Source organism: Benincasa hispida, chromosome 2, assembly GCF_009727055.1.
Source record: "Benincasa hispida cultivar B227 chromosome 2, ASM972705v1, whole genome shotgun sequence".
Lineage (NCBI taxonomy): Eukaryota > Viridiplantae > Streptophyta > Magnoliopsida > Cucurbitales > Cucurbitaceae > Benincasa > Benincasa hispida.
Window position 1 is genome coordinate 1,992,705 of NC_052350.1, and position 120,469 is coordinate 2,113,173.

At 34.2% G+C, this 120,469-nt stretch overlaps 7 protein-coding genes and 1 pseudogene across 10 annotated transcripts; 7 read left to right on the forward strand and 1 right to left on the reverse strand.

The window, feature by feature from the left end:
- The first annotated feature begins 24,425 nt into the window (after positions 1-24,425).
- On the forward strand, positions 24,426-31,811 carry LOC120071445 (probable protein phosphatase 2C 8). Of its 2 annotated transcripts, XM_039023738.1 has the most exons (10): positions 24,426-24,873; positions 25,211-25,319; positions 25,759-25,798; positions 25,911-25,955; positions 26,841-26,893; positions 27,515-27,676; positions 28,741-28,824; positions 29,156-29,245; positions 29,359-29,406; positions 31,330-31,811. In XM_039023738.1, the coding sequence occupies exons 1-10, from the start codon at positions 24,560-24,562 to the stop codon at positions 31,438-31,440; spliced, it is 1,056 nt and encodes a 351-aa protein (XP_038879666.1). In that variant the 5' UTR covers positions 24,426-24,559; the 3' UTR covers positions 31,441-31,811. The 2 variants fall into 2 exon arrangements, with proteins under 2 accessions (XP_038879666.1, XP_038879667.1); XM_039023739.1 differs by lacking the exon at positions 25,911-25,955.
- A 1,924-nt stretch (positions 31,812-33,735) lies between these two features.
- LOC120071914 (WAT1-related protein At3g18200) lies at positions 33,736-36,553 on the forward strand. Its single transcript, XM_039024340.1, has 7 exons — positions 33,736-33,929; positions 34,021-34,083; positions 34,171-34,287; positions 34,675-34,921; positions 35,592-35,750; positions 35,876-36,027; positions 36,127-36,553. The coding sequence occupies exons 1-7, from the start codon at positions 33,736-33,738 to the stop codon at positions 36,284-36,286; spliced, it is 1,092 nt and encodes a 363-aa protein (XP_038880268.1). The 3' UTR covers positions 36,287-36,553.
- An 18,343-nt stretch (positions 36,554-54,896) lies between these two features.
- LOC120071172 (DExH-box ATP-dependent RNA helicase DExH3) lies at positions 54,897-63,729 on the forward strand. The gene is made up of 19 exons (XM_039023279.1): positions 54,897-55,568; positions 55,839-55,993; positions 56,096-56,183; positions 56,431-56,679; positions 57,328-57,423; positions 57,513-57,701; positions 57,800-57,959; positions 58,085-58,215; positions 59,087-59,260; positions 59,378-59,650; positions 59,775-59,969; positions 60,318-60,521; positions 60,684-60,753; positions 60,869-61,017; positions 61,204-61,512; positions 61,718-61,777; positions 61,938-62,090; positions 62,188-62,298; positions 62,420-63,729. Exons 1-19 carry the CDS (start codon positions 55,179-55,181, stop codon positions 62,903-62,905), a joined length of 3,642 nt encoding a protein of 1,213 aa, XP_038879207.1. The 5' UTR covers positions 54,897-55,178; the 3' UTR covers positions 62,906-63,729.
- A 6,809-nt stretch (positions 63,730-70,538) lies between these two features.
- On the forward strand, positions 70,539-74,331 carry LOC120071319 (protein DETOXIFICATION 16-like). The gene is made up of 8 exons (XM_039023521.1): positions 70,539-70,829; positions 71,264-71,808; positions 71,899-71,985; positions 72,077-72,133; positions 72,326-72,564; positions 73,119-73,237; positions 73,725-73,811; positions 73,897-74,331. The coding sequence occupies exons 1-8, from the start codon at positions 70,539-70,541 to the stop codon at positions 73,954-73,956; spliced, it is 1,485 nt and encodes a 494-aa protein (XP_038879449.1). The 3' UTR covers positions 73,957-74,331.
- A 6,285-nt stretch (positions 74,332-80,616) lies between these two features.
- LOC120071236 (protein DETOXIFICATION 16-like) lies at positions 80,617-84,853 on the forward strand. 2 transcript variants are annotated; one of them, XR_005480189.1, is made up of 8 exons: positions 80,617-80,910; positions 81,244-81,788; positions 81,879-81,965; positions 82,037-82,093; positions 82,707-82,945; positions 83,164-83,327; positions 83,521-83,639; positions 84,122-84,144. XR_005480189.1 is itself a non-coding variant. In XM_039023384.1 (8 exons), the coding sequence occupies exons 1-8, from the start codon at positions 80,617-80,619 to the stop codon at positions 84,347-84,349; spliced, it is 1,488 nt and encodes a 495-aa protein (XP_038879312.1). In that variant the 3' UTR covers positions 84,350-84,853. The 2 variants fall into 2 exon arrangements, 1 of the variants encoding a protein (XP_038879312.1); XM_039023384.1 differs by lacking the exon at positions 83,164-83,327 and adding an exon at positions 84,290-84,853 and having other exon boundaries at positions 84,122-84,208.
- A 16,653-nt stretch (positions 84,854-101,506) lies between these two features.
- LOC120071818 (protein DETOXIFICATION 16-like) lies at positions 101,507-105,513 on the forward strand. 2 transcript variants are annotated; one of them, XM_039024206.1, is made up of 8 exons: positions 101,507-101,800; positions 102,563-103,107; positions 103,190-103,276; positions 103,369-103,425; positions 103,608-103,846; positions 104,725-104,843; positions 104,959-105,045; positions 105,127-105,511. In XM_039024206.1, exons 1-8 carry the CDS (start codon positions 101,507-101,509, stop codon positions 105,184-105,186), a joined length of 1,488 nt encoding a protein of 495 aa, XP_038880134.1. In that variant the 3' UTR covers positions 105,187-105,511. The 2 variants fall into 2 exon arrangements, with proteins under 2 accessions (XP_038880134.1, XP_038880135.1); XM_039024207.1 differs by having other exon boundaries at positions 101,663-101,800; positions 102,493-103,107; positions 105,127-105,513.
- Positions 105,514-106,198: 685 nt separating this feature from the next.
- LOC120071819 lies at positions 106,199-112,296 on the forward strand (annotated as a pseudogene).
- A 2,289-nt stretch (positions 112,297-114,585) lies between these two features.
- LOC120071942 (cyclin-dependent kinase D-3) lies at positions 114,586-120,143 on the reverse strand. Its single transcript, XM_039024379.1, has 8 exons — positions 119,774-120,143; positions 118,977-119,275; positions 118,754-118,862; positions 118,342-118,467; positions 116,867-117,102; positions 116,460-116,783; positions 115,257-115,378; positions 114,586-114,870 (listed from the first exon to the last, which is right to left on the reverse strand). The coding sequence occupies exons 1-7, from the start codon at positions 119,876-119,878 to the stop codon at positions 115,327-115,329; spliced, it is 1,251 nt and encodes a 416-aa protein (XP_038880307.1). The 5' UTR covers positions 119,879-120,143; the 3' UTR covers positions 114,586-114,870; positions 115,257-115,326.
- Positions 120,144-120,469: the final 326 nt, after the last annotated feature.

Sequence of the window (120,469 nt, forward strand, 5' to 3'; positions counted from 1 at the left end):
GAATACTTTAAGCGAGCATTTAGACATTACTAAGTTATCCAAAATAGATAGAAAATACTAAGCGATTGTTTAGATATTTATTATATGATCGTTTGGTTAACTATTATGCGATCATTTAGTTTTTGTTCTATGATCGTTGAGATATCTATTATGCGATTGTTTAAATATTTGTTATGCGATCGTTTAGGTTTTGTTAAACGATCATTTAGATTTTGTTATGCTATCATTTAGAGAATACTAAATGATTTTAGCTAACTGTTTCGCGATCGTTTAGATATCTATTGCGATCGTATGGCTAACTATTACGCGATCGTTTATTTTTTGTTATACGATTGTTGAGATATCTATTATGCGATCGTATAGTTTTTGTTAAACGATCGTTTAGGTTTTGTTATGCAATCATTTAGAGAATACTAAGCGATCGTTTAGTTAACTGTTACGCAATCGTTTAGTTTTTGTTAAACGATCGTTTAAGTTTTGTTATATGATCGTTTAGTTTTTGTTAAACAATCGTTTAGGTTTTGTTATGCGATCGTTTAGATTTTGTATGCGATCATTTAGATAAATTTGTGCTAAATTTGTAGAATACAATTGGTGTTGTACATTTAACTAAGCGATTGTTTAGATAAATTTGTGCTAAAATTACATATTGTACGATATAATTGATGTTGTACAAACTATAATTGGCGCTAAAATTATATATTGTACAGTATAATTGGTGTTAAAATTACATATTGTATAGTATAAATTTGTACAGTATAATCGATGCTAAAATTACATATTGTATAGTATAATTGGTGTTGTACAGAAAAAATTACATATTGTTTAGTCTAAATGGGCCAGTGCCAAGTTTATCAACGTTCTACATGTTTTCTCGTTATGTCCTCTCTAACCACATCGTGTACACTTGTGTATTTGTCGTGGCTCCTCTCTAATTGAAGGTATCCTGACGATTTGACGTCAACCTACACTTACTACTTTTTGCGATGGTAGAATTGATTCAAAATCTCCAACATCTCCAACCCATTCTTGACTGTGTCCGATTGGGAAGTTTGGTTCGGCGTTGCTATTAACAACATCTCCAACCCATCCATCGACCTACACCTATGTTGTTATATCTATCGATACACATTACTATTAACAACATACCTTTGTATTTCTCACGCAAATGGGTCCTATCAACAATGATTACTGGGCGGATGCAGTTTAGAAAACCCTGATAAACGGACCAAGTGCCATGAAGACGTACTTAAAGTATTGTCCATCCTCTACTTTAACCTCAAATATGGTACCTAAATTTTCAAGCTTAAGTGCCTCGTTGTATGCCCTAACAATAACATATGATCCTTCTGGCGACCCTCATGCATACACCAATCCGTACTCTCTAGCGCGATAAGCCCGTCCGTAAGTAATTTCACTCCATATTCTTGTCGGACGTCCTCAATTATAGGACCCAACTCTCTAGCATACACCAATCGGTTCAGCCAACTTGTTCGTATTTGGACTTTATTAGGTGTTCAATAACCCAACTTTTTGCTTGTCGATGATTACCAGTTCTCATTTCAAGAGAACATGTATGTTTGTTGGGATATTTTGTCACTTTGAAAGAATCACTTTCTTTCATTTTTTTACACGGACTCTCCACTTGCATTCCTCCACCAAACACCAGACAATTAGCAAGCTCTTCGTTGACTTTTTTACACAATAGTCAAAGTTCTTTCTTATTGCAGGCATCGATAATTTAGCTAATAAGTCATATTTCGAAAAGAAAATTTGACCGACCTTTATATCCTCGTCATTCAAACAGTCATGAGGTATTGTGACGAGATTGTCATATAATGGACCCTCTGATGGTCCGGGTATATCAACAAATGGTTCGGTTGGAACGGTGGAATACATTATAACCGAAGGCATCACAATCGGTGGAACGGGAGCAAGTGGGGTTGGAACATGGATTTTAGGTGTTGGAGAAGTTTATAGACCTGAAGATTGTCCATATGCATATTCAGTATTGAATTGTAAAGTACATCTGGGTTCACTGTTCCGACCAAACCAAGCTTTACTTCGGTCATCTCTCAAGTTACATGGCTCAATATGATCATCAAGTGAAGACATGGTATGAATTGGATTGGGTTGATAGGTTGGATTACAATGCTGATATACTCCATGACCGTCACAAGATATAACTGATATAAATAATGACATCTGGGATGCCTCATTGCCTTCTAAAAAGAAGTTAAGATCTTCATTGTCAACTATGTCAATTGGAAGAGCCTAAACCAACAGATTATAGCAACATTTGATGTGTATATCAAACATATCTGGATCGATATTCAGTCATTGGTGCATCATGCTCACTAATTCACTGATTATTATATCATTTCTGACTTTCAGACATTTCACATGACCACCAACATAATTTCTTCCGGACTCATCCCAATCCCCAATAAATCGTACAAAGATGCGAAGTAGCGTCATTGATCTACAATTATATAAACAACTCATTGATAAGTGAACGATCGTGTATAAATTACTATGCGATCGTGTATAAATTACTACACAATAGTGTATAAATTACTACACGATTGTGTAGTAAATGATTGCATAGTAATGTTTAAATGATCGCATAGTAATGTATAAACAATCGTATTGTATAAATTAGTACGCAATCGTTTATAAATCACTATACAATCGTGTATAAATTACTACACGATCGTTTATAATTTACTATACGATCGTGTATAATTTACTACACGATCGTTTATAATTTACTATACGATCGTATTGTAATTTATGAACGATTGTGTAGAAATTTATACACGATCGCATAATAAACGATTGCATTGTGATGTATTGACGATTGTGTATATATTACTAAATGATTGTTTATAATTTACTAAACGATCGTGTATAAATTACTACACGATCGTTTATAATTTACTATATATGATCGTGTATAATTTACTACACGATCGTTTATAATTTACTATACGATCGTATAGTAAATTATAAACGATTGTGTAGTAATTTAATGCTAAACGACACTTATTATGAAAGCAATATGGGAGAAGAAATCGTACATTGAATGAAAGGCTGAAGAAATCGTTGAAGGAAGAAGAAATGTGGACTAAATCCGATGATGAAAGCTACGAGAGAATCCAAAGATGTTGGGCTGAAACTCTGAGAGTAAGCTATGAGAGAAGTTCGCGCGAAGTTCGACGACAGAAAGTGAATAATGAGAGTGACGTTCCATTCTTTTCAGAATATTAGTTGGAAATAAATATTTTGGTGGAATGTTGGTGGTATATTAAATGCACATTGAATGAATGGTTGAAGAAATCGTAGAAAAAAAGAAGAAATGTGGTGCGATCTGAAGGCTTTTTAAAAATTGAGGCTTTTTAAAAATTGAGGGTAATTTTGAAATTTCGCATGGGAAAAGGTCGGTGGTAGAAAAGTTTTTAGGAAGAGATCATTGGTAGAAAAGTTTTTGAGTTTTGGGTCATTTTATGAAATTTTCCCTCCCACAATTGGTTCAACAATGACTGATCTTTAGCGGCCATATTGGATAATCAACCATGAAATTCTCGAAGAAAGCTAGTATTATTTTGTAAAAATTATCTTTTCTTTTTTTTTTTTTTTAGAAAAATTGGTTTAAATCATATTTTGCCAAACGAAAGTTCGAAGTATCGTTGTCAATATAAATATTGAGTTTTCAGTTTTATAGAAATATTGATAGAAATATCGATAGTGATGGGAATTTCGAAAATATGAAAATTGTTATAATTAGTTAATAAACTATAATTGACTACTTTTAATCACAATTTCTATAAAGTAAGACAATATTTAAATATCTATTGTAAATGTTTGTGTAAGTATTTATGAGAGTGTAGAAATTTAAAAAGATAAAGAAAAATAATTACGAAATAATATAAAATTTAGGAATATTTTAAGGTGAAATGATGTGAAAATTATGAAAGTTTTGGATAGTTAAAGAAGAAAATCACATCAATTCAATTTTGAGGTGAAATGATATGAACATTTAATGAAAAAGTTTGAATGAAGTGAAAATTTAATGAAAGGACCTTGGGATTCGTGGCGCAAGCGCGTCTGACTCCAGATCAAAAGGTTGCCTGTTCGATTCACGTCGAGGTTCAATTTCCATGTAATTAAATGCTAGTGGAATTACCTTACCGCCGAGATCTGAGGTTCGATTCCCCCACCCCACATTTTAATTACAATACCTCTTAAAAAAATAATGAAAGGAGTTTTTGCCCTGGAAAATTGACAAATGACCTTTTTGGAGTTTTATTTTGTATTTTTGACATATTTTTGAATAACAAGTTTGTTTGACCCTCTTGATGATGAAAATGAGTAAACATGGTAAATTTTGGTTGTACAATTACTCTTATGCCCCTTATTGAACTCTCACTCTTAATTTCAATAACCAACCTACCAAATTAATTCACCAAAAATTCTCCACCACAAACATTTATTCACAAAAAATTAATTCATCCAAAATTAGTTGACAAAAAATTCTTCATATTCCAATACAAAAAATTATCCACCAAAATTGATTTTCATGTTAGAATCACTTGCTTGTATTTATGCTTGTTTGGTTGATTTTTTCTTATATATATATATATATATAGTTATATAGTTATATATATATATATATAGTTATATATAGTTATAAAAAAACATTAAAAAAAATAGGAATTTTTTTAAGATTCCCGGTCGGGCTTCACCGGGTATTCACCGGGTACAACAGATGAGTTAAACTTACCTGGTCAGGTTTCACCTGGTACAAAATAGTTTAAGATACTCAGTCGGGCTTTAACGAGGATGAAGGAAATTGATTGAAATCACCCGACCGGGCTTCACCGGGTCTTCATCGGGTATGAAAGAAATTGATTGAACATATTTTGCATGAGACCGACCGGGAATTGCATATTTTATATGGCCGCGATCGGAAATTGGTGCATACTTGGCATGGGGCCCGACCGGGAATTAGTGTACTTTGAAGGAACTGACGCCTGCTTGCATGGGTCCGAGCAAGAATTAGTGTACTTTGAACATATTTTGCATGAGCCTAGTCGGGAATTAGTGTCTACTTGTATGAGCCCAACCGAAAATTAGTGTACTTTAAACCGATTTTGCATGCGCCTATCCGAAAATTGGTGCATACTTGCATGGGCCCGGCCAGGAATTAGTGTAATTTGAACATACTGGTTTTTGGTTCGGTCTCGTGGCGGTTGAAGACCGGGCCAAAAAATAGTATATAACGTTCCTAGTTGCCACCCCGGTCGGGCACCATAACCGGTCAGCCTCGTATGAAACCCAATCAGTTAGAGACCAATTTCCAAGGGAAAAAAAAGTCTGATTTTTAAGAAAAAATTAACTTTTAGGCTCTAAATTGTTCAGAAAATGTCAGAAAAATAATAATTTTTTTTTTTGCAAAATTTTAGGGGTCAAAAAAATAATATTTTTAAAAAGAATCTACAACAAACTCCAAATATTTTTACCCCAACTTTTCAAATCAAAGATTTTACCAGTTGCTTACATGATCAGCAGCCAAAGGTACAAAATTATTCTTAGTTTTATTTTTTCACTTCCTTTTCTTCTCAATTTTTCTTCGTCCATATGCGTCGCCCAATCTCCATGTTTCTTTTCTTCATTTGTCGGTGACCATCAAAACATTGTAGAGAGGTCGTTGGCCATCAGAATGTCAGATGCAATGGAGTGAGAGAGCGATAGGAAACTGTGAGTGAGAGAGAGAAAACCAAATAAGAAAGAGTGAAAGCGAGACTGCGAGAATGAGGGGAGTGAGAGAAAGACGAGAGTAAGAGAGAGAAGATCAAGAGAAAGAGGAGGTCAAAAGAGTTAGGAGAGCAAAATCGTGAGACACAAAAGAGTGAGAGTGAAAGGGCAATCTGCATGCACTAGGTTCTATTTTGATAATTCCATGTGAATATGATGCAAGTAAAAGGTCAAAACCCCCTCAATTTTAAAAGGTAGGACATATTTCATTTTCCTCCTCAATTTTAGGTCATCTATCCATTGGACCTCAGTGTGTTTCCTTAAATCCTGTAAATGGAAGATTAAGGGGCCATTTGGCTCGCAGGTTTGGAATCTTAAACTTAGGAATGTTAAGCCTAGAGGATTAGACTGAGAGGTTTAGGTAGACTGGGTTTAAGAAAACTGTGTTTGGAGCAGGTTTTGGAAGTCTAGGTTTAAGAAGTCTATGTTTGGAGTGCAAACTTAAGTAGCATGGGAATGAATTGAGATTTATAAATATTTAGTGTATGAAATATTTTCTTATATTTAATCACTGGTTAAATTTTAAATTAGTTTAAATTTGTCATCTTAATTATTTTAATAAAGTTAAGTTTAAAATAAACTAAAAAATTTAGAAGAATATTTTCTTAAAAAAAAATTCAAATTAAGATTTTGACTAAAATTATAATTTTATTTAATCTATTGTTTTAATAATTTTATATTTTAATCTTACTAGATTTTGAAATAAAATTTCATAGACTTTCGACACTTTAACTAATTTGAAAATGATCAACTATTTTTTACCATAATACACTAACTTAAAATTGAAATAACCTAGTATTTTAATATTAAATTCAATTATTAAAAAACTATACCTTTTTTCTTATCAAATTACATTTGAGAAATAAAAAATCATAAATTTTGAGTTTTAGTTTTTACTTGGTCACTAAGTTGTTTTAAACATTTTAAATCTTTACATTTAGAAAATGATTCTAAGTCTTCGAGCTAGTTAAATTGACCAACAAAAAAAAATTAAAATGTTATTAAAATAAATTAGAGTTGGCCAGTGGCGATCGTCGAGGTGGCAACTGAAGTTCGTTGTGGCGGTTGTAGGAGGTTGCGGCCGGAGTTGGTCGGTGGCGGTCGCCAGAGTTAGCAGGCAGCATTTGCCAAAGGTGGTTGCCGGAGTTAGCCCTTGGCGGTCGCTGGAAAGACTTAGATGTAACTATAGGGGCAAAACAATAAATTGGCCCATCTATACTTACGATCGATCTGTGAAGGGTTATCGCACTATTGATTGGTTGATATGGACACAGAAATATATCTATAGTGAGGAGAGTGCAACTGTCAGTCTTTAGTGGAGTGCCCGACAGTTAACGGATAGTGGATCCCGTGACTAAAGAGTTTAGTCAGTTATTCACGTACCATTGGAGCTTCAAGCTACAGGTCCATAAGGTCCCCTTGGTAGCTCAAAGGATTCAAGTTAAGAACCAGTTCTTTGAGTTAGTTTGAAGTGTTCAAATTAACATGAAGAAATTTAATTATATATGATACAATTTGTGTGATGTATGAGATACATCAAGTGGAGGATTATAATTTACATTAAGTACCATAAAATAGAAAAAAGAACTATGGTTTGTATGTTTCATAAGATGAAATATTAAAACTATAGATTATAAATATAATATGGTAAGTTGGTTATCATATTTATTTATAATAATATTAATTATTTGATAATTATCTTTTTTTTCTCTAATAACCAATTGAGTGGGAGGTTATTTGTGGTTTTATGGTAACTGTGAGATAAAAGGAAAACCGTTTTCCTAAAATAAGAAGTTACTTCATTTGGAAATTCACTCACGGACAAGGCTATTAAGTGAAAATGTTTCACTAAGTGATAGCTCATAGAGATTAAACGATCGTGGAGATTGACTATATAATAGTTCATTCAGCTGATCGTAGCTAAACGATCGTGTGGCTTTGTCTATACAATAGGCTTCCATTTACTACACGATCGAGCACATTGTCTATACGATAGACTGTGTCATCTCCCACTTGCTCGATCATCTACACGATTGTTGTCCTCTAGTCTCTTCCTCAAGCCAAGTTCATACAGAGCTTACAACTCCTGAATTCTCACACCGAGAATACCAAGGTAACCATTGTGGTGGTGTCCTCACTCAATTCGATTGGTTTCGAGGATTTACGAAGGTCGTTCATGATCATTGTGTTCGTTGTGTTCGTGCTGGTGATCGTGTTGCACCGATCATTGCATTCGAGAGCTGTGTTGCTGTGGACACTTATAGATTGATTGAGGGAGTTTAAAGAATGTTTCTTCAAAGGTATGCATACTCTATCCCTTGATATTCTTTGTAAGCATGTTATAATTCCATGTTATGCATTACCTGTTTGTTTCCATTTATTGACTGTAATTGTTGGTGTTCAATTTTGAATGAAATTTGGAACGATCCTTCTGCTGCACATGAAAATCCTCATGTATGATTTCCTTCACCCTTAACGACTGATTCCGAGTCTTGAACATAGTTGCCACATCCTCTCTTTGAAAGAGAGAACCTAGTCGTAGTAGGACTATGACTTATTGTTCATTAGAGGAATCAGTAGTACTTAAGGAGTTAGATGTAACTACAGAGGCAAAATGGTAAATTCACCCAGCTATACTTACAAGCGATCTGTGAAGGGTTATCGCACTATTGATTGGTTGATATGGACACAGAAATATATCTATAGTGAGAAGAGTGCAACTGTCGGTCTTTAGTGGAGTGCCTGATAGTTAATGGATGGTGGATCCCGTGACTAAAGAGCTTAGTCAGTTATTCACGAACCATTGAAGCTTCAAGCTACAAGTCTATAAGGTCCCCTTGGTAGCTCAATGGATTTAAGTTGATAATCAGTTCTTAGAGTTAGTTTGAAGTGTTTAAATTATCATGAGAAAATTCAATTATATATAATACAATTGGTGTGATGTATGAGATACATCAAGTGGAGGATTAATGTAAATATGATTTACATTAAATACCATAAAATAGAAAAAGAACTATGGTTTGTATGTTTCATGAGATGAAATATTAAAACTATAGGTTATAAATATAATATGGTAAGTTGGTTATCATATTTATTTATAATATATTAATTATATGATAATTAATTTCTTTTTCTCTAATAACCAATTGAGTGGGACATTATTGGTGATTTTATGGTAACCGTGAGATAAAAGAAAAAATGTTTTCCTAAAATTAAGAGTTACTTGATTCGGAAATAACTCATGGATAAGCTATCAACTGAAAGTGTTTCACTAAGCGATAAACTTACAGAGACTAAACGATCATGGAGCTTTAACTAAGCTGATCATAGCTAGACGATCGTGTGGCAAGACTATACGATAGGCTTTCATTTACTAAACAATCGAGCACTTTGCCTATACGATAGACAACATCTTATCTCCCACTTGCTCGATCGTCTACACGATCGTTGTCCTCCAGTCTCTTCCTCAAGTCAAGATCATACAGAGCCCACAACTCCTGGATTCTCACACCGAGAATACCAAGGTAACCATCATGGTGGTGTCCTCACTCACTTCATGAATTGAGTATGACTCAATTGGGTTCGTGATCATCGTGTTTGTTGTGTTCGTGTTACTGCTCATGTTGTACTGGTCGTTGCATTCGAGTGTTGTTCTTGGACGCATGGAATTTGATCAAGGGATGAATGTGAAGAATATTTCTTAAAAGTTATGCATACTTTATCCCTTGATATTCTTATTAGCATGCTGTAATTTCGTGTTGTGCATGACCTGCTAGTTTCCGTTCTTGTACTATAATTGTTTATGTTCAATTCGAATGGAATTTGGAACGATCTCTTCCACTGCTCATGGAAATCCTTGTGTTTGATTTCCTTCAATATCTAATATAACACATGGCTTATAGTTTATATTACATCACATATAATATAACCTATAGTTTAACATTCTCTCATTGAACCTATAGTAATCACTATGAATCAAATTCATATAACTATAATATATAGTTTTCATATATGAATCATATTCATATAAGTAATATTTGAATCAAATTCAAATATTTATTTTCTCTCAAATAAAACTTTATATTATAATATATCAAATACATTATATTAATTATATCATATATAATTAATTCATCAATTAATTTGAACAATTCAAATTAATCCAAAATTAATTCGATTCTCATTAATCCCAGTCGAGCTACTAAGGGGACTTTATATACCTATACATTGAAGCTCCAATAGTACTTGATTAATTAATTAAACTCTTTGGAAAAGACTCTAGAATAAAATCGACTTGACTTCTCTCATCTACGACAGATCCATTTACCTCTGCCACATTGAAATGGACCATCATGTCCAGGACATGTTCTCTAACATAGGCATGTTCTTTCATTTGGCAGTTGTAAACATATTTGATAGCATTATGCCTCAGGGAGAAGGACGATTGTCCAAACATCCCACGTAGAGATTCCATAATCTCTTTGGTAGTATACATATTTTCGTGTTTCTTAGCCAAGAGATCAGATATGCTGACAAGAATGTAGACACGGGCTTTCTCATTTGCCTTCATCCATTTGTCGTATGGATCCCGAACAGTTCGATTTTCATTTGAGCTTGGGATGGGAGGACATTCCTTTGTCAAAACAAACCTTAAATCGTCTATCACCAGTATTGTATTCAAATTTGATTTTCATGTAGCATAACTATTCCCAGTTAATTTATCCGAAGCTAACAATTGTACTAATGAACTAGTCATTCTGAAAATATAAACAAGTTCTTTGTTAGGGAATTTCTTTTAAACCAAATCATGTTTTAGCAAAGTAATAATGTACCCAAATTTCATTATTTTTGCAACGATACTATAGTGAGTCATGATAAGTGCTACCGAAGGGCAGTCAAATACTCATTCACTAAAGCAAGACATTCTTGACTAAATACTATCTTCAGAATAACTCATATTCTGTTAGTCATTTAGCTATCGTTTTCAGTTAAGAACTTACTAACACTTTGTAATTTCGTAAGTGTAACCCTCCATTTCCAGACTTCAGATGTCAACCCCAACGATGCTACCGAATTGGAGAGTCAAGATTGGGAATGAACCTAAGAAATCCTATCCATTTCTAGAGTTTGAGTTATTCTGAATCCTATGTTACAACCCTCTGAAGGGATACCCATCGTTAAACGACTAGCAAGGGCCGCCTAAAGCTAACTAGCGGGCGCAACATAGGAATATCATGGTCCAAACCAACGAGAGAGACCACAGGATGGTATTGACACATATCCTTCACCCACTTACTATAAACTACTTTCCCCATTCACCTTGATCTTTACCCATACAAACACTTTCCGAATGGAGATCAATCCTAGGGTGAGACGAACTGTCGTATGAATCTCACGGTGTGAACTTTCTAGGGATGTGAGAGTTGAAATCAATATATCGTATATTTGATTTTACATTGAACAACTTCCCCTCATTCACCTTGATATTGACTCATGCAAACACTTTCCGAGTAGATGTCACTCCCAAGGTGACACGAAGTGTCGCATGAATCTCATGGTGTGAACCTCTTAGGACATGAAAATCAAAAATCAAAATCAAAACATCACTTTTGATTTTACTGCGAACAACTTTCCCTATTCACCATAATCTCGATTTATGTAAATACTTTTTGAATGAAGGTCACTCCCAAGATGACACGAAGCGAAACATGAATCTCGATTATGAACTCTTAGGGACGCGAGCGCTAAAAACAACATATTGTATATGTTATTAATCTCTCACTGAAGCATTCTAATACTATATCATATACGTTATTAAATTACCATCGAAGTGTTCTAATAACATATCATATATGTTATTAAACTCTCACTGAAGTATTCTAACATTTGTTTGGGTATCTTTACTTAGGAATGTCCCGGCTAATTATACAACCTAAGTCTAGGTGTTTATCCAAGTATAACATTTATATTTGGATTTAACCTACGATGTCTAGGTGATAAACCAGTATTAAAACCTCACACCGCTCATGTTGCTCATAAAACTAGTTAACAACACTCAATTATTCGACCATAATCCTAGGTAGGAGGTGTTATGTAGACTGTCATCTTAAATACCTCCAGTCTTAGACATGATTATATACCGGTTGAGCTTGTAACCAAAGTATTATAAGATAACACCTATTTTAACTATTAAAACAAGTAGTTAGCCTATGCATGCAACTTATCTTTGTTATGGATTTTAATGTCTAATCCAATTTTATAACAACTTATAAAACTTTAGACATGATATACATCCATAATATACCTCAGATAAGTCATGATTTAATATAACACTTATATTTAAATATTTAAAAACCTAAACATGCATATTGTATATTATAACACCTTATAACATACTTTCAACGCATGTAACATGCTTCCTATGGTGGGATTTTAAATCTACATGGCATACTATATGCACATACAAGATTTGTTTAATTATAACATACATCATATGCATAAATAATTAAACACAGACTAATATGGTTTAGTTTTGACATTCTCGAGGAAACAAAGGTTTAATTATTACAATAAAAACCAAAACTGGCTCCAAAACACTTTTGGACCGCTCAAACCGCCCTAAACCGGACCTGAACCTCTCAAATCGGACCTCCAATGCTCAAAATTGGACTGAACTGGACAAAAAACCATCAAGTACCATCGAGCATCAAGTACCATCGAGATGCCATCAAGTATGCCATCGAGCATCAAGTATGACATCGTGCATTGAGTATGCCATCAGCATAAGCATCAAGTGTGCCATCGAGCATTGAGTATGGCATCGTGCATCGAGTATGCCATCAAGCATGAGCATTAAGTATACCATCGTGCATCGAGTATGGCATCATGCATCGAGTATTTACCTAAATACCATCGGGTAAATGCCATCAAGTATGGCATCGTGCATCAAGTATTTGCCAGGGCAGTGGTTGATAAAACAGTTTCTGCTACTCGACCTTCTTTACTTCTTTCTTCATTTACAACCTAATTTCAACTCTAATGACTCCAATCAAATTACAGACACTTAATCACATATTAAGGCCCATCAATCAGGAGCCAATTACAAGAATGCCAAAACTCAGAAAAATCATATCAGTTCAACATGTTCATACAACTGATGAAAAACACCCACCTAACTCAAATTGAATGCTTGAAAGATGCCCTGATACCAATTGTTGGTTTATAGAAACATGCAGCGAAAGAAAACAGGATCATTAAGCATTCTAATTCCTCAATTTTGACATCAAAATAAGCATGTTCATGGGGTATCAAGAGGGTTTTATTACATACCTTTGAAGATCCTCTTCAAACTCAAAATTCAGCTGCAATCTTCTCCAATTCTTGCTATGAACTACCACTAGAGCTTCCCTACTATTCTTTAGGAGCCTTAGATTGAGTTGTGGGACTCAAAACAAGCTTGAACTTAGGGAATTAGAGGAGAGGTTTTCTGGTTTTTCAACTTATTGAAGAACAACTTCTTCAACCTTTAAAAACTCAGCAATTCAGCAATTACATCTCTTTTTCCACTCAATCAAGAGTGGTTTTATTACATGACTCTCATGCAAAACTGGTCGCTTCAAGTGATTCCAATTACTCCTTGAATTTGGTGGTGGAATTGTGTCTTAGAGGGTGACTAACCTTCTTGCTTGAAAGTGGGAAAATCCCACATTGGGATTTTTCTTAATTTTCAAGTTCCTTTTTTTACTTTGGCATTGATTTTCAAAATCAAAACTTTTTTCCAATTTTAATTCTTTAATTAAAATTAAAATTTTATTAATTTTACAAAAATTAATTCAATAATCAATTTTTTTTAATAAAATTAATAATTGATGATTAATTAAACAATTTATTTAATTATATTAATTCAATATCAATTATTAAATTAATTTGTCACCAATTCCATTACCATGAATCTTTGTTCATGAAATTAATATCTAAATCATATTTATATATTAATCGATTCTCCATTTATGTTTAATTCTAAAATTAAACGTGTTATTCTATCACATATAATTACTAATTCCCTTAATTCGAATTTGAACATTTCAAATCAACTTATCATGTTATTCTAAGGCTAATCCGTTTGTGAGCTAGTAGGGGGACCTAATGGACCCACAGATCATGAGCTCCAACGAACCAAGATTAATTGACTAAACTCATTACACTGAATTAACCCTCATTCATTAACTACCGGGTCACTCCACTAAAGCCCAGTAGCTGCACTCCCCTCACTATGGATATGTGTCCACTTGATATAACCATAATTAGTAAGTTAACCCTTCACAAGTTGTTCGTAACAATGGTTGGGTCAAAAGGTTGTTTTACCCCTGAGATTACCTCTTGTTCCTTAAGTCTCAATGATCCTCTAATGAACAATTGGTTTGTGATCCGATCATCAAATCGAATCCCTCTTGGGCCAATGAGAGGGTGGGGCCCCCTGTTCAAGACCTGAAATCAGCACTTAAGGGAACAACCTCTCTACTATCCCTAAAAGCGAGCAAGAGTGAATTCCATCTTGCACGATATGTCCCCAGCTATCTATCCGGTCTTACCCTTGAAATGGGAGACTTATTGAGTTGACGCTATTGAGCCAACCCTCACTTATAAAAATCTAAGGATAATCTCGAATAAACAGAAGTTCATCGTTAGCTCAGGATTAAGGTTAAGTTACCTAGGTCATTGTTATGAAATAGTCGGTCTTAAATAGTAAACAACGTTGTAAAGTAAGAGCGACTTATTTCTTGGTTCGATCTTATGCAAACTCATTGCACAGAACACCCCCACTTCTCATTTCCACTCATAAATAATTAGGATCACTTCGTTTGTAGTACTTTACAACTCTTTGTAACAACTACAGAATGAGCCGCATTCAATAATGTTACCAGAATAAGGCACCCAACCTTATTTGTATACTATAGATCATTTTGACTATTTACTCGAACCTGATGCACTTTTATGTCTCCACATAAAGTTCAAGTACTCATGTAATAATCATGGATCTTTTAGTTTATTAGATTTATTTCTAAAACGAAATAAACAATTCATATATTCAATAACAATTTTATCGATTTACAGAATGAGTTTATTGTTTACAAACCATGAGTTTAGGATATAAAACCCAACACCGTTAGGTCATCTTTTAAACATGATCTACTTGTTTGTCTTCACATACATGTATAAGTTACACAATATAACCTTGGATCTTAGTTTATTGGTTTTTGGGGTTTATGTTATTAATGTGAAATAAAATACTTCTTAATTTATTAGATAAATAAATTGTTTGTAAACTGCAATTACAAACTACAAGACCTACAAAATTTAGGTCATCAACCTCAACAAACATTACCATTTTACCCCTACAATTACATCAAAATCCTTAAGTACCATTGATTCCTCTAATGAACAATTAGTCATTGTCCAACTATAACTATACTCCTCTCTGGCCAGTGAGAAGGTGAGACACCTCACTGTTTAAGACTCAGAATCAGCCCTTAAGATAACAATTTATCTACTTATCCTAACAATCGGGAATGGGTAAATTCCTTCTTATGTATCTGTGTTTCTAGCTCCCCAATCAGACAAATTCCCAAAATAGTAAGCATATTGAGTCCGCAAATCTAGCCACTCTCACCCATGCAGATCAAAGGACCGTCCTCATAGGAAGGAGTTCACAACTCACTCAGGATTAAGGTCAAGTCACCTATGATCATCTTGGTGAAATGTAAGCCTTTCTAGCAATGGTGTTATAAAGAGATACTATTCATTTTGTGGTATGGTCTTATATGATCTCTTTGTATTAGAATACCTCTGCTCATATATCTCCACATGAATGATCAAGATCAGATCATTTGTAACACTTTACAACAATTATAACAATTACAAAGTGGGTTGTATCCGCAGTGTCACTAAGGATAAGACACCCAATCTTATCTATCTATTACAAATCATTCAGGTTATTACTATTGGGTTTTATGTCCTAAAACGCATAGATAGTAAATATAATTAATTTACCATCATCAATAAAGAGTTATGATATTATTTTCAATAAATGTTATTAATTGTTCAATAAATGTTATCAACTATGTTATATTCTATTTGCCTTAATAACCTTAAATCCAATAAACTAACATCCAAGGTTGTCTATGAGTCTTAAACAGTATTTGGGGACATATAAGGATCAATGTTCAAGATACAGCGTGAAGGGTCTATAGTATAAGGATAAGGTTGGGTACCTTATCCTGGTGACACTATGGATACGAACCACTTTATATGTGATAAAAACACAAGATCCAACACATTCGTGTTGGTGACATGCGAGTGGAGGTATCCTATGCAATGAGTGTGCATAAGATCGGATTGTGAAATAGTAACCACTAAATGTAACATCATTGACTAGATAGGTTTCTATTTCAATAAAATGACCTAGGCAACTTAGTCTTAATCCTGAGTGTATTATGAACTCCTGTTCACGAGGGATTGTCCTTTGATTTATATGGATGAGAGTGGCTAGTTCGTCGACTCAATAAGCCTATCATTTTAAGAACAAGACCAAGGAAAGAGCTGGGAACATAATAATACAAGATGAAATTCATGCCTTCTTGATATTAGGGTAAGTACATGAATGTTCCCTTAAGTGGTGTCTCTGAGACTTGAACAAATGGCCCTACTCTCTCACTGGCCTAAGAGGGTTCTTGTTAAATGGTTGGATCATAAACGAGTTGTTCATTAAAAGAATATTGGTACTTAAGGATACAGAGGTAACCCAAGAGTAAAATGGCATTTTGACCTAGTTGGTGTTACGAACACTCATGAAGGACTAACTTGTCGTTATTGGTGTATATCCATGGACACAAAAATATATTTATAGTGAGAGAGTGCAGTTGTGAGTCTTTAATGAATTGTACCCATAGTTAACGAATATTGATTAATTTGATTAATGAGTTTAGCCAATTAATCTCATATTGTTGGAGATTCTGATCTATAGGTCCGTCAGGTTCCCTTGTTAGCTCATTAAAGAATATTAATGAGAAATGATTCGAATTGTTCAAATCAATTGAGGAAGTTGTATATTGATGTGATTAATATATATTAATTATAGATGTGATTATAATTCAAATTATGTAAAGAGAGATATATTTGAATGAGATTTCAATATTAGATTTATATGGATTGAATTCTTAAGGAGATGTATACATATAGATATGTGATATTTATACGTTAATTAACTCCATATTAAATATGATTTAATATAGTTACTAAATTGATTAATTAATGGTTAATTAATTGATTAAGAAATGATAGAGGGGTGGAAGAATATAAACATGTGATGCTTATATATATTAATTAATTAATCATATATATTAAATTAGATTTAATATATGGTTACTTAATTAATGTGTCAATTAATTAAATAAAGGGGTTGTTTAATTAATTGGCATCAAGGGTAAAAAGGGAATTACTTAGAGAAGGGATAAATCATTCTCCATATAAATTTATCTTATTAGCTCATTTAAGGCAAACTTTTGATTTTGTGAAAATCATACCCTAGCCACCAAATTATTTCCTCTCTACACTCTTTCTACAATCTCTCTACCTATTCCTCTTCCAAGGGTTGGAGACAATTCATCCAACTCTTGGAATCCTAAAGAATAACAAGGTTAGTAGTTTCGGTGATCGTTGATAAGACGTTCGGTGAAGAACAAGAGGAATTTTGAAGAGCTTGTGAGTCTAAAAAAGTAAGAACCGTTCATCCCTTTATTTCTCCCTTTATAAAGCATGCTAAGTATGTTGTTTATCCTTTTATTATCTATTTTAGCTTGTTGTTTTTGTTTCATTTAAAATGGAAAAACTAAATGCAAGGCGATCTTAACCATTTCGCTCGAGATTCGATCCCTACAATTACTTAAACATGATTCACTTGTATGTCTCCACATACATGTTTAAGTTTCATCAAATAATCTTGGATTAGATTATTGGTTTCAGGTTAATGTAACTAAATGTCAAATAAAATAACACTTATTTTATTAAATAAATAATATATTTATATAAATACAATTTACAAACTACAAGACTATGCGATTTAGGGCATCAACCCCAACAGTTCCATAAGATGCATAACCAGACTTTTATACACAGTCAGACCAATTAAATATTTAAGTGTAATTGTATCCACCATCAGATAATATGTCTCCTCATAATCAATGTCATATCTTTGTGAAAAATCTTATGCAACTAGTTTTGTTTTATATCTTGTGACCTCATTATTTTCATTTCTTTTTCTCACAAATACCTATTTGTATCCCACAGGTTTTACACCTTCTGGTACTCAGATTATTGATCCAAAAACCTGACATTTTGAATGTGAGTATAATTCTGCCTTGATTGCTTCTTTCCGCTGAAGCCAATCTTTTCTATGTCTACATTCTTCAACAAATTTTGGTCCAAAATCCTCATTTTCAAATATAATATCATGAACAACATTATACGCAAAAATATTGTCAATAACTACATTAGTTCAGTTCCATTTTTTCCCTGTCATGACATAGTTTATTGAAATCTCATTATTATCTTTAAGTATTTCACCTTCTTCACTAATTCGACTATCAGTCACGTCCAAGGTTTCTTCATAGATATTTGCATCCTTAACCAAGTCTTTTGACTATTAACTATTTTCCTTTTTCGAGGAGTTTTATTTTTGGAACCTAGTGGTCTACCACGCTTCTGACATGTTATAGGCTCATTAATGACAATTTGCTGTATTAGGATTTCAATTTTCGATGAAACATTTGCAGCTGGTATATGTGACTTACTTACTTTCTTTGCATCTATAAATGCATATGGTAACTGATTTGCTATATTTTACAAATGAATTATCTTCCGAACTTCAAGTTCACATTGATTTGTACAGGGATCTAAATGAGATAATAATGATGCATTCCATGTAATTTCTTTTTCCAACTTCATAATTCCTCCCCCTAATGTTGGAAAATTTGTCTCATTAAAATGACAATCAACAAATCATTCAGTAAATAAATTACCCATTAAGGGTTTAAAATATTTAATAATTGATGAGAAATCATATCCAATATATATTCCTAACCTTCTTTGAGGACCCATATTAGTACGTCGTAGTAGAGCAATTGAAGTATATATTGCACATCCAAAAATTCTCATATGGGAAACATTTGGCTCATAGCCATAAGCTAATTGTAATGGAGAATACTTACCATAAGCTACTGGCCTAATATGTACAAGTAACGCAACATGCAAAATAGCATGACCCCATACAGATGTAGGAAGCTTATCTTTCATAAGAAATGGTCTAGCAATTAATTGCAAACATTTTATAAATACTTCTGCTAAACCGTTTTATGTATGAACATGAGCTACGGGACGTTCAACACTTATCCCAATTGACATACAATAATCATCAAAAGCTTGGGATATAAATTCACATGCATTATCAAGACGAATGGTCTTAATTGTATAATTAGGAATTTGTGCTCTTAACTTAATTATTTGAGCAAGTAATCTTGCAAATGTAAGATTTCGCCTTGATAATAAGCACATGTGTGACCATCTACTGGATGTATCTACTGATACCATAAAATATCTAAATGGCCCACTTGCTAGGTTAATAGATCCACATATAACACCATGAATTCATTTTAAAATTTAGGTGATTCAGTTCTCACTTGAGCTGATGATGGTCTAACGATTAATCTGCCTTGAGAGCCAGCATCACATGATAAATCATTAGATTGAAGAATCTTTTGGCTCTTCAATGAATGTCCATATAAATTCTCAATAATTCTTCTCATCATTATAGATCCTGAATAACCCAATCGGTCGTGCTAAATTGTAAATATGTTTGGATTGATGAACTTCAGGTTCATTGTTGCATATGTTTCAATTACTTATATATGAGTATGATATAATCCATATGATAAAATATACAACTTTTCAGTATATGATTTTTATGTGAGACAATAGATATAATATAAAGATATTCTATCTTATTTTTTTATTAGTCTTGATATGATCAACATTGCAACATATATCTTTAAAGCTTAGAAGATTTTTCTTTAATTGTAAACTTTGTTCCTCTAGACAAAATAATATTTTCTTTTCCATACCCTTCAATTAAATTTGCAGAACTTGATGTCGTATTGACTTTTGCTTCCAACGTTATCAATTTGGAAAAGTATTTTTTACTTGTAAGTATTGTATGTGTACTTGCATTGTCTGTCAAACATAGATCTTCTTTGCTCATTTTTTAATCACCCAACATATGAAAATGATCCATGTTTCTTCATTAAAGGAAAATAATTACAATAAGAAAAACAACACTTGGAATATACAAAAGTTAACATTAACTAAGAAAAAAAACATAAAGATAGGAAAAAAAAAACGAAAAAATATTTATACTAAATATTCTCAAAATCAAAAGAAGCACTTGCTATGCCATCACTAGTGCTAATTTTCTCTGAGATTCAAAGAAGTCTGCCACATTCAAATTTGTCATATGGGTTGAGTCATATATATTATTATCCTGGTATGAAAATTTTATTTCCACATTTTTCTTTTTTTCCTTCAGAGAAGCTTGATAAAGATCAACTAAATCTTTTGATGTACGACATATATGTGGCCAATGACTAGTTATACCACATCGAAAATATTTCTATTCAATATTTCTTGAACTCTTATCTTGTGAAGCTTTTCCTTTTTATGATTATCATTTGTGTGATTCTCTGGAAATTTGGAGGATTATTACGTCTACCATGAAAAGAAAAATTATTTTTTCCTCTACCGCGCGACCTCGACCACGTCCACGACCACAACCTCGATCATGATTATTATTAACATTCACTTCAAGGCATGGTGTTGTTCTAGTTGGTCGAGATTCATTGAATTATATCAGAATATTGTTTAAAATCTTTTTTCTCAATATTGCTGCTGAGCATATTCGAGACATGAAATGTATAAAATGTTTTCTCTAACATATTGACATCGGTAATTTTCTATCCGCATAATAATAATTTTGAATAATTTTAACTAATGCAGAGTTGTAATCACTTAGGGGCCATTTGGTTGGCAGGTTTTCTGCATGGGAATTGACATAGGTATCCAATTCCCATGTTTGTTTTACAGTTTTCACCTCTTTACCTGGAATAAGGTATTCTCATTTCCCACAGATAAGGGTTTTCTATTCCCTTCCAAAACTATAAGTTTTCTCTTTTCCCCTCTCTATATGTTTTTCATTTTACATATAATTTCACTTTGAATATAGTTAATTAATTATTAATATAATTTAACAAAAATGATATAAATATTATTTTAATAAATCAATAATGATATATTAAAATATTTACTTGGCTTAAATATATTTAATCAGTAAACTATGATTAGTTAAATTAGTTAGTATTAAACTTCATTTTCAATAATAATAATTTATTACTTTATTGTTTTTTTAATAATCAAGTCATTTATGGAGATTAATTTTAATTTGATCATTTATTATGAAATATATAATCATCAGTGATTATTTATAAGAAGTTAATTATTTATTGTGATTGTTTTTTATTATTCCGTTCATTATTAACATATCATATTTACAAAATACTTTTTAGTATTTTTATTAATATATCATATTTTTATCTCATTTTCTTCATCTTTTATATAATATATTGTCCATTTAAATATATTTTCTTATATTATTTAATTAAAAGTAAAATTACTAATGTTGAGCTTAATTAATAATAAAAATGATTAAGTGTTGACTATAATTAGTTTGATGTTCATTAAATGCATTAACTGGTTAATTTTAATTATAAAATTATTAAAATATTTACAGTTATAATTAAAATATTGAATATTTACAATTATAATTATAATCTTCAAAGATTTATAATTAAAATTATTATTGATTCATAATTAATTAATTTTTTAATTGATATATTGAATATTATTTATTCTTTAAATTATTAATCTATACAATTATAATAAAATTTTCATGCTTAATTTCATAAATTAAACACAAACACAATTTTTGTTCACAAAATTCTAATAGCATTCTCGTGCACAACTAAACACAACCATCTTTTATTCATCTTATCTCACACATCTTATTCTCAGGCATCCTTTATTCTCAGACATCTGGAAATCCTTAAACCAAGCGGCCCCTTGCTGAATTAAAATCCTATTACCTCAAATGCATCCACTCATGACAAATTTAGGAAGAATAACTATTTTTTAGTGATCATACCTCTCTTTCAAAATTTTTCATAAGATACGCAAGTCTTTTATTGTAAGATACTCAATTTTCAATCCATCATGGAGATGATGACGAAGGAAAGTCATAGTTTTTGTTTTGTTGTGACTAGATGTCATATTTCCTTTTTTGATTGTTTCCCCAAGGTTCATAACATCTAGGTGGATTTTGGCATCAACCACTCATGACAAATAATTATGTCATTAATGTCAGGAGCTGTGAATTCTAATTTCGTAAAGTTTGTCATGGTAACACTTTAAGACCTATTCAACAGGGGAACCGAAGCTCGTGCTGATAACGTGTTGTAAAATCAAGTAGCAAAACAAGGCACAACAAGAACATGGATATCGAAAAATATAATATAATATAAATATTTAAATATATAAAATATATAACTAAAATTAAAAAATCAAAAATAGAAAATCAAAAGAAGAAATTGGCTCCAAATTATTTGGATTTCTCACCAATATGCACCATATTACAAAACCCACAAAAAGTCATTATTTATAGGTAATTTGGCAAATAGAAGGTGAATTACATGAACTATAATGTATAATCTTAAGAGACATTGACAACACATGAAGTAACTTTAAATACCCTTCTGTCCTTTGACACTAAGAATGGATATCTACTGTACACATGATAGTTATAATAAAACCAAATCTTTGAGCCCTAGAAGCTCTAACAAAACTATATTAATTAAAATATAAAACTACCGATTTTTCCATTCCATATTCAGCCCCTCTCCCAAAATATTAGACTCACGCCATAGTTAATCACATAAATATATTTAGAAATGTTATGATCTAAAGTTTGGAGGTGGTGTAAACAATTTTGTTTTAAAGTTCTTATTGAGTCAAATAGCCCCGCGAAGAGTGCCCAAAGGTAAAGAAGTGGGCGGAGGATCTTCAAATTAACAGTAACAATATATGACACCGAAATTCGACCCTCTTGTTTACAATACATCAACCCCATAGATACCTTTCCATTCCAAACTAAAGGCACATCGCAAATCCGTTATCAATAGAGAATTAATGACGACGACTAAATTAGACACTAATTAAGAATTCAAGGATTAAATTGAATATTTTTTAAGTTTAATGACTAAAATAGAACAAACATCAAAATTTAACGACCAAAATATGATTTAAACTGAAAATATATTACAAAGTTTATTAATCAATAGGATTATAGCTCAACTTATATCTATTAATAATATCAAATTCGAGGTTTGAAATTTGATGATCTTTTGTCAAACAAAAATTTATTTTCCTAGATCTCTAATTGAAGTGAACTTGACTTATATGATGTCTATCATTCTATTTGATTTTTTAACTTTAAATAGGAACTATTATATTTTTAAATGTCAATTTTGTGTCTAATAATTATCTAAATTTTCAATTTTCTATTGAATAACTATTATCCAATTCATTGTTTTTAAAAATTATTTGATAATTAAAAGTTTAATGTTTTATTAGAAATAAATTTCAAATTTGTATGTAATTCATCGAACAAATTTTAAACTATGAATATTTTAGAGACCTATAGATTAGACACACAATTGGTAGGTTCATTGACCTATTAGACAATTTTATTTATGGATCTATTCAAACACAAACATGAAAATTGAAAAACTAATATCCGATTTGGTAACTATTTTATTTTTGTTTTTTTCCCTTAAATTAAGCTTAAAGACACTATTTTCATTTCTAAATCTTTTCATTTGTTATCTATTTTTTATCGATATTTTAAAAAACAAGCCAAATTTTGGAAACTAAAAAAACTAGCTTTTAAAATGTTGTTTTTGTCTTTGGAATACGATTAATAATTAAATAATTTAAGAAATAGGGATGAAAATGAGCTTAATTTTTTTAAAAAAAGTGAAATGATTATCAATCGGGTCCAAGTTTATAGTTTTATTAGTAGTATGCATGGATCAATGACATCAGTTTTGGACTCAAATCAATTTTATATCTATAGATGATATTTGATTTAGAGGTTGTAGCGCTAAGTGATAGACTATCATAACAGTAATAGTCAATCAATTTTGGTAATTTATGAGATGAGGGAGAAAGAAGGAAGAGGAAAAAAAATCGATATCGTTTTAGCTTTTCAAATCTAAAAGTAGAGATAGTCGAACCATATGCCTCTTGATCGTAACACATAATATCTTGTTTTGGCATAATTTTTTTTTAAATCACAAGTACCCCTTTTTTTCTTTTCTTTCTTTTTCTTTTTTTTTTTTTTACAAAAATAAAATGAAATAAACAAAATAAGAAAAATAATAATAAAACGGCCTTCTTCGTCCCGGAAAGTCACCGTAACAAATGATATCACAATGGCTTCTTTTCCGGTGGGGATCCTGAGATAGGGCATTTTCTTCAGTACAGTAATTATCCACATCTCTTGAAACTATCTTTGTAGTACAATACAATGACCGATAGCGCTAAATCAATTCTCGAAGAGGAGACTTCGAAGCTCGAAACCAAGTCCAAGCGCAGCGCAGATGTCGAAGATGCTGATGTTGCTGTGAAGAAGTTTAAAACGGAAGCTGTAGCTGATGAAACTGGCGACTGTACCAGTAGAAACTTGGAAGCTAATGGTGATGAAGAACTTAAGGTCATCAGGAGGGGAGTCCAGTTTGAAATTGAAGCGAATGCGGCCGAGGATAAAGGGTCTAGGCATACAATGGAAGATGCCTGGGTTTTACTCTTGGATGCAAGCTTGGATTTTCCTGGGAAATTGAGGTTCTTAGTTGTTTGGGTTGTTTATTACGGTTCTATTGCATTTGTGTGTGCCCTTGTTGAGTTTATATTATATTATATGCTTCATGGGTATTATCTTGAATTGGCAATCTTTGAGTCTTCACGAGGCATATTTTCACCATCACCGGGTAGTATGATTTGGGTAATTGGTATTAGGACGATGTTGCTCCTGTTAAACAGTTGAGGGAATTGATTAAATCATGAAAATATTTATTGTTGGCTAAGGTAGTGTTAAGATGTGCTACTTATGAACTTCAGCGGTTTATTCTGACAGATTGTGAAGCAATAATTTCAATTAGTTCTTTGTTTTTGTGGTCAGATGTGCACATTTTGCTATCTATGATGGTCATGGGGGTCGGTTAGCTGCAGAGCACGCTCAAAAGCATTTGCATAAGAACGTTCTCTCGGCCGGGTTACCACGTGAGTTGGTGTGTTTTGCCTAGTCTGTTTTTCAGCATATTAGATTAGTACATCATCTAGAAACAAGGACCTCATGGGCTGAACCTGTTTTAAACTGTTCAGATTTGTTCATGCTGAATGGAGGATAGTGGCTAACTTCGTCCATCTAGAATGGATATTGGGGAATATAATTAACATATTGATTAATCTTGAACAGATACCATTTTTCCAGTATGACCTTAATTTAGCTGCAAAATAATTATACTACTCTGATAAATATCTCGAAAGGCACTTTGACTCACATGCTAGTATTGGTCATGGCCTTTTTATCAATCACTAATTTAAAGGCACTTTGACTCACATGTACATAGATGGTATTGAGATTTTTGTGTCATCTTTTCCTGATGCCCTGCATATTCGCATTTTCTGACTTCTTGCCTCTATTTTCATTTGTTCATGTCGATCCAGTTGGTGGATGTAAAAGCAACTAAAAAGGCAATACTTGATGGTATGAATGTTTTCTTTACCTCCCATCAATGACTTGGCATTTGTCGTATTTGCAACTTGATGTATTTAATTGCTTATATATATATATATATATATACATACATACATTGCAGGGTTCCGGAAAACGGATGAGTCTCTTCTTCAAGAAAGTTCTGCAGGTGCTTCTAATGTTTTAGTTATGATGGCTGGTTACTTTCATAATTATGTTTATACTATAAAAGAAAGCTTAGCTGTTCTATTTGTATCCATGGGAGTATAGAAGGGTTCAGTCTAATTGCCTGCTAGTAAATCATATATGAGCAATAATTTTTTGTCTTGTTTTGTTTTTTTTTTCTTAATGATAAGAAACAAAACTCATTGAGTAGGAAGATAAGATTACCCACCTCCGAGAAGGCAAGAAGTTTAAAAAAAAAAAAAAAAAAAAAAAACTACATTTCATTTGAATAACAAAAAGGTGTAGTTGAGAGAGGCCCCTCTTCAAGTCGAAGAGATTCCATTCACAATCTGATGAAAATTTTGTCTTTCTTATATTTAAGGAAAAAAAAAAGTTAAAGATTCAATGATCTTTTGATCACTAAAAAACATCTGTCTGTAAGTGTAGGCTAATTGTATACTGGCCGTGCTTCGCAAAGCACATGTCCATTGACTAGTCTACAAGACTTTTGGTTGATACGAAAACCACGGCCCGAAGGCAAAGGCACTTGCATCAGAAAATCAATTTTATTCTAAGCAATTATTTTGAAAAATAAAAAACACGCAGTTGCATTGCATTACTGTGATTCCAAGATTGAGATGAGTTCTAATCATATCCAAACTCATGGTCTTTAAATTGTTTCATCAGGCTGCTTAACGTTGATATTATGTTTTAAACTGCACTCTCGAAGAGATTACTCCGTCCCACCCCCACCCTATTCACAATAACTAACTCCAGTTCCCTCTTTATCAAAAAGTATCTCGTGGAGAGGAAATCTAGGTGCTTGAAGATTTCTTAGGCTATGGTTAAGAACCTTAATTACATTTTGTTGTTTGACAAATTGTTTCAGGGGGATGGCAGGATGGTGCTACTGCTGTTTGCGTTTGGGTCTTAGGTCAAACAGTAAGTTTACTGTTTTATTATTGACCTGCTGGAAATCTAAATATTTTGAAATGAAATCACGTCTTTGATTCAGATAGTTATTTTCAAGTTGAAAAGGGTAGATGGTATGTGTTAAGTTGGTTTGAACTTTGAGCTCTTTGAGTATATTTTTCAGAACAATTTTCCTTTGATGATTGTTACTACTTGGAGACTTTCTATGTAATCTATCATCTATGTTCTTCTTCTTAGGTTTATTTGGATACTTTCATTTTTCAATCAATTTTTATTTTCACATCATCGCAGTTTTTCCCCCTTCCTCACAGAAGAATTTGGTTAAAATAAGTTGATTCAATAAGGATGAAATTCAAGTTTTTAACAAGGACGAATTTGGACAATGCCATATATATAAGGGACCAATCTATATAGTGCCTAAATGGTTTACCAAACATAGGACTAATAGACACTTGTAATTTTCTTTTGAAGGGCACATTCTTTTGGAACTGCCATTTTTTAATGATCATATATGTTGCTGTCCTTTTTCTTTTAATGCACATGCAGCTTGCTTAAGTTATTGTTCTTTCTGTCTTTTATTGATTTCCCTGATTTTCAAGATAGTGTTTTTCTGACTAAGGAATTTTATAGGTTTTTGTTGCTAATATTGGTGATGCTAAAGCAGTTGTAGCCCGATCTTTGACTACTGATAAATCGACGAATAATCCTAATGGTGGAAGCTCTTTAAAGGCTATCGTTTTGACAAGGGAACATAAGGCAATCTACCCACAGGAGAGAGCTCGCATTCAAAAGGTAAGAACCTTTATTCTTTTAAAGAACAGACATTCAAAAGGTAAGAACTATGAAGGTGGATTATTTGTGTTACTAAAGAAAAGAACAAGAAAAGAAAAGAAGGCACTAGCTAGAAGGGTAACAGCAAGCAAGACATACGACAAGCAAATGATTTATGCTTCAATAGCATTATAATCTTTGTGTGGTCAATGAGAGATATCATCTGAAGATTCAGAACTATACCATACTAATAGATAGTTGGAGCGTTGTATGTGATATCTTATCATTTAAGTTTAAAGGATTCCTTTTATCAGAAATAGGAAAGGTTCAGGATGTCTCTTTCAACAATATATTCTATACATACATCTGTTGGATAGCTTAGCATATTTAGTGTTTCATTGGCTGGCAACAAAAAAGAGATTAAAAGATTGGAGTAAGGAATTTTTTTTCTATTGCCTCCTGCTCTTTGGCAAATTGCTACTTGGCTGATAAGCACCAAGAATCACACTCTTACATTCAAAATGATGATCATTGAAGGAGCAAATAGTCTCAAGTGAACTTTTTGGCATATGCACAGTCGATAATGATACTCTTCAACAAGGGGAAGAAATTTGCACTCGAGTAAAGAAATTCCTTTGTGATGCTTACTTACCTTCACTATGCTGTCTATGATATGTGATATCAGACATGCCTACTGCTGAGTCTTGTCTTTAACTAAATTAATGAATATAGTTTAAAAAATTGCATCTGTTGGACTTGGATCAATGTTTGGGTTCTCTCAAATGGACATTTTTAAGGTTTCGAGGTCCAATGGATCCATGGAAGGGGCATCCAGATCTCCTGTGGAACTTCGAAACAAAATAATTAGTATTAACTTAGCAGAAATCTGATGTGAATTTCAGATATTCTCATGAAAAAAAAGCCTTAATAAGATGTATGAATGTTTGATGTTATACAATTCTGGATATGTATGCAGCCTGGTTAGTGCATCACAGAATTGTTGCCGGCATTTATCATTGTACATCAAATTGCACTAGTCTTTGCCATCCTGATTAGAGCTAAAAAAAAAATATGAATTATTTCAGGCTGGTGGTGTTGTTGGTTCAAATGGTCGCTTGCAGGGTCGTCTTGAAGTTTCTCGGGCATTTGGAGATCGCCAATTCAAAAAGGTTTTAATGCATTGATACATACACCCTTATTGTCCATTAATTCCTGGTTTTAGTTGTTTATAGTTTAAAATCTCATGGCAAAGGTTAAGATGGATGAGAAACATAGCATCTTGAAAGAAATTATAACAAACTGAAATCTTTTAATTGACGACCTTTTTTCTGTGATAGACCCCAATCTGAGGTTGTCCATTTTCCCTTATGAGCTATAACCAAATGTTCTCTTTTAAGTTGCCTTTATGCTTTTAGCATTAAGGAAACTATAACCAAACATTCTCTGTTTGCCATTATTTTTTGAACTGAAATCTGAGCCACAACCACATACTACTTGCAGTTGGGTGTTATCGCAACTCCAGACGTTCATTCTTTTGAATTGACTGATAGGGAGCATTTTATCATTCTTGGATGTGATGGACTTTGGGGGGTTAGTTTGACTTTCAGTGCTATTGATTCTTTTGTTCCATCGTTCCTGTGATTGTTGTCATTTCCTTATCTCCTTTTCTCTCTCCTTCTTGATTTCCTTCAAAATTGTTTCAGGTTTTTGGACCAAGTGATGCCGTCGATTTTGTCCAGAAATTATTGAAGGTAGGGGCCATGTTTCTTTTCTCTTTTTTCTTTTCTTTCTTTTACCAAGAATCTTGCTGAGTGATAACTTCATGGTCATGAAGTACTCCATTTTATTGTTTACCCTTGCTTAGAGGAACCAATTTTCACATTAATCTTATCTTCAAACACAGTTTCCGTTATTCTAACAAATGATATTTGGTTGGCTATGTCAAAATAAAACTATTGGCGCAACTTTGGCATTCTTCTTTTTCTTACAAAATATATTTTGGCATCCGTTTATGGCTTAGGCTTAAATGAACATTAGGTTGAGTTGTTGCATAGATGAACTTTATTTATTGTTATTGGTTGTTTTCATTTATTTACTATTTCAGATGTCATATAACTTTAATGGGGAAACAGGAACTCTAGATAGAGGTTTTATTTTTTGTTTTTTCTATTTTTTAGATAAAGGACATGTGCGGTTGGTATTTTGTTTGAAGACATATTGTTTTTCTCCTTTATCTGAAAATTTTAAATGAGTAGTTGAAAACTTGAAATCCTTTTCCGAAAAGTTAACAATGAAGGTCACAATAAATGGAAGGGGCCCTATTAGCCAAAAGAGTTGATAAAAATAGAAAACCTCTTTAGTTGACTTGGATATCACAATAAGAATGTTCATCAAAATTCTTAGAGATTTTATCAAAGAAAAAAAAGAATGTTCATCAAAATTCTTAGAGAGAATACACGACCGAATGGTCCAAGGGTAAGCGCCATCAAAGGTCTGTTGGGTCGTTGAAATTGTAGAGATAACTGTATAATCAACCCAAATTTTGGGCCCAAAATGAAACATCCCACATTTTGAAACTTTAGTTTTTGGACCTTTTGCTTGCGTCATCCTCTGCAGAAATTAATATGACCTAATTATGTGTGCGTGATAGACTCGACTCTTGCTCCGCTACTATGGCATGACCCAAAAGAAAATAGAGAGAGTGAGGAGTGAAAAAAATTTGAACCCAAAGGAGCGTGAGAAGCAAGAGGAGCGAGAGCGAGAATGAGAACGAGAGAAAATAAAGAGTGAAAAACCTAACTCAAAGGAGCAAGAGGAGGGAGAGTAGCGACAGCGAAATCCTAATCTGCATGGACAATTGTCTGTTTTGGTAATTTCATGCTAATGATGTAAGGTCAAAAAATTTAAGTTTTAAAAAGTGGGGCATATTTCATTTTTTCCAAATTTTGGGTCATCAGTGCCCAAAACCCCAAAATTGTATCCTTAATAGTTATTTTGTTCATTCCAGCGAAATAAAGCTGATCATAGTCATCTGAAAGGTCCCCGTCTTGTCAAAGAGAAAAGAAAAGAATCCTTAGCCGTAGAAGCTTTGAACAAATATTTACTGCTTCGTTGGAGGGGAACACCAGCGAAAATTAGCAGGTTGAAGACAATTGTTCCATATGGACATCACAAAGGGATGAGTAAAAAAAATATGATTGATCGATTCCTCCCCTTTTGACAAAGAACTAAGATTGCAAGAGATGCAGACTTGGATTCTTTTATAATCTTATGCTCTGTGTTAATCTCGTGAGTGAAGAGTCTAAGAATTGAATCCAACTCTTTTCACGATCTTCCATCCAACCCTAAATTAGCTTAGCGATTCCTTTTGGATGCACGCAAGACATGTCTAGAATATGATGGAATCATCTTCAATCAAATTGCACACGTTCACTGTGTGTCAGTGACTGTGCGCATAAATAAATTTGAGTGTTATGTAGCTGCAGAACTTCCGTTGCTTTCAATTTTTACTCAGGTCATTTGTTAATTAAATTTTCATGAGAATCATGGTTTACGATGTCAACGTTGTATGTATTCTTCTGACTTTTGCATGAGGGGCCGACTATGGTAAGTTGTTTTGTCTTATTAAACACTCATGTTGATCAAGAATTACAAAATATATCCTTGTTGAACAGGACGGCTTGCCTGTAGCATCAATAAGTCGACGTCTTGTGAGGGAAGCAATTCGTGAGCGGCGCTGCAAAGATAACTGTACGGCAATCATCATCGTCTTCAAGCCCAAATGACAAGGAAAGAAATAATTCCGAGTCTTAGATTTCTGTGTTACTAATGCTGTATAAGCCAGCTCTCAAGATATCAACTTTTTTGCACAAGTGGGCTTAGCAAGTTTGAATTCCCTCGAGTTAAGAGACATGGAGAATTTGGAAACTGATGTGGAAACAGTAGTGTATAAATTTGTGTGCAACTTCAGTCTCAAGATTTTGTAAGATACTGATGTTATTACCTTCCAACAATATTGTGCAAGTAAAGATTTCTTAGTTGTTTGTATGTTGGTGGAATATGTATAAACACAACTATAGTGTTGATTTCATGCTTAGATATGTATTCTTATCTATGACAAACAATCAGGAGTAATGATTTCATGATTGGAACTCAATGATATCCATAACTCAAATCACTTCAAAGTAGGGACATCTAAATTGCAAATATTGAATTGAACTTGTGTACCTATTTTCCATGCTCTGTTTTAAGCTGTGATTGTCAGATTGTGCCTAAAGTTCATGGGCAGTTGAACCAATCGGGATGGCTGAGATTGTTATGAATAGTTTAAAGGGAATCTATTTTTTTTCCTGATTGTATAATGTAAATCAATCTCCTTTCCATTAACGTCACATTGTTCTTTCTCATATTATGTTGTGTTGATTTAAGTTGCATCATGGTGGAAGAATCTCATGATTGGAAAGGTAAATAATTGGTGGAGATTCGTCTGATTTGTATTGTTATAAAGAGATCTATGTGTCACTTACTTGTCATCACATGAATTTATTGTATGCATTTTTCTATTGTATTGTTTGATAATATATATATTCAAATAGATGGGCCATTGAGAACCACTCCTATTAATTAAAGGGACATAATTATATACATTTAAACGTCTAGTTTCATATACATGCATCATAATTAAAGATGGTTTTCATATTTTTCTATTATTTGGAAGAGAAGCAATAGGAACCGAGGGCTTTCTTAGAAAATTATTAGAAATAATTTTTTTCACTAACATTCTTTTTGGCTTATTGTTTTAATGACTCATCTCGGTGTATCTTAAATTAATTCTACGACCAAAACAAAAATTAAACTTCTTTAAATGGTATGTTCAAACTAACGATTTTTTAGACATTTTTGGTGGAATCTCAGTTAAGACGAAGATTGAGACTTAATATCGTAGATATTATTTGTGAAAGGTGGAACATTTTGAGTGCTATTTTTTACCACTTGATTTTCTTCTTCTTCCATGGATGAAAGAGTTAGGTGAGTCTAGTTTTGTTTTTTTTTTTTTTAATCAATTTTGAGAATTATATTAACACTAACCACAAGTTGAAATCGTCTTGGTTCAAGTGATTAGAATATTTTTCTTTTTATGAGTGGCACGTCCGAATTTTTTTGTACAATAGATTAAAATTAGAGGGGAAGAAATCTTTTAATGCACAGCAAAATTTGTAAAATTTTTCATCCTAAATTTCACTCTATGGTTTTCTCAGAGATTTACATATAAGAAAAATAGCAACGTATAAATTGTCCCAACAAAACAGGAAAGAAAGAAAATTGTTCCAACAATAAAGAAAGAAAAAAGAAAAGAAAAATTGTCCAATCAATAATCACAAGCACATGCCAATCCTTGGTTCTTCCCCTCATTTGATTCGTTCCACTAACAATAAACCAATTGATCAATTTTCTTCATTTTTTACAAGGATCATACACCAACATCATAATCAATATGGTTATCCTAGTTGCATAATTCAACTGCTATAATCACAATTATTGATAATATTACATCATGTATCCTTTTATAAATAAACTAATATTCCTGTCTAAACCAGCAATTAGATTGTTAAGCAGCCATAATTAGCTCATTATGATAATACGTATTAGGAGACAAGAGTCAATATTAAACATATATAAAGATAAAATAAGTAGTGGGATCTTGCTGCCAAGCCAAATGAAAACTGAGATCATCCTCTCTTTCATTATCTGGCTAACATGCTTAATGCCAATACTGTCTCCCCAACAAAATCCATTTCAAAAGTCAACATTCAGAGCCTTTTTTAAAAAAAAAAAAAAAAATTAAAATTGGGATGTTTCAATCACAGTTAGAACCTAAAATTCATGCAAAAGATTAATTTTTTTATGCAAATGGATATTGCCAATAATGAGCAGATTCATGATTGTGACAAGCCTTTGCATTTTGCCTCATTTTGGTAGTTGCCTAGTTTTCAATTATCAAATAGTATATATATAGGAAGTACTTTTGTTTAGTTTATTGTGACTGTTAAGGCAAAAGAGAGTGAAACAAACAAGCAAATATGGCAAAGGGAAATCTTGTCTCTGAGAAAATAATGCTCCTTCTTGGATTGGTTGCTTTGCAGTTGTGTTATGCAGGATTTCACATTGTGTCGAGAGTTGCTTTAAACATTGGTGTTAGTAAAGTCGTTTATCCGGTGTATCGAAATGCGATTGCCTTAGCTCTGTTGAGTCCTTTTGCTTATTTTCTAGAGAAGTAAGTTTGTAGATTTGTTGTATAAAGTTATTTGATGTGATAGTTTATCCTTTCATCTGTGTTGAAGGTGGTTTTATTGGTATTTTCTCAGGAATGAAAGGCCACCTCTTACTTTCTCTTTGCTGTTTCAGTTCTTCCTTCTAGCTTTATTGGGGTAAGAGATCAAAAAGAGCTTTCCATTTCTTTTGATTTTTGTTTCCTTTTTTATCTTATAAAATGTATGGAACTTGCCTTGTTTCAGGATTACTGCCAATCAAGGATTTTATCTCTTGGGGCTAAACTATGCATCTCCAACTTTTGCTTCTGCAATGCAAAACTCAGTTCCTGCAATTACCTTTGTGATGGCTTCTGTTCTGAGGTACAAATAATGTTGTGAAATCGAAAAATAAAGATAAATAGAAAAAGGTAAACAATAGAGAATTGACACATAGATTTACGTGATTCACTAATAGATTAACTATGTGCACGGGCAGAGAGGGAGAACAGTTTTATTGTTAGAGAAAAAAAAATAAGATTTTAGATTAAGAGGCACCTCTAAGGTTATAGAGTTTAAGTTACACACTCCTTTAAATCTTAGGGTCAAAATCCTTGTAGTTGATCATTTGGAACACCAGATAACCGATTCAAGGCATTCCAACATACACTACAGTTCTAGCCTGTAATGGCATTTTCTTTTCTGTAAGTGAAGTGTTCAGTTTCTTCAACGATCTAATGTCTTTTGTTTCAAACTTCCTGTCTATTTCAGGCTTGAGCAAGTCAACTTCAGAAGGAGAGATGGTTTGGCAAAGATTTTGGGAACCATTGGAAGTGTTGGAGGTGCAACTGTGATCACTCTCTATAGAGGCCCTCCACTTCTCCACAACAACTACCTAACTCAAGGAAGTAGCATCTTAGAGATGGATGACCCTTCAATTAAAGTGCAGAACTGGAGATGGGGTTGTATTTACCTGTTAGGCCACTGCCTTTCTTGGGCTGGTTGGATGGTTTTTCAGGTCATATTCATTTTCCTTCCCATAACCATATCCATATTACATTTTTACAGTGTCCAAAAGCCTCATAGATTTACAACTAAAAGATAATTTATTATCCCCTGGTTTAAGACCTTTTAGGTAGAGTTCAGAAGTAAAGTCAAAGCTTCATATCAGATCAGAGTTGGGAAACATCACAGATTTGTAACTAAAAAGACAATATTTGCATTGGTTTAAGATGATTTAGGTAGAGTTCAAAGGTAAATGTACATGAATGTTAATTCATGTTAGATGATATAATATTGAATTTACCTTCACCCATCAATTTAAATTCTTGGGTTAATCGGTGATTTAACATGGTACGTTATTTCCTCAATTAATATTGATTTCCACTTGTTGGGTCTTCTACATTTTTCAAGTCCACGTGTGAGAGGAGTGTTAGATGATATAATATTAAATTTTCCTTCACCCATCAGCTTAAACTTTTGGGCAATCAGTGATTTAACATGGTATTAGAGCAGTTGGTCTAGGAGTTAATATTGATTTCCACTTGTTGGGTCCTCTAACTATTTCAAACCCATGAGTGAGGGGAGCATTAGATGATCAAAAATTAAATTTACCTTTACCCATCAAAGTTTAAGTTTTTAAGTCAATCGATCAGTCCAAAACTGAGAATTTTCATCACTTTTTGCAGGCTTCTCTATTGAAAAAGTATCCAGCAAAACTAACAATAACTTCATACACATGCTTCTTTGGACTGATCCAATTCCTAGTCATAGCTGGCTTTGTGGAAACAGATTATCAATACTGGAAAATCCAATCTGCTGAAGAACTCTTCACAATCATATATGCTGTAAAAACTCACTCTCCAAACTCTGAACTCTTCCATTAATTTCAATTCATTGGTTTCCATTATAAAACCATATGAAAACAAACAATCTCCCAACTGACCTAAGTTTGTTCCTTTGACTTTTGTAGGGTGTTGTAGCTTCTGGCATTGTCTTCTCTCTCCAAACATGGTGCATCCACAAAAGTGATCCTGTCTTTGTTGCTGTCTTTCAGCCTCTCCAAACTTTCCTAGTAGCCATCATGGCGTTTCTCATCCTCGGCGATCGGTTATTCTCCGGCGGGTAAAATCAACTACTCGAGAAATGAAAACACAACAAAAAGAAAGACCTTTTTTCTATAGACATTATATGAAGACTAATCCATTTTTTCTCATGATTCAGGGTTATTGGTGCTGTTCTTATAACACTTGGGCTTTACTCAGTTCTGTGGGGGAAAAGTAAAGAAAAGGAATTAGAAGAAGAAGACAAGTGTTTGAAACATCCCCTTTTGGATACCCAAAAAGGGGATAAAGAAGACAATGTTGTTTCAGACATACCATGAAAATGTAATGTAATTTCATGATATTTGAAAAATCTATACATATTTTACTAGAAAGAGTGTTGTGAAGAAGTGGCTGATCCTACGAGATGAAGGATGTTTGTTGTCTTGTTAGAGATAAAAAGGCCAGAATTTTTAACTTGTAAAACAAACTGTTTTCTGTTTTGTTTTTCTTTTTCTTTTTTTCAAACAAGAAACTGGGAAATGTTGTTTGTATCAATCTTAAAGCATACTGAATTGTGAAGTACTTTTTTATCTTGATTTTTCTTTCTTCTTTCTTTTTCATTTTGTTTTATTATTATTTAAAAGCGAGTAAAGAGCCCTTTTTAAATTTCAAAAATCAAATAGACACCAAGTTCAAATTCCAGAGACTAAAAATACACTAACTTCAAACTTAAAAAAATTAAAAGTACATTTTTCCTCATCTTTTGTTGAATACCCTTTTTTTTTAAAAAAAAAAAATAATAAGTTTTCACTCAATTTCTTCTAACTCATATAATGACATATATGCAAATAAATCAGTTAAATAAAAACTCAAAGTTTGAAGGATACATGCATAGTGATTATACTAATCTCACATATTGTTATTAAAATGAACATAGTTCAACTGATACAATACTTATATTATTAACTTTGAAATCAGTGGTTCGATTCTTTTTTTTTTTTCCACACATTGTTGAATCTCTCGAATTTCTTCCAAATTTGATTTTACCCTTTTGTAATCTCCAACGTCACTTATTGTCGAACTATAAAAAGGTGAAAACTATTATTTTGGTCTCTAATCTTAACTTTCATTCAATTACAGTTCATATACTTTCAAATATTTACATACACGTGTAATTTCAATAGATCTTTAAACTACTCCTCGTTATTAATTTGAAGTAACATTTTATAGAACTTGATATAATAATAATCATTTGCATGCAAGAAAGGACGTCATGTTAATATGTTTTTAAAACTTAATAAGCAAAAGTCGGTAAAAACTCAACTTATTTGGAAAAATTTAACCATAAACTAATGTAACAGAAAGAACCGAGACAAGAGTTTAGTAGTAAGCTTATCTGATAATTTTTCTTTCTGTTTTGTTTGTTGTAACCACCAGCTTACCATGAGCTTCTTTCTTTTGTAAATGAAAACCTGTATAAAAGGGAAGAAAATGAGAGTGAGTGATAGAGTTCGTTTTTCTATAAAAATCAAAAGAAGAAGCAATAAGAAGTATACTCTCCCTTTTGCACAGTGGATGTAGGCTCTTAGTCGAACCACTTAAATCTCCTTGTGTTCTCTCTTTTTCCTCTTCCCTGGCTCTCTTCCTGTTCATCTTTGCATCCTCTTTCCATTTCTGACTTCATACAAGTGTATCATTGTAAACCCCAAACTCTAGGTTTCCTAGATAAGCATGTTTTGCCAAAGGAATATTATATTAAATATTTGATAAGTGGATATCCATGTTTATTTACAGGAGTGATGGAGGAAGGGAAGGAAAAACAAATTAAATGAAGGAGCTCACTAAATGATTTTGGCTGGAGGCACTAAGTGCGGGGTGATGTGGCAGTTTAATCATTCAATTTGGGAGGCAGTAGGAAGAATAAAAAGAAACAGAATTTCAAAAGCTTGGTTTCGGCAATTGGCATGAGCAAATTAAGTGAAATCAGTACCATTTGAAAGCTGGGAGAATCTAGTTTTCGAGGTTGTATTGCTAGAGAAAGATTTCAGGAGGAGAAGAACAAAAATTGAAGAATTTGCAGAAGGGGCAGATTCTCAGATTAATCAGGGCTCGAGGTGAAAATTGGATATTCCAGGCCAAACTACAAGGAATTTTTGGCTGATATTTTAGGGTACGAAAGTTAACTTAATTATAAACAAGTTTATAGAAGGAAGTTTCTTGAAAAGAGTTCTGAATTTTGAGTTATAAATTTTTGAAGTTGAAACAAAAAATTTGTGTGTAAGCAGGTAGCTGCTTGGGAAGAACAAGCAAACAGCTCACCGTAGAGAGCGAGATAAGGAGGATGAGAATCTCGCTCAGGATGATAATCTCGCTGATTTTTGTGCTAAATCTCGCTCAATAAGGAAATCTCGTTGGAACCTTGGGCTGAATCTCGTCGGTGAGGAAGCAAAGCTAGTTAGAGGAGGTAAGTCTCGCTAGGTTGAAGACTTGCTAGTGAAATACTTGATCTCGCTCATGAGGATCTCGCTCATGAGGATGATCTCACTCATGAGGATCTCGCTCATGAGGATGATCTCACTCATGATGGTTATCTCACTAGTAATGCTGAGATTGTTGGTGAAAGTTTCATTAGTAAACGAAATATCTGAGGTATTTTGCTGAGAATTCTAAAGAATTTAACCGGGAATTATGTCCTTTCAGGCCAAGAAGAGCTAGGAGAGGCGTATAAACCGTTAAGAGCCCCGACGAGTTGTGAGTGACTAAACGAACTTAATGTTTTCAATACTTATGCATAAAAGACCATGTAAGTTATGGTGATGTTGATGATGAATTTATACTTCCTCAAGCAACAAATGTCTAATGAATAACTTAGAATATCTTCTCCGGCTTGTATATGTTTAAACGCAGGCCAAGGTATGTTGTGAATTTATTACAAAAGTTAAGTTTTTAATGTTGAAGCATGCGTTCTGGAGGAAGGCTATGATAGAATAAGTCCTTGTGTAAATGGCATGCAATGAAACTTAATTTGATGCTAAGAAATAACCCGGTACTGAAGGACACGGAGAAGGTATTTGGGTAATAGTACCTAAGGTATTGACGGTACTTAGAAAACTCCACGTGCACGTAGGTAGTTCTGAATGAGAGGCCGAAGTATGGGTCTCTTGGCTGATAACAGACATTGGGAGCTAGAGCGATGTAGGCTCGTTCTCAACTAAGGAATAATGATGTTTAATGATGTCTAAGAATGGTTATCAATGTTTATGTTTAGAGGAAGTTGCTTGAGATGCTCATCGGTGTATTTACTTATTTATAGTGATATAATGCATGGTGTAATATGATTTTATAGTCACTCATTGGGCTACTAGCTCACAGATTTTATATGTTTTCCTTTTCCAGGTAGCGGTTAGATTCCTCAAGGTTGATCTTGCTGCTGCTTGCCACTGAAAGGCCCGGCTTATTAAGAAGACTTAGGTTGATGGTCTGTTTATGTACACATGTTTTGTGAGGAACTAGGGCTTTGTTAGTGATGTTTGGGCCTAACTGTAAATATTTTCTCCGTAAATGTTATGTCATGGCTGTTTGCATGGGTTTATATAATCTTATGTAGAACCTTATGGAGGCGTGTTGTATGCGTAGATTATTAATGTTTAACAGGTTGGTAATTAGGTTAGAAGGCTATGGCGAGTGCTGGCAGTAAGGCTAGTAACTACCACCGTCATATCCTCTTCCAGATTAAGAGGGTAATTTGGGAGAGGGTGTGACAATCACCGAAGGCGGAAGGCTCGAATTCATCAGTTCTTCCTCAAAACCCTCAAGAACTCGGAAGACCAAAGAAAGAAGAAAACCTCTCTCGAAGCCATCAGATACACATTGATTTTCTCACTCTGTTTTTATTGACAAGCTGAAAAGATTATCAGCCTTAGCTGGTACATGGCAGTCGAGAAAGGCTGAAGAAAAACTTTCCTAAATCCACTATCTTGTTTTAAGTTGGGCTAAGACTTCAAGACAAGAGAGTTGGGTTGGTTACCTTGGTTAAGTTTGGGCCTGCAAAAAGAAAAACAAGTTAGTGGTCTGGGCTACAAGTGGTATCAGAGCCAAAAAAAAAACTCAAGATTGATTCAAGATTTTAATTCTTGCAATAAAAGGTTCAGACAAAGTCAATCATGAAATTCAAGAATGGCTGCAACTAAGTTTGAAATTGAAAAATTTCATGGAAAAACAAATTTGTGGAAAGCTAAGATCAAGGCAGTGTTGGGACAGCAAAAAACTTTTTGGCCATCACAGACCCAACAAAGCTCTCTGAAACACTCACGGAGGCAGAAAAGGAAACAATGGAGGTAAATGCCTATGGAACTATTGTTTTAAATTTTACTGACAGTGTTTTAAGGTAAATTGTTGATCAGAAATCTACTTTTGATTTATGGAACAAATTAATTGAAATATATCTCAATAAAGATCTTCCTAATAAAGCGTTCTTGAGGGAAAGATTCTTTACATATAGAATGGATGCTGCAAAATCCCTCACAGAAAATCTGAATGAATTCAAGAAGCTGTCATCTGAATTCAGGTCTATGGGAGACAATATTGGAGAAGAAAATGAGGCTTTTATCCTATTAAATTCACTACTAGACTCATTTAAAGATGTTAAAACTACAACAAAGTATGGTAGAGAGAGGATTATCACATAAGCAATTATTTCAGCAGTCAGAGTTAGAGAGCTTGAACTACAAATGAGCAAGAAAGATCAACAACGAGGAGAATGATTGTTTTCAAAAGGGAAAACAAAGAATAATGGGAAGGGCAAGCAAAATGGGGGTGATAAATCCAAAACCAAGTGTCATTTTTGTCATAAATTGGGACACATGAAGAAAGACTACTATTCTTTGAAGAGAAAACTAAATCAACAGAAAAAAGGAGGGAAACAGACAGAGGCAACTGTAGGGGAGAATTCCTTTGTGTATTCATATGCTTTGGCAGCAACTGATGAGTGTGGTAAGCAGAACTCTATGGAAACCCAAGATTGGGTTATAGATTATGGGTGTTCAGTCCATATGACACCATCTAAAGGGTGGTTCTGTACCTACAAGGAGTGGGATGGAGGACTGATTTGCATGGAAAATAATAATACTTGTAAGGTTGTTGGCATTGGCTCTGTTTCCTTAAAATTTCAAGATGGTACAGTGAAGCTAATCAGAATTGCGAGGCATGTTCTTACCTTGAAGAGAAATCTCCTATCCTTGGGGATGTTTTGTTGAGATTGGTGTCCTAATTTTCCCAGAGTCTCGTAGTTTGTAAACTGTACACATTATTATGAATAAAATAAGAGTTATTTTATTTTGCATTTACTCATATCCAATAAACAAAGATCTATGGTTATTGTATGAAAGTTTAAGCATATATATGAGATATACAAGTGGATCATGAGTGATAACCTAAAAAGGTATGTAGTATAAGGATTAAGGAGGGATACCTGATCCTGGTGACACTACGGATATGACCCACTTTATAGAGGCTTACAAGTATTATGAACTACTACAGATGATTGATCCTGACCATTCATGTGGAGACATGCGAGCGGAGGTGTCCTATACAAAGAGTTTGTATAAGACCGAGCCACGAGATGAATAGTCTCTTTATATAATGTCGTTGATACTTGAGACTTACATCTCACCTAAATGACCATAGGTGACATGACCTTAATCCTGAGTGTTTTGGGAACTCCCGCCTTTGAGAGTGGTCATTTGATTAGTATGGGTGAGAGTGGCTAGATTACCAACTAAAATGCCTACATTTTTGGGGATTTGTCTGATTTGGGAGCTGGGAACTCAGTTACACAAGATGGAATTCACTCCTTCCCCGAAGCAGGGTAGATAGATTGCTTCCTTAAGGGCTGATTCTGGGTCTTAAACATAGTGACTACAGCTTCTCTTTGGAAGAGAGGACTCAGTCATAGTAGGACTATGACTTATGTTCTATAGAGAGATCAGTGGTACTTAAGGAGTTAGATGTAACTATAGGGGCATAACGGTAATTGGCCCAACTGCACTTACGAGTGATCTGTGAAGGGTTATCGCTCTGTTGATTGATTGATATGGACACAAAATATATCTGTAGTAAGGAGAGTGCAGCTGTCAGCCTTTAGTGGAATGTTCGACAGTTAACAAATGGTAGATCCCGTGACTAAAGAGTTTAGTCAGTTATTCACATACCGTTGGAGCTTCAAGCTACAGGTCCATAAGGTCCCCTTGGTAGCTCAATGAATTCAAGTTGAGAATCAGTTCTTGGGGTTGAATTGAAATGTTCAAATTGACAAGAGGAAATTCGATGGAGGATTAATGTAAATATGATTTACATTAAGTACCATAAAATAGAAAAAGAGCTATGGTTTATATGTTTCATGAGATGAAATATTAAAATTATAAGTTATAAATATAGTATGGTAAGTTGGTTATCATATATATTTTAATAATATTAACTATTGGATAATTATCTTTCTTTCTCTAATAACCAATTGAGTGGGAGGTTATTGGTGGTTTTATGGTAACCGTGAGATAAAAGGAAAAATATTTTCCTAAATTTATAAGAGTTGCTATTCTCGGAAAGGAACTCACGGATTGTTATCAAGTGGAATCGTTTCACTAAACGATAGCTCATTGAGAGACTAGACGATCGTGGAGTGTTACTATACGATAGTTCACTCAGCTGGTCGTAGCTAAACGATAGCAAGGCTGAAGGAAATCGAACTCGAGATTTCCATGAGCAGTGAAAATAAGCTCATTCCAAATTACAATCATGAATGAACATTACAAATTACAGTCGTACAGAAACATGCGGTTATACAATCAATATAGAAATTACAGCATGATCAACTACAAATGAACAAGGAAAAAGCTATACAAACATTTGTAGACTTGCTCACGAACGCTCGAACAAAGCAACCTCGAACACTCGAACAACTTGACCACAACACAGCACGAACACTTCGCGCTCGTCCTCAGCGATCGCCTTGGTCACGAACCCTCCAGCAACACGAACGGCCTCCACAGAACCTTGACGGTGTCGAGTTGAGTATGACACCACCAAGAAGGTTACCTTGGTATTCTCGGTGTGAGAATCCAGAGGGTGGGCTCTGATCGGACTTGGATTAAGGCAGAAGAAGGAGGAAATACCGATCGTGTACACGATTGGGCAAGTGGGAGATGACAAGTACCTATCGCATAGGTCGATGCCCAATCGTTTAGTTAAAGCTAAGCGATCGTCTAGCAAAAGCTATGCGATCGTTTAACTCAATGTTTGTCGCCTACAAAACACTACACGATTGTTTATTAAAACATGTTGTCGCTTAGTAAATAAGTTATTTGCTTGACAAGCGTCGTGAGTTTCTTTTTGCCAAGAGAAAAAACTCAAAAAACAATTTTTCAACGTTTGTAAAAACTTTTCAATACTTACTAAAATTAGGAAAATAATTTTCCTTTTAACTCACGGTTACCATGAATCACCAATAACCACCCACTCAATTGGTTATTAAAGAAAAAGAATTAATTATCTAATAATTAATATTATTATAAATATAAATGATAACCAACTTATCATACTATATTTATAACCTATAGTTTTAATATTTCCATCTTAATTGAAAAAAAAACCATAGTTCTTTTTCTATTCCATACTACTTAATGTAAATTCATTTACATCAATCCTCCACTAGATATATTTCTCATACATCATATCGATTATATCATATATAATCAAAATACCTCTTGTCAATTTGAACATTTCAAATCAACACCAAGAACTGATCCTCAACTAAATCTATTGAGCTACCAAAGGGACCTTATGGACTTGTAACTCGAAGCTCCAACAGTACTGTGAATAACTGACTAAACTCTTTAGTCACGGATCATCATCCGTGAACTGGTCAGGCACTCCACTAAAGAATGACAGTTGAATTTTCCTTACCACAAATATATTATGTGTCCATCTTAACCAATCAGCAGGTGCGACAACCCTTCACAGATCCTCGTAAGTACAACTGGGCCAATAACCGTTATGCCCTATAGTTACATCTGTTCCTTAAGTACCACTGATCCCTCTAATGAACATAAGTCAAAGTCCTACTATGACTGAGTCTTCTCTTCCAAAGAGAAGTTGTTGGCCCTATGTTTCAAGCTCCGGAATCAGCCCTTAAGGAGCAATCTCTCTACTTATTCCTTGCTTCGGAAAAAGAGTGAATTTCATCTTGTGGATTGAGTTCCCAGCTCCCAATCAAACAAGTCCCAAAAAGGTAGGCATGGCTGAGTTAGTAATCTGGCCACTCTCACTTATACTAATCAAATGATTGCCCTCAAATGCAGAGTTTCCAAAACACTCAGGATTGAGATCGTGTCACCTATGGTTATTTAAGTGAGATGCAAGTCTCTAGTATCAACGGCGTTTATATACAGAGTCTATTCATCTCGTGGTCCAGGTCTTATAAAACTCTTTATATAGGACACCGCCCACTCGCATTATATCCACATGAATGGTTAGGATCTACCATCTGTAGTAGCTTATAACACTTGAAACCTCTACAAACCGGATCGTATCCATAGTGTTACCAGGATCAGGTATCCCACCTTAATTTCTTATATACAGACCTATTTAGGTTATCACTTAAGGATGCATCCACTTGTATATCACATATACATGCTCAAGTTCACATAAGATAACCAAGAAGCTTTGTTTATTGGATATGAGTAAATATCAGAATTTGATAACAATTATTTTATTCATTAAACAATGTATATCTTTACAAAACAACGAGACTTCGAGAAAATTAGGACACCAATCCCAACAATTATCTATACGATAGGTTTCCTTCTTCTACACGATTGAGTATTCGTCTATACGATAGACTGAGTCATCTCCCACTTGCTCAATTGTCTACACGATTGTTGTTCCTCCAATCTCGTCCGCTAACCAAGTCCATACAAAGCCCACACTTCTGGATTCTTACATCGAGAATACCAAGGTACCATTGTGGTGGTGTTCTCACTCATCTCGACTGAGTTCGAGGTTTTGGAGGTCGTTCGTTGGGTTCGTGATCTTGGAGATCGTTGAGTTCATATTTGCTGTTGATCGTGTTGTGTTGCGGTCGTTGTGTTCGAGCATTCATGTGTTGCTATCTTAGAGACTGAACGAGCATTCATGATCGAAGGAGTTTGAAAAATGAGTCTTTAAAGGTATGTATACTTTATCCCTTGATCTCATTGTTAAGCATGCTATAATTTCGTATTGTGCATGACCTGTAAGTTTCCGTTTCTTAACTGTAATTGTTAGTGTTCAATTCGAATGGAATTTAGAACGATCATTCCTCTACTTATGGAAATCCTCATGTCTGATTTCTTTCAATTGGTATCAAAGCTAGGTTATTCTGATATTCAAAATTTCACTTCTGTTTTGAACTTCTTTTACAGTCGTGGTGGGTTTTCTGAATTGCGTTTAAATGTTAAATGCGTTTGTGGATGGATGTTGATGAATGTTTACGGGTTTAATTGCCTCTAATTAAAGCTTTCTTTTGATTATAAAGTGTTAATTTGTAAGGGTCTCTGTGTTTTTGGTGAAGGAAATCGAATATCAGAATTTCCATGAGCAGCAGAATGATCATTCCAAATTCCATTTGTATTTCAACATACAAAATTACAATAAAGAAACAGAAACTAACTGGTCATGCACAATATGAAATTACAGCATGCTTTACATGAGATCAAGGGATAGAATTATGCATACCTTTGAAGACTCATCTCCAAACTCCCTCGATCACAAACGCTCATGCAAACTCCAAGACTATATTTATAACCTATATTTTTAATATTTCATCTCATGAAACATATAAACCACAGTTCTTTTTCTATTCCATAGTACTTAATATAAATCTCATTTACATCAATCCTCCACTAGATGTAAATCTCTAGTATCAACGACATTATATACAGAGTCTAGTCATCTCGTGGTCTAGTTCTTATACAAACTCTTTGTATAGGACACCCCCGCTTCAGGTCTCCACATGAATGGTCAGGATCTACCATCTGTAGTAGTTTACAACACTTGTAACCTCTACAAAGCGGGTCGTATCCGTAGTATCACCAGGATCAGGTATCCCATCTTAATCCTTATACTACATACCTATTTAGGTTATCACTTAAGGCATGATCCACTTTTATATCACATATACATGCTTAAGTTCACATAAGATAACCAAGGATATTTGTTTATTGGATATGAGTAAACACCAAAATTAAATAACACTTATTTTATTCATTAAACAATGTGCATCTTTACAAAACAACGAGACTCTGGGAGAATTAGGACACCAATTCCAACAATCTTCCACTTGTCTTAATGACTCGGGAGACTAATGTACAATACAATATGAAAATGTACAATATATAATAAACTAGGGCATACCCCAGTATCATCTCCCACTTTCCCTAGACAAGATGTCGCATGTTCCACAGACCTAGACTTTCCAGGTGACCCTTGAACACTTTAGCTGTAAGGGCCTTTATAAAGGGATGAACAATGTTATATCCCGTAAGGATCAGATCCTTATGTCCATACACAAGCATGTAGACCCTCGTTCTCCGAAGATACTTGAGGATCGTCTTGACCACCATCCAGTTATCAAATCCTTGATTGAACTAATACCGACTGACAATCCTTACTGCATAGCAAATGTCGGGTCTAGTACACAACATTGCATACATCAAGCTTCCTACAACAGAAGCATAGGGAATCCATCTTATCTTCTTAACTTCTTGAGGTGTCTTAGGACATTGATCCTTAGACAGAATGATTCCATGCCTGAAAGGTAATAAACCCCTCTTGGAATCCTACATCCTGTACCTGGTCAACATTTGATCGATGTATGATGCCTGAGACAAGGCTAACCGTTTGTTCTTGTGATCCCGAGTGATCTGGATCCTGAGAACATACTGTGCCTCACCAAAATCTTTCATTTGGAACTGGGTAGCCAGTCACTTCTTAATGTCAATCAGATACCTTACATCATTCCCAATGAGTAGGATATCATCCACATACAGTACCAAGAAAGCTACTGAGCTGTTGATGATCTTCTCGTAAACACAAGGCTCATCAACGTTTTGGTTAAAGCCAAACGACTTGACAGAAGTGTCAAATCTGATGTTCCAAGATCTAGATGCTTGTTTCAGCCCATAAATGGACCTATTAAGCTTGAAAACTATTTGCTCTTTATTTAGAACTATGAACCCCTCTGGTTGAGTCATATAGATGGTCTCCTCAAGATTACCATTAAGAAAGGCAGTCTAGACGTCCATTTGCCATATTTATAATCATAAAATGTGGCTATGGACAGAAGAATCCTGATAGATTTCAGCATGACAACATGTGAGAAAGTTTTCTCATAGTCAACTCCCCTAACCTGGGTATAACCCTTTGCCACGAGTCTAGCCTTAAAGGTTTGTACCTTTCCATCTACACCTCTCTTTCGTTTATAGATCCACTTACACCCAATAGGTCTTACCCCATCAGATGGATCAACAAGCTTCTAGATGTTGTTGAAATACATAGACTCCATTTCCTGGTTCATGGCCTTAACCCATTCATCTTTGTTAACATCCTACATTGCTTTCTTAAAAGAAAATGGATCCTTGACCCCATCATTCGTAATGATGTTTTGGCTTCAGTCAAACCCATGTAGCAATCTGGTGGGTTTATAACCCTCCCACTACATCGAGGCAGTCTCAACTCTTGAGTTGGTTGACTAGACGTTCTGACCTCAACAACTCTTGTTGATCTATCGATCTGTTCAACAACTCTTGTTGAACCCTCAGCAGTCTCAGTCTCACTAGAGATCTCATGTAAAACGAGCTTACTTCGTGGCTTATGATCCCTCATGTGATCTTCTTTCAAGAAGATAGCATTAGTGGAAACAAACACTTTGTTCTCACTCGGATCATAGAAGTATCCTCCTCTCATTTCCTTAGGATAGCCTACAAAGAGGCAAACTTTTGAACACGGTTCCAACTTCTTTGGATTAGTCACTAGCACATGCACCAGATAGTCCCAAATCCTGAAGTGGCGTAAACTACCTTTACGACCTCTCCATAACTCAAAAGGTGTTTTAGAAACACTTTTTGAGGGAACGTTGTTTAGGATATAACATGCAGTCTACATTACATATCCCCAAAACGAGTCTGGAAGATGAGCATAACTCATCATAGACTGAACCATGTCCAACAAGGTCCTGTTTCTCCTTTCTGATACACCATTCTGCTGAGGTGTACCAGTGGGCGAGAGTTGGGATGCAATCCCATGTTTTATCATATAGCTCTGGAATTGGAGGTCCATATACTCTCCACCATGATCAGATCGTAGTGTTTTTATCTTCTTACCTAACAAGTTTTCAACTTCAGCCTTATACTCCTTGAACATGTCAAGGGCTTCAGACTTACGTTGCATTAGGAAGAGATACCCAAACCTTGAATAATCATCTATGAAAGAGATGAAGTATTCATAGCCACCTCGAGCTCTAACATTCATTGGACCACAGAGGTCTAAATGTATAAGCTTCAAGGCTTCCCTGGCTCTGTAATCTTTTCCAGTAAAAGGTCATTTGGTCATCTTGCCTTCGAGGTTGATGTGACCTCTTTTCCAGTAAACTCTTTAGAAGCCCACTTTTCACCAACTTCTCAATTCTATTGGGGTTGATGTGACCTAACTTTATATGCCAAAGATGGGCGTTTTCCTTTGGAGAAACCTTTGGTCTTTTAGCTGTTGTTGTCGTACTGAACATTTCAGTGATATGATCAGTGTGATGTATGAGATACATCAAGTGGAGGATTAATGTAAATATGATTTACATTAAGTACCATAAAATAGAAAAAGAGCTATGGTTTATATGTTTCATGAGATGAAATATTGAAACTATAGGTTATAAATATAATATGGTAAGTTGGTTATCATATATATTTATAATAATATTAATTGTTGGATAATCATCTCTGTTTCTCTAATAACCAATTGAGTGAGAGGTCATTGGTGGTTTATGGTAACCGTGAGATAAAAGGAAAAGTGTTTTCCTAAATTTATAACAGTTGCTATTCTCAGAAAGGAACTCATGGATTTCTATTAAGTGGAATCATTTCACTAAATGATAGCTCATAGAGAGACTAGACGATCGTGAAGTGTTACTATACGATAGTTCACTCAACTGCTTGTAGCTAAATGATCGCAGGACATTGTCTATACGATAGGCTGCCTTCTTCTACACGATTAAGCATTCGTCTATACGATAGACTAAGTCATCTCCCACTTGCTTAATCGTCTACACAATTGTTGTTCCTCCAGTCTCGTCCTCTAACCAAGTCCATACAGAGGCCACACTTCTGGATTCTCACACTGAGAATTCCAAGGTAATCATTGAGGTGGTGTCCTCACTCAACTCGACTGAGTTCGAGGTTTTGTAGGCCGTTCGTTGGGTTCATGATCTTGGAGATCATTAAGTTTGTGTTTGTTGTTGATCGTGTTGTGTTGCGGTCGTTGTGTTCGAGCGTTCGTGTGTTGCTGTCTTGGAGACTGAACGAGCGTTCGTGATCGAAGGAGTTTGAAAAATGAGTCTTCAAAGGTATGTATACTTTATCCCTTGATCTCATGGTTAAGCATGCTATAATTTTGTATTATGCATGACCTGTAAGTTTCCGTTTCTTGACTGTAATTGTTAGTGTTCAATTTTGAATAGAATTTGGAACGATCATTCCGCTATTCATGGAAATCTTCATGTTTGACTCCATTGGGTGTGGATATAAAGGAGTTATAGGCACATTTGAGTAATTAAAGACTCAAAGGTGATCGTAGTGGCTATTAAGGTAAATGGCTTGTATGTCAAAGATGTTCAGATGACGCAATCAACCTTATTGGCTTCAGATGGAGAACCTACAGAAGATGAACTCTGGCACAAAAGATTATCCCACATCAGTTTGAAGGGGTTTCAAGTTCTTTCAAAACAAGGAATAATTCCTAACGGGGTTGGAAATAATCTAAAATTATTTGAGCATTGTATCCTTGGAAAGGCATCCAGACAAAGTTTTCAAAAGGGGCAGTATACTACCAAAGAAATACTTGCATATGTGCACTCTAACCTTTGGGGTTCTGCATACTCTCCTTCACTTAGTGGAGCAAGGTATTTCCTTTGTTTTGTTGATGATTTTTCAAGGAAGAGTTGGGTCTATTTTCTAAAAACTAAAGATGAGATCTTTGGGAAATTCAAAGAGTGGAAACCTTGATTGAAAAATAAACATCTAAGCATATTAAACACCTAAGGACTAACAATAGATTAGAGTTTTGTGGAGAGAAGTTTAACTTGTTTTGCAGGGAAAAGTGAATTGTGAGGCACAAGACAGTGAGATACACACCTCAACAAAAAAGAGTTGCTGAGAGGCTCAATAGAATAGTGCTTGGAAGTGTTAGGTGCCAGCTTTCAAATGCACTCTTGCCTGAGAAATATTGGGCAGAGGCAGTGTCCTATACTATCTACACCCTAAATAGATGTCCACATCAATCTATTGAACTAAAAACACCAGAAGAAGGGTGGACACGAAAACCTCCCAAGTTGGAACATTTGAAGATATATGGGAGTGTGGGGTATGTGTATCAAAGCCAAGGTAAACTGAAACCTAGGGTTGTCAAGTGTATGTTTCTAGGTTTTACACCTAGAGTGAAAGGATACAGGTTATGGCATCCTATTGAGAAGAGATGTATCACCAGTAGGGATGTTGTGTTCAAAGAAAATGAGATATTCATGTTAACTAAGCAACAACTTACAACTATGTCTAAGACTAGCAGTACAAGGTTTGAGGTGGAACCACAAAATGAACGGGGAATTTCTTCCTCTTTACAGAACCTAGAAAGTGAAAGTAAAGACACTGTTGAGGCAGAGGAAAATGTGTTTAGTGAACACGAAGAGACATAAGAAGACCTACAAAACTATTCCCTAGGAAGGGACAAAACTAGAAGAACAATTGTGCCCCCTACTAGATACTCAAAACTTGATTATGCTAGTGTTGCTTTAAGTGCTGCCATTTCACTAAGTAATAGTGAACCTATAAGTTTTGAAGAAGCAACTAATAGCCCTAATGCTAGACAATGGATTGAGGCTATGAATGATGAAATGGGGTCATTCAATCTAAATGATACCTGGAAACTAGTACCCTTACCTAAAAGGTACAAACCTATCTCATGTAAGTGGATATACAAGTTTAAAGAAGAAATTCCAGGGGTACAAAAGTCTAGATTCAAGATAAGACTAGTTACAAAGGCGTTCACACAAGAAGAAGGCATAGATTATACAGAGGTGTTCTCCCCTGTCGTAAAACACACATCCATTAAGCTACTTCTCTCCTTAGTAGTTCAAAAGGATCTGGAGTTAGACCAATTGGATGTGAAGACAACGTTTCTACATGGTTTGTTGAATGAAACCATCTATATGAAGCAACCCTAAGGGTATGTGAAGAAAGGAGAACAAGAGTTAGTGTGCTTACTAAACAAATCAATTTATGGGCTTAAGTAGTCACTTAGGTGTTGATATGACAGGTTTGATGAGGTAATCTCTAAAATGGGATTCAAGAGAAGTTCCTATGACTGGTGTGTGTATACCAACACTAAAAGTTTTGAAGGACCAATGTATCTACTCCTATATGTAGATGACATGTTGTTAGCAAGGAGCTCCAAAGAAGTGTTAAGTCAAATCAAGACTCTTCTAAAGAAAAAGGACATGAAAGACATAGGGGAATCAAGGAGAATCCTAGGTATTGAAATCAATCGGGATAGAAAGCAAGACAAACTTTATATAAGTCAAGTTGATTATTGTGAGAATGTGCTATAAAGGTTTAAAATGAATGGTGCTAAGCCTGTCATCACCTCTCTTACACCTCATTTTAAACTTCTAGCTGCTAATAGTCCTAAGAGTACAAATGAGTATCATATCAACTTTATGAAGGTAGTTCCCTACTCCTAAGTAGTGGGATCATTGATGTACCTAATGACATCTACAATGCCAGATTTGTCCTATACTACAAGTTTGGTTGGTAGGTATATGTCTAACCATGGCAAACATCATTGAAAGAAATCAAATGGATACTAAGGTATCTATGCTTTTCTAAGGGAGCTCGAATCCTATACAAATAGAATGACCTTTCTAATGATGAAATGTACGGTTATGTGGATGCTGATTATGCAGGAGACCTAGATAAGAGGCGTTCATTATCGGGGTATATTTTCTTATGGGGAAATAACCTAATAAGCTGGAGGGCTAGCCTATAATCTGTTATGGCCCTATCCACAAACAGAAGCTGAGTTTATGGCCTTGTCCGAGGTTGTTAAAGAAGGGTTATGGTTGAAAGGATTTCTAAATGATTTTGGCATTATACAACCTAAAGTGAGAATCTACTGTGACAATCAAAGCACTATATATTTGTCAAAAATCAACAGTTTCACAGTAGAACTAAGCACATTGATATTAAATATCACTTCATCAGACAAAAAATTAAGAAAGAGAAAATAGAGGTAGTCAAAATACATACCTCAGACAACGCGACTGACATGATGACCAAGACTGTTCCTCAGAGCAAACTTGGTCGTTGTTTGGACTTCCTTGGGTTTGAGTTACCTAAAAAGGGTTAGCTTAAAGTCAGCTTAACAAGCAAAAGGGGAGGTTCACTAGATGTTTACAAAGGTGGAGATTGTAACAGAAAGAACCGAGATAAGAGTTTAGTAGTAAGCTTATCTAATAATATTTTTTTTTTCTGTTTTGTTTGTTGTAACCACCAGCTCACCATGAGCTTCTTTCTTTTGTAAATGAGAACCTGTATAAAAAGGAAGAAAATGATAGTGAGTGATAGAGTTCATTTTTCTGTAAAAATCAAAAGAAAAAGCAATAAGAAGTATACCCTCCCTTTTGCACAGTGGATGTAGGTTCTTAGCCGAACCACTTAAATCTCCGTGTGTTCTCTCTTTTTCCTCTTCCTTGGCTATCTTCATGTTCATCTTTGCATCCTCTTTCCATTTCTGACTTCATGTAGGTGTATCACTGAAGGCTGGAGGCTCGAATTCATCAATTCTTTCTCAAAACCCTCAAGAACTCGAAAGACCAAAGAAAGAAGAAAACCTCTCTCGAAACCATCAGATACACACTAATTTTCTCAGTCTGTTTTTGATTGACAAGCTGAAAAGATTATTGGCCTTAGCTGGTATGTGGCAGTCGAGAAAGGCTGAAGAAATTTTTTTCCTAAATCCACTATCTTGTTTTAAGTTGGGTTAAGGCTTCAAGACTGAAGAGTTGGGTTGGTTACCTTGGTTAAGTTTGGGCCTGCAAAAAGAAAAACAAATTATTGGTCTGGGCTACAACTAACAATGTGGAATAAGGGGAATTTTCAAAAATAGAAAAATAAAGGAAACTATTTACACGAAATTGTAAAATTTAATCTTCTTTGATCGAGACTTATAGAAGTCTATCGGTGATAGAAACTGAAAGTAGTCTATCATTGATATTATGTGATAGACGTTGATAGAAATCTATTGGTATTTTTTTTGTTATTTTTGTAAATAGTTTGACATTTTTTTTCTATCCGTGAAAATTTCCTATTGAATAATTTATGACTTTTCAATATTATTTATTTAGTTAAAATCAACTATATAAAAATAGTTTAAATTATTTTAAAATTTTTGGTGAATTGTTATCGGAAAATTAATTTCACATTAAAAAAATTTAACTCACTACTAAAAAAAACTTTACTACCGATTTCAGTATATATATAATATATATATATATATATTTTTTTTCTGGTATATTTATGTAGATAATTTTATTATATTTTTATTTAAATGCTAATATAAAGTTACGACTACATTAAGTCATGTATTTTTAGCTTGCATTAAACAAATCCATATCATACATAAAAAGGTTTTTTTATAGGAAATTATTTTAAATGAAAAATTTGTTAAAAATATTTACAAATAATAGTAAAATATCACCGTCTATTTGCAATAGATTGTGATGGACTGCGATAGACTACTATTTGTGTCTATCATGACACAGATAGACAAATAGTAGGCTATTGTGGTCTATTGTAGATAAACAATAAAATTTTGTTATATTTATAAATATTTTGGTCCGTTTTTCTATATTTGAAAACAACAATTTTTTATAGTGTAATAATTCATAGATTAAATTATAAATTTAGTCTAAAAAATTAAAAATTAAAAATTAAAAAAACATATTGTACACAAAATCGAAAGTTTAAGATTCTATAAAACACATTTTAAACTCATTGTTAAGTTTAGATACTAAGTAGACACAAATCTAAAAAATTCAGGCACTAAACTCTAATTTAACTTAATCAAAAGTAAATTATAAATTTGGACCAAATTCTAATTTTTCCATAACACATGGACCAAATTCTAACCTTTTTTTGTTATTTTTTTTCTTTATTTCAAACCTTAGATTTTTAATAAAAGAATTTCAATGTTGATGTTAGGTCTTAGTTATATAGAAATATCGATAGAAATATTAATAAAATGTCGATGTCGATGAATATTTTTGAAAAAAATTATAAAATTAAAAATTAAAAATCTAAATTAAATTAGTAAATAAACGTTTTATGATTTTTAAAGAATTTAATATACTATGATATGATATTTACATTAGTGATATTTATAGAAATGTTGATTTACTCCTAGAATTTAGGAAAATATGGAGATATAGATGAAAATTTAATATCGAATACTAAATTTATATATATATTATTCTTAAATTAAAACTTCGAAGCGGATAGTATAAGCATGAATGAAGATTAGTCGGGAGAAAATACTAAAAAGAATAGGCAAAGACCTGTCTCTTATACACATCTAGATGTGTATAAGAGACAGGTATAAGCATGAATGAAGATTAGTCGGGAGAAAATACTAAAAAGAATAGGCAAAGACCAGAGGATACCTAAAGGGAAAAGAAGGAGATGAAATAATAGGTGGAATGGTTTGAGCGTTGGAACGAACTAAACCAAGTTCCGCTACAACTACAAGAACGTGGAGCATCAATCTCATCTGGCCGCCGGAGCTCTCTTCTGTCTTGTCTTCTCCAACTATCCAAAACCCCAATTTCAGAAAATGGTTCCCAACTTCTACAACTAGATTTCCCCTTCACTTCCATCTCCATCAATGCCTTACTCAACCATCTTCTTCCATTCCTATATCAGGACTTCCATGTCCATTTCCTTCAGACCAACTTCTTCTCCATTTTCCATATCTTCAACCCGCTTCAGACCTTGGATTCCTCATCTTTTCACCCGGAGGAACCTATCCATGGGGTTTGTCAACTTCCAGTCTCGTCCGGGGTTGGTGTCTGGTGTTCGTTGTACGAACCAATCCAAGTGGGTTGAAGTTGCCTTGAGGGAGAAACAGCAGGACCATGTCAAGGGTTTCCGGCAGAGAAATGTCGCCTTCCCGTTTTGGCAGCATCAGCCTTGCTCCAATTATGGTCGCTTTGCGTATGAGGATGTTTCTAGTGATGATTCTGATGTCGAATTTGGGTCTCCGCAGGGGCAAAGGGTATGCTTTCTTTTCTTTGTATCTTTTGAATTTCGAATCCTTGCTGTTGAAAAGTGTGGTAGACTTGTATTTAGCCCCTCGATAAATGCTGAGGAAATACATGGAGAATACGAATGACAAATTAATGATTACCTTACGAACTGTGTATCAAGTTAAGTAGTTACCACAAAATTCTATAAGCTGGATTTTGGAACTCCCAATATACATATATTGCCCAGCTTCAATTCCTCAACAGTGGAATAGTTACTTTACTCTCTTCATGATTTCCAGAGTTCATCAACCCTCGATAACGTAGATGAGTGGAGATGGAAGTTAACCATGCTTCTACGCAACAATGATGAACTAGAAGTAGTGTCAAGGGAGAAAAAGGATAGACGTGATTTTGAGCAACTTTCAGCCTTGGCAACCAGAATGGGTTTGCATAGGTATTTTTAATTTATCCTTTTCTTTTGAATACCGTTTAAATATTTATTTCAGCACCCATGTCATATGACTGTTATTGACATTGTTTTCAATTACTCTGGCAGCCGTCAATATGCAAAAGTTGTTGTATTTAGTAAAGATCCTCTGCCGAATTACAGACCGGACCTGGATGATAAGCGACCACAGAGAGAAGTATTTATTTTTCCATTCCAAAATTTTCTAGTATTGTTTTAACTTGCGAGGATGAGTATAGTCAGAAGTGGGATTGATGAGTCACTCAATTGACATGGTCATCCTCATCAATCCCACTTCTCAATTGAATTAGGATGAGTATACTAATTGAGTGTACCTTCTTCTTCTTCTTTTTTCATTTGTTGTTATTTATTTATTTTTTATTCATCTCGAATGATGAGTCATTCAAATTCATCGTCATTTACAGGTGGTCTTACCTTTTGGGGTCCAAAGGGAAGTTGAAGGTCATCTAAGATTGTACCAATCTTCTCACAAGTCTGTGTCAAGAGGATGTTTTTCAAATAGTTACTTACCAAAAGATGGCGTTGCTGAAAACTATGCTAACAATAATGGACCATTTGAGCACCAGGAACCTTTGACAACACAAAGTGTTGTCATGGAGAAAATTCTTCGCCGCAAAAGTTTGCAACTGAGGAATCAGCAGCAGGATTGGCAGGTACTTTTTTTTTTTTCATTTTTATTTATTATTATTATGTTTTAAAACAAGTTATAACTTTCTGTTGGAATGTAAAAGTTACATATTTTTGTCGTTGATTTGCAAAGTCTCACTCAATTTATTTGAATTATAAACTGTAAATTTATGTTCCTTAAGATCTGTCTCTCGGTTTGCTTGCTTAATCATTCTTGTCAATGAAGGCAGTCGTCATTTCTCATGTGGTATTATTTGTTTGGAAGTTACATAGAACTAGAAGTTAAGTGGAAGGACATCCTTCAATTACAAAGCTAATTTCAGAAAAATTGCCCATTTAAAATGATTGAGGTAGCTGTAGGGTCTAACAGTATTTGAATTAATCCTAGTAAACTAAGGCAGGCTGAAGGTTTTCTTGTATTAAAACTGTTCAGAGTTCAATATTGACGGTAATGTCATGGATGTGAATTTTGTCCATAATAGAAGTTGAATCCTCATTTCACATAAATACGTCCATAGTCGGATTTCATGTACACATGATTCATAATTTTTCTACTAGTGATTGTATTTTTTTGGATTATCCCCTATCTAATGGGTCTCTTCTTGTTGGCATCGGCATTTCCTCCTTATCAATTTGTTGAATACTTGCTTGTTTGACATATGATAATTCTTTAGGAATCTCCTGAGGGCCAAAAAGTGATAGAATTTCGCAAAAGTCTCCCTGCATTCAAAGAGAGGGAAGCATTGTTAAAGGCCATTTCAGAAAATCAGGTACTTGGTCAAGTTAAATGATTAGCATAATTCATGCTGAGGTCTAAACATGTTGCTATTATGAACTGACTTAAAGAAATGATATGCAGGTAGTTGTTGTCTCAGGTGAAACTGGTTGTGGCAAAACCACACAGCTTCCTCAGTATATTTTAGAATCTGAGATTGAAGCTGCGCGTGGAGCTTCTTGTAGTATTATCTGTACTCAGCCTAGACGTATTTCTGCCATGGCTGTTTCTGAAAGAGTTGCTGCAGAACGTGGAGAGAAACTGGGAGAGTCTGTAAGTTGCTGAAGTGATGTTTTGATTTTTTTAACTTTTCTGGATAACATTTTAACTTGCTAAACACTGGAGTTCTATTTTTTTCCTTTTCTCGAAAGGTTGGTTATAAAGTTCGGCTGGAGGGTATAAAAGGAAGGGAAACTCGTCTTCTCTTTTGCACTACTGGTGTACTATTGAGAAGATTGCTCGTTGACAGAAATTTGAAAGGTGTAACTCATGTTATTGTTGATGAGATTCATGAACGTGGAATGAATGAAGGTAATATTGAAATATTAAGTTATTGTAGCCATGGATTAACTTTTTGTAAATTGAACCAAGTTATATCTTTATATTTTAATGAAGGTGACGTGATTTAGATTAATCGGTTTATATCTTTCTACCAGATTTTCTTGTTATTGTCCTGAAAGATCTCCTTCCTCGACGGCCTGATTTGAGGTTGATCTTGATGAGCGCAACTCTGAATGCAGAACTTTTTTCTTCTTATTTTGGTGGTGCTCCAACAATGCATATCCCTGTAAGTTTATATTTTAATTATAAGCTTTAATGGATCACGATGAATTGCCATATCTTCTTCCCCCCTCCCCCTAGGTTTTAATGTTCTAGGTTCAGATTTCCAGTGTAGGATATTCATGGCTGTTTACCCGTCTTATTTGCTTGTTTAAAGTTAAAAAATGGGTAGAACATTCCTATATTTTTCCTGCTATTTCCTCTCTTTCTATATATATATGGGAAAATTATTTTAAATGACAACTGCCGAAAATATTTACAAATAATAGCAAAATATCACAATCTATCTACGATAGATCACGATAGACTGCAGTAGACTACCATCTGTGCCTATCATGCCACAAATAGACATAGATAGTAGTCTATCGCGATCTATCGCAGATAGATAGTAAAATTTTGCTATATTTGAAAACAACACATATGTATATTTGAACAGAACATTGAAAAATGATAGTTCTCTTTTGTTGAGAAATTTGTTTAGTGTTCTGTTATTGATTATATTACACTTTTAGGCTTTAGCTCAAAGTTATCTTATCTCAGTTTCCTTGTACACATTTTAATGTAGGGGCAAAGTGTTGTAACTCACATTACCATTTTAAGGCCTTTTGTATATACTTATTAAAAAGACTCCTTTCAAATGCTATATTATTATCTCTGGGCTCCTTATTACACGAGTCTTTTTGGTGGGATTTGGACCTCTACTGGTGATCATGGCTAACTTAACTGGTTATTATAAACCAACCTTTTATTGAGAAAAATAATGAAAGAATACAACACAGGGGCATCCAAAAAACAGCCCACAAAAGGAAACTTTCTTCTAACACATTAAACATAATGCTCACAGGAGTAAACTTTCATCTAACCCATTCCATTTTCAGGGTTTTACATACCCAGTTCGTGCACACTTTTTGGAGAATATTCTTGAGATTACTGGCTATCGATTGACTCCATACAATCAAATTGATGATTATGGTCAAGAAAAGGCATGGAAAATGCAAAAACAAGCTCCAGCTCTAAAGAAAAGGAAGACCCAGATTGCTTCATCTGTTGAGGTATACATACATTCTCCCTCTCATATATAGTAGTTGATGGAAATTCCAGCAGCAGATGGCTCATTCTTATTTCTCTATTCTTTTCTGCACATGCTAAACCTTCTTGTTTTGACATAGGATGCATTTGAGGCTGCTAACTTTTCAGCATACAGTCCTCGGACTCGGGAGTCTCTATCCTGTTGGAATCCTGACTCAATTGGTTTCAACCTCATTGAGCATGTCCTCTCTTACATTGTCAAGAGGGAGAGGCCAGGTGCTATATTAGTTTTTATGACCGGTTGGGATGATATAAACTCTTTAAAGGACCAGCTCCAGTCTCATCCTTTATTAGGGGATCCTAGCAGAGTCTTGCTCCTTGCATGTCATGGTTCGATGGCCAGCTCTGAGCAGGTACCATATTACTTGCACATGTGATTGCCAGTTATATGGAATAATGCTCGATATTTTTTAATTTGAAAGCTGCCTTTCATCTGACAATAACCTTTTTGTATATATTTATCATCTATTGAAACAGAAATTGATATTTGATAAACCTGAAGATGGAGTTAGGAAAATAGTCCTAGCTACGAACATGGCAGAGACTAGTATCACCATCAATGACGTGGTTTTTGTTGTTGACTGCGGAAAAGCAAAGGAGACATCCTATGATGCACTAAATAACACTCCTTGTTTGCTTCCATCCTGGATCTCCAAGGCTGCTGCACGACAAGTAAGAGTAATTTAATAACACTTGATTGTGTTCGTTGGTGATTGGTCTGCCACTTCAAACTCATATATTCTAGTTTAACTTGTATATTTTTCCTGTACAATAAAATTTCAAATAAAATATCTAAGTCTATAAACTGCAACACAACAGTTAAAAAACACAAAGAAAAGAAAGGAAATGAAAAAGGAATTCAATCAATTCATACCTTTCTCACTTTTCTAGGCCGCTTCAGAAATAAAAGAAATGGATTCCTGTTGTACTGAATATAGTGTTGCTCTTTTGTTTTGTGGATAATTTAATAATATTTGCATTAATCACTGACTTGGTTGACCTTCTTCCCCCACCAACCAGAGAAGAGGTAGGGCTGGTCGTGTTCAACCTGGCGAGTGTTACCATCTCTATCCCAGATGTGTATATGACGCTTTTGCTGATTATCAACTGCCAGAACTTTTAAGGACCCCATTGCAGTCTTTGTGTTTGCAAATCAAGAGTCTGCAACTTGGAAGTATATCAGACTTCCTATCAAATGCATTGCAGCCGCCAGAGCCTTTATCGGTAAGTCCAACTTTAAAGAATAAGCCTTTCCTCAGTATTATAGCAGTGATCTTACATGGAAGATAAATTCGATGAGCCTTTTCTACTAAATTTCTCGAAATTTTTGCTTCCACTGACTATTATTTGTATCCCACCTTGCCTGTGTTGTTTTGCTCCTTGAAGGTTCAAAATGCCATAGACTATTTGAAGACAATTGGAGCTCTGGATAAGAAAGAAAATCTGACAGTTCTCGGTGTGGATTCCATCCTCTTTTCCCTGTAGAAAAATATTTCTAATCATGTCTGCTGTTACTTGTGTTTACTTCAAGAAATGGTAGAAACCTTGAACTCTGGTTTGTCATCCTGCAGGGCAACACTTGTCAGTTCTTCCAGTTGAGCCTAAACTAGGAAAAATGCTTATATTAGGAGCTATTTTCAACTGTCTTGATCCAATTATGACTATTGTTGCTGGTCTTAGTGTCAGAGATCCTTTTCTTATGCCATCTGATAAAAAGGATGTAAGTTTGCTAACACATAATCCTAAAGCATTTATTATTTATTTGATGAGAGGCTGTTTTCCCGGAGTGGCTGTTACAAACGTAATTTGCAATAATCTGTTGAAGCATAATTATAATTTTTCTTATTATCAATGATTATTAACAAGAGGAATTAGTTTTAATTGGAGTCCTTTTCTCCTGATTCAGTTAGCCGAATCAGCAAAAGCACAGTTTGCTGCACGTGACTGTAGTGATCATCTTGCCTTAGTTCGAGCTTATCAGGGTTGGAGAGATGCTGAAAAACAGCAATCTGGTTATGAGTACTGTTGGAGAAACTTTCTCTCCATGCAAACTCTTAGAGCCATTGACTCTTTGAGAAAGCAGTTCTTCTTTTTGCTGAAGGACACTGGTCTAGTTGATTATGATGCAGAAAAATGCAATATCTCAAACCACGATGAGCACTTAATTCGTGCAGTCATCTGTGCTGGTTTGTTTCCCGGAATTTGCTCTGTTGTGGTAAGCTATGTTTGATATATTCATGAAATTACCTAGTTCTTAGCTTTAATTGTTTTGATTTTTCTTTTCCAAAATAATAAAATAATAATTAACCTTTAAAATTATAATTATCTCTGTTCAGAATCTTAGGCAACAGACTGATAACTTCATAAAGCTTTTTAATAATCTAAGTTTGGTAGGCACTGATTACTATCATTTTGAACAGAACAAAGAGAAATCATTAGCTTTAAAAACAATGGAAGATGGTCAGGTTATGCTATACTCGGTAAGTTTTTCTCATTTCATTGCTACTCGGTTACTTATTTTATTCCAATCATAATCCCCTTCCAACTCATTGTGCCATTTTATTGAATGGAGAGTGTTCAGCATTAAGAAAAACGATTCACTTGATTTTTATTTGTTTATTTATTTTTTTAATTGAACAGAACTCAGTTAATGCTGGCTATCCAAAAATTCCCTACCCTTGGCTGGTGTTTAATGAAAAGGTGAAAGTCAATTCAGTCTTTCTTCGGGACTCTACTGGGGTTTCTGACTCTATCCTGCTTTTATTTGGAGGAAATGTTTCGAGAGGAGGACTTGTACGGGTTCTATTCTAAACTTTGCTTCAGCATATTACTCTTTCATCATTTCTTTTCAAAATTGAAACCTGCTTGCCCAATTATTTAAATTTTATAGGATGGTCACCTCAAAATGTTGGATGGTTATTTGGAGTTTTTCATGAAACCTGCATTGGCCGAGACTTATTTGAGCCTTAAAGGCGAGCTTGATAAGCTTGTTCATCAAAAAGTAAGTTCATTTTTGTTTTGGAACTTCATTTTTTTGTTCCAGTTTCCCTTCACCACATTTCTTAATCCAAGCTGTGAGAGATGCAGTTGTCCTCTTCTCAATTTGAGTTGTCTTTCTGCAGCTTTTGAATCCGAAGTTAGATATGGAGCCACACAATGAACTACTATCAGCAATAAGGTTGTTGGTGTCAGAGGATCGCTGTGAGGGTAGGTTTGTCTTTGGTCGCCATATGCCTGTACCATCAAAAAAAGCGATGACCGACGGTCAACCTCGACAGAAAAATGGTGATGGAGCTGGGGGTGATAATTCCAAGAATCAGCTTCAGACCCTACTTCTGAGAGCGGGACATGAAACACCAACTTACAAAACTAAGCAATTAAAAAACAACCAGTTTCGTTCCACTGTTATTTTCAACGGGTTGAACTTTGTGGGCCAACCCTGTGGGAGCAAGAAACTTGCAGAAAAAGATGCAGCTGCTGAGGCTCTGCTATGGCTACAGGGTGAGACACATTCATCTTCCCAAGCCATCGATCATGCTTCCATACTTCTGAAAAAGAGCAGAAAGAAGAATGATAAAACATCATTTCGTAGTGCCAAATGGAGTTGATTGGACAGATAAAGAGTAAAAAAGACGATAATCATGAACGACTGTTCAACTTGCTCATGTTTGAAGTTTTGATATTCAAGACTGAGGAGATCAATTTCTTGGCCATGTCTAGGCAACAGTCAATCTAGTTCAACCGCTAATATTGAATCACATGGAGCCATCCATTTACAGGAACTCACTGGGCATTATTCTTCTCAAACGAAAACTCGAGGTCTAACGCGATTTGAACTTTGAAGCAAGTAATCTACCATGCAGTGAGCTACAGTAGTGGCAAGAATTTGCAGCCATAATTTTGCACAATGTTAACCCTCCATAGAAGGAATAGGTTCTAGAAATTGACCAGACCGAGCAATTTAGGTAGATGGTAAATTGCTGCTTGAGAAGCTGTTGTTGTATGAGCTGCCCTCATTGTTTACTTCTCTGCTCAAGAGCTCAGCAGAAAGCCAATTCTTCAGGTTCTATCAACTACTGGCAGATTTGGGCGTCTGGCCATATACTTTGTTTGTTCACCCTATTTTGCTGGTGGTCTAACATATTCTCCAATATTTATGCTACTGTTATACACAGGGATTTGTTCAATAACAGAACTGGGTTGTTTTCCAGTTTTAGTACTAGAGGATTTTTTCCCCCCTCCTTCGGATGTATAGATGTATACTTTTCTTTCCTATAGTTTGTGGTAGAGATTTGAACTTTTGATGACGTTTTTGTCGAAGAGATATACTAGTTAAATTAAGATTGGCAATGACTTTTATATGTGAACAGATGGGATTGACTTGATTCAAATTAATTTATCAGATTCTACATGGTCCTTTTGATTGGAATAATAGTACTTGTCTTATTCTTTTGTGCCCCCTTCCATAAGGAGTTTTGTTTTGGTCTTTTTTAACAGCTTCTTTCTTTAACAACTGTCTTGATGAGCACATTTTAAACCAATATTTATTGCCTTAGTGTATCTGTTTAACTATTTAATTAACAACTGTCTTGATGAGCAGATTTTAAACTAATATTTATTGCCTTAGTGTATCTGTTTAACTATTTAATTTTATAATTCTAAGAAATATTTTATACATGAAAATATGAGAAGAAATTGTGAATGAAGTCGAAGAACTCCCTACGATCTATCTAAAGATAGTCCATTTATTTGTTAATTTTATCTACATTTACAATTCGATTCTTAATACAAAAAATTCGGATTAAGTGCTAAAATAGGGTACTTCAAAAAATCACCAGAAACGAAAAGAGCTTGGAAACTACTTGTAAGCAGACCTTTTTTTTCCTTCTCTCTTTTTTTTCAATTTTTTCTTTTAAAGGTATATATTTTGAGATTTAAGAGGGTGAATATAGATATATATTCTTTTTTTCAGATTCATATGAAATTAATATGTTGACTTAGTTGTACTATTTCTCATTTTAGGAAAAAAAATAATTAATAAGTTAATGTGTGTTGAGTCTTTGGCGTAGTTCAAAATTTCGATCAAAATTTTAGTAGGAGAGAATTTTGATTTTCCCCAAATTCTTCAAAATTTCAAATATTTCGATATTTCAATCAAAATTTCGAAGTTTTCTTTTCTTTTTTTTTTTCTTTTTAGTAATTCGCTATGCTACTTCAAGGGAAATGCAAGGAAAATTTTCTCTTTTACTATATAAAATTTTTATCTTAAAAAAACTACAAATTTTTATTCAAATACTTTCTATTGAATTTTCACATTATTTCATCCCAAACTTGAATCAATTATGGTCACTACTGGATTCTAATGTGGTCGGTTACTGGTAAATAATGATTAAACCAAAAAAAGAAAAAAGAAAAAACTCATTTTCCTCATTTTTTCCCCCTCCTCTTTTCTTCCAGCCGGAAAGTTTGTTTTTCTCTTTTTCTATTTCTGTTACTTTTTTGTCCCGTACAAATTTCGTTTTATTTTCAGATTTATTTTCAAATTTGACAATGATTTAAAGTGTCGGTTATCTTTTATGGTCCGCACTCAATGAACCTACGTGTCATACCATGTGAAAATGTCTCTAGAAAATATGGACTTTGTATCTCTCTCTAAATCTTTTATCATCTTTTTGAGTAGGAAAATATAGTTTTGTGGCCACTAGAAATTATTTGAGATCAAATTCTGAGAGTTGAAAAATGTTTTTATCATGGAGTGGTCTATTTGAAATTTTCATAATGAGATTCAGTTTAATAAAGACGGTTCAGATTTTACTTTTATGAAAATCTTGATTGATATGCTGTTAATGATTTCAGTAGTTGTGATCTTATCTCTCTTCCTCTATCCAGAAAAATTGGGTTGGCTTATCCGATATTCCCTGAGTAACCTGATCTTTAATGACAACTTTACAAAAAAGAATTGGCACATTTCTTTTCGTGAAGCTAAAGCAGTTTTAGAAGGTTTAAGCAAAGTTCGTTATGCCTAGGAATTGAGATGGTCGAAATCCATTACTTATTTTAGAGTCTGACGCTCTAGATCTTATCAAATTATTTAATTTTGAGGAGTCTGATCTTACTTAATTAGATATTTTTGTTAGTGAAATATCTTTTGTTGCATCATTGCAAATGTTAGACACTTTTATTTCTCTCCTAGAGAGAAGAATAAAATTACCTACTCTATGGTAGCTTTGACATCATCCCTTAAAGACTCTTTTATGTGAAAGGAGAATTTTCTCAGGAAAATAGTTGATATAATAGAAGGAAAAAAAAATAATACATAAGTTTTCAATATAAATTATTTATAAGATATATATTAATAATGTAATGAAGACGCCAAAATTAGAGATTAATTTTTATGTAACGTTTTAATTTAAACATAGAGGTAGCATATTAATAATACGCTAAAGTTAGAGGTTAATTTAATGTAACGTTTCAATTTAAGTAAGAAATTGAATTACCCATCTACATTTTAATTAAACAATATCATCCATAACGTTAAATTCATGATCTTATTTAAGTCATATTCTTGTTTTCTTTGATAGTTTTTTTAATCTAAGACAAACTAAGGGAGGACACATTTTCCAGTGGCTTCAATGGTAATTACACACTTATGTGTATGCCCCCTTTTAAAAGGAGTTTTGTTTTGGTCTTTTTTTAACAGCTTCTTTTAACCTCGTTTGTCCTAAAATTTTATAAAAGTAATAATTTAGTCTCTAAATTTTAATTGATAACGATTTAGTCACTAAATTTTTAATTTTGTAATAATTTAGTTTCTGAATTTTAGTATATAACAATTTAGTCCTTTAACTTTCAAATTTGTAACAATTTAGTCTCTAACGAATTTTTTTAATCAAAATTTGATGTCAATGTTTATTATTTTATGATGTAGGCCTTTTATTTTATAAACATATTGAGTCTCAAATTAGTTTATCGGTTTATTTATGCAAGAAATCTCATTAAATCTTAACAATAATTTCTATAATAGAGACTAAATTGTTACAAATTTAAAAGAATAAACGACTGAATTGTTATATAGTAAAGTTCATGGATTAAATTGTTACAAAATAAAAGTTTAGAGACTAAATTGTTATAAACTAAAGTTTAGAAACTAAATTGTTACTTTTACAAAAGTTTAGGGACTAAAAGTGATTTTTAACCTTCCTTTAACAATTGATATTTACTATAACCAAAGTTGTTTGGATCTTTAACTTCAAGTAGGTGGAGTGGACTTAAACACAATTTTTCTTGGACTATCTTAAATCACTAATTGACCTAAAAATCGGCTAATAAAATTCATTAAAAAAAATTAGGCAAGGGTTGAGATTTTTATTTTGATTCTCAATCACTTTCTTGAGCGCCATGCCCTCTCAATTGTTAGAGTACCCTAACGTACCCTTAATTTGAATAACTCAATCTATATATTTTTAAAAATATAAGGAAAATTACCGATTTTGATCGAAAAAGTTTTTTTCCAGGTTAAAACTAACCTCATTTTTTAAATCTACTTTTTCTAACATCTTTTTCATCTTTTCAGTCTTTAAGTGGAGAGACCCACCATCTGAAAATATCATTTTGCCCCTCAATAAATGGTCATTTAATTGCCTTGAATATGAAATCATATAATTTACCTAACTCACATATGTTAAATTAGAAACTTCAATCTTTAATTTCACATTTTTTTTAATATAGAAATGTTTTACGTGAGGGGCCCAACTTTAGAGGGATAATCATTTTCATAGTGTTCGAAGTTTAGATGAACAATTTCTTTCCTTTTTGGTAGTTCAAAAGAGGCAGTATATTGAAAAGTAGTCTTTTATTTATTTATTTATTTTATATTGAACATGCTTCTATTTCAAAGCGGATGTCTTTGTTTTTCTCATAATGATCCTTCACAAACAAACAATCTAAAAAAAATCGTTGGATATAGTAACATAAAGTGCAGTTTTGTTTATTTTTTTACGAAAGTCGATTTTTCTCTTCTATTCTAGGATTTTCGGATTCGGCTCCAATCCAATTTAGGGGGAGAATCGTCGAGCAGCAGCTGTTGAAAACCATTCATGAATTTCTGGCCTCTTTTGGAACTCTAAAAAAAGAAAGGAGCTGTTCATCTAAACTTTGAACCCTCTAAAAGTGATTATTCTTCTGAAGTTGCGACCTTCACATAAAGCATTTCTATGTTAAAAACAAAATGTGAAACTGAAGATTGAAATTTCTAATTTAAGATATGTGAGTTAGGTAAGTTGTATGATTTCATATTCAAGGCAATTGAATGACCATGTATTGAGAAGCAAAATGATATTTTTACGTGATGGGTCCCTCCACTTAAAGGTTGAAAATATGAAAAAGATGTTAAAAAAAAAAAAAGAATAGATTTTAAAAATAAGGTTACTTTTGAATTGAAAAAACCTTTTTAAATCAAAATTCGCAATTTCCCAAATTATAAATAGCTATCCTAAAATGAGAATATATGACACTAAATTGTTATCAAATTCAACTTGAATGTTTAGTGTTGGAAAATTTCATTTGTCAATATATGGCCACTGCTGTTCTCTAATGAGGTCGGTTACTAGTAATGATTGAACCAATAAATTTAAAAGCACTCATTTTCCTCGTTTTTTTCCCTCTTCTTTTCCAGCTGGTAAGAATTTTCATTTACGTTTTTTCTTTTTAAAATTTGGACTATAATTTAAGAAAAATATTTAAGTGTAGTTCTTTTGTATAGTTCATCAATTACCCAATTGAAATTTAACATGTGACAAGAAATTTTATTTTTCAAAAATTAAATTATTATTTTTTGCCATGTGATAAATGAAGAGGTTGTAGGGAGATAGGTGCAGCCAAGACTATACCTAATCATTATCCATAATTGAAGAGGTTGTAGGGAGATAGGTGTAGCCAAGACTATACCTAATCATTACCCATAATTTAAAGCGTGTCCGTAAAAATATTGTTGACTTAATGGAGAAAAAAGTTAAATAAAATAGTACAGAAGCTCTAAAATATAAATTTGTTAACAAAATAGGATATTAATAATTTAATGAAGACATTAACCATCAATATGAGCATAGTTCAATTTAATGATATACACAAGTTCAATTGGATAGGAAAAAAGATTTTTTGGATCAATTTAAACATCCGAATTGGTTGGATCAACTATTTAAAAATGAAAAACCCGAACATGGTTTTCAATTTCGGTTAGATTGGATTGGCTGATCAGATTATTGTTCTTTTTCCTAATTTACTTTTCATTATTACTCCCTCACCTTTTTCTAAAATTTTTTTCCATTCTATGTATTGAATTTTAAATTGGATAATCAAAGAAGCCACAAATTGATGGTAAATTTGAAGTAGAAGAGAATTAAACAAAAACTGAAAAAAAAGAGATATATATGCGAGTACGTAAAGCTTGAGGTTGAACAGCCTGGATTTTTCGGATCATCAAATCATTCGAATATTTTAACTCAATTAGCAAGAAAAAAAAAAACTGCATTTTGGACTAAGATATCATAAGTTAATTTTGACGAAAAATCATAATTGTAGTGGGTGCAATGGTAATTACAAGAGGAAGGAAGACCTTTAATTGAATTGAATTACTTTAAAAAATAAATTACTATACATTTCTTTATTTCATTGAATTACTTCCAAAATTCTACTTAGCTGGTAAAGGAAGGCAGTTAGATCCACATCCATGATTTTCTAACCTATCTCTTCCTTTTTCCTTTTTCTTTTTTCTTTTTTGACCAAAAACATACCTACCAATAGGACACTACACATTTCTTTTATTTGATTGAATTACTTTCAATTTTATTTTTCTATCCTCCACTTAACTATTATTTAATCTATCTATTTCTTTCCAACTTTTATTATTTTTAATAAATAAATTTTAATTATTTATATTTAAAATTTAATTTAATTATAAATTTAGAGATTAGAATTTAGTTCATATGATTTGATAAGACTCTATGAATAGTTTCTATAATAAGAACTATTTATAACAATTTTATCAAACTATAAGAATTATTTATGGAGTAATTACAATGACAAAACCATTGGAATTATTTTCAAATATAATAAAATGTCAAAATGTCTCTGCTTATCATTAATAGAAAATGACATTTTTTTTATATTTATAAATAAGTTGATTCATTTTCTTATATTTGAAAATAACTCTTTATAAATTCACTTATTTATAAGGTTTTTCAAATTTATAATTTAGTCATTTAATTATAACTCAACAAGTTAGATGCTTCTTCTTTTTGGGTTAAATTTTTTCCTCTTTATCTATAATTTAATGCACTATTCATTTATAAATAAAATTTAGTAAAATCAATCTATGTCTCTATGCATTAGAGAAAGTTAAAATTTAATTTTTATTATAGACTATTTAGGAATGTTTTATCAAACTATTATTAACATTCAAATGATAGAGATTAAATTGTAATTTACCTATAAAAGTTGACCCAATACTTTCTATACAACACTTCAATTTCATTAATATTATTATGTATTGTCTAGGAAAGGTTGTTTTCCTTTTTGTTTGGAAGTACTAAAAACTGCATGTGAAGATAATATTGATGTGTGATATAAAACAACGTGTAGACAATTAGACGAATCCGTGACATTTATAAATCCTTTCATTAATTATTTTAAAAGTACAATGTACAATCAGAAAAATTATTTCAAAAAATAAAATTATTTGAAAATATTTAAAAAATATAGTAAAATTTTAGAATTATAGACACTAATAGAAGTATTTTAACATTTATCTTGGATAATTCTAAAAATTTATTATATTTTATTAATATTTTGACTTATTTTTATATATTTAAAAACAGTAGTTTAATTATAGATCACAGGAAAGTGTTGGTGAAAAGAAATTAGTCCAATTTTGACTATTCTTCTTTGTTTGCTTGCCTCACCCCCTTTTTCTCCGATCAGTGGACGTAAGCTTGAAAGCAACCTATGATTAAGGGGAGAAAGAGCGTGAAAGTGACCGAATAAGAAGAAAAAGGAAGAAGGAAGAATAAAAGAGAACCGAGCATGGTTCGAATCCCCACATCCGAAATGTAGGACGCAAAAACAATTAAACAACAACCATTCATCAAGAAGCAATTTCCAAATTTTCCACCCCTTCGACTTGTTTATATGTAGAGGTACCTCTCTTTCATTGAGTCTCTGACCCTCTCCAGAAGCAGAGAAATAATGGAGAAAGATAGCAGCTCGTCATTGAACTCCCCTCTTCTTCACATTTCTGGAGATGGGTTGATTTCTAATGGGGAGACACGAGCAAATGATAAGAACCATAGAAGGCAACAAGTAGGGGAAGAAATAAAGAAGCAGCTATGGCTAGCAGGGCCTCTAATATTGGTCAGTCTTTTACAATATTGTTTGCAGATGATTTCCGTCATGTTTGTCGGTCATCTCGGCGAATTATCTCTCTCTGGTGCTTCCATGGCTACGTCTTTTGCAACCGTCACTGGTTTCAGCTTATTGGTGAGTTAGGTTTCTTTTTGTTTCTCCAGAAAAACTCATTATCTTGCTCAATATTCATTAATGGGTTTGTTGAGAATGATGCATTGCAAAATTTTCATTAATGGGTTTATTGAGAATGATGCACTTTGATTTCAAAAGTCGACATCGGAATCTCCATCTATTTTCAGTGTATGATATGAGCATAAACCGTTGTGGTTTTGCTTCTAGTTTGAATCAAATGATCTCGTAATATCAGAGATAGTTGTGCTCTCCTCTATACCTACGTACATATCATTATCCCCTTATATAACCAATGTGGAACTTTGATTGCATTTCCAATGAGTTTTCTGGTCTTAGTCTGAATATTATTCAGCAAATTGAGAATGATGCACTTTGAGTTGAATTAGAAATCAGCCATGTTACTTAAAATTGTCTTAATTTGAATATATGTATAGATGGGGATGGCTAGTGCTCTGGATACATTCTGTGGTCAATCTTATGGAGCAAAGCAATATCATATGCTGGGAATTCATATGCAGCGAGCAATGTTTGTTCTTTCACTTGTGAGCATCCCTCTTGCAGTTATCTGGGCTAACACAGGAGAAATTCTGAAATTACTTGGCCAAGATGCTGAAATTTCAGCAGAAGCTGGGAAATATGCTATTTGCATGATTCCAAGCCTTTTTGCATATGGTTTACTACAGTGTCTGAACAGATTCTTACAAACCCAAAACGTTGTTTTCCCAATGGTGATGTGTTCTGGAATAGCTGCTTTGCTTCACATCCCCATATGTTGGATTCTGATATTTGAAATTGGACTCGAAATCCGAGGAGCGGCTATGGCCAATGCCATCTCTTATTGGATTAATGTGTTGATGTTGATGCTTTATGTTAAATATTCTTCTTCATGTTCCAAGTCTTGGACTGGCTTTTCAGTGCAGGCTTTTCAAAACATCCCAACTTTCCTTAGACTTGCAATTCCTTCAGCTTGCATGGTTTGGTAATTCTCACTTTACTATTACTCCTTTTTATCATCATCATGAAGATGTATTAATTTGTCTCATAATGTTTAACAAAATGCTCTCAACAGCTTGGAAATGTGGTCATTTGAGTTGATTGTGCTTTTATCTGGGCTTCTACCAAATCCAAAATTAGAGACATCAGTGCTTTCTATTAGGTAAATAACAAAAATCAGTTCTTATGGAGTAAGTTCTTGTTTCTTCTTATCTAGCCACTTCTAGCTTCACTGACTCATTATCTTTTTCCAGTCTCAATACAGCAACAATCTTTTGGATGATCCCATTTGGTATGAGTGGTGCAGGAAGGTAAATTTCATACAAATTTCTCATTAGAATCTCCATCGTCTCTATCAAGAACTTTACAAATGATCGCTTTCACATGTTCTTCTTCCATCTCTCTCTGAATTTTGAAACTAAAAACTTTGCATTCGTGACGAAAATGGGAAGAGTACAAACAAACGTTACTGAGATTTCTGTGTTTCTGTTTCATTTTGTAAGCACGCGAGTCTCAAACGAACTGGGAGCTGGCCGTCCTGCAGCAGCAAAGCTAGCTGGGTGTGTAGTTGTGACAATGGCCACTATTGAGGGGCTACTGCTTGCAACTATCTTAATTCTTATACGTAATGTTTGGGGCTATGCTTATAGCAGCGAAACAGAAGTGGTTGAATATTTAGCAACCATGCTTCCTATAGTTTCCATTTCCAGTTTCCTCGATGGACTTCAATGTGTGCTTTCAGGTTCTCATTCTATCTTATTCTACCATTATATGTTTTTCTTCTCTTAATACGTTTCATTTCATTTGCTTCCAACTAGCCTTGGAATGAAAATTGAAATAGAAGTCAAACCAACTTACATTAGAGTCTATAATTAACTCTTTTCACAAGTAGGCAATCCATAATGATTGTGATTGGTCTCTCCCATTTAATATCTATTCCTAGAGCCAAGTTGTTTAGATGACATTTTCTAGTCAAGCATTAAGATGTTTATTCCCATAAGAACATAGACAAAAGTATCACTTGTGTCAAGTTTGGTTAAAAAAAATCAACAAAAGTACAGCAAGTCTTTACAGGATATCAGGCTTTTTAATCCATGTTTTGGTATAGATATGCAGCCAAATGAATTTAATCTGTCTCTCTTGGTCATGCTTATTGATAAATCTTAGACTTGAGATTACATGTCTACAATCTGCACTAGGATTTTTCTACCCCTGTGGTCTAACCAGACACATTTTTCTTGTTCAAAATAATGACATTTTAAAGGATTTACTTGTATATGCATAAATACAATGTAGGCATTGCTAGAGGTTGTGGTTGGCAGAAGATTGGTGCATATGTCAATCTTGGATCATATTATATTGTGGGAATTCCATCTGCAGTTTTGCTTGCTTTTGTTTTGCACGTCGGTGGAAAGGTAAAAATGAAAATCATGATAATTATATTCATATGTCATTCATTCTTAGGCTGAATGTCCCTTATTCTTTCAAAGTTGCAATATTATTCTCGACCTCTTGTAAATATCTCAAAACTACCTGAGTAGAATCCTCTTAGACTTCCGGGCGAAAACTGGAATATGAAACAATGTTAGAGGTGACCAAAAACAGTGTAATGATCCAAATTTTCATTCTAGGTCACTAGACTCACTTACCCTATTGTTCCAAGTTGCTATTTCTGTTTTACATTCCAAATGATTTCTACTCCAAGATAGTTTTGAAACACTTATAAAAGGTCAAGGGTAACAAATTTCCATTCTAAAAGATCGAGGGTAACATCTCAACTTTTGAAAGAATATGGATACTTTTGAGACGAGGGACAAAGTTCATATACATTTTTTATAATTTAATCCAATTCTTACTGACCATAGTTCTTTCTAATCTTTGTCTGTAAATGACCCTTAATAGGGGCTGTGGTTTGGCATCATTTTGGCACTCATTGTCCAAGTCCTTTCTCTTGCTACCATTACCATCCGCACCAACTGGGACCAAGAAGTACAATTCATAACTCAAACCTCAACTTTGCTTTATTCCCCAATTAAATTTGATGTTTCTAATCCATCTGATTTGTGGTATTCAGGCAAAGATAGCTACAGAACGAGTATATGATTCAGTAATTCCAGGGAATGTTGTCTCATAAAACTAAAGTTTCTTGGTGAAGGAACTTTGTGATCGGGCTCTACTTCCTTTTTCAAAATCATTGAACCGTGGAAGCCAAGCCTGAAAGCTTCATTTTTGCAACATGACTATTAATCGATGATAGCTGAAGATTCTTTCACTTGAAGTTGATTTCTCAGTCTCCATGTGCTTAGAAATCGTTCGATCTAGATTAAATTACAAATTTAGGACTTATGGTTTGGAAAAAATTAAAATTCTCATCTCTATGGTTTGAATCCAATTTTTCAGTCTGTCATCTTGTGGTATGTTATGCTCTGTATATTGAATGAACATGTCAAACATTCCAGGTGCCACAAGTATTGCAAACTTCAAGAATTAAAGTGCTACTTTCATAAAAGCCTAGACACCAAAAGTGTTACTTTCATAAAAGCCTAGACACCAAAAGTGTTTTATAAACAAAAAGGAAAGAGAAAACAAGGTTAGGATTTTATTTTTTAAAACAGAGAAATTTAAAATCATCTGATCATTAGTTTTAAACCCTTTTTTTAAATTTTTACCATAAAGATAAAAGACACTAATTATCATTTCAAAAGTCTATAATTCTAATTATTAGAGCTATCATTTTATATGGAGTCTCGTTTGTGGATGATTATACCATCATGTTTGCTTCAACGACAACTTCTTTTGCATGGGTGAGTTGGTTTTGTAGGATCGGTATGACAACTCTAAATGGGGTAAATAGAATCAAACTAATTAAAATGTTTCACTAATGTGAGTCTAATTAAACAAATTAACAAATTTTTTGCAAACAAGTAATTTAAACAATAAATTTATACAAATAATTTCACTTTGAATTAAACAAGCAATTAACCATCATACTTTAAAACACAATTTTTAAATCTAATAAAAGGATTTATAAAAGATATATAAATTTAAGAACTACCAATCAAAATAAACATATATGAGTAATTAAATTTAAGAAAAAAAAATTACAAATAATTTCAAGCAATAAAATTTAAGAACAAATTAATTGCAAAATTAAATAGTTAAGGGATAGAGAAATTGACATCGAGAATTTTATAGTGGTTATAGTGGTACGACACAAGTGGCCTACATCCACTTCCCAAGTTCCTCTTGAGTTTGTCACTTAAACTTGATTCTTTTCCCGACTTAGAGTCGAACTACTATGACGTTCTCTTTTCGGGCGCAAGAACGAACCTTGATCATTTCCACGGTTGAAGATCAAACTCTTACAAGTCTTTTTTCAGGATTAAGAGCAACCCCTACAATGGATTTGAAATGGAACACAATATAAGGAAAATTCTCTCAAAGAGTAGATTTACAATTTAAAATACTCAACAAATCAATCATCACAACATAACATATCTCTCTCAAGAGGATGAAAAGAAGAAAAATTAAAGCTTAAAGAGAGCAACAATGGAAGTTTTTGTATTTTTGGGGAGGATTGAAATTATGAAAATTGTTCTCAATATTTGAATAATATGAGTTTAAATAAAGAGGAAAAATTATTGGAAATCGCATTTAATTTTGGATCATTGGATATTGGAAAAGAAAAAATGGTTGAGATAATTTCTTATTTTTAAAATAAGAAGTCATTAGACACAAACACAAAAATAATATTAAATTTCTTTTCTCTTTAAATTCTTTTTCTTTTTTAAAAAAACAACACAAAGCAAAAACCCAAAATTAGGGACCAAAATTAGGGGTGTTCAAAAGTCCGATGACCCGAAAAAATCGATCAACCGTACCCAGCACGCTCGATTTCGATTGGGTTATGAACTTTTTTGGATTGGGTTAGGTTCAAATAAATAAAAATTTTATGAATTGGATGGGTTCATGGGTCCCTTAAAATAACCCAAACCAACCTGAACTTATGTACTAATATATAAATATATTTATTTTAGTTTCTTTAATTTTATCAATTTTTGGATAATTTATTCTTCAACAACTCTTAAAAATAGTTTTTTTTTAGAAAGAAAATTTTCATTATATAAATTGAAATTGAGTTGTTAATCTTAATTCAATATATGAATATAATTAAATTAGATTTTTACATATTTACATTTTGCTTCTTTTTAGAACAAAATTTTAAATAAATGACCCGATTAACACGGACCAACCCAACCCAAATATTTCATGGTTGGGTTGGGTTCATTTTTTAATAAGAGTTATTTGGGTTGAAGAAATTTACAAACCGAACAATTGGGTTGAGTCTAAAAAGTCTTTCAACCAAATCTAACCCATGAACATCCGTATCACAAATTGCTACTAAATACAACTGGGTCAAAATTATCGTTTTGCTCGTGTAATTACATTTAACTCCTTAAGTATCACTAATCCCTTTAATGAACAATTAGTTAAACTCCAACTATAATCGAATCCTTCTTGGGCCAGGAGAGAGTGTGGCACCACATTATTCAAGCCCCGAAATTAGCGCTTAAGGGAGTAATTTCTACTTACTCTAACAATAGAAGAGTGAATTCCTTCTTGTGTAGTTATGTTCCCAGCTCCCCAATCAGACGAGCCCCAAAATAGTAGGTTTATTGAGTCGGCGACCTTGGCCACCCTCATCCATACAGATCAAAGGACCTCCTTCATAGGTAGGAGTTCACAACTCACTCAGGATTCAAGTCAAGTCACCTATGATCTTCTAGGTGAAATGTAAATCTTTTCTAGCAACGGTGTTATAAGGAGAGACTACCCATTTCATGGTCCAGTCTTATACAAACTCTTTGTATAGGATACTTCTGTTCACTTGTCTCCACATGAATGATCATAATCGGATCATTTGTAGCACTTTATAATAATTGTAACAACTACAAAACGGGTCGTACTCATAGTGTCATTATGGATAAGGTTCCCAACCTTATCCATCTACTACAGACCGTTCAAGTTGTCACTTAAACATGATCCAACTAAGGAGAAAATTAGATGATAAATCAGAAAAATGTATTATGGTAGGCTATAGTGAAAATTCTAAAGCTTATCGATTGTATAATCCTTTGTTGAAAAAGATTATTATTAGTCAGGATGTGATTTTCATTGAAGATGAATCCTGGAACTGGAATGTTGTTGGAGAAGTAGAAAGCCTATATCATGTTAACATGGATGGGAATGGAGATGCTCAAGACTCATAGCAAGTAGAGATTCAGGCAGTGGCGTCATCTTCATCTGCATCGCCATCTCCCACAAGTGATGATGATATATCACCAAGGAGAATGAGAAATATTTAAGAAATTTATAATGAATGAGAAATATTTAAGAAATTTATAATGCTGCTAGTAGAATTGATGATGATGTTGCTGATTTTGTATTATTTTCTAGTGTTGATCCTATAAATTTTGATGAGGCGATCCAAGATGAAAAATGGAAGATTGCAATGGATCGAGAATAAAAAAAAAAGAAACATGGGAGTTGGTGGATCTTCCAGTAAACAAACAAGTTCTTGGAGTAAAATGGGTGTACAGAATAAAACTGAAGTTAAATGATGAAATTGAAAAATACAAGGCAAGAATTGTTGTAAATAGCTACAAGCAGGAATATGGTGTGAATTATGAAGAGAACTTTGCTCCTGTGATAAGAATTGAAACAGTTTGATTGATTTTGTCTTTGGTTGCTCAAAATGAGTGGAAAGTTTATCAAATGGATGTAAAATCCGCTTTTTTGAATGGACACTTGAAGGAAGAGATATTCGTTGAACAACCTTTGGGTTATGTGAAAAAAGGAGAAGAAGACAAAGTGTACAAGTTGAAAAAGGCTTTGTATGGATTGAAGCAAACTCCGCAAGCTTGGTATAGTCGCACTAACAGTTTCTTTATAAAGACAGGTTTTTGAAGGTATCCATAAGAGCATGCACTCTATGTTAAAGAAGAAAAGTATGGCAAATTTCTTATTGTTTCATTATATGTCGATGATTTACTTTTTACTAGAAATGATAAAATGTTGTGTGATGATTCTAAGAATTCCATGAAAAGAGAATTTGAGATGAGTGATATGGGTCTCATCTATTATTTTTTTTTTTTGGAATTGAAGTCAATAAAAAGATGGAGAGATTGTCATCTCACAACAAAAGTATGCTCGTGATTTGCTGAAAAATTCAAAATGGAAAATGCTTTTCCTTGTAACACGCTCATGGATGCAAATTTGAAATTGAGCAAGAATGATATTGGAGAAAATGTTGATCCAAGCTTATATCAAAGCTTAGTTGGAAGCTTGATGTACATGACTGCAACAAGACTTGATATTCTATTTGCTGTAAATATGTTAAGCAAATTCATGTCAAGCCCGAAAAGAAGTCATTGGGAAGCGGGTAAACGAGTGCTTCGTTACATTCTTGGCACTATTAATTTTGGAATTTATTACAAGGAAGTTTCAGAATCAGTGTTAGTTGGTTTTTGTGATAATGATTGGGGTGGTAATGTTGATGATCATAAAAGCTGGTTATGTTTTTAGCATTGGTTCGGGTGTTTTTTCATGGACTTCAAAGAAACAACCTGTTATTACTCTTTCTACCACCGAAGCAGAATACATCTCTTTATCTTATGGCTTAGATGGATGTTGAAAGAATTGAAGTGTACGCAAAGAAGTCAAACTATTTTATATTTTGATAATGGTTCTGCCATTGCATTATAAAAAAAAAATCCAGTCTTCCATGGAAGAAGCAAACATATTAGAATCAAGTATCATTTTATCAAAGACTTGGTTAAAGATGGAGAAGTGATGGAGAAACATTGCAAGACTCAAGATCAGGTGACATATTTTTACGAAGGCACTGAAGTTTGACTTATTTATTAAGTTCAGAGAAAAGTTTGGAGTTGCTCAAGTCTAGATTAAGAGAGGATGATAGAATTAATCTAGACTTATATTCAAGGTGCATGACTTACATTTAATTAGATACATGAATAGTTGAGATTCAAGGAATAGTTGAATACATGAATTACAAGATACATTGATGAATGTTCATGTATTGGTGAAAAGTCACATGTATTTGTATTTATCATTGATATCTTTTGATGTATTTTCCTACTAGTATAAATATATGCAGGATTTGTCATTTGTAAGCAAGCCAAAAAAATAAAGTAATATTCATGTTTTAGTTTCTCCAATCTTATGTGAGTAAGAGAATAATCTTCTTTCTTTTATCTATTGAGTTGTATTGTGAGGGCCTACTTCATTTCCAACGGGCCATTGCAAGAAGAAAGAGTTGAATGTAGTAATTTACCATGATGAAGAGATCCCATACCTAACAAATGAGGAGGAAGTAACAGGCTAGATGGAGGAAGAAGTGTCGACGACATTAGAAACACTGGATATGGGAACAGAAGAGTCTGATGAAATGGGTCTGTCTTTGAACTCGATGGTCGGATTAGGTTCCCCCAGAATAATAAAAGTCATGAGGTTGGCGAGGGATAGGCAAGTCATGGTTTTTGATCGATAACACGGCTTCCCATAATTTTATTGATGAGGAGTTGGTAAAAGCATTCAACATCCTACGCTCACCGACTACAAGCTACAGAATTATGCTGGGCACGGGCAAATCCATACCAAAGACGGACATCTGCAAAGGTGTAGTACTTACCTTATCAATTTTAACTGTTGTAAATGATTTGATCCTTTACTGTCGGGCAATACGAACATAGTTCTTGGGTGCAATGGCTAATGACCTTGAGTCATGTGGAATGTGATAAGCGGCCATTTGAGATGGACTTCCAAGTAGGGGAATGGAAGCTGCACTTGCAAGGAGACAGAAGTTTGATGAAGTCTCAGGTGTCTCTGAAGTCTATGATAAAAGTCGTGTGTGGGGGAAGGGGGAAGGACATGACGTATTGATTGAATTGAACGCCACTGAACCACAGGTTGAAGAACAGTCATGGGAAGATGCCTTCCCTAAAATTTTGGAGTTTTTTGAGACAACACTCCATGAGTATATACAAAAAATAAATAAACCAAAGGGGAGGGCAAAATACGCAAAATGATGTAGTCAATAATGAGTGGAGAAAGTTGTTACATGAGAGAGTGAATCGTGGGATAATTCTGTTACTATAGTTTTTTCATCTTTATCTTTTTGCCATTTCATTAAAATTGTAGCTCTTTGAGTAAATTGGGAGGAAGACCTCGAGCTTCCTTGGCTCTTGGCTCTTCGCCTAAATAGTGAATATATAAACTTGGGACTTTTATCATAAAATTAAATAAAATCCAGTGACAAAAAGTTAATTATAAAGACAATCTATTAAATGATGGTTTTGATTAACCAGAGAAAAATCTATTTTTTGAACACACATTATTATTTCAACTTTTTTGGTAAAAATTATTTAAAATATCATATTTTAAAAGCTATTTATTTGAGTGATTGTCAAACAGTTCATTTTTTATAAAATGATTTATTTTTAAAAACAAACACTTGAAAAGTTAATCTAAACCAATTCTGACCCTATATTAAGTACTAAAAAGGCATACCGTTACGACTTCTCCACACATTTACAAAATAACAATTAAATAACAACCAACCAAGTTTTAAAATAAAAATAAAAAATAAAAATAACAACCAATGATTATTCAACATTGTAGGAAGCCATCTCCAAATTTTCCACGCCTCCCTTCCTTCACGTGTTTATATGTACTCTCCAGGCCTAGCCCTTTGCACTTCTCAGCAAGCAGAGAAATGATGGAGAAAGGTACCGGCTCCTCATTGAACTCTCCCCTTCTTCACATTTCTGGAGATGGTTTGAATTTCAGTGGCGAGAGACGAGCCGATGATAAGTACCATAGAAGGCAACAAGTAGCGGAGGAAATAAAGAAGCAGCTATGGCTAGCTGGGCCGCTAATATTGGTCAGCCTCTTACAATATTGTTTGCAGATGATTTCCGTCATGTTTGTCGGTCATCTCGGCGAATTGCCCCTCTCTGGTGCTTCCATGGCCACTTCTTTTGCAACCGTCACTGGTTTCAGCTTATTGGTGAGTTGGGTTTCTGTTTGTTTCTCCAGAAAAACTCATTGTCTTGCTCAATATTCAATAATGGGTTTATACAGAATGATTCACTTCGATTTCTAAACTAGTCATCTTACTTAAATTGGTCTTAGTTTGAATATTATCTAGCTGTTAGATGATATAATATTAACTTTACTTCTCATCATAAGCTTATGGGTCAATCAGTGTTTTAAGATGGAATCAGTCATCAGGGCAGGTTGGCGATTTAAGACTAGCAAATTGAGAATGATGCAATTTGAGTTATTAAGTTAAAAATCAGTCATGTTACTTAAAATGGTCTTAATTTCTATGTATGTATAGATGGGGATGGCTAGTGCTCTGGATACATTTTGTGGCCAATCTTATGGAGCGAAGCAGTATCATATGCTGGGAATTCAAATGCAGCGAGCAATGTTTGTTCTTATACTCGTGAGCATCCCTCTTGCAGTTATCTGGGCTAACACTGGAGAAATTCTGAAATTACTTGGTCAAGATGCTGAAATTGCAGCAGAAGCTGGGAAATATGCTATTTGCATGATTCCAAGCGTTTTTGCATATGGTTTACTTCAATGTCTGAACAGATTCTTACAAACCCAAAACGTTGTTTTCCCAATGGTGATTTGTTCTGGAATAGCAGTTTTGCTTCACATCCCCATGTGTTGGATTCTGGTATTCAAAGTTGGACTCGAACTCCGAGGAGCGGCTATGGCCAACTCCATCTCTTATTCGTTCAATGTGTTCATAGCTATGCTTTATGTTAAGTATTCTTCTTCATGTTCCAAGTCTTGGACTGGCTTTTCAGTGCAGGCTTTTCACAACATCCCATCTTTCCTTAAACTTGCAATTCCTTCAGCTTGCATGGTTTGGTAATTATCACTTTACTATTTCTCCTTTTTATCATCATCATAAAGATGTATTAATTTGTTTCACAATGATTAACAAAATTCTCTCAACAGCTTGGAAATGTGGTCATTTGAGTTGATTGTTCTTTTATCTGGGCTTCTACCAAATCCGAAATTAGAGACATCAGTGCTTTCAATTAGGTAATTAACAGACGTTCTTTTTTCTTCTTATCTAGCCACCACTAGCTGCACTGACACATATTCTTTACCAGCCTTACTACAGCTGCAGTAATTTGGACGATCTCATTTGGCATGAGTGGTGTAGGAAGGTAAATTTCATACAATTTCTCAATAGAATCTCTCTGTCTCTACCAAGAACCCCATCTATGATCACTTTCGCATGCTGTTCTTCCATCTCTCCTGAATTTGGAAAGTTAAAAACTTTGCACTTGTCATTTGTGACAAAAATGGAAAGAAGACAAACTAAAAAGCACATACACTTTAGTTTGGCTAGTGTGTCTGTATCCGAAACGTGTCAGACACTTAGATAATCTGGTATTTGTTGGACACATATCATACACTTATTAGTACAACAAATGTATTAGAATGCATAGAACACTTATTGAATAGATATAAAAAAGACATATATGACAACAATAATAATTTTTTTAGTATAAAATACATAAAACTAATTTTTTAAGCATATAAATGCATCAACCCATTTACTTTGAATTTTCATCGGATACAAAAATGATATATATTTTAAAAAATGTAGATTTTAATAAATGTATCCTTGCTGTGTCATGTCCTAGATTTTTAAAAAATGTTGTGTAGTCATGTTCTTGTCTTGTCATGTCATATCCGTGTCTGTATCCGTATATGTGCTTCTTAGAAGAAGAAAAATGTAACTGAGATTCATATGTTTCTGTTTCATTTTGTAAGCACGCGAGTCTCAAACGAACTAGGAGCTGGCCATCCTGCAACAGCAAAGCTAGCTGGGTGTGTAGTTATGACAATGGTCGCTATTCATGGGCTACTGGTTGGAACTTTCTTCATTCTTATACGTAATGTTTGGGGCTATGCTTTTAGCAACGAACGAGAAGTGGCTGAATACTTGGCAAAGATGCTTCCTATAGTTGCAGTTTCCGAATTTTTCTCAGGACTTCAGTGTGTGCTTTCAGGTTTTCATTTTATCATATTCCACAAATATTTACTTTTTCTCTTTATATATGTTTCATTTCATTCGACTTCAACTAGCCTTGGAATGAAAATTGAAGTCGAAGTTGAACCAACATTACCTGATGGACATTAGAGTTTAAAATTTACCCTTTTGATAATTATGCAATCCATAATGATTGTGATTAGTCTCTACCATTAACATCTATTCCAAAATCTACAGACAAGTTGTCTAGATGACATTTTCTGGTCAGGCAGTAAGATGAGATGCGTATTCCCATTAAAACATACACAAAAAGTACCACTTGTGTTGAGTTGGATTATAAAAAATTTACAAAGGAGTACTCACAGGATATCAGACCTTTTAATGCATATTTTGGTAAATAGGTACGCAGCCAAATGAATTTAATCTCTCTCTTTTGTCATGGTTACTGCTAAATCTCTGCTTTGTGTTAATGTTAGACTTGGGATTGCATGTATACCGCCTGTTATTACTTGACTTGGTGTTTCCATGAAGATATTTTTACCCTTGTGGTCTAACCAGGCACATTTTACTTGTTTGTGCATAAAAACAATGCAGGCATTGCTAGGGGATGTGGGTGGCAAAAGATTGGTGCATATGTCAATCTTGGATCATATTATATCGTGGGAATTCCATCCGCAGTTCTGCTTGCTTTTGTTTTTCACTTTGGTGGCAAGGTAAAAACGATAATCATGAATGATCATATGTCATTCATTCTTAAGCCAAATTATACAAAATAATCATGAACTTAGCTCTTTTGTTTTAAAAATACCCTTATTCTTTCAAAAGTTGCAGTATTACTCTTCCCCTGTTATATATAATCCAAAACTACCCTTGGAGTAGAAATAGTTTTAAGTTTTCAGATGAAAATTGAGATCTAAAAAGGTGTGGTGTGATCCAAATTCTCATTTTAATTCAATGCCCCACCATTTCAAGTCCCAATTTCTATCTGAAATTTTAAAAGATTTCTACTCCGAAGGTTGTTTTGAAACGCTTATGAAAGGTTAAGGTATAAGGGTAACAACTTCTGAAAGAATAAGGATAAATTTGAAACAAACGACAAAGTACAGAAGCATTTTGGATAATCTAATCTAACATAATTCTTACTCCAGAATTCTTCTTTAAAACTTTTTTTTCTATTGTAAATGATCCTTAATAGGGGCTGTGGTTTGGCATCATGTTTGCACTCCTAGTCCAAGCATTTTCTCTTGCAACCATTACCATCCGCACCAACTGGGACCAAGAAGTACAATTCATAACTCAAATCTCAACTTTGCTTTATTTCCCGAACTTGAGGTTTCTAATGTATTCATTTTTGCTATTCCAGGCAAAGAAAGCTACAGAACGAGTTTATGATGCAGCAATTCCAAGGAATATTGTCTCATGAAACTAGAGTTTCTTGGTGGAGGAGCTTTATGATTGAGCTCTACTTTCTCTTGAATATCAATGAATTGTGGAAGTCAAGCAAGCCTGAAAGCTTCATTTTTGCAACATGGCTCTTAGGCAAATAATTGATATCTCAGTCTCCATTTGTTTAGAAATCATTCAATCAAAGCTCAGGAGGTACCCTGTGCACTTATATTTATATCCAGCATTTCAGTTTGTTGTCTTCTACTATTTTATGCTATGTATATTGAAAAGTGGAGGTGCCACAGCATTGCAAAGTGAAGGTGGAGAATTAGAGAAGAAAAATATACAATTTGGAGTCTTGTTCTTGTCCTTGGGGATAAATATTGGTAATGAATATTACGTTGTTTAGGCTTCTTTTGAACAGGTGATTGGTTTCAGCTTGTTGGTGAGTTAGTTTTCTGTTTGTTTCCCGGGGAAAACATATCCTCTTGCTTGCGTTGGAAATATTGAATAAAGTTATTTGGAGAAAATTCAATTTATACTCTCCAAACTTTGGAGTCGTATCAATTAAAATTTTAAACTAATAATTGTACTGAATTAAATTCTAAACTTTCATAAGCAAATCAATTTAGATTATCCGGTAGTAATTTATCATTATATTTATATGATTCCTTTAAAGTCCGTTGAAAAGAAATCAAAGTATCTTTGATACTACTGTTGAGAAAATGAAATTGATGAAAAAAATAAATATTTGCAGAAGCAGATTAATATCTCAATGTTTGTTAAACAAAGTGAAGAAAAATGAAAATAAGAATGAAATTCAAACTTTTATCGGAACAAAGTGTAAACTTAATAATTTACAAATTAAAGGCATATTAAGAGTATAAACTTAATACCCTAAAATTAAAAACTTCAAAATAAAAAAATAAAAAATAAATTAAACAATAAAATAAATAACTTAAAACATTAAATTTTGTAACATTAAAATTTGAAACTAAAGGTGGAAAAGAAAAAAACTCATAATTCAACTAAGTCAACTCAAAATCACTTAACAAATTTATTATTCTCCCAAAATTCTGCCAAATTAGCCTCAAACAATGATATAATTCTTCACAAATAAGCCGATCAAACTAAAAGAATCTGAGAAGATGAAAATTCACAACCATCCATTTGTTTCATGGAAAAAAAAATTGTTGTCAAACTTATGAAAATTATGCATGTATGATTTTAAAATAAAATTCCAATGGATGGTCATGAGAGTTTAGAATTTTAAGTTGTACAATTATAAGTTTGGAGTTTGATACAATCCACAAAATTTAAGGATATTTATGTTTAGGATTGGGTATTGAAAATCCTTAAAGTTTTAAAAGCGTTTAATATATAAAATAAAATTTTGACTCTACATTTAAAATGTTTATAAACTTTTAATTTTGTGTTTGATAATTTATTAGCTAATTTTTAATTATATGTCTAATAAGTTCACGTGGATCTATTAGAATCAAAACTGTATAAATTTGAAAGCTTTTTACCCATGTGACATAATTTTAGAAGTCTAATTATTATATTTGTAATATAAACATTTCTATTTAAAAAGTAGATATATAAAGACGAAAATTGATCAAAATGTTACTCAGAGATAAAATACAAAAAACTAAGTGACATTACCTTTTTAGACTTCGAGTTTTGAATGTTAGGTGTGCTTGGTTCATCAGTTTTCAAAATGTAACTTTTTAGGGACCAAATACCTTATTCTTAAAAATTCGAAGACTGAAAAGGTAATTTTCGTTTAAAAAATAGAGTTGGTTGCACAAATAACAATTATGCCTAAAATATAAAAGATATAGGATAAACATATTAGGACAAATTAGCAACAGATATCACCGATAGTAGCTATCAGTGATAGCCATATTGGTAAATGACTAAAAAGTCCTCGTGCAGCCCACTATATTGTGTTTTTTCTTCCAGATTTCTCAAATTGAAAGTTATCACTGATAGCTGCTATCAATGATAACTTTCAATTTGAGAAATATGACATAGTAACACTTGAAGTATTACCTATCAATTATCAGTGGCTATCATTGATACACTTTCATCAACTGGAATCAAACTTGAAATATTAACACTTAAAGTTATCAGTGGTTATCAATAATAGACTTTGATACGTAATTAACAACTTTCAAAGAAACTATCAACTTTTAAAGATTAACGTTTAAAGTTATAAGTGATAGAAGTCTATCAATGAGAGCTCTATAAGTAACTATCACTGATATCTCTATCTAAGTCATATCACCAATATCATTAATATCATTCATTTAATTGCTATATACCTAAGGCGTATCACTGATATACAGATATCAATGAGAGTTTCTATCAATGATATATAGCTTCTATCAGTAGCTATCGCTGACAACTTTTAACAGTGGCTATCAATAATAGATTTTCATCAAATGGAATCGACTTTTATATTATTGATATCATAAATATATGGATATCACCTAAGTTCTATCATCGATATTACTAATATCACTTATATCGTGATTATTGATGATAGCTTCTATCACTGATAACATACTAATAGAGATAACTTGTGTCATTGTTAGCTTTAAAAAAGAGTTATAATTCCTAGCTTAATTTTGACTCATTGATGAATTTTTTATGTTAATTATGCTATTTTATAGGTATTGAGCACCAAAGAGGTAGAACCGAGTAGTTGGAGTTAAACAGGGTCAATTTGAAGAAATTTAGAGGTAATTTGAGCATCCGGGCTCCAAAGGAGGAGAAAAGTCTAAAATACCCATGACCAGAGCATTGAAACCCTCACCTAACGCTCTCGTGTGACGTTGGAAGGCAGTATGCATGGAAACAGGGCAACGTCGCAATGCTGCGAAGATAAACAGAGTGCCACCAACGCCTTGTCGCAACACAGCGTTGCACCAGAGTTGCAACTCTACCTCAACGCTCGAGGGCTAAATCGACAAGAGCGTCGCAACACTACCCTTAGCGTTGCAACATTGCGACTATGGTATAAATATGTTCTTTCTAAATTAGGTAAAGGGACGGAGAGTTAGGCCGTCTTAGAGAGCATGTTGCTCGATTTTGGTCATTCCAGGCCAAAATTCATGAGATTTCCTTTCATTTTGAGTTGTAATTGTGTATCTTGGCATTGTGAGTTAGATGTGATGAATGGTTGAAGGTCACGACTTTGGTTTTTTAGGTTTGTAGGGATTTTCTCGAATTCTTTGAGGTTTGTTATGAATTTTTTATTGGATGTTTCTGTTTCTTTGTGATTTTCATTCTTTGATTCAAATTCTAACACAAGCATATAGGATTGATGAACTGTGAAACTTGGATCTCAATTTTCCTACTTAAACAAGTAATTAAAGGAATTAACTAAGTATAAGTTAAATCCTATGTTGAAGGAAAGGAAAATTCTAAGTGTTTGAATAAGTTTGTTGAGTAACTTTGAGTTGAGCTGTAATTAGTGAAATTTGGCTAAGTGTGAAGTGAAAAGAAAACCATGTGTTTGGTGTTAACATTAACGCATGGGGCACCTAATGAGGCTAAGGTTTTAGAAGTTATTAAGCCCAGAAAGCCAAATGTGGCCGAGTGAAGATAAGCCAGGCATTGGGCAAGGCATGCAACAACCAAATGTTGGAGCTTAGCTTACATGCGACAGAGTCGGTTGAAGTGTTGTGTGCATGGACAATCGTGTAGCTACAGGCGACACTAAACGATGCATTAGACGATAGCACTATAGGATAGGCGATAGCACTGCACGATCAATATAAGCGCTAGACGATAGCACTAGATGATAGTGCTAAACGATGAGCTCGGGCACTAGACGATAAGGGTAGACACTAGACGATGCGTTAGGTACAAGAGCTAGACGATAGACGCAAGCGTTAGACGATGGCGCTACACGATAGGTGAAGCATTAGACGATGGGCGTTGCGCGATAGACGCAGACGCTAGACTATGGCGCTACACGATAAGCGGACGCGCTAGACGATGGGCGTTAGACGATAGGCATCAGTGCTACATGATGAGCGACAACGAAATCCTTAACAGCGAGAGGTATGCGATGAGCGACAGAGAAATTGTTAAGTGATAAGTGACAGTGAGAGATCACTAAACAATGAGCTATGCGATAGGCTATGCGCTGAATGATGAGCGATAGCGAGATTGTTAGGTGATTAGTGACAGCGAGAAATCACTAGACGATGGAGCTATGCAATGAGGCGTAGTTGCTATGCGATGGGTAGATGTTACATGATGAGTGACAGCAAGATCGTTGGTAATGAGTGACAGCGAGAGTTTACTAAACGATAAGTCATGCGGTAACGGCCGAGCTATACGATGTACTACGAGCCAAGGATATATGAGAGCTGTGGGCTGAAAAGAACTAACTAGACATATGGCAATCAAAGGGGATGCCTGAAGACCATGCAATTTGAGTTGGGCGAAGGAGAAGGCATGCAAATCAGTTAGGTTGAGCTGGAGGAAAAAGAGGCAGACACTTCAAGCTGGTGGTGGCAAGATTGGGCGTTGGCAGCTTAAAAAGGGAACGCCTGGGCATGCTGCAAGCTGGAGGTGTCAAGACAAGGTGAAGGATGAACGTCTATAAATAGGGCAAGGGGCTTCACTTCAATTCATAAAAAACGTTTCCATTTCGAGAGATCACCTAAGAGGAGTAGTTGAGAGTAATTAAGAGGAAACCTTGCATTGAACAAAGGAAAAGTGTGTTGATCCGTGCGTTGATCAAAGCAAGGACGCTGGGCGGTGCAGACTGTACGGACAGACGACAGTGCTAGGTTCAAACGAGGAGTTCTTCCAAACTACTCGTGCAAATCAAGTGATTCTTAGACCAAAAGCTTTTAAATTGAATGTAGTTTTAGTATGAGGGCTGCTATGAGAAAATTCTAAGGTTAAGGCTATCAAATTTAAAGGGAACCAAGAAATGCTCACCAGTAAGGAGACAGTCGAGCCAAATAGAGAAAACTTGAGACTTCGAACTCTTAAGAGTGAATCTCAGGGCCAAACTTTAAGATAAGCTAGTTAAGACATTTCTTAACATATTTGTAGAAGGAAATATCTTGAGATATGATTCTAAATGATGAGAAAACTAAGCTCCAAAATGAATCTGAAATAGGATTCAACAGGAGGCCAAGGGAAACCGGGGAACTAGGAAGGAAGAGCAATCCCAACAGATCACTGTGAGTGGTTTCTTATTTTAGTCTTTTAGCATATTCTAAATTAATATGCTATTGTTATGAATGAATGTTTGTTACCATGAGGAGAGCATGGGATTGGGATAGTCAGGGGGTCAACGAACCTAGCTTTTAAGCCCGAGATAGAATAGCATAGGATGGTCAGAGGACCAAGAAGTCTAGTTCNAGAGCATGGGATTGGGATAGTCAGGGGGTCAACGAACCTAACTCCTAAGCCTGAGATAGAATCTCACAGGATGGTCAGGGGACCGAGAAGTCTAGTTCCTGAGCCTGTGGGAGGAACCTTGCATGAGATGGTCAGAGGGCCGAATGGCCTAGCTTCTGAGTCCATGAGAGGGAGAATTATGTGCACATAAGTTTATGAATGTTATAAATATGAAATGTTAACTATTTACCGTGTGAATATGTAGGTTTGTGAAAAGCTTCATTCAAGATGGAGGTTTGCGTAGTAACCTCATGTTATGATGTTTATAAGTTGAAATAGACTTATAGAATTATGATTCCATTCACTGGGATTTAAAGCTCATGCTTTATTTTTATGTTTTCCTTGCAGGTAGAAGAAGAGTCCGGGTTGCAAGAAGTGGTCGAGGTCTGCCACAAGATAGAATAATTACTAGAGTAAAGTTTGTAGTCGGGATGAGGCTACTGTTGTAAAACATAGTTTAAAACGTGTAAACTTGTTTCCTAAACAAAGTTACAATTTCATTTATTTCATTAAGTTTTCCACTGCGAAATTAATTGTTTTAAAGGATACTAGTAAGAGTGGCCAATGGATGTCATGAGAGCAATATCTATTGTCTTCACGCCTGCTTTTGGGTAAGAGGTGAAACCTAGGAGGGGGTATGACATGAACTAACGACTCAATTTCTTGTATGTTTGTCTTTACTATGTGTGTTTTTTATGTCCGTAATTGCATTGAAGGTTATTGGGATTGGTGTCCTAATTCTCCCGGAGTCTCATAGTTTGTAAACAATTTGTACACATTGTTTATAAATAAAATAAATGTTATTTTATTTGCATTTACTCATATCCAATAAACTAAGATCCCTGGTTATTATATGTAACCTTAAGCATATATGTGATACATACAAGTGGATCATGCCTTAAGTAATAACCTAAATGATCTGTAGTATAATGATAAAGGAGGGATACCTTATCCTGGTAACACTACGGATACGACCCACTTTGTAGATGTTTATAAGTGTTGTGACATGCGAGCAGGGGTGTCCTATACAAAGAATTTGTATAAGACCGGACCACGAGATGATTAGTCTCTTTATATAAGCCGTTGTTAATTGAGACTTACATCTCAATAAAACGATCATAGGTGATATGATCTTAATCCTGAGTGTTTTGGGAACTCCTACCCATGAGGGCAGTTCTTTGATTAGTATGGGTAAGAATGTCCAGATTGCCAACTCAACAAGCATACCTTTTTGGGGAACTGGGAACTCAGTTACACAAGATGGAATTCACTCATTCCCCGAAGTAGAGGTAAGTAGATAAATCGCTCCCTTAAAGGCTAATTTCGGGTCTTGAACATAATGGCCACACCCTCTCTTTGGAAGAGAGGACCCAGCCATAGTAAGACTATAACTTATTGTTCATTAGAGGAATCAGTGGTACTTAAGGGATTGGATGTACCTATAGGGGAAAAACAGTAGATTGGCCCAACTGTACTTACGAGCGATTTGTGAAGAGTTATCGCACTGTTGATTGGTTAATATGGACACAGAAATATATCTGTAGTGAGAAGAGTGCAACTGCCGATCTTTAGTGGAGTGCCCGATAGTTAACGAATGGTAGATCTCATGACTAAAAAGTTTAGTCAGTTATTCACGTACCATTAGAGCTTCAAGCTACAGGTCCATAAGGTCCCCTTGGTACCTCAATGAGTTCAAGTTGAGAATCAGATTTTGGGGTTAGTTTGAAGTGTTCAAATTAACAAGAGGAAATACAATTATATATGATATAATTGGTGTGATGTATTAGATACATTATTTGGAGGAATTAATGTAAATATGATTTACATTAAGTACCATAAAATAGAAAAAGAACTATGGTTTATTTGTTTCATGAGATGAAATATTAAAATTATAGGTTATAAATATAATATGATAAGTTGGTTATCATATTTATTTATAATATATTAATTATATGGTAATTAATTCTTTTCTCTAATAACCGATTGAGTGGGAGGTTATTGGAAGTTTTATTGTACTCGTGAGATAAAAGGAAAATTATTTTCCTAATTAGTAGAAGTTGCTTCATTCAGAAAGTACTCACGGTGACAAGCTATCTGAAGGAACTCTTATCAAAGAGTACCTCTGAGCGGAAGCAAGATCGTTCCAAACTCATAGTGACAAAAATACCGCATTCACAATCAAATATACTAGTTATGCATTAACAATAAATTACAGCATGCTTTGAACTTTTAACAACAAAGAAACAAGTTACATACCAGTTGAAGAACTCTTCTTCGTAGAAATCTCGCTCTCGTCAAAGGAAGCAAATCTCGTTGTCGTTGAGATCGTCCATGAAATCGTCCACCAAATCTCGCTGTCATCTACCCACGAACGGACTCCTCACAAACAAGGTAACAAGAGAGGACACCACCACTCAGAAACCTCGGTATTCTCAGAGTGAGAATCTGGGAGGTGTGGGCTCTGTTGGATTTGGTAGAGGGAAGAAGGAAGGAATGATCATTTACCACGACCAAGCAAGTGGGAGATATCGGAAGTTTATCTTATAGACGGATGCTTGATTGTTTAGGTAAAGGTACATGATTGTGTAGTAAACTAGGACTGATCGTATAGACGATCATTTAGTAAAACGCTCGGGTGCGCGATCGCTTAGAAAAAGCTAGACAATTGTTTAGGTAATTCTATGCGATCGTTTAGGAAATGCGCACGTGTACACGATCGTTTAGTAAACTTTGAGGAGTTATGTATGTTCTCGATTTGCTAGGCAATAGGCATTGTACTCAATCAGTGAGTGAATATCTAATCTCTTGCAAAATGAAAACCATTTTCATTTTATCCTTCAGTTACGAAAACTGAATGCAACCTCTCACTATCTCATTCAGTTACGGAAAAAATACTGCAAACAATTATCCCATAATTGTTAAATTAAAAAAATAAATATAATCATATTATATTTATTACCTATAGTTTAATATCACATCAAATGCAACATATAAACCATAGTCCTTTTCTCATCTACTAGATATAAATCATATTTATATCATTTTCCTCCAATTAATGTATCTCATACATCATGTCAACTATATCATATATAGTTGACTAGTTCAATCATATCATATATAATCGAACTTTCTCTTGTCAATTTGAACACTTCAAACTGACCCAAAAACTGATTCTCAACTTGAATTCATTGAGTTACCAATGAGACCATATGGACCTATGGCTCGAAGCTTTAACGGTATGTGAACACAACTGACTAAACTCTTTAGCCACAAGATCCATCATCTGCTGACTACCAAGCATTCCACTAAAAACCGACCGTTGCACTCTTCTCACCACAGATATATTTCTGTATCCATCGGATATAACCAATTAATCGTACGATAACCCTTTACAGATACTCGTAAGTACAGCTGAGCCAATTTACTGTTTTTCCCCTGTAATTACATCTAACTCCTTAAGTACCACTGATCCCTCTAATGAACAATACAACATAATCCTACTATGTGTGGACACCTCTCAGGCCATGAGAAGATGTGTGGCGCCACATCGTTCAAGCCCCGGAATCAGCCTTTAAGAGAGCAATCTATCTACTTACCTGGTTCGGGAAGGAGTAAATTCCATTTTGTGTAGCTAAGTTCCAGCTCAATCAGACGAATCCCCAAAGTGGTAGGTTTGAGTCGACAATCTGGCCACTTGTACCCATGCAAATCAAAAGAACCGCCCCTCAAAGGCAGGGAGTTCCCACAACTCACTCAGGATTGAGGTCATGTTATCTATTGCTCATCCTATGTGAAGTTGAAGTCTTGTCATGAACGGTGTTATATAACAAGACTGTATAACACTTCGTGGTCCAGTTTTATACAAACTCCTTTATATAGGATGCCCTCACTTACATGTCTCCACATGAATGATTAGGATCAGACCATCTGTAGCAAGTCACAACACTTGTAACTATTCTACAAAGCGGGCCGCATCTGTAGCGTTACCAGGATAAGGTTTCCCTCCTATATCCATATACTATAGACCATTTTGGTTATCTCTTAAAACATGATCCATCTGTATGTCTCCACATACATGCTTAAGTTACAACGACAATCAGGGATCTTAGTTTATTGGTTTGTGGTAAAGCAATTAAAACATCCAATGTTCCATAGACAATAGTGAAGAAAATATCATATATTATTACATCACAAGCATTTGTTCAATACAATGTTTACAAACTATAGAACCCAACGAGAGTTTAGGGCACCATCCCCAACACTATCAAGTAAAAGAGTTTTACTAAGAGATAGCATTGACAGAGACTAAACGATCGTGTAGAATTGACTATACGATAGTCATTCAACTGATCGTTGCTACACGATTGAGTAGCAAAGTATATACGATAGGCTTCATTTACTAAATGATCGAGCACATCGTCTATGCGATAGACTAGCTTCTTATCTCCCACTTTCTTGATCGTCTACTTGATCGTAGACCTCCAGTCTCTTTCTCAAGCCAAGGTCATACATAGCCCACTACTCTTGAATTCTCACACCGAGAATACCAAGGTAACACTTATGGTAGTGTTTTTACTCAGTTCGTGAATTGAGTGAGACTCGATTGGGTTCGTGGAGGCTGTGTTCGTTGTGTTCGTGTTGTTGGTTGCAGTATGTTCATTACGTTTGTGTGTTGTTTGTAGATGCATTGGACTTCGTTCTAGGGATACTTGAAGAATGGTTCTTCAAAGGTACGCATACTCTATCCCTTGATTCTATTAAAGCATGTTGTAGTTTCTATTGATGCATAACTTGTATGTTTCTGCTTGAGAATGTAATTGTTTTGTGTTCAATCAGATTGAAATTTGGAACGATCACTTCCGCTGCTCATGGAAATCTCTGATTTGATTTCCTTCAAAGGCATGTTCAATCTAATAGTAATAGGTTTTAGTTCGAATTATAGCATGATATCTAGGCTATCTAAGATCACCTAATTAATAACAAAACCTACAGAATGAAAATATATTAGGATAAAATTGGTCATTCTTGCTTAATGTCTTAATCAATCCAAGAACGTAATTCTAAGTAACTAAGTAAATTGTCCTTATAATGAGCTTAGTTAATTTAGGGATTAATGACATGTTTATTCTCATTAAGGAGTTTGTTTGGGTTGTCCCTACATTCGATTACTCCTTGCTTCCCAAGGCTTTTACACTGTTAACTCTATTCTGCTAAAAAAATGTTCCTGCTTTGGCCCTCTCTCTGATGTCGATGCTTCCGGCACTCTTCCAAGTTCACTAGAACGATCTCTTGGTACAATCTCACTTCCCACACTTCGGCTTTCTAAATAAAAGAAAAACTAAGAACAAGGCTACTTCTAATTAAGGGAAAAATTCTCTAACTGTCGAACTTCTTCACTGAAGGTGGCCTCTAGTATTTATAGAGCTTTGGGGTGAAAGGCTTCTTCTCTCTTATGATTGCACTGATGGGATAACATTAATTCTCTGTCTGATGCGCTGAATATTTGTCACCGAAAATTTGAGTGTACTTGCTACAGTAGATCGTTAACGGCTTGTCAACTTAATTCGGAATCGACCGTCATCAACTTTCTATCCCATCGTGATTTATTATGCTTTTCACCCAGATGTGCCCACCAAGTTGCGCTGCTCTATACAACAACCTTTTTTAGCAGATATTTGCGAGCGCAAATGACCACATAACCTTGTGGTAACGCAATCTTTTGATGCGCTTGGCCGTTGATTTCTTTGGATCGCATTTTCTGTCTTGCGTCAAATCATATTCTGCACAAAAATACATAAGTTAACTGTTTTAATGCGATGGACGCATGCGACTGCAATATTGTAAACTTAACGCTTTTGGACGCAATCTTGTATATTTTTATCATCTCAAATCTGCATTGTTTAATAACTTAGCACTGTAATAACATGCATTTCTGTCCGTTATCATCAATCCATCTCATTTTGCGTGCAAAAAGTACACGGTCTTCCAACCTTACTAACTCGTGATTTGTCTGGATAAATAGTTGGGAAGTTAGGATCAGGCCAACATTTTTTTATCAAGGATGGGCTCAAACTAGGATGAATAATATGCTAGATAAATGGGAATTTTGTAATAGTCTTCAATGTAGTGAAAGTAGTCTACCCCAATGGTCTTACACGCAGTCATAGTGTGAGAACAGGGGATTCCAAAACTCTACCACTTATTGCATGTGTATGTTCTTTCACTTAACTTTATTCGGTGTATGTTTCCACCCTTTACTATTATTGGGTTGATTGAGATGGTGACTTCACACAATCCTGTTCGATGGTCAAATATGTTGACGGAATGTTTGGTTGCACGTTGCTCCCAGTGACTTAGTTTCTTTACCGCATACCTATGACAAATACGACAATTACTTAGAATACCTCGATAGTTAGTATAAAAACGTGGGTAACTAAGATGTGAATAATTTACCTCGTCAAACACTCTCCGATTCAAGGGTAGTCTCTATTTTTACACAACGAGCGGCGAAATAAGCAATAGTTTGGTAGAATGTTGCTTGGACTAGTGCAGTGATCGGTAGCTTTCTGGCTCCTTTCAGAACAACATTTGTACTTTCGGCCACATCGTGGTAATAGCCATCCATAACGATAACCACCATCATGTGCCTGTCCACTGCTTAGGATCTATGAAAGTAAAAATATCGTAAGCAATTAGGATTTGTTGTTTGAAGTTCGGTCATACGGTCATTAAACTTCCAAACTTGAAATTTTTGATCTTGCACTATACACCAGACTCTTCAATAAACTATTCTTGAACTTGTTGTAAAATTACTCCCATGTCGCAAGCAAAATCTGTGGTGTACTTCAACCCAATCGTTGCTAGGATTTCTAACTGCAGATATAATGCCTCTATGTTTATTTGAAATTAGACACATTCCCTCCCTTCTATGTACCACATGATCCTATAAATTCCTCAGAAACCAGCCCCACGAGTCAGCACTTTCATCCGATACAATGGCATATGCAACCGGATAGACGTGACCATTTGCATCTACTGAGGTAGCTATTAACAATGTTCCTTCATACTTCCCATACAAATGGGTTTCGTCAATTTGAAGTAGCAACCTACAATGCTTGAAAGCCTCGATAACAGGTCCAAACAACCAAAACACGCTACTGAACATTACAAACCTTTCATCATGATCCACCTCATTTAGCCTCCAATGGATGACTGTACCGGGGTTTGTGATTTGCAAGATATTCATCCATTTGGGCAGCAAATAGTACGATTCGATCCAATCTCTAAATATCTTCGCAATTGCCTTTCTTCTTCCGTCCTACACTTTCCAGTAACTGGTGGAATAACCATACAGTTTCAAGATAATATCTTGTAATGTTTTGATGTCAACTGACGGATTTTTTTTCACTATGCTACTTACCTCAGATGCAATTAGATCTGAGTCCAATTGATTGTGATCCTGACTCAGTCTTGCATACATACAAGAATGCGGGCCATTGTACTGGGTGATTTCAAATTTACCGTGTTTTTTACGGCAAACAGCGCGAAGTCTCCACGTGCACTCATTGCCATATCTCTTATACCTGACATCCCATGTTGTTTTCTTCGACTCAATAACTTCAAAATTTTGATGTCAAATGATTGAATAGTTTTTCACTGCATTTTTTAAATCCAATTTGGAATTGAATATCATCCTCTTAAGCAGTGAATCAGACCCCATATTACTGTCATCCCCTGTTGTCGAATCGGGTTCAATGGTCATCTCATTCAGGTCTATCTCAGTAAATGTTTCGGGGACTTCATGTACGCCATAAAATTGAGCAGGTAGTTCATCTAGATCGATATCATCATCGTCTATTTCAACTTATTCGCCGTTTGTGGCAATAGTTAGATCACATTGCTCATCCTCCACAACATGGCTTTCCAACTGAATAGTAGTTTCAACTTCTTCTCTCGTTGATGCTGGACTTGGGACACTGGGTTAGGATATATACAGTTCAACTCTATTTGGAGGGTATGGAGCATTGCTCATCATGAACCGTACATCAGTCTCACTTCGTAATGAGATGGGGATATAGAAAGTAGATCCCGTTACATAATTACCATATCTAAATATTACTTCTACCTCATCATCTCTATTTATGGATAATGCATCACATAATCCATCGATTAATGTGTTGAAGTCAACTTGACGATGCATGTTTATAAGAAGAGATGGTTGCCTATCATATTCTATCCTTTTTGGCTCATTAACAATGTTTCAGTACATATAACATAAAAATTCCACAACATCCATAGCAGTTTGACAAATGCAATATGATATTTATCATAATATTTGTAAGTATATATATTAGGCCAACAACATTAATGTGTCATTACTATTTTTTTTTTTTAATATGTACAAATAAATGAATGTTTTTTTTTTTAATAAACAAACAAAATATTAAGACATGCATTATCATTTGACCATAAATCATTAATAAATATTCTTTTATATTGACATGAAACTTTGTTCTTTAATCATCAAAAAATTTACAACAATACAATATTACTAATAATAACATTAACATTCAATATTCAATAATGAATACATCATTCCAAATAATGGGTAAATAACTATATACATACCTTTTAAATGACTTTATTGTAGAATTTTCTCAGAAACATTGTATCAAAAAAAAAAGTCAATACAAAATTATGGATATTTATGTAATATTTTTTTTTCTAAAATAATATACATTAGGAACATATTAATAATTTTACATTAATAACCATTAAGAATATATTATATTATTTTTATTAATGACTTTTTTTATGTTTCTAAACTCTTAACTATTAACATGAATTAAGGATAATTTTTTATTTTTAAAATTTTTTGTTAGATTATTTTTACTAAAAGTATAAAAAAACCATTATTTTTACATATAATATTTTTTAAAAAATAATATCACTATTCTTTTCTCCACATATTCTTAATTTTATATTAAAAACTACTAATAAATTTTAAAATTTTGGCAAAATAAAAAAAGATTTAAATATAAATTCTACATTTAAAAAATTTTGTTTATTTTCCATCAAGAATATATTTAAATACCTATTTTTAGAATTTGTTAAAATTTTCTTTCAACCTATTTTTAGATTTATTTCTTTTTCCATTAAGAACGTTAAATTTCTTTTTATTAATGATTTTTTTATATGTTTAAACATAAATAATTTGAGACTATGATGTAATATTTAAAAAATCTAAATATCAATCAAATACCAACTAGAAAAGTAACAACCGAGAATATATCGACTTATTAAATATATCAACATACTTATAGATATTGCTCACTATAAAAAATATATATCAACTTATTAAAAGAAAAATATTACACACTACCAAAAAAAATTTTGCACCTTACCAAATATTCCAACTTACCAGAAAAACTTTGAATAATATCCACTATTAACAAAATAAACATTAAAAAAATAAGTAAAAATTATCAAAAATTTAATTCAAAGTTAAAAAAACAAAAATATATCGACTTAACAAATAAAATACTACACTAAAACAAATGAAGGTAGAAAATGATCGGTATTTGAAAATAAATGAAGAATGTGGAAGAAATGAAGGAAATTTTATTTTGGGCGAAGATGAAATGAGGGCTTCAGTGATGAAGGGGAATATGAAATGAAGGTTTCGGTGAAGGGGAAGATGAAATCGGTGAAGGAGGATGAAATCTGTGAAAAGGAGATGATATTGGTAAAGGAAGAGAAATTTGTGAAATGAGAAGATGAAAACGGTGGGAATGAAGGTAAAATGTGGGATTTTTTTATGCTAAAACGGGGGGAAAACGCCAAATTTGGTCAGAATGGTCAGAATGCGTCTGTTCAATAGACGCAATCTGCCCGCGGCGCGCCAGAGTGAGTTAACTCACTCTGACGTACGCGTGACCAATTTAATGTTTTTTTTAAATGCGGCGTATGGGACTAATACTAAGCGATTGTTTAGGTTTTGTTAAGCAATCATTTAGAGAATACTAAGCGATTGTTTAGGTTTTGTTAAGCAATCATTTAGAGAATACTAAGCGATTGTTTAGCTAACTATTATGCGATTGTTTCAATATCCATTATGCGATCGTTTGGCTAATAATAAGCAATCGTTTAGATAATACTAAGTGATCGTTTAGCTAATATTGAGTGGTCGTTTAGCTAACTGTTAGCAATCATTTAGATATCCATTATGCGATCGTGTACTAATTTATAAAACAATCGCTTAGGTTCTGTTATTTGATCGTTTAGATAATACTAAGAGATCGTTTAGGTTTTGTTAATTGATCATTTAGATAATACTAAGCGATCATTTAGATATCCATTACGCGATCGTCTACTAATTTATAAAGTGATCGTTTGGCTAAAACTAAGCAATCGCTTAGGTTTTGTTAAGTGATCGTTTAGATAATACTAAGCGATCGTTTATCTAACTGTTACGCTATCGTTTAGTTTTCGTTTAGATAAATTTGTGCTAAATTTGTAGAATACAATTGGTCTTGTACATTAACTAAGCAAATAAATAACTAAGCCATCATTTAAATAAATTTGTACTAAAATTACTAAACGATTGTGTATAAATTACTAAGCGATCGTGTATAATTTACTAAGCGATCGTATATAATCTAATAAGGGATCGTGTATAAATTACTAAGTGATTGTGTGCGATCGTGTATAATTTACTAAACGATCGCATAGTATTTTACTAAATACAATATTCCCGAATGACGCATTGAACGATCGTGTATAATTACTAAATGATCGCATAGTAATTTACTAAATGATTGTGTGCGATTGTGTATAATTACTAAACGATCGTGGATTATTTACTAAGTGATTGTGTGCAATCGTTATAATTACTAAACGATCGCATAGTTTACTAAGAGATTGTGTATATTTACTAAATGATCGCATAGTAAATTACTAAACGATTGTGTGCGATCGTGTATAATTACTAAACGATCGTGGATAATTTACTAAGCGATTATGTGCGATCGTGTATAATTACTAAACGATCGCATAGTTTACTAAGTGATTGTGTGCGATTAATGCGGCGTACAGGGGAAAGAAACTAAATAAAATATTCCTGAAGGACCGATTTAATTATTATTTTTTTAAATGCAACGTACAGGACTAAAAAAGAAATAATAAAATATTTCAGAGTACATATCTTCAAGAGACGCATTGGGATGGAGACAAAAAAACCACCCCTTTTCATTAAATAAGTTCAAAACCATCTATTTTTCCCAATTAACTTTTAAAACCACCCTCAATCTAAATAACCCAAAATGACAAATTAAAAGATCAAGTTGAAGGGCAATTAAGCACACGATTGATTTTGGGCACAAAAATTGTAAATTGGGCTGAGGTCGATTAAATTGATTGGGCCCAAGTCACAATCTAACTGAAGTCTAAGGTGAGAAGTCAAATCACATACAGAATTGTATCCAAGTCCCAAGAACTCAGAAAGAACCTCTCGACCTCTCGAAGACTATAAATAGAAGTATCTATGATTTGGGGGAGTACCCGACTAGACCAGAGTCATAGAGATCCAAGAATTTAAGCTAAAACCCAAAGATATTGTGGTTGAGAATTTAAAAGCATATTTAAGGAGTGAAAAGGCAAAACAGGCGTCAACGGCAACAATTGTCCTATTTTATATATAATTTATATGGAACCTTCATCTTCACCTCCCCTGCTCTCTTCTTGCCTGTGAGCAGAGCATCAGATGGAGGAGGAAGATCAGAACTCGTCATTGAACTCACCCCTTATTCACACATCTGAAGATGAAGTGAATTCGAAAGACGAGAGACAAATAAATTATGAGAATATCAGAAGCAAACTGATAGCTGAGGAAGTAAAGAAGCAGCTATGGCTAGCAGGACCTCTAATGTCGGTCAGTCTTCTCCAATACTGTTTGCAGATGATTTCCATCATGTTTGTGGGTCATCTCGGCGAATTGCCTCTCTCCGGTGCTTCCATGGCTGTTTCTTTTACAGCGGTGACTGGTTTCACCGTCTTGGTGAGTTGGGTTTCTGTTTGTTTCTTGGGAAATTTATATCTCCTTGCGGTTGCTATGTACATTTTTTTTTTCTTCCGTTCTAAGTAGAATGGGAGATTGAACCATTGGTCTTTACTTATCTACCTTCAAACTTTTTATGGAGGACTACATTTGCTAGATTATTTAATCAATTTTATTCTGATAAACTATATGTGGACAACATATTGGTATAGTTATATTTTTTGACTAATTAAAGTAACTTATAATTAAATAGTTCCATAAACTATTATGGAGTATTTAGTTTTATTAAGTGGATTTTCAGTAACTCTTTCTTGGATCGGTGAAGAGTTTATAAATAGGATGTAAGGATTATGGTCTCTAATACGCTAAACATAGAACTCTAGTGTGTTTAGTTGAGGAAGATCTTACTCTGATCGTTGAAATGCTGTGAATTTAAAACTCTGGTGTGTTTAGTTGAGGAAGATCTTACTCGTTTATATTCTCAATTCTAACAATTCAATATCCATAAATATTGTGTCGATGCCATAGTTTAATATAATTATTTCAACATTCACAAGTCGGTGGTCTGTCTTATTCCAGAAGACGATTATTCGTTTTTACTTAGCATCACAAAGCGAACAAAGAGGTTGTGTATTTATTGGTTTTGGATTCTGCAATTTTGTTTTCTATCCATGATGTCTCATATATAACAGATGTACTCAATAAATCACGGTTTTATTGAGAATGATGCCTCAACTGGTCTCAATTTGAATACATGTCTAGATGGGGCTGGCTAGTGCTCTGGATACGTTTTGTGGCCAATCTTATGGAGCAAAGCAGTATCATATGTTGGGTATCCATATGGAAAGAGCAATTATTGTTCTTTTACTTGTGAGCATTCCTCTTGCATTCATTTGGGCTAACACAGGGGAAATCCTGAAATTACTTGGCCAAGATGCTCAAATTTCAGTAGAAGCTGGGAAATATGCTAAATGCTTGATACCATGCCTTTTTGCACATGGTCTTGTTCAATGCCTGAACAGATTCTTACAGACCCAAAATGTTGTTTTCCCAATGATGATGAGTTCTGGAATAGCAGCTTTGCTTCACATCCCCCTCTGTTGGGTTATGGTATTCAAAGCTGGGCTTGGAACTCGAGGAGCTGCTGTGGCAAACTCCATTTCTTATTGGATCAATGCATTGATATTGATACTTTATGTTAAGCTTTCTTCTTCATGTTCGAAGTCTTGGACTGGCTTTTCAGGGCTGGCTTTCCACAACGTCCCATATTTTCTTAAACTTGCAATCCCTTCAACTGTCATGGTTTGGTAATTCACTTTTACTGTTTCTCCTTTTATCATAATCACAAAGATGCGGTTCTCTAAAAATGTTCATAAAGATTTTCAACAGTCTGGAATTGTGGTCATTCGAGATGATGGTTCTTCTGTCTGGACTTCTACCAAATCCAAAACTAGAGACATCAGTGCTTTCTATCAGGTATAAACTAGATACATCAGTTCTTCAAGAGCAAGCTCGTTTTCTTCCTTTATCTAACCACCTCTAGCTTAACCATCACATTTCATTACCAGCCTTAATACAGATTTAACCGTTTGGATGATCCCAATGGGCCTGAGTGCTGCTGCTAGGTAAATTTGCCACTGTTTCGCAGAAGAATCTCCATTTTCTCTACCAATAACTTAAAAGTGATCATTTTCATGTCTTTCTCCATTTTTCCTGAATTGGGTAACTGAGAACCTTGCATTTCTTTTAAGAGTAGATAGCATATATTTGTAACTGAGATTTCTATGTTTCTACTGTATTTTGTAAGCACTCGAGTTTCAAATGAACTAGGAGCTGGTCGTCCTGCAGCAGCAAAGCTAGCAGCATGTGTAGTTATGATAATAGCCATTATCGAGGGGCTATTGCTTGGGACTGTCTTGATTCTTATAAGATATGTGTGGGGTTATGCTTATAGCAACGAACAAGAAGTGGTCAAATATGTAGCGGACATAGTTCCCCTAATTGCAGTGTCCAGTTTTCTTGATGGACTTCAATGTGTTCTATCAGGTTCTTATTTTGTAGTTCTTGTACAATCGTATATTTTTCTTCTCTGACTCGAGCTAGCCTTGGATCGAAAATTGTAGAGGTGGAATCCATTGATTGTGAGTTAGACACCCTTCTGCTAGCATTCAATTATTGAGAGTCCAAGTTCTAATTCAATGATTGAATTCTCTTACTGTAACTAGTTCTCGTTTCTTTGATATTCATGACTGATTGAATCAACTTGCATGCATTTACATTAATCTCACAGCTTCCATGTATTATCACCAATCTAACTGGATAACACTTTAAAAACTCATGAGAAATTTGAAATCATTGATGGGTGACCATCATAGTTTGAATTTAGTACCATGTGCCAACAACCATGATAGTTTACAGTGTTATCTTTTTGGCCAGTAGCTAGCTTGTTGTGGTTGTGATTGGCCCCTATCATTAAAATCAACTTCCAAATCAAGTGGTCTAAAAACGACACTTTCTAGTTGGGTATTAAGACATGAAATGGAAAGGAAAGAGGACTTGTCCAAAAAGCACCACTCGTGTCGATTTGGTTTCTAAGAAATCAAACATCATCTTTTTGAAACTCTATTTTCTGGCAGAAAACCAGTCAGCAAGTTCTTTACAGAATATTAGATTTTTTTTTGGTAAACCTTGATAAATAGTATGAAATCCTATGAATTTAACCTGTCTGCCAGTCTCCTTTGACATGGGTAAATTGCTAAATCTCGCTGTTCTTTGTTTTGTTAATATTAGACTTGGGATTATATTTCTACAGTCGCAGATAACTTGATCCTCCTGTCTGTACGATATTTTTTTTATCCTATGTGATCTAACCAGACACATTTTACTTGCAGAAAGTAATTTTATTTTGCTTAAATAAAATGCAGGCATTGCTAGAGGATGTGGTTGGCAGAAAATTGGTGCATATGTCAATCTTGGATCATATTATCTTGTGGGAATCCCATCTGCAGTCTTGCTTGCTTTTGTCTTGCAGGTTGGCGGAAAGGTAAAAATGATAATCACAGTGATCTCCACCTTCATTCTCGCTATTTTACTTCATTTCCTATAATTGCCACTGATCCATTTTTTAACCTTTTTCTCTTGAAAACGTTCCTTAACAGGGGCTGTGGTTAGGCATCATCTGTGCACTTGCTGTCCAAACAGTTTCTCTTGCTATCATTACCATCCGCACTAACTGGGACCAAGAAGTACAACTCTAAACTCAAATCTCTACTTTCCTTCATTCCCTTGAAATTTGATATTTCTGATGCATTTATCCCTTGTTTTAGGCGAAGATGGCTACAGAACGAGTGTACGATGCAGTAATTCCAGTGAATGCCATCTCATGAAACTGAAGATTTTGGTGGAGAAACTCTGTGATTAATCTCTTGATGTGAAGCTACTTGTCTTTGAAAGTCAACAAATTGTGGAAACAATCCCAAAAGCCTCATTTTCTTGGACGAAAACTACCTTAAGATTCTTGCTCTCGAAGTCGGTTTCTCAGTTTCCATGGAAATCATTCTGTCTACCCATCGAAGTTAAAGGGAAATTATGTAAAATTATATTTAAATTCAATGCTTAATGAACATGATCAACATCAGCATCACGGTGGAAAATATGTTGTAAGAGAACATTACCCTTATGAATAAAGGTGGGTTGTGATCATTTGCTGAATTATTTTGATCTTTTCGAGGTTTAAAGAAACTTTTTGATGGTCTAGAGAAATTTTTCAATGAATCCTCCATACAGTAGTTATCCTTTGAAAACCAACAAATGCAGTCAATTCTACTTCAAAAAGCTTATAAAATTCAAAAGTAATGTTCTTAAATGATGATCTTATAATATTCAAAAGTAATGCTCTTAAATGATGATCATTCCTAGTTATAGCTTCAATCTCATCAGTAAAAGATATATCCAAATTCTTACTTTCATTGAGATATTTCAAATAGAAAGGGAGAGTACTGAGGATTAATAGTTCATACATGTTTTCAAACAGCTAAAGGCAAGGCTACTAATAACCAAACGGATCCAATCAATAATCAGAAGAGAAAGCTAAGCAACCAAACAGATACAAGGTATAAAGTGAGCATGTCCCCTACAATCCAACACAACAATAACTGCATTTTAAGGTCTTATGTTTCAGTTTTAGGACGCTGTTTCTTCTCTCAGTTCATAATTCTGATCCTGGTGATCATGAATTCCTGAATTCCTTTTAAAAAGACAAGGTTATATGTCATACTGGCTTCATAATTCCAATTGCAGTTATCTCCTGTACTTCTGGAAAATTGTCACCATTTTAGTTTTGTCATTTTTCAGGTTAAGGCACACCTCCCTAAACTGGGACACTTGGTACTGTGCATGAATGTGAATTCATAAAAAAATAATAATAATAATAGAAAGAGAAATCTCACAAAAGTTTAGAGAAGGCACCAAGCTTCCTTGACAACAACAGAGTAAGCAACCTCTTTTCCTATTGTTTCTTTTTATTAGCTGCTGCCATAGGTGAGCATTTATGTTAAGAGTTTCTATACATGGTGAGCTCGTCTTTGGAGTCCTGTTTTGGGTAGAAATTTAATATAAAATCTTGTAAGTTTACTTCATCTCATGTTTTGGTTTGATGATGCTAGAAGGAAGCAAGCCTCCCACCACGGAAGGAAAGGAGGAAGAATCTCATGTGAAATATTTCTGCACTTTTCCTGCTAGTGGAGGGCCTTTCCTCTTTCAGATTTCTGTGTATTTTTAGAGATAAATCTGTGATTTTTGTTTATTATTTCAAGTTCACTATAAGTTGGTTGATTCCAAGTATTATGACCAAGAATTTGCAATCATGATTCATAAATCTTTCCTGTCTGGTGAGATGGAATTTACAGCAGTGCAGTTATAGACAATAGTGCCCAAAATAACTTAATATTTTCTCATGCAGCTGCTTATGTAAACGCTATTTCTTTCTTCATAAAAAATTCTTAGGAATTATGATAGTACTAAGAAGAAAGAGTTTAGCAAAATAGTTGTAAGAAGCCTGTGGGAGTTTCATGCTCTCCAAGCATTTGAGAGGTTTGTTCTAATTTCAAGAGATTTCACTCCAGTACCAGACTATAAATTTTCACATTCCCAACTCTTTATTGACAAGTTGAGGATACAAATACTGTCCGATATTAAGACAACTATTACTCTCGAAGTGGATTATATCATACAAGCATAGAAATATGGGATTACATGTTCTAACAACTGCTAACTCCATTCATGCGCCTGTTGTTTACTAAGAAAATGTTAGAAGATTCCACAATAGAAAAATCTAGAGACCTTACTATCTTAATAAGATAGATGAGCTACTCTTCTCATGGCTAATTGGTTTTGAGATGGAATCTCATGTTATCTAATATGGTATTAGAGTCCATGAAGCCCAAACAAACATTAGATCTAAAAAACAATTTAGGATCCGTTCCAAAAATGTTGAACACAAAAGAGGCACCATCTTGAGGGATATATTGGGGATCCCACGTTAGAAAAATCTAGGGACCTTAAAATCTTAATAAGATAGATGAGTTACTCCTCTCATTGCCAATTAGTTTTGAGATGGAACTCCATGTTATCAAATAGAAAGATGCCAAAAGACCCTACCCCATCGTGATATTTACATTATTAAGTCACTACCATTTCCTATTTTCTTTCCCCTTTTCCTTCTAGCTATAGTGAATTGGACCAGGGTCTTTGAGTTCCTACCAAATCTTTATGTTTCCCTCCTCACTAACGTTAACATTCAACGGCCTTGAAAAGATTTTATGCTTTTTTTTAATAAGGGAAACAATTTCATTGATGAATTAAATATAGTGAATTGGACGACTATTCCTCTTTAGCTAGAGGAACAAAAAATTGTGCGAAAATGGGGTATGGTTTGATTTTGTGCTAAGTACTTTGATTTGAAACTCCACTTGGATCTCGAGGTTGTATATTCCGAGGAAAGGAAAATATTCGTATAATGTCATCATTGCAAAGTGTTGCTTTTAGCCATATGTTAATTTCTTTATGACCAAGGATAATGGAATCTCTGAATTGATTCATAGACATTCTAATTCTCCATCTTGTTCCTTTAAACACTGATAGGATGGTTCTAAATTCTTTGTTATGACTGTTCGACAAAGCCTTCAAATGGTTTTAATGAAGCAAAAGGAGGCATGATGGACTTTCAGGGAGAAGTTTCGAAAGAAGTGAAAAGACAGTTACTGTTGGTCGGGCCTCTATTTTCTGTCGGTCTGTTACAATACTGTTTACAGATAATTTCTCTGATGTTTGTGGGTCATCTTGGTGAATTGGCTCTGGCAGCAGCTTCAATGGCAACTTCTTTTGTTTCAGTCACAGGTTTTAGCTTCCTGGTGAGCTCTATTTCTCCTTATCTAGACATTCGGGAACCAAAATTTTTGGTTTCAACATCTATTCTTTTATATGCTTCTAACCAGTAATGAATAGGATGCAGTAACTAGAGCCACCTCCCTGTACAATGTTTGACCATCACTTTCCACATTTATTTGAAGCTGAAAGTGCTAGAGTGAAATAAATGTTGTTTGATTTTATTAGAGTGTTGATATAATATTAAATTTACCTTCACCCACCAACTTAAACTTTTGGATTAATCGGTGATTTAACATGGTATCAGAGCAGGAGGTCTAAGAGGGTCTAAACAATTTGCAAGCCTACAAGTGACGGGAGTGTTAAAGTGTTGATATAACATCAAATTTACCTTCATCCATTAGCTTAAGTTTTTTGGTTATTTGGTGATTTAACAAAGTTTCTGTGTTACAACGTTAGAACAATATCTTTAGCCTGATCAAACCACGTTATTCATCTTAGTTCATCATTCAAAAGTAAAAAGTAAAAACTAAACTAATGTAGGTTGAAGAAATGCATAATATAGGCTAGTCCATCTTTCTAGTGTTCCATGAACTGTGCACATAATTTGTTTACTTGACCAAGTTATCCAGAACAAATCATTGTATCTCTATTGTATAATCAGATGGGAATGGCTAGTGCATTGGATACCTTATGTGGGCAGTTGTTCGGTGCAAAGCAATATCATATGCTCGGAATACATACTCAATGTGTGATGTTCGTTCTCTTAGTTGTTAGCATATTTCTTGCCATTATTACAACAAACACAAAAATGGTTCTAATTGCATTGCACCAAGATCAGGAGATATCCGAAGGAGCTGGATTTTATGCCCGTTACATGATCCCAAGTGTTTTCGCATATGGTCGGCTAGTGTCTGGTGAAATTCTTACAAACTCAAAACATTGTCTTCCCTATGGTACCAAGTTCTGGAGTTATTGCTTTAATCCACATCTTATTATGCTGGATATTTGTTTTCAAATTTGAACTGCAAATTAGAGGAGCTGCTCTGGCAAATTCAATCTCTTATTGGATCAATGTATTTCTGATAGCACTCTATTTCAAGACCTCTTCTAGTTGCTCAGAAACATGGACAGGTTTTACATTAGATGCTCTGCACAATGTACTTGCTTTCCTTAGGATTTCAATTCCTTCAGCTATTATGCTGTGGTATCTTTCTTAACTATAGTTTGATTTAAATTATAATGAAATATTCATACCACTTAGTTCCAAAGTTCTGTAACCTGTTAGCCAAAATGGTCATATATTCTAATAAATGGGCTGACATGATTTCAACAGCTTGAAAGTTTGGACATTTGAGATGATGGTTATTCTCTCTGGTCTTCTCCCTAACCCCAAGCTAGAAACTTCAGTACTTTCTATCTGGTTGGTAAATTATGGCAGATCTTTTGTTCTACGATGACTGATTAGTAATTCTTTCTAATCATTATGTACCCAATGCAGTTCTTAAAAAGATGAATTTCTTGTTTCAGCCTTAACATATTTGGACTATTCTGGATGATTTCTTATGGACTTAGTGCGGCTGTAAGGTAATAATCCTAGTCTATGCTTCTCCTTTGTCAATATTGATATTTCAACCAACCAAAGCCTTGTGCTTTACAATGATGATTGCTAGAATTTCATGAGTAGTCATCATGTAAACAAACTTTTTTCTCTACCTGTCAATTTATTTTACTTGTTTTTGAATAATAGTATCCGGGTATCAAATGAGTTGGGGGCTGAACATCCACAAGCAGCACGTACCGTGGCGTATATTGTGTTAGTAATGGTGGTTGCAGAAGGTGTTCTGGTAGGATTTCTCATGATTCTGCTTCGTGACTTCTGGGGTCAAGTTTATAGTGAAGAAGAAGAAGTTGTCAGATACCTTGCAACTATGATGCCAACTGTAGCATTTTCTAGCTTCTTAGATGGTGTCCAGAGCGTTCTTTCAGGTACTCATCCATATTAGCTTGCATTAACATTCAGAAATCCCATTAGATTGTTTGGAAATCCTTCTAAAAACTTATTGCTAATTTAATTTATTAATTATCATGTGCTTGCTCTTTTTCTTGTGTGTGTGTGTGTCTTCCAATAAGTTGAAGTCAACTTTTCAACTCTAAACTTTTGACCTGGTAGGCATCAGAAAGTTCTCAACTGATGAGAATATCATTTTTAAGGCCCTTGTACTGAAAATTACTTGGCCTGTTGGATGGTCATGTCACCTTTGAATCTTTGATACAGCAAGGAGTCTCAAGTGGCTAAACAAAGGATGAAATTGGTTATTGAGCATTTAGGCACCTTCACCTTGCAGACTGGTTTTCAATGTGCAAAAGACTCGGGTATTGGAGGAAGGTTTTCGTGGAGGAAGGTTTTATGGGAGGAACCCAATTAAACCACACATTAGTGATCATGTCTGGATAGAATGACCGAACCATACCCTCATCCACCAGTCAGACATCCACGGGACTAAGACTCTTTGATATCAATCACTTTTCTAAGGAAAAGGAAATAGAAAAAATCAGGCTAGGTCTTACACCCGAAAGAGTCTTCATTTTTTCATTCGAGATGAGGGAAAAAGGTAGCCTACAAAAGGAAGGACTTCCTATTTGACCCAAAACCAATTGATCTAACCATGAGCAAGAAGGTTTACGAGAGCTCTAACAGGCTTTAGAGGACTAAACCCACGTACGTGGCAAATATGGGGAGCCCTTTCAGTAGGGCGGCAATCCGCATGTTCCCAAAGTGACAAGAATTGGGCTTATGCACTTGATATCATCCCTTTCTAATTGGTTTTCAAGAGTGAGTTTCATTGTGGATACTTCCCTATCATTGCTTGCGCTTAAATACATTAACCACTCTTAAAAGGCATAAAATTGCAACACCAAATTTCAAATTCTAAAGGTGCCTAGAAGAACTAAGATGTATCAGTTAAGGACAAGCCAAAATGAAGACCCCTTGACTCCCAACAGTCACTAAAAATAACATTGTAATTCATTTGTTTAGTAGAAGTCTTGTGTTCAAACCCTTGTAACATAATTTTCTCTCCAATTGATATTAACTTTTACTTGTTGGACCTCTTAAAAATTTTCAAGCTCACAAGTTAAAGGAAGTGTTGATTATCAGCTTATACTTTTAGGTTGATTAGTGATTTTACAAGCATTACTTCTCTTGATTGTGAGAGCACTAGTAGACATGTGTCCCAATGAAAGGATGGCTCTTCCTTCAATTGAAGGGTTATAAAGTGTGATACGAAGTGGTCTGGCGGTAGTTATTGCACAAGGTGATGATATAATTGAGGTCTATTGGATTAGTAGTATGCTCTCAAGAAAGACAGTTCAACCACAGCAAGTTTTCATTGTGGGAGAAGGCTTTAGTATAACTCAAGTGGATAGCACCACAGTTCATAAGGGGTGCATTCAACCATCTTCCTTCCATCTTGTTTACAATTTCTAGGTATCCCATTCTATTCTCTTTGTTCATTATTTATGGTGACTCACTAATGGTCAACATGAGTATAGTTCACTAATAATTGACGTGTACTCCTTCCCTTATGGTCAGAGGTTCAAATTCTCATACTTCCACGTTTGTTATACCTAAAAAGAACGAATAAATGTGACTACTTATGAAACAGTTCTGCAAGATTACCTCATATTACGCCCAATCAAAGATAATCTCCAAGCTTTTCCCTTAAATATTAAACTCAATATCATGATCTTTCGAGATATATTAGTTCAACTACATTATGTGCATGTAATGTGTTATCATCTGCACTCTAATCAGGTGCATCTATAATTCTGTTGGTGATTAAGTTATTTTAAATGTTTTTTCCACAAATTCAGGAGTTGCAAGAGGATGTGGTTGGCAGAAAATGGGTGCAATATCAATTTGGCTTCTTTTTACCTTGTGGGAATTCCTTGTTCCATATCTTTAGCTTTTGTCTTCAACATGAAAGGAAAGGCAGAAACCTTGTCTCTCCCATCAACATTTCATTTCCATAGACATTCCCCAATTCTGAATCTTTGAACTCTGTTTTTGGCCCTTAAATCATTTTCTTCTGCAGGGACTCTGGTTGGGTGTTGTATGTGCTTTTCTAGTGCAAGTGGTGTTTTTGCTTGGAGTAACCGTTCGCACAAACTGGGACAAACAGGTGAGGCAGCACTGTAATTGCTTATTATGAGTTTTCTCCATCACAATTGCTATTTGTTCAAATTCATCTTCTTTTTCAGGCTGAAGCGGCTACAAACAGAGGCCAGGATTACACAGTCCCTCTGTATGTGGAGCAATCAGGCTAACATGCAAGACTAGAACAACATTGTCACTGTTGAACAATACAACGATAGACCAAGATGTGAGCACATTACAGAATTCTAAATTTGAAAACTAGATGCAGAATAAAACATACATCAGAACAAGCAACAATATTTGCAATGGGCAATCATTGTTCTAATGGGTGTGCTTAGGTTATACCTAAGGCAACACACCCTTAATGATGCTCGCATATCGTCTTTTTCTCAACATTTTTTAAGGGAAAAATTCCTTTATGGTCCTTGAGGATTAAACAAAATGTTTCAAATTGGTCATCTTAGTCCTTGAGTTTTCAATAATAGGTTAAAAGGGTCTCTTCCCTCTAGTAACAAAACCATTAAATTTAAATAAAAAATCCACTAGATGGCTAATTTGGCAAGATGATTTAGAAAAAGAATTATACTTTTAATCTTTCCCTCCTCTCTCTACTTTCCCTCCTCCTTCTCCCTCATCTCCTCTTCTCTCTCTTGATATCTCCCCTCCCACTTCATCCTCTCTCTTTCTCTCATTTTCAACCAAATGCAACTTGAAGAATAGGGAGAGGGAAAATGGCCTATTTGATGATTTTGTTATAAAAAGGACTTTTTAAACCTAATCTTGAAAATTTAGAGACTTGGGCATTTAAAACATTAGGGACATCTTACTTAATAAATGCGGCTGACAACAACATAAAATATAGTATGAGCTATAACAAACCAGCTGGGAGCAGATAAGATATTATCGAATCCAACATCAGGAAAATAAATAGATATATCATAGGAAGCATAAACAATCTAATATAATCTAATAAATACTGTAACGCCATACAGACTCAAACCAATACTCAGATGAGATTTCGTATCACTAACCAAAAAAGTAGAAGTTCCTAATCCGAGTTATTGAACCAACAGTCCATATCCTTAGATCTTTCTCCAAATCTTGCCTCGAATGCCCAGTGTTAAAATCCAAGCACAGTTTCATCAGAAATGTCTCAGCGATTACAACTCCAGCCAAGCGACGAACATCACAGACGCCTGATTTTATAATTCCATATTAGAGTCACACGAATTGTGGAAATTTTATACAATACATTGAGAGAGCCTATACGATAGTCTCATCGCCTAAATGAAAGTAATTCTCTATGTGATAGAGTATGTTCTTCCTTCAATCTTCTTCCTCCTCCAAACTCCTAAACTCCCTCCTAACCAAAATAGCCAGAGCCCACCACTCCTGGGTTGTCACCTTGAGAATACTAAGGAAATCTAACATTTCAGCCGTAGATCAAGCTAGAAATTCTCTTGCACGGTTTTAAATTAGAGAAAGAAGTGAGGAATCCTCTTTTCGGCTATGATTCTCTCCTCCAATAATTGCTTCGGTTTCGGTCACTCGAATATTTTATATTCATTTTTACTTCTCATCAAATATATAGCATATTCGTCCAGAATTTCTAGCTATTCTTAACATGATGTTGGAGAATCTTAAAACTATTAATTGAACAAGCAATTTGAAATGTAAGCTTATGATATGTAATTATTATGATATATAATTATTGGAATAATTGTTGGAGACTTAAATGATGTATCAAAACTTATATGTTTTATATAATCAATGAACTTTTGTTGGCATTGAATTATTTGGCTTGAGTTTAAAATCCCATTCTAAAAGGGAGCATTTTCACTTCTGGAGAGAATTTAATAAAAATATGTTATTAGATTGTCTGATTATCTTATTGAAGTTCATATTATCAAACTCCCTACCTGGAGAAAAGGAAATGTGGAAATGTTCAAAATCTTTTGTAATTTACGAAAACATCCTCTTAATCATTCACAACTAATTTAATGGATCCAACACTTTCAAATACGGTTTTCTGGAACCTGAAGAAATACTACCTATGACCATCTAAATAAATCAAATTTTCTGTCTATAATAATTATAAAAGCCTCTAAAACATTTGAAATTATTTCATCATGTGCAAATTTTGGCAGTCTAAGCTTCTGTGGAAGTTCTTTCTCCAGTTGCCTTAACTAACCAAATAGTAATCACCACACAACACACATGATAGAAGAAAAATCAGTGAATCTTTGCACAATGTATAATAATTTTATTTCATTTTGTTACTGTGTACTGAATACTGCTTCGAAGCTGTCAAAGTGTTACACTTCCCAAAACCGAGTTGTAGCAGAAATGGTCCAAGGCAGAGGCATCAAATATTTTGATAAGAGATCAAATGAATCAACTTCAATTAGCTATATGTGAAAAATTACATAATGAAACACCGGTATAATTTAGCAGTCGCTCAAGGGGATAAGGTAAAAGATAAACGATCCGGCAGTCTTTACCTTGGGAAGTAATTCCACAATTTGCCCTAGAAAACAACCAAATAGCAATCATGTGAGGATATACAGCAAGATTTCTTTTAACTAAGCCAACTAAAGAGTGAATACTGAATATTGAATAACGGACACCAGAAATCTTGAACTGATCTAAATATTACAAGGGGTGCATTATTAACAGAGTTTACAAAGCCGCTTAAACATACGGAAATTTGGATCCATCTCTCCAAGCACTCAATTGAGAAGAACACTCACCGTTTAAAATACTAACTAGCAGGGAAGAGGAAAGGAAAGGGGGCTAAAACTCATCGATCATAGAAATTACAGGATGAGAGATCTTTCTTTCCAAAAAGAGAGGTTACATGAAAAGTAAAAAACAGAATAGTTCAGGTTCAAACAAACTCGAAAGATATTGTACCTCATAAATGCAGGCTAGCATTCAATTGAAAGGCCGAATTCATATTGCAGTACACTGATACAGAATCTCCTTATTGCTGGAATTCAAGATCTAATTTCCTTTTAAGATGTGATCTGTCAGCACTGCCAGAGGGGGCAAATACAAAAACTATTCAGAATTCTAGGTGTTATGAAGACCACGTGCATACTTAAATGATATATGATATGTTTAGTTTCTTATTAAAAGATGTATATATAAAAATAGTCTGCATCTTTCCTCTCGGTAGGCTTTGATTCGTGAACTAATTTGTCACCATTTATTAATTAAAAAATAATTAATCAATCCTTAAATACATTAGTTATTAAATTAGTGATTATGTGGTCTTTATATTATGCCCACGGGTTGTGATTTCACAACACCTCCCCCATCCCAAGCTGGGACTTAGGAGGTGTACAAGTTACCCAAAGAGGGGTTTTATGCCCATGCTGAAGCACCATCCAGATGGACCAACCATGCACATTCAAGAACCACTACTATATGCTTTCCCATGAGAAAAACTTAAAGCAAACAGCTCAAGGGACACGACCAGTATTAAGGAACATGTTGATATTGCAGTTAGTTATCAAAGAAATACACTACATACTGCACAATAAGGTACTTACAATCAAAACACAAATAAAACTTGGTCCAACTATCTTAAAACATCCCTCATTCAAAAATTTCATTCAACTAACGAAATTGTTTATTATCCCCCCCAAAAAAAAAAGTATCCAGTTTGTATCTCTGATAATGTCGTGACACGGCGGTTTGTATCTCTGATAATGGGGACCTGTAAGATTACTATCCCATGATTTTGGGTGTTCTTATAGGCTATAGCCTTGCCTTTATAATTAGAAATTGGAAGGCTTTTTTACGGTAGTTTTTCTTAGGGAGGGTTCTCTCTGCCCCTTGTCCTTAAGTTGTCTACCTTTTGCCAATGTGATTATAATTTTCACAGCTTCATAAAAAATATTTATTTAAAAAATAAAATAAAAATAAAAATAAAGAAAGGTTACTATCCCATGGCATGTCAAAGTTCAATTAATTCAGACCTGCACTATGAGATTACATTCAAGAAGGTCCAGACCTATATACCATGGCTTCAAACCCATTTTCAAGTAAGGCAGACAATCGGCTTAGCAATTTACACAATAAAATTATTGTTGCAGAATGAGAAAAATTTACCTGTTAATTGTAGGTCTATTTGGAGGTTTTCCACCAAAAATAGAAAAATCCAATGACATAGGCACTGCCTCATTCTTGCTTGTATTTCCAGCAGCTACCTCTCGCACCTCATTAACATGGTCATCAAGCCTATCAGCTCTATATGCATTTCCTTCAAAAGCCTCACGCTCTGGCATTACTCTTCTCGACTTTCTGGGAGGTGAGAGGACAGTAGGACCCTCATTTGAATTTAAGTCCAAAACTCGAGAGTTCGTAGGTTCACGCTTTGAAGTAGGCCTTGGAAGCTTACTAGGATCTGTAGGAAGTGGTGCAGATGAGAAGTACCTAAAAAAAGGAAAAACTGTAAGAAATGTATCCAAAACAGTTATAGGTTTCTAAATTATATTTTCATATATTAAAAAAGAAACCTATGCTCCAATGCTTGTTGAATGGTAATTCTAGATTTTGGATCATATGCAAACATCTTTGATAGGAGATCCAGTGTGTCATCACTAGCCATAGGAAACAATGATCGTAGAGGAGGTGCAGGGACATATTGGAACTCAACGTAATCAGGTAGGTATAACATATCAGGCCATTGTGAAGGCGTAGGAGTCCCAAATGCTGCAAAAATCTTCCCTAATTGATCAATGTCACTTGAACCCTGTCAATGACAGAAATAATTTAAGATACAATCAAAAGAAATACAAGAAATCAAAATTTGAACATAAATCTATTTTACATAATATAATCCAAGAACAATATGCAAGTACAGGTTCAAAATATAATGGAATATAATTGTCAGTGACTAAGCATTAGGGCTCTCGGAAGAGTATAGTTATCAAAAAATTGGCAAACGAATAACATCTGGAGGTAACTTGAAGTTGAGAAAATACGGTAATGGCATATAATTGTCAGTGACTAAGCATTAGGGCTCTTGGAAGAGTATAGTTATCAAAAAATTGGCAAACGAATATGGAGGTAACTTGAAGTCAAGAAAATACGGCTTAGTTAAACTTACAAGCTATGAAACTTACCTTTACACCACATCTTAACAACACCATCTACACAAACTCAGGATTCTACAGCCCATTCTTCCAAGAAACTAAACAAAGATTACCTAAACATAGGCTGCTCAACTATAAGCTTAATAAACTAAGGGTTGTTAAATTTGTGAGCTAAATATTCCCTCATTGGTATTAGCAGAATCAGTTCTCATGCTAAAACATATTTGGAAAGTCTAATGCACTGTAGGCAATGCAAGACTCACCGTGTTTATAGAAACATTCTTATCATGGCATAGGATATGACTCATACTCGACAATTTAGTATCCAAAATAGATGGAAGCTTCATAATTGATTGTATGCAGTAATTCTAAGTTTGATTTGTAAATACACAACCATGTGGATGTACCATGCTTAATTTGGTAGCTCAAAATATACATTGGTTGGTTGGTTGTTATTAAGAGAGGGCTCGCATTGAAGCCAATGAGTTTTCTGGTAGAGAAAAAAATAAAATGAGTGAAAAGAACAAATGCAACAATTTTTTTTTCCGTGGGAGCATGATTGCCTAGGCAACCGTGCTTGTGTGACCAAGGCTGCTGCACATGCATATGGGGAAAAACCATTTACTCCCACTCTCCACTTTTTAAGAACGAGCACAACATAAAATTCTCATATTTTGTATCATACATCTCAATTTTGAATGTCAATATGGAATCACTACAAATAGAAAGACTAATTAATACATGAGACTAAGTTCATGCTTCAGTTATTTACATGGTGAAGTCTACATATCACAAGCATAAAAATGGAGGAGAAAATATGATTCTCATGGGAAAGACATCACCATATCGGCCCTCATCATGTAAAGGACCGTTTATATTTACAAATATAGACATACCTGAAGAAAAGGACGACGAAGTAGTAGTTCAGCAAAAATACAAGCTGCTGCCCAAACATCTACTGCAGAACCGTATTGCTTAGTGCCAAACAATAACTCAGGTGCTCTGTACCATCGAGCAAACACCTATTTTGAAATATTGCAGACATATGTGTTATGATTGAGATGAATGGAAATTCAGGGACGTTGATGAAATATCTGGCCACAATAAAATGAGGATGGGTTCTGGGCCTGTACTATTTTATATTGAAAAAACAATTCCATCTATAATAGTCAATACATAACCAGACCATTTAATATGACCAGCTTTAAAAGCAACAGCTACTACGCATAACAAATTCGAGTCGAGGGATTTCAAAGCAAGAAATCTTCACCTGCATATATCAATAATACAAAAGATGGAGAAGTATACCTGGTGAGTAAATCTACGATCCGGACTCCCAAATATCCGAGCTAAACCAAAATCTGCAAGTTTCAGTTGACCATTTGATCCTATCAACAAATTATTTGGCTTCATATCCCTGAAAGTGCCAGCAGGCATATTATAACAAGAAAGTAAGTCGCAGGTATCCAGATGCTAAATAATTTGAACAGCTAAACAGCCAAAAAAATAGCATTATAAAAATTTTGGATACCTATGTAAAACCCATTTCTTGTGGCAATATGCAAGGCCTTTCAACGTCATCTGAAGGTATGATTTTATGTCAGCTGGGGAAAGAAATATGTTTCGATCACGTATGACAGCTTCAAGGTCTGTCTCCATAAATTCAAATACAAGATGCAAATTCCCTTTGTGAGGGAAGGCATCAATTAACTCAATTATATTTGAATCTTTGAGCTCTTTAAGCAGCTTTATTTCTCGAAGAGCTGTAAAATTTACTCCCTCTTTTTGTTTCCCAAGCCTAATTTTCTTGATTGCAACCGTCTGACCTGTCTAGAAAGTAAGAAAGGAAGTCGGTAAATCAGGTTGAAAATCCTACTTCGATGATTTAATGAAACTGAGTATATAGTTTAAGTTTCAATTTTTCAAGCAGCTAACAATCAGAATTTCAAGTAAACAAAAGAACTAACGCCTTAAGCCCAGACAACTATTCAGCTACCGTGAGATACAGTTCAGGTAAACAAATCTGATTTTACACAAAAGAACCGGACACTCCACATTGAAACATAACCAAAGTGACCAAACTCGAAAAAATACTCTAAATAGCTCCGGAAGCCATCGCCATGTTCCTCCATCCTAGCTGCCGTAGCAATCTCGAAATTATCGTCAAATCAATTACAGCTAATTTCAGCTACAACTTTTCAAATTACCCCTCTCTTCTCTATTCCCATATATTTCTTCCAAAGTCATCGAAGGCGTTAAGCTTTTCACGCAAAGAAAGCATATCACCTTGATGCAGAATCGTGTTAAAAAGGATGGGCAAAGACCTACCTGAGTATCAATGGCTTTATATACAACACCATAGGTACCCTCCCCGAGAACCTCACGCTTTAAATACCTATCGGCCACTTTCTTCGATGGATCGAGCTCAGCCATTGCTGCATCCAAATTACTACTTCAAAACGTCTTCTTACCTCCTCCGGTATCCTTCTCATGCCAGAGATATAGGTTCAGAGAAAAGAATTCTCAAGGGCACCATTCTCGAAGGATGTCGAAGGAAATTAGGGTTTGGGCATGGTGAGTGTGCAGTTCAGTTCGTAGCATAAAGAAAGCCGTTGAAGATAGAGAGAGACGAGAGCGTGGAAAAGCAGCCACTTTCGGCTGGTTCAAGGATTTCTCTCTTTCCTCGCCAATGGTTAAGTCGATTCATAGTAATGCTCATTTGATTTGAATAAAGTTGGGCCAATGCACACGGCCCAAATCATTATTATTAGGTAAATTGAAGGGTAATGGAAGCATATAACAAAATTTAGGATTTCGTTTCAATAAAATCAACCAATAAATAAGGTCAAGTTATGATAAAATTTAGGGTTTCGTTTTGATTCGTAGTTGTTGTTAATGAAACTACAATTACATGATAAGTGTAAATCATAAATAAGGTATAAAGGTAAGTATTGATTTTTATCAAAAAGAACAATTACCTTCCTCAAGAACAACTAATTTGCATATTTTATTATTAATTTAGAT

Excerpts from the sequence above, each read along its gene's own strand:
- LOC120071445 (XM_039023738.1), top strand. The coding sequence starts at position 24,560 with ATGACCGATAGCGCTAAATCAATTCTCGAAGAGGAGACTTCGAAGCTC. Across the intron at positions 25,799-25,910 it reads TAAAAAGGCAATACTTGATG|GGTTCCGGAAAACGGATGAG; the intron begins GTATGAATGTTT and ends CATACATTGCAG. Across the intron at positions 26,894-27,514 it reads TTTGGGTCTTAGGTCAAACA|GTTTTTGTTGCTAATATTGG; the intron begins GTAAGTTTACTG and ends GGAATTTTATAG.
- LOC120071914 (XM_039024340.1), top strand. The coding sequence starts at position 33,736 with ATGGCAAAGGGAAATCTTGTCTCTGAGAAAATAATGCTCCTTCTTGGA. Across the intron at positions 34,288-34,674 it reads GTGATGGCTTCTGTTCTGAG|GCTTGAGCAAGTCAACTTCA; the intron begins GTACAAATAATG and ends TGTCTATTTCAG. Across the intron at positions 34,922-35,591 it reads CTGGTTGGATGGTTTTTCAG|GCTTCTCTATTGAAAAAGTA; the intron begins GTCATATTCATT and ends CACTTTTTGCAG.
- LOC120071172 (XM_039023279.1), top strand. The coding sequence starts at position 55,179 with ATGCCTTACTCAACCATCTTCTTCCATTCCTATATCAGGACTTCCATG. Across the intron at positions 56,680-57,327 it reads ATCAGCAGCAGGATTGGCAG|GAATCTCCTGAGGGCCAAAA; the intron begins GTACTTTTTTTT and ends ATAATTCTTTAG. Across the intron at positions 62,299-62,419 it reads ATAAGCTTGTTCATCAAAAA|CTTTTGAATCCGAAGTTAGA; the intron begins GTAAGTTCATTT and ends GTCTTTCTGCAG.
- LOC120071319 (XM_039023521.1), top strand. The coding sequence starts at position 70,539 with ATGGAGAAAGATAGCAGCTCGTCATTGAACTCCCCTCTTCTTCACATT. Across the intron at positions 72,565-73,118 it reads ACTTCAATGTGTGCTTTCAG|GCATTGCTAGAGGTTGTGGT; the intron begins GTTCTCATTCTA and ends AATACAATGTAG. Across the intron at positions 73,238-73,724 it reads TTTTGCACGTCGGTGGAAAG|GGGCTGTGGTTTGGCATCAT; the intron begins GTAAAAATGAAA and ends GACCCTTAATAG.
- LOC120071236 (XM_039023384.1), top strand. The coding sequence starts at position 80,617 with ATGATGGAGAAAGGTACCGGCTCCTCATTGAACTCTCCCCTTCTTCAC. Across the intron at positions 80,911-81,243 it reads TCACTGGTTTCAGCTTATTG|ATGGGGATGGCTAGTGCTCT; the intron begins GTGAGTTGGGTT and ends ATGTATGTATAG. Across the intron at positions 82,946-83,520 it reads ACTTCAGTGTGTGCTTTCAG|GCATTGCTAGGGGATGTGGG; the intron begins GTTTTCATTTTA and ends AAAACAATGCAG.
- LOC120071818 (XM_039024206.1), top strand. The coding sequence starts at position 101,507 with ATGGAGGAGGAAGATCAGAACTCGTCATTGAACTCACCCCTTATTCAC. Across the intron at positions 101,801-102,562 it reads TGACTGGTTTCACCGTCTTG|ATGGGGCTGGCTAGTGCTCT; the intron begins GTGAGTTGGGTT and ends ATACATGTCTAG. Across the intron at positions 103,426-103,607 it reads GGCCTGAGTGCTGCTGCTAG|CACTCGAGTTTCAAATGAAC; the intron begins GTAAATTTGCCA and ends GTATTTTGTAAG.
- LOC120071942 (XM_039024379.1), bottom strand. The coding sequence starts at position 119,878 with ATGGCTGAGCTCGATCCATCGAAGAAAGTGGCCGATAGGTATTTAAAG. Across the intron at positions 119,276-119,773 it reads ATAAAGCCATTGATACTCAG|ACAGGTCAGACGGTTGCAAT; the intron begins GTAGGTCTTTGC and ends CTTACTTTCTAG. Across the intron at positions 117,103-118,341 it reads TTCGTCGTCCTTTTCTTCAG|GGTTCAAGTGACATTGATCA; the intron begins GTATGTCTATAT and ends TGTCATTGACAG.